Here is a 144,179-nt window from a genome sequence, read left to right on the forward strand (position 1 = left end):
CTCTTCCCTTCCATAACTTTTAATGGAGATCCTTTTAGGTCTCTCTGCTTTATATTACTCTCCCTCTCCATTATTCCATACTCGATCCCTTGTAAGTGTACATCTTTGTTCTCTCCTTTTGGCTCAATGTAACTTGCACCTCTCTCTCTTTCTAGATCGCGATTGTCCATATGCTCCTCTGACAACTTGGGTCGGAACCCATCCAGCTTCATTCTGTGCCGCATCTCCTTGCAAACGGACTGGTTGATTTTATTCCTCTGCCATCCTCGTTCTTTGGTTGTGGTATTTACACTCTCCCCCACCATTCCAAATTCTCCATCCGTCTTCACCTTTTGTTTCCTACAGTCCATTCTCTCTGGTTTCTTACGTATTTCTCTTTCCTCCACCTGACTTTGATAAGTGTTTTTCTTTTTGTTGTGTTCATCCCTAATAGCTTCTCTTCCCCACTCTTTTCCTTTTGCAGCTCTCTCAAATGCTGCATTACTCTTAGGTGGTTGCCAGAGAACATTAACAGTTTCACTTCTGGTTTCATGTTTGCTTTGATACCATGCCAGCTCATTTCTGTATCCTTTTGTTTTTTTCTCCCATGAAATCCTCAACTTCTGTTGATCTCTCCACCCTATCATGTTGAGAACACCTCTCGTTATGTATATCGTACTCCTCGTAATGTTTTCTTTATAAACCATGTCCATGACTTTATAACCAATAACCTGTATATCCTCCCCTGCACATGTTTTCAGGACGGTGTTGGCCTCTTTTAGTTCATTACCATATTTTATTGCAAATTTTCTGTCCCAATCTCTTTTGCTTACTATGCTATATCTCGAACCAGAGTCAGTAAACATTTCTATCTCAACTTCACCTATTATTACTGTGCATATCCGAGATATCTTGCTGGCTCTGACATCCTCTTTGCCTTCCATTCTCTCCTCGAAACTTTCATTCCTTTGAGCCTTTCCTCTTGTGGCTTGTTTATAATGTTCATCCCACACGTTCAGAATATTCTCATACATATTTCTGTCGGTACCTTTCATAAAAGCCTTCTCCATATTGTGATACATCTTCCTTCCACCCTTACCTAAGCCGTGGAGTAGAATTTCCGCTTTAGCCTCCGGTGACAGAGATGCTACCTCTTCCTCCAGGACGGACAAATAGTTTTCAAAGTACACTTTCCACTCCCTCCACTCAGCAATGTTTTTATTAACCTCCTCCATGAACGGTACAGGTGGAGGGAGATTGTACATTCGGCCCCACTCCATGTTTGGTGTACTGCAATACCTCTCAACTTCCCCAGAAGGTGCCACCACTTAACTAATGCAGCCCCACAGTACACACAATAACCGTTAACCAGTACTGCCCCAATTCTGAATCTTCCTCACTTTGCTTCACCACGCCGATGCGGTTTATGTAACTTCCCAGAACCCTAGAGGTTCGCCACTCTTCCTCTGTTCCCTTGGAATCTCTTCTCGCCACTTCCAAACACTCTACCTCAGTGCTGAGGTTTCCTCACTCTGATTCTGCACGCTGCTTAGGTTTATTTTACTTTCACAGAACCTTGGAGGTTCGCCACGCTCCCTCTGTTTCTTTGGATTCTCCTCACGCCACTTCCAAACACTCTACCTCAGTTCTGAGGTTTCCTCACGCTGCTTCAGCGCGCTACTTCGGTTTAATTTACTTCACAGAACCCTGATATTCTCTTTTGCCATCTCCACACGCAGATCATTGCACTGCCTCAGGTTTATTTCTCAATGTGTCTTCAAGGGTTCAACGCCTTCTATAATCCTCTAAGACGTCTCAAATCTCAACAGACGCTGCTTCCGTGGATATATATATATATTTTTTTTTTTTTTTCCGTAGGAATCCAGGTACGCTACACCCCTTGTTCCTCTGCTCATTCCTCACACGGCTTTTCCTTCGTGGGAATCCAGGTTCGCTACAACCCTTGTTCCTCTGCTCATTCCTCACGCAGCTTCACTTCACTGCCTCAGTTCTGTTCCTCACGTGGCATCAGGGGTTAAACTCCTTCCCTGCTCTTCTCCGACATTTCCCACAGCTCGAAGACGCTGCCTCAGTAATTTTCGATAAAAGGAGCCCAGGTTCGCTACCCCCTGTTCCTCAGCTCTTTTCTCACGCTGTTACAAATCACTGCCACCATTCAGTTACTACAGTTGACTGCTCACTATGTTCCGCTCACCGCTCCTGACCGTGTTTCACAGGCTCGCTGCAATTCTGGGTAATACACATTGGTTGATCTCCTTCACCATCATAAACACTAGCTCATAATTTTCACCAACTATTTTCTTTTCTCTCGACCCCGATTTTCCCTGGTTAAGTTGGTCCCGCTCCTATGCTGTCACTCACACTAGCTTCGATCGCCAAACCCTCTGCCCCGGGTCAGTTTCTCATGCAGTGACAGAATGCAGCTCTTTGCCCGCTCCCCGCTCTTCACTCTCACAGCTTCATAGGCTCACCTCATGGACTGGTGTGAATCCCACAGCATCCAATGCATCCCGCGGGAACACCAGAGTTCGCCTAAGTGCTTCTTTGCCTTTCTTCCTCTACTCCAGTATGCCTACGGGAAGTAACTTGGGCTGCGGAGTCCTGTTTCTTCTTTCACGATTTCCGAACCGGAACTTCCCGTCAACAACCCTGCGGCTCCTCGGAGCAAGACCAGGAGTCTACTCCCTCACGAGTGTGTTGTACTTCCTGTCGACTGCTTCTAACGGCCCGCACACTAGTCCTCACAAAACACGGAGGGGGCTCAGTAAGGTGCAGACGAGCGTTCAGTACCAGGAATGTGATCAATTCCCCCGTTGTTCTACCTTGCAGGCACCTCCACAGTTTCACTCTTGCCTCACGCTTCAATTCGGTAACTCTTTAGGCTGAAATTAGCTTGGATGCGAGCCCGCCGCGACTGGATGACTTGCCTTGGACCACACTGCTCCTGGCTAAGCTCCGATTTCTTCCTGTTGTCTCGTGTTCTTTTTTTTTACTTGTGGATCTACCCTTTCATTATCCACTGCCAGTCAGACCTCAGACGAGAAAGGAACGCTCCTCCTTTCTACACGGCACCAGCTCTCCTTCACCGAGGACTCACACCCACTTCTTTTTACGTTCCAGAATCGCGAATCTCACGTCCCCCCACGGGAACTCCTCGATGAATATAGCCCGGATTGCCGATATGTCTGCTGCCCAGTGATCTTCAAACATCAGTTGGTGAGTCTAATTCTGTCACTTCAAATCTCCGCACAAGCATCATACGTCCAGGGGGGAAAACACCTAACTGACCCTGGCTCAGCTCCACGTCCTCGTCGCCAGAAATGTAGTAATAAATCACTACTCAACGTGGATTCCAAATGTAAGCTTTATTGGTCATAGCTTAAACAAGTGCTCCCAGCTTGGCGGCTTAATCAAACCTCAACATTCTATCTCGCACTCCAGGATGGAGCGCGGGTCATACCAATGGGGCATTGGGGAGAGGGGGGAAAAGTGAAGTGGGAGATAAGGAAAGTTACAACACAAGGGTCCAGGACTGGTGGGATACCAGTTGGAGGTTTAGGACCCACTCAGAATGGGTCCAGGTGCAGGTTCAAGTTGCTGTGAGCCTTTTGTGTCGCTACGGTTCTGAACAGGACAACAGCAAACTAGCCCTTTTAGTCACACTGGGGTCCTGGGTTTAGGTAAAGATGCAGGGCTCAACAGCAGTACCTGGCCTCTGAGGGTTTAAGGCAGGCTCCAGGCAGCAAAGCAGTCCTTCCGGGTCCAGCAAAGCAGCCTCACAGATTACACAGCAGTTCAAAGCAGCAGGCAGTCCTCTGAGGGTCCTTCCACAGATCCAGAAATGAACAGAAGAGTTGGTGTCTGAGGTCCTATTTTTATACCCTAGTCGCTTCCTTCTGGAACATGGTTGAAACTTCTAGACAGTGTCTTTGAAGTGCATGGAATTTCTAGACTCCCCTGTAATTGCTCCACGCTGGCTGCAAAGACAATGTGGATGTGATAGGTCCTTTGTATGAAGGCAGAGTGCACCTGTTGGAAATGGCTCTTTTTGCAGGGTTATCCCCAAACTTTTTGCTTTCTTCCTCCTTTATTTTTCCTGACCTATGGTTGTTGGCTATATGACTCTGGGCACTTTACCACTGCTGATCAGTGCTAAAGTGCATATGCTCTCTGTATAAATTGCTATTATCTTTGGTTATCCATGATTGGCAGATTTGTTTCATCAGTAGGTCCCTAGTAAAGTGCACTGAGTGTGCCAGGGATGGTGATTCAAATGCTACTAGTGGGCCAGCAGCACTGATTAGGCCACCCACATGAATAGCGCTAAAATGGTGCAGTTGTTATTCTGCCAAGGAGAGGGGAAGGACTTTGCTGTTTCTGTGTCCCCTGCTTGAAGAGATCTCCAAGGGCCTGAGGAGAGCTGGCCCCCATTAAGAAGTCCCAGAACAAAAGGACTTCACCCCAGCTTCCCCCTGAACACTGCTGTGTGAGTTCTGACCTACCTGGAGTGCTTGATCCATTTGTGGTGCCTCTGGAGGTTGGTTTCTGTTGTTTGGGGAGCTGGAAAAACATAAGAGAAGATTTACAATTTTGCATGCATCGCTCACTTGCGGAGCGCATCGTCAATAGTGTGGGAAAATTCCCATCGCTGTAAAGATTGTCGCAGCGCCTCTTGCCGCTGCAAGACTCGACGCGTTGCTGACTTGCGGAGCGCATCGCCCCGGTGCGGGAAGATTTTTGTTGCTGTGAATATCGTCGCAGAGTCCTTCGCCGCTGTGAGACCCGTCGCACAGCTTGCCTGCGGGCCGCATCCCGTCTCTGCGAACATCGTCACAGAGTCCAGCACCAACACATCGAGAGGCCACGACAAAGAAGGATCAACGCTGTGCCGCGCATCGCCGCTGCCCCGAAGATTGTCGCCACCCTGAAGATCATTGCATTGTGCCTGTGCGAGACGCTTTCTACCGGAGAATCTGCAAACCGGAATCCATAGAAGGTATCGCATCGCTGTCCATACGGACCGAATTTGACGCAACCCGCCCGCTGCGTGCAGCGGGGTTGTCGCATCGCCTCCCCAGCGTTTCAGGAGTGACGCATCGCTTGTTTTCTGATGCTGCAGTTGCTGCTTGGAACTTTTGTCGCTTCTACAGGTACTTTGGGCTAAAAGTGACGCAACTGTAGATTATTTTGGTGCAAACCTTTGAACTCTTTTTAAAGACTTATTTTGGAACAGTGTATGTTGGATTTTTGTTGTTTTGGTCTTGTGTAGTTTAGATAAAGATACTTTATTTTTCTAAACTAGTGTGGAGTCCATTTGTAGTGTGTTTACTGTGTTACTGTGAGTGTTGGTACAAATACTTTACACATTGCCTTTGATAAGCCTGTCTGCTAGTGCCAAGCTACCAAGGGGGTGAGCAGGGGTAATCCAAAGAGTGTATCCCCTTTACCCGGACTAGAAGCAAGGGTCCCTATTTGAACATTGGTACCTACCTCTGCCAACTAAAGAGCCCCAGATCTAACAACACCCTATTCAGTTGCATGTGGGGCTGTGCTCAGCTCCACCCCCCCCCCCCCCCCAACCTGCCAGCGGATTACTCATTCAGGCAGACGTAATCCCGCTATTGTGTGACTGTCTGGGAGGAATCCACAAAGTCTAACTGTCAGTTACACCCAGTCATGTGACCCAAAAAAGTCTGCAGGCACAAAAATGCTAAGGGTAGGAAAACAGCAACTTTCTAAAAGTGGTATTTTCAAAATTATTAACAAATACCCGGCTTTACCATTAAATAGGGTTTTTCATTACAATTCCAAGGATGCCAAACATGAAATAGCAACCTCTTCCCAATTGGAAATGACGGTTTGTGAAATGTAATTAAAAATCTCCAAAGTTATTCTATGAGAGGGGCAGGCCTCAGAGCAGTGAAATAGAAATGTACAAGTTTTTCACTAACAGGAAATGTCAAACTAAAAAGTACATGTCCAACATTTCAATTACAAGTCACCCTTCCCTATGGGCTCCCTAAGGCTTACTTTAGGGGGGACTTATAGGTATTAAATGGGCAGTTTAGGATTTGGCAATGGGGTTTTACTTCTGAGTTGAAATGGCAGTTTAAAACTACATTCATGCTGCTGTGGCAGACCAGGGACAAGGTGTTACATATGTGGCTGGCACAATAAATGCTGATAGCCTACTGGTAGCATTTAATTTACAGGCACTGGATATATGGTATACCACTCTACAAGGGACTTTTCAGTAAATTAAACATGCCGATCAGGTTTAAGGCAATAAAGCCATATTTCGGGGAGTGAGCACAAGCACGTTAGTACTGATTAGTAGTGGTAAAGAGCACAGAGTCCTAAGGCCAACAAAAACGAATTTGCAAAAAGTGGAGGATAAAAGGCTAAAAGTTTGGAGGTCACCCTGCAGAGAGGACCAGATCCAACAATAACCTTCCTGAATCTGGATGGTTTGGGGTGTTTCTTATTTACCTGCCAGTAGAAAACTCCCAAGCTTTGCTGCTATTACAGGTTCCACTGATCCATTTCTCCTTATAAGGAGATATTGTCAGTTTGGGGCAGGCTTAGAAGGGAGGGGCATTTTCTCTAGATATCTTTTACTTCTATGAAACGTGTAGTAGGTTACTCTGTGAGTGATGCAGATTCTTGGAACCCGAGCATCTGGCAATGGAAGTCAGTCTTGATGGCCAGAGGGATGTGGTTGCGGTAGTGGTCATGTAGAAGTTGTATTTCTGAGGTGTTTGGAATTCATGGCAGTCTTCAGAGCAGAAAAAGCATGATACCTTTGTAGTAGCCATTTGCATATGTGCATTATTGCAATGTTTCAAAATGTGAATGATAGTTATCTAGGGCTTTTGCAGGAGGCCTAGATGTTGAAGAAATTGCTGTAAAGTACGCATTGGTGGTTTTGCTGTTTATTGCTAGGCAGTGTAGTATGACCTGAGGCCTGCTTTGCGCGCATGTTATGTTAGCATGGCTTATTAGAAGTTTAAATGCCATTTTACCTTTTGCTGCTTTTGCACACGACACTCCCTAGCTGTTTTTGTAAATTAGCCTTCACGAAGGTCTACAAATGAGAAAAGGTTTTGTTTTCGACATCTCTAGACTTACATTGTGCCCCTGGTCTGCACAGTGAGTGCTGAAGCTGTCAAGGTTATCAAAACATGTTAGCTGTTTTTCAACATGTTCATGTAACGCTTTCTAGACACAACAATTTGGCAGATGTGAGCCAATGAAGATTCCGGCGCCCTTATTATCACACACTTGCCATGATTTCACACACTTGGAAGATTTTCAGTTTCCAGGGATGCAGAGAGCTTTGGCTGATCCAAATGTGATTCACTCTTACTGAGCGGAAAGGTAATGGGGTCCCCCAAGCAAGCCTAAGAGACCTTCTTTAGTTTATAACTCATAGTTCCCATATAGGGAGCGTGTAAAACTAGGCGCTATAGGACCTGTTTTCACCATCATTGTAATATGATTTCTCCTTTTGTTTTTTTTATGGAATTGTAACCATGCTTACCATATTATTTTGAATCATATGTCTGCTTATGTTGGCTAAGATACGGCACATGAGAACACGTCGTTAAAATAAATATTTTAACCTTATTGTGTCTCTTCTTTACTCCTGTTGTGGACTGGTATGAGAGTATAACGAAAGAGTGTTCTTACTTCCCACCATTCCTGAGTTCGTACTAAGTTGCATGTTCTAGGCTGTCCAATCATTGGTTACTTTGCTATAGGACGAAGAGCTAATGTGACACTGATGCTAGCTGGTTGGGGTTTTTCTAGGTACTGAGGTGCATTTCTGGTACACCACAATTCAATGATGTCCTAGGTCTCTGTGCACAGTTCTGTGTGTGAGCAGGATCCTTGCAACATGGCGCCACCAATGATGTGGTCTTATTGTGAGACTCTTGAGTAGTGCTTGTATCAGTCCACGACCCCCTCACTATTGTTTCCGGTTGACAGTGGTGACGGATAAATCTACCTATAGTTACATAGGTCTTTTCTAGGCCTGGGCGGTAAATTCCGTTCTGCTCGCGGAATTCGAGGAATTTGGGGAATTTCGCATTCCGCAGAGAATGCGAAATTACCCAAAATTCTGTGTTCTTCGACTTCGTGAAATTTCTTGCTTGTTCGCGTTTTCAAAATGCGTGTTCGCAAGATATTTCCCCCCAAGCACACAAACAGCAATAGGAAAAAAGCATTGCAAACAAGCAATTCCACGTGTTCGCAGAATTTCCGCGTGTTCTCGGAGATTTTTTACCGTTTCGCAGAGATTTGTGTAATGCAATTCCGCAAATTCCGCCCACCCCTTGTCTTTTCATGCTTTATAATATAAAACGATTTTCTATTGAATTACTACCCAGTTGTGCTTTTTATATTGCACTGTACTAATCTTTCACTGTGTCGATATGGCTGCGGATGTACGGCATTACAACGCATGCTTTTACATCGCATGCTTTTCCAACGCGAGTTTTACAACGCATACCATTACAACGCATAGTGCTTTGGGGAGCTGGATAGTAAATTATTTAATTTACTATACCAACTCCAGTCCCCGTGGATAGTAGGGAAGGTGTTGGATAGTAAATTAAATATATTCCCTATCCTAGAGCGCCCCCCAGCGCAATGCGTTGTAATGGTTTGCGTTGTAAAAGCTGCGATGTAAAAGCACTGCGTGGTAAAAGTTGCGTTGTAAGTGATGTTCCCCTATGGCTGCGGTTGATATCCCAGCTCACAGTCGTTTGGCTTTGCAGAATCATTTGCAGGATTTCCTAGTCTCCTTGAAGGGACAGGCAGTGGTTTTTGTAGTATCTGCTGACGCAGCATACCCGTTTGAGTTATTTTATTCATGGGTTACGTTTCCTGCGGTTGATGCAGTTTCTGGTGTATTCCACTCGTACACTCCATCTGCCGTCCCTGCAGTGTACGGTCCATATAGGACACAGAAAGTTCCGATTTCTGTTTGGCAGCATGCCGTCTGGTTTAATGGTGCCCTCCCACACGTAATAAGGGCGGTCAGACTAGGGCAGTTGTCGATAGCAGGCGCTTCGTGGCCTGTTTTAGCTGCTTATACCCTGCATCCTAATGTGCCGCGACTGACAGCTTCCGGAGTAAGACCCCTTTACAACTCTGGTGTAACAATGATAAGGGGTCTGGTTCACTACATTTCCCGCAACCTCCGGGTGGAGCCCCGGGTGGTGCAGCGCATCCAGTTGGAGGGGGCAGGCTAAAACTTAGTCCCATTATGGTTAATGCAGTTATGGGCAAGCGTCCCTAGGATAAGGATGAAATGCTTTTTTGGCTTGCCGAGAAATTCGACCAACTGGAAGCAGTATTCCTGAATACTACTCCTGTGGAAAAACACAGGATTATTACAATCAGTTTGCAGAAAGACTTAGTACCGGACGTAAATGAGTGTAACACTTGGGTGTGATTTTTGCAGTAGTCTATAGTAGGTGCTTCGGCACCCTGTCAATGGCTGTCATTAAGCGTGTTCAGGATGAGCATGGGCCGGAGGTGGCTATGGAGTTGGTAATGCCACTCATGGGAGCGTCTGACATGGTTCCCAATCTCATCCTTACAAATGTTAAGGGAAATGCGGTAAGTTTCCAGGTGTCTAATGCTTTGCGCTATGTCCCCCAACGCCGACAAACCCTGTCAGTTACCGAGAATTATTACGGAGGCTTATAAGACAAACAAACTTGGAGTAAGAACAAAAAACAGGGGAAACAGCAACAGAAACAGGGGTCCCGTCCTGCTTCACCTACACCTGTCTCTACTGAGTGTACATATGAGATTGTAGAAATCAAAAATCCACTTCTCAGGGGTTCAACTGATACTTAGTCCTTTTAAACTCACAAAGAAGAACTTGACACAGAAGCTGGAATATAAAAGTACATTTTTATTAACCTCAAATGAGTGAGACTACGTCACACAGAAGCCTTAGCAACTGAATGAGGCAGTCTGCCAGAATGGTCTTACTTCACATATTATATACTCTTTATCCTGCCCCAGGCATGTAAGAGAGTTGTACCAATTACATTCCCAAACAAATGGAAAATCTGGAGAGTCAGCAGGTGAGTAGCCTTTGGGGTTTTAGCAGGATATGAGCAAAACATTATAATTACATAGTTCACAAAGGTTAATCTGATTTAGATGGCACTGCAGGGCATGGCATGATTACATGTACAGTATCCCACCCCAAAAGTTAATCATTAAGAATGTCCCAAATTCAACCTCCAAAAGCCGGACAAACCTATAATTGAAAGCATAACCCATGTAATGAAGAAACATGAAAAGAAACAGTAACAGATGATGAACAAGATAAGGCATGTGCAAGGAAACTAAAAGTTAACGATGTCCTGAACATTGATTGGCAATCTCAGACAAAGATCGATCAGGGAAATTGGCTTTGCGAGGTCAGTTTCTTACAGTTCATTTCAGAGTCATAAAGAAACCTTAGTTAATGTATACATGAACTATGAAGGCCAGGCCACTTTATTCGCCAGGCTACCTTCACAGGCCTACGTGAGGGCAACACAAAATGGTGGCACAGAACAAAATGGAGTCAGACTCGAGAATTACAGAACCTGCTCAGACCCTCCTTTTGCCATTACGTAGGCAATAACCTAAGACTCATGTTAATCTAAATCGAGGTCTATATTGATATTTATTAGGACGTCAAGGTGTTGCTGTAACATCATCTTATTATTCTCTACTTCTCTCGGGACAGGTCTCCGAACACACACAGTAGCACAAAGACTCACTTCTGGTGGACCATTTTTGGATGCTAGAGATAAGCCACTTCCTCTTCCATGGCAATTCAGTCAAATGAGAACTTAATTAACATTTACTTTATACAATTGCACTGGAATCGCTTCTGCAACTGTGCCCAAAGTCCGTTCAAAGCCTCTCTGGCAGGCTTCTATCGACCATCAAATCTGCTTCCATTGTCTTCTTCCACATTGGGCCTCTCGATTCAGGCCTCTTCATGAAAATAGTACTGTTTAGTTGGAGTGCCCTACTGGCAAACACTCAAAGCTCACTCGAAAGTCTCAATGTCTCAAGGCAGTGCACCAATATCTCTCCTCTGCGGCAGGCACTACAGATAGTGTGCTCTTCATTGATCATGGGCACAGATCATCTCATGCTGACCGAAGTACTATTAATTTGAAAAGAGCAACAGACTTTCACGCTCAGCAGCACTTTCAGGCTCCAACACTCATTATTCAGTGTCAGAGGACGCTCAAGCTGCTCTTTCATGGACACCATAATGTAGTGCCGTAGATCCTCTTGTGCACTGCCCTTCTGTTGGAGCAAAGAAAAAGAGGTGGTAGCCAAAAACTCAGGCCAAGGGACTCAAGGGACTGCACACTGTCAGAGGTTACCAGCACATGACAGGTAGAAGACTCAAGCCTCAATTCTTTCGCTCTTTTGCACTGAAACTCTGGTTCTGTGGCAAAACCAGCTCCTCCTTCTTTTCTGATGTTCAACGCCTTCTGATGAAGCAAGCATAATACTCTGAAGATACCACTGATGGCACGCTGGCGATCGCTGTCCAGCCTTGCTACTTTCTGGGTGCTGGGACTGTAGAGCCAAGACGTCTGCCATTCATCTGCAGCTGTCACTGATGGGAATTAGGCTGATCAGCGTTCTGCAGGTCATGACTCGATCCCGCAGAACCTAGTGATGTAGGAAATGTAACACTGTTGTTAGTTTCCTTCAATTCAGTACAAAAACAGTTCAGTGTTTTAAAAAGGGGACTGCAAGCAAGTGGCCTGCAATCTTCAAAGGAATGGCCATACGCCATGGGACTATTGTGATCTAAAATACACTGTCATTCTCATAGAATACAAAGACAAAGGCAGTAGGCAAAACAGTGCCTCTAGCCTCTTCAATTGGGTTTCCATGTGAGAGCATATCCTCTACCATCTAAGGGTAGATAGCTACATGGGAATTCTATCTGAATGGATGTACTCGCACATAGTGGCATCGTCTAATGGGGTAAACACATTTTATTTCTCTAAATGATTACATATAGGTGTTCCTAAATTCCTTATCTAGAACACCTCAAAAGAGAAATCACATAATACAGATTATCAGGGACATGTAGATACCTCCCTTTAATAATTGTGCATCAGGTGGACTATGCAATACAAAAGCTAATGATCAAAAATGTGGAAACAAAAGACAAGAACTAGAGAGTCCTAGTATTTCCATGATTAGAACACATCTGTTCCACCAAAAATTAAAGCAGCAGAAAAAAGAAACTAAAAACCAAATTAGAACAGGCATTGAATCTGTCATATTAAAAAAAAGAACGTAAGGTGTCTCCTATTGAGGTGGAAAACTTGTCTTACTATAGTATTGAGTCAGTTAACCAGTCTATCACTACCCTGACAGTCAGACTGGAAAACATCGAAGTAGGCCTAAATAAAATTCTTGAAAACCAGTCGGGTCATACAAAAGGGAATTATACATAATATGGGGGTCCCTCGTACATCACTGTAGTCTGGAAGTATGAACCTGAACAATACACCAATAATAATAATAAATGGGCTGATTAGTGAAAGGAATATGGAAAAAGGGAAATGGGACTAGGACACAGCTAAAATCCCCAATAACTAGACACAATGCGACATTGATCAAGGGGAGAAGCGGCAAAATAAAAATCTATAGGAAGAACAAGAAATTATTCGGGTGATAGTCAAGTTTGTGACATAATACCAGAAGTATGGGTGATGCACAAAAGTCAAAATAGTACACAAATTTTAACTCTACCGCTGGCTCCTACACCACATACGGTAATCTCAGCTAATGTTCCAGTTCCTTTTTCAGGGAAAAAATGAAGCTTGTTTCCCTTTGAGGAACAAAGCCATACACTATTTAGGAAGCAGAACATGATTAACTAATGCAATATAGAAATTAGGTCACCTTGTACAAGAGTCACAGATCTATAATTTCATCCTTAGGTCCAATCAAGGAAACATAAATCTAGGGCTGCCTGTTCCTTAAGGGAAGGGGGCAGTAACGTGACTAACTGCAGGTGACACACTTTGATCCTGTATATCTCTTTTATTTTACTTCAATACTATTATGGAAAAATTTGACATACACTGGTGAAGTGTTGTCTGTCTTGTTCACAGCATGAAAATATCATATCTGTGAAATATAGTGGCAGAGCAAATTCACCCAACTGTTGTGCAGCGATATACATCGTCATGTAGAACCCTTCACAACACAGGTGAACTTGTAATAGTATCAAAAGCAGCAACATAAAACAAAAACATGCATAAAATAAAAAACGCACATATGAAGCCATTAGATATACATGCTGTATACCAAGCACAAAAAGCATAGACAAATTACAATAGCACATGTAAATGAGCGGTGACGCACGCACTTCATGCACTCTGAACCTACAGCCCAAAACCCAATATTCGGGCCTGCTTAATTTGTCAGGCTTAAAATCAAAATTACACCAAAATTACACTTTCTTTTACTTTCCCTCCTTTTGACAGCTGGTCACCAGTTAGTGGTGATCGGTTGTCAAATACAACTTACTGTGTCGCTTCTGACACACAGGACCAGCAGGAACAACTCATAGAAGGACAAAATGCAAAAAACATGAAAAACACACAAACACATTTTTTTTTCCTCAAAGGAGTCATACAAAAACTCATCTTGTTTCACCATACTGCTGATACTTCACATAACACACAAAATATCAACTGTAACTAACCATCTTAAATTAAGGCAACTACATGGACACTATTTCTCAAAAGCAGAAAGATGAATGTATCACCCCCTTTGAGGCCCTGCTTTTCCAAGCAATTATTTCTCCATCTGTTTACACAAACTCCTAACTCCCACCTCACTGACCTCAAGGTCAAAATCTGCCTCGCGCTCTGCGCTCCTCAACCCTTTTTCCTCACCCTGAGGCTGTCAAAGACAAAAAGCCTTTCCAACTCTTTCTAACCTGCAATAACCAACCCTATCCAAAACCACATACCACATACCATATACATTACTCCCTTTAGGGGCCATAATCCACTCCTATTCCCAGACTCAAAAACATCTACTGTGAATAACGTGATAACGCGCTATATAAATATAAATTACAAATTACAAATAATTCGCAGAACTCAACAACACAACATACCAGCTTTAGGACAAATGCTTGTTACCACCCTATGCAATGGTACTCATTTCATGAACCTTAAATGGATGAACGTCTCAGTAGGTCCAGCTAGAGTTAGAACCTTCAACCCTGATATTAAACTCAAACCTCTGCACCGGGCACATTGGCTCACTGAGTCATTAAAAGCAACCCCAAATAAGTACAACCTGGAAACTTGTATTATACCTAAATGTATGCATTTACTGAAGCTTAAGGCACCTTAAAAGCTACTCTAAATGGCAAGAATACTGTTTAAATAGTCTATTTTACCCATTTTCGATTTTGGTATTTGGGGCATTTAAAAATTAATATCCTATGATTGTGTTACATATTAATCATCCTCAGAATGTTCTTTACACATTGCAGAGATTGGACATTGGACATCTCTCATGTAAATCCTTAGAAAAATGAGTTTTTTTACGCCTGCACCATGTGAAATTCCATGTGCAAATGTTCTCATTTTTTCTGTTCAACACAACTTAAATTAAATTTTAATGCTAGGAGGTCATAGTATGAGTAGTAAGCTTCATGAATAATAAAAAACGATTTTAGATGCACTTATTATTTTTTTAAAAAATATATTTTTTTCATAATTAATAATAATTCCTTCTTCTTCAATAAAACCAATCATTTTTGATAATTCCACATGAAAAGCAAGCTGCATCCCTTGCCTATCATTTTTAGACGCATTCATTCACAAGCCTAAGCACAGGAGCCTAACTTAAAACATGGCAAATGTTTGCACCACTTTTTTTTAAAAGGACAAATATTTTAACATTAAAACCGAGAATATGCTTAAAGAAAATGCTTAAAGAGAAGAAAACCGCACTTGAAATGTCTTCCTGTGATACAAAATAATGAACCTTATTTTTGTAACCTTTTTCAAAACAGCATTCTGAAATGCAAAGGTTCACCCATGTTTAACTGGGAAAGCCCTTACTGAATAAACATTCCTGTCTATTCGTAATTGCTTCATTTTGCTTACTTAGCGGCAGCAACAGCTGTTTCTTAGTGTTGAAAACGTGGGCACGGTGGTAGTCTTATTTAAAACAGCTACAAAAAACACAATTTCCCTTTTGAGGCCTTTCATTCCTAGTGAATGTTAATTCTAACTTTTTTTTTAAGCATTGAACAGTTTTGTACATGTGCGCAATTGCTACTCTATAAATGAAATAACAACATATAGCTATTGTAGCATATAATATGGTTAATTTCTGAATTTTATTTAATTTCTAATTAATATTAATTAACTAACATTTTGTATAACAGACTAAAGACAACAAGAAAGACCTCAAACACAAATTGAGCACATTATCAGACATATACAGAAAGGGGTGAAAACACTCAGGACGTACAATACAGCGCACTTAACAACAACATTTTATAAATAGCGCCATCGCTATTCATGTACAGAAGTTGCACTAATGGGAAAATCACATAAACATTTAAACACACATTTAACCCACAGATCAACACTCAGAACGGAAACAAAGGACAGCCCACAGACTGTACTTAAACCAAACCATTTGTAAATACTAGTTGTAAGTCATATTTACAAGAAACGCTTCTCAATAGTGTTCCGAAAGACTGCAAAAACAGTCCAACAGACTGCTGTATGTCCAAGAAGCCAAAATACACTCAATTCACTAGCTTTGGCTGGCAGAACACCAAAAATCACCCTGCATATCTCCATTCATAAAATTGCACAGAACAAAGGATCCTTGTTTGTATTATGTCCATATTTTAATTCCCTGGGGATACAAAATCACCAAGGAAGAAATATGTTTTTATACATAAACCTATTTAGGTATTTCCTCTAAGGGAGTCGGCTAATTTAATTCACATCTCACTATGGTACCTTCCAAAAAAGCAACACATTATTTGATGTGAGCTTGAAACAGGCATGCCAAAAATATTGCAGAATATACAATATTATACCCCAAGTAGTGCTTAAAGTACTCTTCGTACATGCACCGTTCAAATTTAATACAAAGTAGAGAAAAGTCTCCTCATTACCTGCCTACACAAATTGCAATTCGCTTATACAAACCTATACAAATCCAAAGTTGGCCAACACAAATTCCAAAATTCAAAGCTATACCAAACAAATGGTTGTCCAAATTCTAACTGCCAAGTTCTAAATGACCTAACAATCTTTTTTTAAAATACTCATGCCAAAAAGGTTCTCAGTCAGGAGTGACATCATGTGGAGGATCAAAATCATGAAGATCAGAAATATACTGGGCTGCAGAGACAAAGAATCCCAAGAACCTCCGTGTACCTCCTTAGTAAAGTCCTGTCCTGTCCTCCTCAGTAGATTTCTGTCTTCTGACAAGATCACTCCCTCAGATAGCCACTTCTCTGATGAGGCCCGCGTTGGCCGCGCCATTTGTAGAAATCAAAAATCCACTTCTCAGGGGTTCCACTAATACTTAGTCCTTTTAAACTCACAAAGAAGAACTTGACACAGAAGCTGGAATATAAAAGTACATTTTTATTAACCTCAAATGAGTGAGATTACGTCACACAGAAGCCTTAGCAACTGAATGAGGCAGTCTGCCAGAATGGTCTTACTTCACATCTTATATACTCTTTATCCTGCCCCAGGCATGTAAGGGAGTTGTACCAATTACATTCCTAAACAAATGGAAAATCTGGAGAGTCAGCAGGTGAGTAACCTTTGGGGTTTATAGCAGGATATGAGCAAAACATTATAATTACATAGTTCACAAAGGTTAATCTGATTTAGATGGCACTGCAGGGCATGGCATGATTACATGTACAGTATCCCAACCCAAAAGTTAATCATTAAGAATGTCCCAAATTCAACCTCCAAAAGCAGGACAAACCTATAATTGAAAGCATAACCCATGTAATGAAGAAACATAAAAAGAAACAGTAACAGATGATGAACAAGATAAGGCATGTGCAAGGAAACTAAAAGTTAACGATGTCCTGAACATTGATTGGCAATCTCAAAGATCGATCAGGGAAATTGGCTTTGCGAGGTCAGTTTCTTACAGTTCATTTCAGAGTCAAAAAGAAACCTTAGTTAATGTATACATGAACTAAGAAGGCCAGGCCACTTTATTCGCCAGGCTACCTTCACAGGCCTACGTGAGGGCAACACAAAATGGTGGCACAGAACAAAATGGAGTCAGACTCGAGAATTACAGAACCTCAAGATGCGTGACCGCACTACTATTAAGTCACCTGTTAAATTTCAGGTTCCTGAAAAATGTTCTCCTCGGTCTTTACAGGAAACATCGGTCTCATCCCACTGGTGGATGAGGTGGCGGCAGCGGTCGGGATGCCCAACATGGCCGTGAGCATCTACGTAAGCCTTACAGAAAAGGCAAGCAAGACGAGTCACTGTGACAAAGACTCCAGTTTCAAAAGAAGAAAGTTGCTGCAGTAACTGCGCGATATAGCTTTGGAATAAGACATGGGTGCTGACACTGCTGGACAGAGCGGCGGAGATGTGCCGAGAGGCCATGCATCCAATACTGAAGGTGACAGAGACTGACACCTTTGTTGTAGTTGAGACAGCTGACACTAGAGTGGCTCCCCCTGACAGACTTTATGAAATTGTCCTTGCAATTGAAGGTGACATAGAACGTACCATAAAAGGGTTTTTTGGGGAAAATCTTACTACTACCAATGATATATTGTTGGCAGAGGTCGACTGGCCCCCATCCTGTGTCTTAGCTGCTCCCCAGGGGGAGGAAGTAATCCTCCCTAGTTTTGCAAACACAGTGCCGAAAGAGCAGGCGCTGCATTTTGCAGAAGATTGGGCTAATGCGCTTGCGCCGGCTTTGTACCGTACTCACTGTGGATGGGACAAATGTTCCCCTCGGCATGAGATTCCTTTGCGGTCAATGCCACAGCCTCAACCCCAATACCCCATGCGGCGAGAAGCAAAAGCTTCTCTTGCGTAAATCCTTGAACAATTGGAATATCAAGGTGTAATTGAAACGTCTGTGTCTCCTATGAATAACCCTCTTTTTCTGTGACCAAGCCAGATGGTTCGTATCGTTTGATATTGGATTACCGCCACTTAAACTCACACTGTCGTACGTGCGCGGTGCAGAATACTCACAGTTCTGCTCTTGTAGATAGTCTCGTGCGTAAAAGGTTTAAAACCATACTTGACATATCCAATGTTTTTTTTGTCCACAATCTGTCCCCTCTTAATAGTCAATGGACTGCTTTTACCAGTGGTGGCAAACAGCGCCAATTTCGCCATTTGGCTATGGGCTATAGGAACAGTCATGGCGTCTTTGCCACCTGCATTGTCTCTCTCTTGGAGGGGATCGACACAGATGCATGTTCGTATGTGGATGACATTTATCTCACAGACGACGAATTATGGCCGCATCTGTGCCGAGTGGACCGCATAATTTGCAATTTTGCAGGTTTTGGCTACAAATTTAACTGTGCAAAATCTCATATTGCAGAGTACACAGTGTTGTTCCTGGGCTACGAGCTCAGCAATGAAGGCCGATGGTTGGCTCTTCATTTCCTGGGGGAATGCACACTTTTGCATGCTCCCACAACACTGAAGAAACTACAATCTTTACTGGGCTTTTTATATTTAGGGTGTACCTACGTTCCCGAATATGCCCCGTGTATCAAGCCTCTTTATGCTTTGATACAACCTTCTTTCTCCAAATCGTGCTGGCTGCCTGAACACTCAGCCATTTTGCAATCTTTCCAGGCTGATCTTCTAGAATCTAAATTCTTGTTGACCCATGATAACCACACCAACCTGGTGATAAGAATCGTACCAGGAGCGGTGAGTTTTACGTACCTCACTTTTAATGAGGGTGACACAGTCCCTATCGCTTACAAGTAACACTTGTACACTTCAGCTGAGTTGCGGTTTTCCACTGTGGAAAAAGTTTTGACAGTAGTGCAAATGGCGATTCTTAAGGAAAGTGCACTGTCGCAGGGAAAGTGCATTCTGGTTGTTACTCCGTATTCTGCCTTGGAGGCAGTGACGAAAGCCAGTGTACCAAATTCGAAAGCTTTGCACTTGTGTTGGATACAATGGGCCACGTCCTTGACATCTCCAGGTGTCACGTTCATTTTTGATTCCTCACTGCAGACGCAAGAGTTCTTGCAGTATGAATTTGTTCATACTGCTCCTCTGACTATGCGCCCTCTTGAGGATTTCCATTGTATCATTTACACTGACGGAAGCGCGCAAGCGGCTACGGATTCAAAGCACGCATATTCTTCGGCCTGGTTATGACTCTAATGTAACGATAATGTTACTGAAGGTTGCATCGGTCTTGTTCAGGTGTTTATATATGCTTACCAGAAGAACAATTTAATTACGTTTTGTTGCTCTTGTTAAAAAGTCTTTATCGTTCTATTTTGAATGAAACCTCAAAATGTTATAGGGTGAAATTAGCATGAATACAGCACATCCTAGTATGCTTTCTATGAATGTTTTATATAGATATATGATTCATGAGCCAAGGAATTGCTGATAAATGTATTTCCTTGATTAACGAAAGTAGAAATAAAATTGAACACAGCACAACTGAACACCAGATAATATGTATGCAGCCCATTGGTGACCCGAGCGCCCTGGGGATGGACATGTTTCCTGGTTTGGTGGGTAATGAGCCCCCGAACACGTCAGACGTTGCAATGGCAGCAGCCCACACTGGTCGGGTTGGTTATGATGTGGAGGCAACAGTTGAGATGTCTTTGCAGCCCTTCAACAAAACGGATTACTGTTCAGGGATGTTTATTGACGATATTATGAATAATTCATGTATGGAGGTGGCATTATCCGAAAGGCTGTCAAGGAAACTATACATTGTTTTCTGAATATATGTAATTCTCCCACACATGCAAGTGCTGCCTCATTAATAACTTGTGTTTACCTCTGTTAGCCTCGTAATGGTCATTTTTCAGGCACTGCGAATATATGTGAAATGCGTCCTATTTACTATGGAAAATAGCTTAGAAACAAAAAAAACTAAATCAGTGCGTAAGGAAATATATTGAACTGAATTAAACTATGCACAGCGGACTGCTTTGGCATTAGAGGTGTGGTTTGTAGTTATGGAGACTGGGCAATTAGCCAAGGGAGGCTACTTGGGCACTGGAGAGCAATGGTAGCATCAGCATCTTAAAAGATGATATTAATTGGCTAGGATAGGAGGAAGTAAAGATCAGTTATTGATGGCTATTCTCTTCCTGCCAATTATGATAGTCCTTTCACTTGACATTTTTCAGTGACTCGCTCTTTGCCACCTCGCACATAGTTTTAACTTAAGGCGCTGAGGATCACTGATAGACCAAAAAGTCTGGTCGGCAGCATGCCCCACTGTCACAAACATTTCGGCTCAGACTCTTACTGCCTCATAGGGATTCCAATCGAGTCTGGCCAAGTAACAGGGTGCAAGACTATACGGACATGGCGAAGATGCTTTTTACCAAATGTTTTTTCAAGAACAAAATGCATTTGTGCCAACTGAACAAATATATAGACAGCAAAGTCCATTTTCAACACAAGCAATTATCAGAAAGCCCTAACAAAATTCCTGTAATTGTAGGCAAAAACCGCACAGGAAAAACACCACAAACTCTCCCAGAAAATTATATTGCATGTGCACCTCTCAAAATAGATGATGGCACCTGCACAAACACCACACACACATCGGGAAATACATTAAAATGGAGAACTAGTTGGGAAAACTCAATGTGCGCATGTGCATCTAGTTTCACTTATTCAGCACCAAGCTGTTTACAAACATAAGTACACTCGCACATGTGGCATGTGCACATAGCCCCAAATACATGTATCGACCCAGCTGGAAAACTCAACCCACACAGGAAGGGGCATGTAAAGCTGTGATAAAAGGCAATTAATACTAATTATGATACTAAGAAAAAATGGAAACAAAAATACATGTAAGACGTCATATGAAGGCAGGCATCAGGCATCTGAAAAGTCACAAAAACAAACGAGGTACCAATCTCAACATACAGTGAACATATAAGCACATATCATGCACAGACACACTGATATACAGACATACATACACAGACACACACAGATCCAAAGAGAAAATAATCTGCCACAGCACAATGGAACCAGCACTATATCACCTACTGGACATACTATTGAAATCAGAAGAAATACCTATGAAGTCTACGAAGTGCAAAGCAGAAATGGGACGTAGTGGAATATTGCACCAAGTTTCATGCAACTTTATGTGACAATGCATTTACATACCCACCCCAATGAAGCCAGGGACATCAATCTTGATCAAAGCCGGAATGAAGCAGTCAATATGGTAGAAATTATATTGGAAACAAGTCCCCAATATGACTGTTGAAGTGGCCTCACACAATATAATGCCGGCACTTGACACACACACTTCAGTTTCAACTTTTATATTGGAAATCAAGACTGGCGTGGAAGACAGCTGTCGTATGCTAGTGACTTAGTCACCCCATGATGCAAAACGGTGTTTCCTGTGCTCCTAACAATCACATACAACAGATCTTCTGCCGAAATCCATCCACCTTAACTCAAATATGAGGATCCGAGCACGGTCACCCATAAAATCCCAGTCTTAATGCACAAACTTTCACCAATCATTCCAAATGCACAAATGATTTGGATCTCCGTGTGAGAAAAGAAAGAAAGTTATGCAACTCATGGAGCAATGAAGTCCCACCTGCGAGGGCAACTCCGATAACAGAAAGAAGCCAGAAACCTTAATTGAGCAGAAAATAAGAACAGCGACGAGCATCCCTAACAATGATAGCCAAATTCCTCTCACCACAGAGCAACAGGGATGCAACCAGATAACATTTCTATGACAGAAGACGACTGAATATCTGATACCACTGTGTCCATCTCCACTAGCAGGTGCAATTGAGTACTACACCGATAACGTACATTGGAAACAGAAAGGTGTGAGTTAGCAAGATGCCAAACTTCCCCAAAGACGAAAAAAGAAATGGTAATAATGGACTAGGAGATAGCCAGATTTAAAGCTACTCTGCCATGCTGGCAACCTAAAATGAATCCCAAAAAGAGAACATGGACATATGTCTTCAACAAATTCTCTGCTCAAGTGCAGTGCAGCTAAAGGTGACACAAGTGAAGATCAAGTACACCCGGATACAACAGCCAGTAGCGAAGCATCTCATTTAGAGAAATGCATTCAGGAATCCACTTGAACATCACCATTGGCTGCCAGTGGGAAGAAAAACAGAATGGGAAAACACTGCACCTACTGTATTCATCAAGAAACAGATCATAGGTTTCACAAGGGCATACAACCTTTGTATCAAGTGTCAGCTGTTTTACTTTGATCATGGTAAAGAAACATTTCCCTACATCAGCCAACCCCAAGATGGAGAACAGTTCCTAACTGCAATTCCACAACACATCCGATCCGCAGAAAGAATACCTTATCCGCCATGGATATACACTCCCTCCTCCTCTCCTACGATCCCGCCCCCAAACCAACTAGTCCACAGTTATCCCGAATCTGCCGAAACAACCTTCACTAATCGAAACTATACATCTCAGTACACATAGAACCCCTATTCACAACCCCAGAGGTATGATCCTGGAGAATCTTATGCAAGTCCCATTAACAATGGATCCTCCAACAACCTCCAAGCAGTGTCTTAATTGCATTCTACTTAACTGAAGATCAGCCTCAGCACAGGCAGCTGACATTGCTCACATTATACTCACTCACAAACCTGACCTCCTAATCCTTACCGAAACATGGCTAAACGAATCGTCCAACCCGATCCTTGACATACTGGTCCCCCCTAATTACGACATCACTAGACTTGACAGACCTGGTAGACCAGGAGGCGGTATTGCATGCATCTACCGGCACCATCTCGCAGTGAACCGTTCACCCTCACCGGATTTCCTCATGTGAATATCTCTGCTTAAACATCACTAGTAAGAACAAACTAATCTGCTTACTGCACTCCTTTTACCACCCACCAGGTGATAACCTCACCTTCATCAAGCAATTCATGGACACGCTTACGGGTCAACGAAATATCTAAATATTCCTCGGCGATTTCAATCTCCATTGGAACGGCCCTAAGGACCCAGCAGTTAATAGCCTCAAAACATTCCTGTCAGACCTTGACCGTACCCAAATCTGCAATAGCCCCACACATGTCAAAGGCTCAACCCTCGACTCTATGATTGCCAACCCAGAGGCCATTCAGCTTAACACAATCCTCCCCTGTGAATGGTCGGATCATCACACCAACACCTTCTCCGTCAACTTACCAGCTAAACTACGCTCAGCACAACCATCAAGGTCCAAAGTATGGAAGGGAAACCTTAAAAGCCCCCTCACAGATTTATCCTCATCCGCCAATGTCAGCCTCCTGCTTTCCCCGGAAGACCTAACTGAGGTTCAAGCTTTGACACAGCACTACTTTAACTCCATGACCACGATCTTAGATTCTACCGTGCCTCTACAACTGAAGAGGCTCTCTACAAAAGACTCTAAACCTTGGTATGACGGTAGTCTCAATGAGGAGAGACAAGCCTTAAGATTAGTTGAACAGAGATGGAGGTCATCCCTATCTATGGACCACCTTAAACTGCTCAGATCCTCTAGAAACTCGTACTATAGAAAGATCAGACACTCAAAAGCAAAATTTTTCAAAAATCACCTATATCAAGCCAAGAACTGACCCAAGAAGCTCTTTAAACTAATTAAATCTCAATCTGGTGGCGTAGCTCACCCTCCCGAAGATGGTCAATGTTCCCCACACAGCTGCGAAGAATTTTCTTCCTTCTTCACGAGTAAGACGGAACTATTGATAACAGAGCTACTTAAGGCCTCTTTAGCTCAGATCGACATGCAGATGATCACCCCATCTCACATGCTAGCAACCCCAAGTACCTGCACAACCAAGCTTGCCCTCAAAAACAACGTCTCCTGGGCCTCTTTTAAAACCTACTGCGGAGAACTATCCTAAAAGCGCTCACGTCCCTGAACCCCTCCAACCCCTTCTCTGACCCCCTCCCTGCTAACTACCTCAAAGATCTCATACCAATGCTTGTGCCACTTTGGACAAAGATTATTAATGCTTCCTTAGTCCAAGGTGTTATTCCAGATATTCTCAAATTGGGACAAGTTTCCCCATCCTGGAAAAAATGACGGCGGACCCCACGGACCTAAATAACTACAGACCAATTTCCAACATCCCAACTCTGGCGAAACTCTTTGAAAAATGTGTTCTCAGCCATCTAGACAACCACATCACCAACTTCCACCTGCTCAATACATTTCAATCTGGCTTCCGAGCAAGGCACAGTACCGAGTCGGCCATGACCCACATAGTAGATGACGCATTAAAAATACTAGATCAGAACGAAGCCTGTCTAATTATCCTACTTCACTTATCATCCACTTTCGACACCGTCAAACATGAAAATCTTCCAGAACTCCTTCAACACAGAATGGGCTTATCAGGGTCAGTTCTAAACTGGTTTACCTCTTTCCTCCATAATAGATCCCAAAGGTTCAAGGTCAACCAATCCCTGTCCAGGACCGTCACAGTCACATTAGGAGTCCCGCTGGGCTCCTCCCTTTCACCTACTCTGGAACCACTTACCGAAATCCTCAATTCATCTAATATCCACTTTTACATGTATGCTGACGACACACAACTTTATTTAAAGATAAACTCTCCGGGCGACATCAAAGCTCTCAATTCAACTTTACAAAAAACTCAGTCATGGTTGACTGATAACCACCTCAAACTAGATTCCCTCAAAACCGAATTCCTACTAACGGCCCCCCTAACCAAACAGACATCACTCAAGAATGCCTTAAACAACTTTCAGCGCTCAACTGCCAACCTCTTTTGATCGATTCAGCAAAATCACTGGGAGTAACTCTGGACAGTAACCTAAACATGAAAAACATATCAGCATTGCAGCAAAAGGAGCAAACTTTCAGATTTACAACCTGAGAAAATTAAAACCCTTCCTCTCAGCAAATGACTTCAAACTGGCAGTCCAAGCACTAGTACTTCCCATACTAGAATATGGAAGTACAACGCTTTGTGGACTCCCTAGATCGACAAGTGCCCCACTAAGAGCGTCACTTAACTTAGCAGCCAGGCTTATCACAGGTTCCAAAAGACATTGCCACATTTCCCCCAACCTCAAAACGCTCCACGAGCTACACTTCGAAGCAAGAATTCAACTAAAAATTGCTTGCATGACACACAAAACCCTACATCACAACACCCCGAGGTACCTGGCCCAGAAACAGGAGCTCTTGTGTGGAAACAGATCCACTAGGAGCACCAACAACCTTCTTTTGAAGGCCCAAAGATTTGCTAAGAAGAAAACATATAATCGTGCCTTCTCTGGAATGGCTCCAAGGATTTGGAATGCACTACCCCCAAAAACCAGACTCAACCCATCTTCTGCATCCTTCAAAAAAGAAGTTAAATCTCTTCGCATGACGAAATTCACTTGAACATTATTTCGGACTCCTGGATCAATCCAGCTGTAACATATGTCTTTATCTCGAAATACTATGATTCTTTTGTACAATTGTTTCTTTTGTTTAACTACCTCACTTGTGAAGCACTAAACAAAACCTTTAAAATAAAATAAAAAAATAAATAAATTGCAACCATCCATCAACAGATCAAGCAGAGCCTGGTGGAATTATCAGTAATACAGTGTGACCTATATTTATATCATGGCTTAGGAATTCATGTTCTTGTGAGATTAATACACACACATCTTTGTTTGAAGCACCATTGTTTAAGCCCTGCCTTAGTATAGACATGAACCTTTCAGCAAAAGCCCTTGCTAATGGTAGAGGGAGTTATTTGTAATTTATCAGATGCAGGATTGCTGCTAATATTGGCAGATGTCCACCACCCACACTAATTGGAGTGTATACAGACTTTCGGTTGATATCCCACATCCTCTAAACCAGAGTTCTTCAAACTGTGGGGCGCGCCCCCAAGGGGGGCGTGACACCATCCCAGGGGGGGTGCGTACTCGACCCTAACATCTTACTTTTGTTGTCCACCACTGTTCCCCGTGTTACAAGTCTCTACCCATTTCAAATGGGAATTTCTTTTCATTAGCGAACTCCAGTGACAGAGGGTTGGAGGGGGGAGGGAGGAGGGAGGGGAAATCATTGGGCACGCCGTGCCATGCTTTTGTCTGCTAAGTGCTAAGAGTTCACCGTCCCATGAGGGGGTTAATTGGTGGAGCGGAAATGCTTCAGCTGCAGTGGGAGGCAGTAAGTCTCCTTTGCTAAAAACAAAAGCAAATCGTGTTCGATTTCAAAGCAGAGGAGACTCCTTGCCTCCCACTGCAGCTGAAATGACTGTTCCATAGCTGCCACGGTTTCATATTGCTATGTGTTACACTTTTATAATTTCAGTGTAATTATGAGTGACATTTCAACCACTGAGTGACACTTTTCTCGCGAGCAAAATCAAGCAGTAATGACTAGGGAAATTTATATAAACATTAGAATTGACACACATATTGGAGCATTAATTCAATTATTTCACTTGTATAAATTCTAGACCGACTTGGCTTCAGAGTTTACGTGAGTTATCTATCAGATCTTTAAAAACTATTTCTGTAATATCAAAATTTGCATTGTGTTGCTTAGCTTTTGAATTCCATAGGATAACTCTGTTATTTAATGACAGAATCATACATTGACTTGAAATTCATAATTGGCTAAATATACTTACAAACAAGCTACCTGAGAGCTTCAGAATATTGATTGGCTTTTAAATGTGACATATTGCTTTCCGTTGTCATGCTGCCACTGGCATTCCTATTTGATTATATTTTCCGAAATTGAAATGCTTTTTATTATTGTGGCGGTATTTAATTCACAGTTCTTCTTACCCCCATGCACAGTCCTCCTTTCTGTCACCTCACTCAAGTAAACATGTGTGCCATTCTGCTCACTGCCATTTGGATCGCAGGTGGAAAAGGCCTAACGCCACTGTATGTCGATTGGATAGTAAAGACTGTGGGCCTTATAAAGTTATTTGCTGCCTCGTCGCCACTGTATCAGGTGCAGTGTCTCTACCATGCCGGCGGTGGCTGGGCCGCCAAATCTACAGTTGTCTGCTGTTAAACAGACCATACATACATGGGTAAAAGGTACATCATGGCTGCCGGTCAGCCATGCCAGCATGGTGTTCTTGTCATCACTTGTGGTTCCTGATTGTAGGCCTCCCAAAGCAGAAGGTGGTGAGCCCATCCTAAACTAAAATCCCCCATGCTGTGATAGTGTTCTTCAATGGCATGGTGCTTTTCTGTCCTACTACTAGTACTACACAAACCTAGTCACATAGCTCAAAAAAACTGTAACAGCAATCTATTCACGGCGGCAGCGGATAAGTGTTTAAAAAGATGTAATTGATAACTACAGTTTAGTTAATAGATTACCTGCTCTATCAGGATCTTAATAATTATTCATGATCGTCACTGGACAGCAGCTGAGCCCGGATGTGGCCCGGTAGGCTTGGTCCCTCCCAGTCACATCGTATATTACTGCCACCAATGTGCCATCTGTCATGCTGCAACCAATGAGCACAGCAGCTTGCTGCACCCACTCTCACTACGACAGCCCCCCCATTTCTCCCCGGCTCTGCACAGTGATCCTGACTCGTGAGCCAGACAGCCTCTCTAGCCCTGACTTTGGCTGACTGGTGCAGGTGGCATCCGATACCACATTGGAACCATCCATGAGCCATCTTTACCGCAGATGGTCGACGGTGCCCTGCATTGACAACGGTGAAAATCAGCTGCAGATGGCATTAGTTACTGTTGGAAATACCTCGGTCAGCTGCGGTCAGAGCGGCGAGTTCAGGAGGAGCAGGGGCTGTGCATTTTAAGTTAAAGAAACACAGCCGCAGCAGGAGGACCGTCGGAAGTGACGCACATAGCCTAGTATTGTGAGTCTACTTCATCATTGGGCACTAACTGCAGTGACATTAACACTTAAAGTTCGGCACCATGTGTGTCAGCCTGGCCTGGAAGTGTGTCTAACTTGAATACTACAATTACATTGTAGCAGAACTACCGTGCAAACCGCAGAGCTGCAAACAGATCTAGCAACAATATTTGTCGGATATGGCCCGTGATATGCATGTGGCGGTCGATTCCAGAAATTTCTGTCAGGTGGTGGGGGGGCCCAACATCTAAAAAAATTCAGATGGTGGAGCTCGTCCTACAAAAGTTTGAAGACCTCTGCTCTAAACTCTAAATATTCTCAAGGGTTCCATAAGGTTGTGGATTCCAGCCATGAGGAGCCACTGAAGAACAGGCATCTGCTTAACCCTAAAGAATCACAGAAGCAAGGGTGTCCCTGATCCACATAGCGCCATTAGCCCATTGCATCTACTTGAGGACTGAGAGTTAAGCCTTACCTTGATTGATTCACAGACTTTTGGCACAAGCGTCATTCTGGTAAATGCATGTAGATTCTGACCTTCAACCTATGTAATTAGTAAAGACAAGACAGGACAGAAAGCAAATTTCAAGGTGTTAAAGACTGTATCTCTCAATTAGTGAATTGTGTATTAGCGAATGGCAGAGTTCGATAATGGAATTTAATTAATTGTTGTATTCATTATGTTTTGAGGTTTAGTGTGATGTTGTAATCCTACATTAAAATCTGCTTATATTACAATTGTAATGTGGTGACATACCAGGGTGGAAAAGGTCTGTCTAACTGGTGGTGATAACTTCAAACCTGCCAATGCTGAAAAACTCCCAGAAACACTGTTCCAAAAAATGATTCCAGATTTAAGAGTAAATTTGCAGTGATAATTACTGGATGTGGTAACAAAATTACCAGAGTGTATGATTAAAGCAAATAAAATGTGATTCTCTGCATGACAGTCTTTGAGTCAGTTGGAATTCTTAGCAGGAAAACAATTGAAAAGAAAGCATAGTTCAGAGTGTGCAAAGACTACAGTCCCAATTTAGCTCTTAACATAAAGGTTGCCATGCCGTCAAAAAGGTGAGAAGAAATTCCAGTGGGTTAGTTCCTCTCAGGCGGCTGTCTCCAGAATAGAAAGGGCCACCTCAGAGCAAAGGTGTGAGGGGTAGTAGTGCCAAGATGCCTCAATGGAGTAGTAAAATTGCCATCCCTATTTGGAATGCAAGGAGTGTCTCCCAGACTTGTTAGGGACACTTTTCTGCAGTTCTGAGACATCCCACCATGGTTTACTTGGAGGTACGCCAGGGAAGAAGCACAGCAAAAATGGTGGCAAGCAGGCTACTATAAACTAGGGCGACAGTCAGCCTCTATGTTCTACAGTTCCTCTGCTGCAGACATGACATCATAATGTTGGAGCTGGTGGTATACCTTCAGTGCAACTTTACGTCTCCTGAGCTGGATGCCATGCATGTGGTAAGATACCGTGACTGTCTAATGGCCCATCTCATGCTGAAGAAACCACATAAAAAAGAAGATGCCTGTGGGAGGGGATAACAGAAAACATCAATGAACTATGAAGATATCCACATGATGCTAAGAACATTAAAATCAGGTTCCCCACTTTGAAATGCTTCATAATTAAACGATTTCCTAAGCACAAGCATTAAAGCATGTCAACTGGTGGTGGTTCTCCATTATGATCATCCTCAACATTTCTGCAATGGCTTACATGAAAGAATGTCTTGATGTCAGAGTAATCCAAGGCAAGAGACATGAGAGTTGTTCTGGAAGTGCATGTATTTGTTAAAACATTGACTTGGTTGAGAATCATCACATTCTGAAGAGTGATTGATGTAATTTGTTTCACATATTCACATTGATCCATGTGTGTACTGCCATTGAGACTAACAACTCTCTAATGGTACTGCTGATGTGTATTGAGACTATACTACAACAATCACAATGCCTTGCTATTTTAATGATGAAGGGTTGATTTGTCCGCTCATTATGTTCGGAAACAGATTCAAATTCTAAACAGCATTATCAGAGAAAGCACGCCTGCCACCTGTCTTGCACCAAAACTTAGAAACCATTAAATTACAATAAGAAGCTGACATCCAGGTGCAATTGGGAAGATACTGCCTGAAATGGGAACTAAGAAGAAAATGGTTCTGTGAACACATTGTCTTATGGACCTGCAATAAAGACTTGAACATAATTCTTACTTTCATCTGCAACAAGTGCAGTCAAGTCAAGACCAGAGAAATGTGAAAGGTGCGATGAGCACCACTAGTTCAAAGATACTTTATTTCGGTTTGATTCAACCATAAAAGTACACATATCATAAAATGCAATGATTAAAAAGACATAATCACATTGTTAAAGTGCAAGTGCAATGATATAGTAGCCTTTGTACATTAATTCATTAGTGGTCTCATGTATTAATACAGTAACATTCATTGATCCAGGCAATTGCGCAGTCTAAGAGACAATTTTAAAAATTCACTCACTTGGAGAATACTGTTGGCATACAATAATTGTAAGTATAACAAGGCTGGTCGGATCTGTTTAAAATTAAGTTTCTTTAAAAGCACAGTCAAGTAGCGTTTTCGCGGGTATTCATAAAAACCACATAAAAACATAAAATACAGCATATCCTGTGGAGACTTTCCGTCGCAGCCACAGGATGCTGGGGTTTTGCTAAAAGAGTCTTTCTTGGGTCTAATAAGCAGGTGATGTAACTGATTTAACCTGAACCTTGTTAGCAAAAACTTCTCGTGGGTGCTCAGTGTGCCAAGTAGGTAGGGTTCCATTGTTAAACAAGTTTTGACCATAACATATTTTCTTACACTTGTTTTCTGTAACTCTAACCCTTCCCTCTGGGTCTTCCTGTCCAGAAGAAAGGCTAGTTTAATTAGCTCAACATCACCCTTAACGATTCTGTTTGGGTGGTCAAATAGCTCTGGGCGTCCCAGCCCAGAAAAGCAAGATTTCAAATATTTCAGCCAGGGAGTGCCCATTGCATTGTCTTGAGACAGAAAATCATTTACAATCAAATGTGTCAACGGGATATCTTGATTCAGCCACAGTTTTAGCCAGCAGGTCAACGGGCGTAGGGAGAAGATATCGCTCAAATATTCCGCCCCCAACTCCTCGTGAACTGCAAAGCTGGATGAGCCGGCCGAGACACAAAGGAGACGCTTCATAAAAGCATTTTCGGCAGTCTGGAGTTGTTCGCCGGGCACCTACCCCCATAGTTCACTACCATAGACTGACGTTGCCACTGATTTTGCATCATAAATTTTCATCATGGCATGGGTCGGTTTTTTCCCCAATTTTGAAGCAAAGTTAAAAATAGAGGCATTAACCCTGGTCACATCACTTCTCTTTTTAGCAAGTTGGGGTCCCCAGGATAATTTAGAATCAAAAAGAACACCCAGATATAAAAATGTATTTGTCAGTGGAATCACTGCATTGTCTAGTTTGAATGTAAAGTTTTTTTTAGGGCGTTTACCCACTTGCATAATGAATGATTTAGTGTTATTGACCAATAAGTCTCTGTCTGTCATAAATAAGTTAAAAGGGTTAAGCAAGGCTTGGAGACCTAACTCGGTTCTGGAGTTTAAAACCGCATCGTCTGCGTATAAAAGTACAGGAATACTCCGCCTGCTGACTCTAGGACAGTCAGCCTTCACATCCTGCAAAACGCTGTCTAATTCATTTATATAAAAATTAAAAAGAAAGGGGGCCAGGATACAGCCTTGGGGTACTCCCTTATCTATAATAAAATTATCAGTTGTGCACAGATCTTGGGAATACCTTACATTGGCACTAGTACTACTATGTAGATCCACCAAAAAATTAACAATCCCACTGTCCACACCCTTCTCCCTCATGGACTGCCAGAGCTTCCCTCTGTTCACGCAGTCGAAAGCTGAGGATAAGTCCATGAAGGCGAGATGGACAGTACCTTTTTGGGCAATGGTGCATTTGTTAAGGATTAGGAAGAGATTAATGCACTGTGTTATAGTTGATCTACCACTACAGAAGCCGTATTGAGAGATGGACATGATGTTGTTGTCCAAAACCCAATCAGACAGTCTCTGTAGTATAATTCTCCCCACTATTTTGACCATGGAATTAATTAGAGAGATGGGTCTATAACAGCGTGGGCTATCCCTATCTCCCTTCTTAAACACCGGGACAATGGTGGAAACCCCCCAAGACGGTGGACAGCCAGTTATGGCAGCCGCATTAATAACCGCCTCAAGAATCGGTGCCCAGAAGTTCGGATCAGATTTATATAAGTCAGGGGAAATCCCGTCAGGTCCGGGAGCTTTCCCAGCTGTAAGCCCCTCTATCCCAACTAAAACCTCACCTCTGTCAAATCTTATGGATCCACCCTCATTATCGGAGAGGGGGATTCATTTTGTTGTTCAACGTGCAGCAATATAGTTGCTTAAAATAAACTTCCCACTCCTCCTTTGTTATGACACTCTCAAGCCCTTCACCTGGGTCCTGGGCCAAAAAAGGTTTCTTAATTACCTCCCAGTATCTGGAGCTGTTGCTTAACGTATGGGGGTCGAGTATCTCATTCCAGGCTTCATTTCTTAAGAAATCTTTGCGGGTGGCAGTGATTAGTTTCTACCCTTTGCGGCACCCTTGGACTGTTTTCATAATTCTGGGTCTAGCTGCCAAAGCAATTCTTAGATTGCGTGCGGCTTTTTAACAGTCCTGATTGAACCACCTAGTTCCCCCTCTCACGCTCTTCTTAGCTGGTGCCGTCAGCAGATTAGAGACTTTATCTGATAGACGAGAAAAAGCGGCTAAAACCTGAGTTGGATCAGAGCCCTCAGCAAGGCAGTTATTAATGTCATCGCTACAGGAGTCTTTGATGTTTTTGTATATGAGATCAGGGGTACACATGGACCATTTAAGACGGCTTCTCCCATCCGTTGCGCGTACCGTACCCATACTAGAATTGCTACATTCTTTATTCACCCAGGGTCCCCTAAGATGGACAGTGAGCGGATTGTGGTCACTAAATTCGCTATTTACAATATCAAAGGAATCCACAAAAGCCTGCATGGGCGGGGAGAGCAGAACATAATCAATAAACGTTCATTCCCATGGCCCTTGAAAGTTGGAATAACAAAATGCTTTGTTGGATCATACAGAGCCATTGTCAGGGTTAGAGCATGGTCATTCAACAAGTAATTGAAAAGTTCTCCCTCCACTGTGTGTTCCAAGTGCAGACCCTCATACCGATCACAATACAATTCCGACAAATTTTTCATCAAAGGGTCGCCACAGGGGTGAACATTAAAATCACCCATGATCATTAAATTATGTGAGCATTCCTTCATAGAAGTACTGATAAAGTCATTTAAAATTTTGAGTTGACTAGGAGCTGTGCATAAATTTACAAAGTTATAAAAATTAACCAGGCCAGCTTTACAATTTTCTCCAACTAAGACTAAGCCCAAAATGCCAGAATGACCTGTTACCACTCTACGTATAGTGCAAGACAAAGCTACAGAGATAAACATGACCATGCCCTCCTTTGGTCTACACCTACTGACTGCTGTTGCAGGTACATAGAAAGCCTTATACCCTTCAATAAAAAGATCGCACTCCACTAGCCAAGTTTCTTGTAGACAAATAATCTGGAATTGTTTGATGTACTCAATCCAGTTACTGTCTAACATCTTGGTGGACAGGCCCGCAATGTTCCAGCAGATGACATTGTTTTTATGTATTTTGGGTTGGGATACCTCTATATGACCCGCCACAGGTATGCATGCATTATTCTGGCCCCCGGACTCCTCGCGTCAATCACACGCCTCCAGGCCCGAGAACACTTCATATCTGTTCTGCATTGGAACATTGAACCCATTCATACCATTGCTCACCGCATAGCTGTTCAATGCGTCCGTAGGAGAACTTTTTGAACCGTGGGTAGCAGTATTATATATGTATGGGGCAGCTAAAACAGGTGCCTGGGTTTGAGATCCTAATCTGAATATTCTGGGGTTTTGAGGAGCTTTTAACACTGGTGCATAGAAATAACCTAGTGGACGCACACAGACACTGTTAGCATTGTATACTAGCGAGGATGCTCTTAGGAGGACTGTTGCCACGTGTTGGGGTGTTTGAGGTTAATAACAACAAGTCCCCACTCGTTGCTTTACGGGAAGGGCCAATCCAATCAACCCTTTCTGTCATAATAATCTGGTCGTGGTACTGAATAGGGAATCCACAGTTTTTATTTAGCCAGGCCACTGTTTTGTTTTTAAGTGATTCTTGTGTCTCCCCAAACGGTAGAGTTGGATGCTCTACAAGAGGTGGCACATTCGTCAGAACAGCCACATAAGGTACGCAGTCAGGAGGAAGTGTAATGTGCCTATTTTTCCTTGGTGGATTAGATGCAGGCCTGTAGCCAGGTGCTGCGGGGGGCTGTTTATTCTGTTGGATTGCTGGTACTACTGGGGGCTGTCTGTTATGTTGGATTGCTAGTACTGCTGGGGGCTGTTTATTATGTTGAGTTGCTGGTGGAGGTTTAGGAACAGTATTAACGACAGCAGAGCCTGGATGACAAGGCTGTTGCCCAGTTACTGCTCTGTCTCCCTTGCCCTTTCCAGTATTATTGGGGTTTATAGCCTGCGCATAGGCAGACGCCAGATGTGCCGACAACAGTCCACCCAACCGATCCACTTCATAGGCTACCGTGTCCAATCTGACTAGCAGAGGACTGACTAGTTCTATGATTTTCTCCTCCATCTTGCTCACCATGGTACTAATCAGTAGTTCAAAATCCTTGGTGGTTAAGACCGCACCTCCTTGATTAAAGCCCTCTAAATTGCCTGCACCTGTGGTCGGGTCATTAACAGTCGGCTTGGCAGTTTCAGCCCTTTTTTTACTACTAAATTTCCCCCCACCTTTAACCTGTGTCTTTCTGCACATTCTCACTGGTCTCAGTGTTGGTGTTGGTGAGACCTGGGTTGTTTCTTCGATGGAGGTGTTAATTAAGTCTACATGTGTCTCTGCATGGACCTGTGCCACAGCAACAAGCACGCCCTCATTACTTAAGTTCGGGTTACCTTCTATTGCTACCTCTGTCCCTAAAATAGGCAGGTTTTCTGGTAGAAGAGGAGGATTACTGAGGCCTAAAGAGGCCCTGCGTTCGTTATTAATTTGGTTCACCTTTTTGACCAGGAAGTTATCCATGGTGACCAGACCAGAGGTTGACCTATCTAATTTTGCTCCGGACATAACATCAGGGTCTAGAATCTGCACAGTTTAACAATGTTCTCAATATAATACAGATTACCAGTAGTTACAATGTATTATGCGGATAGTCACTGGAGAACTGGTACGGCTTATTAAAATACAAATACGAAGTCTCACGTGACTCTAATGAACTTGAGACAAAGCCAAGGTGTATAGCCCGGCCCGGCCTCTTCTGGCCACTGAGGGCCAAAGAGGGCCCGCCCTTTGCCCGGGCTTAGCCCGGCGCAGTCCCGCGCGCGTCCCGCGACGCGGGAAGTGCTGCTGGTGCTTAAGCGCATCCGGGCGGAAGCAGAAGGCGTGAGGAGGCGGCGTCCCGGTCAGGCAGGGGACGCTGCGTATTGTAGTCCCACAAGCTCGTCCCCACTCGGCGGCCGGAGTACTCTTCGGCGGCGGGGAAAACTGTTGGCAGGTTCGAGCCTCCCTGCGTCCCTGGGTCAGCGGTGAGTGAGTAAAGTGCCCCCAAAAACAAGCAGAGGCCCCCGCTCCCCCGGAGGTGCTGCTGGTGTTTAAGCGCCTCCGGGCGGAAGCAGCAGGCATGAGGAGGCGGCGTCCCGGTCAGGCAGGGGATGCTGGGTATTGTAGTCCCACAAGCTCGTCCCCACTCGGCGGCCGGAGTACTCTTCGGCGGCGGGGGAAACTATTGGCAGGTTCGAGCCTCCCTGCGTCCCTGGGTCAGCGGTGAGTGAGTAAAGTGCCCCCAAAAACAAGCAGAGGCCCCACTAGTTAGTCCAGCAGTAAAATGTTGAATCAATTGTAGTTTCTTTGTAAGAAATGTAGGAAGTCCCAAGTACATAGTTTTGCAGTAATCTAAATGTGTTGAAATATGAGTGTTCACATTTGTGATTTTCTGAGCATTAGTAAACAGGCAATGCAGCTAGAAAAAATAAGTGCTGTTCATTGTAGTTACTTATTCAGAATGAGTGAATCTGGCGTCAATCTTCATGCCAAGCTTTTTAACTACCAGAACGAGTGAGAGGGGTAAACCCATGCTAGGAGACCAAAAATTGGTTGGTAGGGCACTGCCTGTGCAGAAGGACCACAAACATCTGTTTTAGTACCATTAAGGTTAAGATGATTTGAGTTCATCCACAGTTAAATCAAATCAAATCAGGGACATTTGTACAGCGCACACATCACTCAGAAGTCTCATGGCGCTTGCAGAACAGCTCTGATGGAATTCTTGCTTAGTTGTCAAATAGCCATGACTTCAGGTTCTTGCGAAAGCAGTCCTGATCGTTGATGGTGCGTACATTTAAGGGAATTCTGTTCCAGGATGCCGGGGCAAGAAAGGAAAAGGATCTGCCTCCTTTTCTGGTGGTACGAATTCTGAGAGGAGTAAGCAGTGATTCATTGCTGGATCTTAACATCCTGCGAGGCTGGTACCAACATAGTTTTTGGGACCAGTATCCCGGGTCTTTGCCATACATATGTTTATGTGTTAGACAAAGGATCTTGAATCGCGTTTATTTTCTGATCGGGAGCCAATGTAAGGATTTTAGACAAGGGACAGAAGGAGATCTAGGTGGAAGATTTAGGACCAGCCTAGCCGCTGTGTTCTGCAAGATTTGAAGTCTGTTAAGATGACTTTCGTTAATTGAGAACAGGGCATTTCCATAGTCCATACGATTTATTATTAGTCCCTGAACTAATGGTTTCCTGGCCTCAACAGGGATCCATTTGAAGACCTTTCGTAAACTACGCATCACTCCAAAACATGTACCGATGATATGGTTGGTCTGATTTTTCTTGGACAATTGGTTGTCCATATAGAATCCCAAATTTTGTACAGTTGGTTTGGTAGTTGGACAAGGGCCAAGGCTGGTGGGCCACCAGTCGTGGGACCAGTGCTCCTGGGCCTTACCAAAAAGCATGATCTCTGACTTGCCTCCTTTCAATTGAAGATGGTTGGAACTCATCCATCTATTAATGTGGGACATTCATTCTTTAAAGCGCTGCTTTGTTTCTACGGGGTCTGGGCCAAGAGAGACCAAGATCTGCTTGTCATCCGCATAAGATATGACATCAAAACCGTAAGATCTGATCGCCTTGGCCAGCGGCGTCATATAAAGACCTAAGTCCTACGTCACATCTATAGGATATATTATTCCAATGCGCAGAGCCTATTGGGAATATAGGAACTACACTACACTATGTCCACATAAAGGAAACCTTAAAGACCAGGTATGGGTTGGCCCCAGAGCTGTATATACAAAGGTTTAGAAATTGTAAGAAAATGAAGTCAAGTACTTGGGTGGAATATGTGTTATAAGCAAGCGCCTTGATGCCTTCGGGTGATACGTGCGCTATATAAGTCGCAATACATACATTGGGGGGACAGGGTCCCCAGCAGAAGAGTGGGGGGGACAAGAGTAAATAGCGGGAGTTACAGAATGGGCACCAAAGTAATCCCCTAGGGAGCCAAGAGAAGGGTTCCCAGCCTCCTCCTGAGAAGAAGTCAGGGCCCGACAGATGAGCCTGTTCAGAGGGGTCCCAAGAGATTCTTTGGTTGTTGTCAAGTGGGCCACTTCTTCTGGGAGCCTCGGTGCCCCAACCAAGGTAAAACAGCACCCACTGGTGCACCACCCGGCAGATGGCTAGTTTAGCCCTGGGAGAGGAGATGGGTGGCCAAACTGGGTGTGGTCCAGCAGAGATGTCCATAGTCTCTTTAGGAGACAATGAGATGGTCCCCAGGACCCAGCTGCCTGATAAGACTAAGAAATACAGGCAGTGGGTGACCATCAATGGCCATGGCGTGGAGGCTCTAAGAGACATCGGAGCCAGTGTGACAGCTGTCAGTTGTTGGCTGGTGTCTGAGGAGCAGGTGATCCCCCATGAATTCTACCCTGTAGTTGCCGCTGACAACTCAGAAAACCACTGTAAGGGGGCCCAGGTTCCCTTTGAGTGGGGGGGGTCTCCGGTACCTTTCAAGTAACTGTGAGGCCAGCCATGCGTGTTGACTGTATGTTAGGCAATGATTTGGAAAGCTTCCCTTGGGCTAAGGTGGAGAAAAGAGCTCATTTGGAGATGTTGGGTCTGCCTAGGTGGGCATGTGTGACCACTCAGTGAATGGCAGCCAGTAAGGGTATTCAAGAGGACCTGGAGCCTGAAAGAGTGGCCCAGGTGCCTGCCTTAAAGAGGAAAGGCAGGGGGTGCAGGAAACTGGCCCCCGAATTTCCCACGGTCCAGGAGGAGGCAGACCTTGAGGGGGATGCCCTGGAACCTACAGGGGAACAAGTAGCTGAACTGGGGGACCTGCCTGAACTAATCCATTGGCAGCAGGAAGGATGGTCCTCCAGGGAAGAGTTCTGTGAGGAGCAGAAGAAGTGCCCTTCTCTTGTGGGTTTACGGGAACAGGCCACAAAGCAGGCAGCGGGTGATCAGTCTGGATCACATTTGTTCTACTGGGAGAATGGTCTCCTGTATAGTGAGCCTAAGGTTGCTGATCCTGGGTCAGCCCGTGTGCTGGTGGTATTCCAGCGCTTCAGGGCCTTCCTACTGGGGCTGGCTCATCATTTGCCTTTAGCAGGACATTTGGGGCAAGACAAGACCTTTGAAAGACTTGTCACCCACTTGTTTTGGTCCCAAATGCGCAAGAGTTTAGATACTCATTGCAGAACCTGTCAGACTTGCCATGGAAGTTGTAAGAGTGGGAGGAAGCAGAAGGCTCCTCTCCAGCCTTTCCCTGTTGTCGGCACCCCCTTTGAAAGGGTGGGCATTGACATTGTGGGGCCTCTGGATCCCAAGACGGCCATAGGCAACAGGTTCATCCTGGTCTTGGTGGACCATGTCACCTGGTACCCGGAACTGATCCCTCTCCGGACTGTGGCGGCCCCCGTGGTGGGTTGTGCGTCAATGGGGATTTTCTCCCATGTGGGGTGCCCCAGAGAGGTGGTGTCAGACCATGATATCAATTTCATATCTAAGTATATGAAGTCCCCATGGCAAAAGTGTGGTGCAAGCTACAGGTTCACCGCTCCTTACCACACCCAAGGTAATGAGCTGGTTGAAAGATTCAACCGGACCCTAAAAGGTATGATTATGGGTCTTGAGAAACCTATGAGGCATAAGTGGGACGTCCTCTTGCCATGCCTTCTGTTTGCTTACAGAGAGGTGCCACAGAAGTCCTTAGGGTTCAGCCCCTTTGAACTGCTGTATGGTCACCCTGTAAGAGGACCTCTGATTTTGGTAAAGGAAGGCTGGGAGAAAGCTCCAAGTAAACATCGCCAGGATGTATATAGCTACAAGCTGGCCTTCAGAAGCCAAACTAGGTGTTTCAGACAACTCGCTCAGGTGAATCTGGAAGCCAGCCAAGAAGAGATGAAACAGTGGCATGGTCAGAATGCCATTCTGATCGAGTTTCAACCTGGTTAGAAAGTATGGGTCATGGCCTGCGTGGAGCCTTGTGCTCTCCAGGATAAGTGGACCGGACCATTTGAGATGGTGGAGCGCAAGAGTGATGTCACCTACTTTGTGGACTTGCGGTCTCCTAGGAACCCTTTGCGGGTCATGCATGTAAAACGCTTGAAGCCCCACTTGGATAGTTCCGAAGTGGGCATGCTCCTAGCGACAGATGATGGAATGGAGGAGGACACTGATTCTCTTCCTGACCTCTTGTCTGCAAAAGAACAAGATGGGTCAGTGGATGGTGTAAACCTCTCTTCCGCCCTGACCCATGAGCAGCAAGATGACTGTCGCCAACTGTTAGGACAGTTTCCTGATCTGTTCTCCCTGACTCCCAATGTCACTGATTGGTGCCTCTCTGTTGTGGACACTGGGGACAGTTCTCCTGTAAAGCACAAAACTAACAGAATGACTGACAGGGTGGGAGCTTGCATCAAGGAGGAGGTCTCCTAGATGTTTGCATTAGGGGTGATTGAGTCCATTTGGGACAAGCCCAGTGGTCTTGGTCCCAAAAGCTGCCGAACTGGGTGCCACGTCAGAACTCCGGTTCTGTGTGGATAACTGAGGGCTCAATTCAGTCACCAGGACTGTTGCGCACCCCATCTCCAGAGCTGATGAGCTCATTGATCGGTTGAGGGCTGCATGGTACCTCAGTACGTTTGATTTAACGTATGGATACTGGCAGGTCGCCCTAACTAATGGGGCAAAGGAGAGGTCAGCATTCTGCACACCAGATGGGCACTACCAATTCTGGATTTTGCCCTTTGGGATGAAGAATGCCCCTGCCACCTTTCAGAGGTTGGTCTGCTAGGTGTTGCCTCAACTGGAAGATTTCAGGGCCACCTACCTGGATGAAATTGCAGTGTTCAGCGCCAGTTGGGAAGAACATCTGCATCACCTTTGGGAAGTGTTGATGGCGCTGCAGAGGGCAGGCCTCACGATCAAGGCCAGTAAGTGCCAGATCAGGCAGGGTTCCGTGGTATACTTGGGACACCAGGTTGGGAGTGGCCAGGTGGCGCCCCTCTAGCCCAAGATTGATACCATCCTGGCTTGGGAACCCCACAAGACCCAGACAGAGGTGAGAGACTTTTTAGGACTCACGGGGTACTACAGGAGGTTTGTCAAGGGGTATTGCAGCATTGTTGCACCCTTGACAGAGCTAACTTCCAGGAAACAGCCCAAGAAAGTGAACTGGAGGTGTCAAAAGGCTTTTGATGCCCTGAAGACTGCCATGTGCATGGCGCCCGTACTTCAGGTGCCCAACTTCTCTAAAGAATTCATTGTGCAGACAGACATTTCAGTGGATGGTGTAGGGTCTGTACTTTCACAGATGAATGAGGAGGGCCTAGACCAACCTGTAGCCTTCATTAATATGAGGTTACTCCCACGGGAACAGAGGTGGAGTGCAATTGAGCGTGGGGCATTTGTTGTGGTCTGGGCACTGAAGAAGTTAAGGTCATACTTGTTTGGGACACACTTCTGGGTTCGGACAGACCACAGGCCCCTGAGATGGTTGATGCAGATGAAGGATGAGAATCCAAAGCTGTTGAAGTGGTGCATTTCAATACAGGTGATGGACTTCATGGTGGAACAACTCCCTGGTACAGAACACACCAATGCTGATGGTCTGTCTAGATGTTTCCGCCTTAGTGAAGAGAACTCTCAAGAGGGTGGGTAGTTCTCCCTACATTTCAGCTGGAGTGGACAGGTGTTAGACCTGGCACCATTGGTGTGTGTCTCCCTTTCATTTTTGGCTGTTGCCTCTTGTGTTTTTGCTGGTCTAGATGCTTTGGACACGTTGCCACTGCTATTCAGTGCCAAAGTGCAACTGCTCCCTATTGTAAATTGTTGTAATGGATTAGTGACTCCATGATTGGCTATTTGATTTACTTGTTAGACCCTAGTACAGTGCACCATGTGTGACCAGGGCCTGTAAATCAAATGGTGCTGGTGGGCTTGAAGCACTGCTTGTGCCACCCACAGAAGCAGCTTGTATAATATGGCTCAAGCCTGCCATTGCAGAGCCTGTGTGCAGTCTGGGACTGCCACGTCGACTTGGCAAGTGCACCCCCTTGCCAGTCCCTACACCTACATGTTAGTCACCCCTATGGGCAGGGTGCATTGTAGGTGAAAGGTAGGACATGCCCTGATGTGTGTGGCATGTCCTGATATTGAATTACAGCCAATTTTGTATTTCACTATTGCAAGGCTACCTGGTCCCAAAGGGCAGAATGGGCAGTTTGATTAGAACATCTTATAATCCTAACTGACCCAGGTAACAAGGTAGAACATCGAGTTTAGTATGCCTGAACTCTGAATGTGAAAATACATATTTTAGTGTGGGTGTTTTTTACATTCTGCATTTGAAAATGCCACTTTTAGAAAGTAGGTATTTTGTTGCCTAACTATCGAGAATGCCTCTGCTAACTTTGTGTATTCCATGTCTGGTTTATGAGTGACAGAGGGCTGGGGAGGGCCTTGGCTCCATCAGTCTGATGGGTCAGGGTTGGGCTGAATAGGCATTGCATTGAATAGATTGTAGGGGGAGGAGATTTCCTTTCACTTGCCAGAGGCCTCAACGAATAGAGAGTAGGGGGGGGGGGTTCCTTTCAGCTACCTGGGCCAGGTCTACTTTCAACAATGTTGTCTCCACCTCCTTTCAGGAAGCTGCACAAGAGAGGACTGAATTGGTTTTGACTAGGCACAGACACTCTCTGCCTTCAGAGAACAAATGATTTGCAGTATAAATACTGGCCACCAGACCCCAGAACTTTAGATCACTTCTGGGAATAAAGACAAACCCTTTGCCAAGGAGAGAAACCAAGGAATCTGAAGGAGGAGACTGCCCCTGTGCTGTTTGGAGTTGGCCTGCAGTGGTTACTTATTGCCAAGGAAAGGAGAAAAGGAACTTTGTGTGTACTTTTTACTATCTTGAGGAAGATCTCCAAGGGCCTGAAGCTGAGCTTGCCTCCTGTTCTGAAGTCTCAGGGACGCAAACACTTCATCACCAGTTCCCCCTGAATTTCCTTGCTGGGAATTCTACCTGCAGTATGTGCCTGCTGTTGTTTTGCACCCTCTGGAGACTGCGTGTCACTGGGAGCTGGAAGCGCGATGCAATGAGGAAGAAGCGTGTCGCCACCGAAACTGTTGTTGTCGCATCACCGAAGAAGCGTCACCGACGCAGCTGTTTGCTGTCGCATCGCCAAGATGTGTCGCATCGCTGAAGAAGTGTGTCACATCACCAGAGAAGAGTGTCACCACCGTAGAGGTTGTTGTCGCATCACCGGAGAAGCGTGTTGCAGGGCCTGTCGCGGCTCAAACTTTTACCGAGTTCGCGGCACGGCCATCGGTTGTGTACGCATCACATCCAAGTTGTCACATTGCATCTAAGACGCCAAGTTGTCACATCGCATCTAAGATGCCATTTTGACGCACCGGATCCTCACTTCACATCGAGGCACCGCCTTGTCGCATCGTAACGGGAACGCAGTAAGAAACCGACGCATCACGTCCTCTCCGGTAAGAAACCGACGCATCACCTTCCATGCGCTGCAGTAAGGAATCAACGCATCACCTCCCCCTAAGCAAGGAACAGACTCATCACCTTCCCTGCGACCCTTTTTCTTTGTTTTGCGTGATGCATCCAAGGTAGTTTGAGAGTGAAGTGTTGCATTTACCATCTACATTGAACTAAGCTATTTCTACCATTTTAAAGTCATATTCTTGATAGTGTTCTGGGGAATTTTATTGTTTGGTCTTTTATTAGGTCCAGTAAAGATTACTTATTTTTCTAAACTGGTGTGGTGTTCATTTGTAGTGTTTTCACTGTATTACTGTATGTGTTCACAAATGCCTTACAGACTGTCTCAGAGATAAGCCTGTCTGCTCGTGCCAAGCTACCAAGGGGGGGTGAACAGGGGTTATTTTAGGAGTGTATCCTCCTTTCCTTGACTTGAAGCAAGGGTCCCTATTTGGACAAAGGTGCAAACCATTGCCAACTAGAGACCCTCATTTCTAACAGTCATCCATACAGAGAAAAATTAATTTTCCAGAAGTTTTCATCAGGTGGGCCAGAGAAATTTGTTACAAGTTAAAGAGTAATGGTTACAGAGTGGATCCCTGAATAACACCAGATGAGGAAGGCCTTGAAGAAGATTCAAATTGGGCTAAACTCACTTCAAAGGATCTGATTCTTTGAACATCCGTTAGCCAGTATATGTCAGAGCCATGAATACCATGTTCTGCAAGTTTAGTAAGGAGAATGGAGTGGTTAACAGTGTCAATGGTTTCTTAATCCAAATCCATGTTCCAGTACTAGCAAGGGTATGAGCGACCCCTTCCAGTTACAACAATACTGCTGACACTAGAAGAACGTCAGCCACCAAGTGCCCACAAGAATAAGAGAGGGAAAAAAACAGCTGGCAAAAAAAACCTCTCAGATGACAACGCAGGAAAAGCTTGTAGACTAATAGAGCTGAGAACCGGGACAGAAGACTCGAGAGGAATACTGCTCAGGACAACCAGAGCAGAGGACTGTCGCATAGGTTTGGAGAAAAAGACTGAAGAAAAGGACTGGAGCAATCGAGGGCAATACCTGGAGGCAAGGAGCAAAGCATACTGAAAGAACACCTGAAGCATTGCAGCACAAGCATGTGGTAGAAAACTCCTCCTTCAATAGGGGAGGAACAGAAAGTTATCCCAGCTTTCCCCTTTCCACCACCTTGGATTTGGAGTACAACCCCTCTCTCAATTCGCTTTCTTTATGTCTTGGGCCCTGGAGGAGACGCTGCCCCCGTTGCCTTCATGGCAAGGAGTGTTTGTAATGCAGCCCACACCAGTGAGCTGGTTGCTGACAGGTAAGTCTTTTGTTGCTGTAACAGCCAATGTGCCACTCACTCATTTCTCCCCTGCCTGAGCTGAAAAAGTTAATCTGTAATTTGCAAGGAGTTGGAGACAAGCAGCATTTCATATTGCCCTATTTGAAGTCATTGATTAGTGACCTGTTTTCCGTCCTCCCCTGCTTGTGTTTTTGTAGCGGAACATGGGAATAGCATGATACAATAGTCTGGCACTTCTGCATCCATGTGGAGTAATGCCGAAATGAAAGCATGAGCTGCTGCATTCAACTTATGAGTACCTCACCTGTTCATGGATGTTTATGTAGGTCTTGCCCTTTGTGCATGTGTGATTTTATATTTTTCAGCTCATGCAGTTCCTGTAGTGTGTGCTTTTTGCATTGTGTTGGTTTTAGTTTTTTGTATTGTTTTACAGCTTTTTATTCATGCTCTACACTTCCAGGATCTTTCACCACCTGCTTTTGACGGGAGGTATTTTGAGGTGGGATTTTCACCACCTGCTTTTGACGGGAGGTATTTTGAGATGGTATTTTAACACTGGTTTTTAATGCTCTTGCATACTTGTAATCGAGGTTTATTTCCCACTTGCATTATTTTTTGCATCTGTATACATCACATATGGTAAATAAAACGTGAGATAAGTACGACACTTGGACCACAACATGCAGTATTTATCACAAGTGATCGATATTGCTGGCTGTTCTTAGGTCATGCACCATTTACCCTAGAATACCAGTAGGCTTAACTCATGATAAAGGCATTAATTAATTCTGGATGAGACCATACGTTTAAGGAGTTCTCTTCTGATTCAAAGTCTATTTATCTATTTATGGTCCCGAGGCCATTATTTCTTGGTTTTTTTCAATATTGGCTTCAGGCTCTCAATAGTTTACTCTTCACCCGCTGCCACCAAAGCCTCCGCTTGCGTTAGAGTTCCCACCTACATTTCTAGGCTGAAACATATTGAAAGAAGACATGCTGGAAGAAAGATTGTAGACTTTGGTGAACAAGAAAGTGCCTCGTCTGTCTTTGCTTGTTTTCACTGAACAGTGAGAGCCATTCTCCAGGAACATAGGCAACTTCACTATTTTAACTACCTCGAAACAAATTTATGGGATAAATCTGGGATACTATTCCGGCCTCGCTTTCAGACAGATCTGCTCCTGCTGCTCACCAACACTGGAGTTAATGCCTTTTCTGAAGATGGCATGTTACGAGTGTGAAAAAACCTATAACTCACTTGCCTACTACTTCATCTCCAACCTTAGCTTCCAATACTGGGTCGAGCTGCAGTTTTGCTGGCTCCGACCTGCCAATTTAAGGGACCTCTCTGATGCACGTGCTGCCTTCTGCAAGCATTCCCAGTTACTTTCTTTGCCACAATTTGAATCCTCTTGCCTGGGGGCATGTTGCTGCTGCTGCAACTATCACTCTAACTACAGTTCAACACAGTGGTATTCTCAACGGTATTCTTTTTCAATTGGATCAACTGTTGATATGTCCTTTAAGAGCAATAGTGTTTGTTAGATGAGCTCTACATTCAACTAGCAGTGTCCTGTCAGCCTCTGCTTTAGGCTTTGCTTTGCTGCTTGCTGTAGACATGTTTCGAAGACAGGCTGTGGTCCTACGCAGCTGTATCTCGCTTTGCAGTTTCCTCTGCAGAGAAGCCTCTGTTGCATAATCAACACATAATGAAAGTAGTCTGTTTTTATGCATTTCTCCGGAAAGTAAATTTTGCTATGTTCTACAAAATAGATGAAATGATTGACGGTGGTGGTGGAGCATGCACCCACCTCTATTTATGGAGTGAGCCAATGTCTGCTCAGAAGTTAACCCTTCAATGTTAGTAACTTTGATTATTGAGGCCTAGGAACTTCTAAATTACATCTAGAAAAATCTGACAAAATCCCCAAAACGGATAATATTCCGAATTACTATACTTAGAAATTAAAATTAGCCCATATATTTATTGTCTAGATAGACAAAAAAGATAAATGGGGGAAAGCTTAACTAATTAGGGACAAAATAGTTGAAACCATGTCTGGGGGAGAAACATAAATAGGTCAGAAGTTTATTATAAAACTATGGAAACATTTGCTACTTTGTTCATATTAAATATGGGAAAATCATGCCGTTCCTAAGCGCTACTAAGGCAGCAGTATTTGAGTGGATCGATAAGTGGTGTAGATGGCTTAAGTGTCAAAAGATTAGCCACTTAGTCAATGCGATTAAATCAAATGTGGACAGACTAATATTTATCACCTTCTACATTTCTTTTATTATTTTCATTTCTTTTATTATAAGAAGCTTAATACAACTACTAGTGCTATTACGACACTATTGATATCTTCCAGTCATCTACAAAAAGACGCATACACCATACTCTCTCATTCATTCATTCACATTTTCATACTTCGTTGCACAATGTTTCTTTAAAATATCGTCTATAACTACAAATTAATCATAGCTCAATAGTTATAGACAATTCCCGGGTATCTTTCGATATAACATAATTGTTTTCTTTATTGAAATGATTAAATATCACTTTAACACCCTTGAGTGCCCGTCTTGTAGCTTTTTCCGTGAACAGTGCGATATAACATAATGTATACACATCTCCTTGTTGTTTGAAATGTCCCAAATCTATAAATTTGGTCGACGCGCATTGCGGTGCTGGGCCTCGATTTATTCAAACAAGGCCAAAAGACATCCTTCTGGGTGAAATATATCTTTCTCAGTGCGGTGCATGCAGCATTTTTTTCTGTTTCTGTGCCAAATAAACTCAACAGTATGTGATAAACTCTCTTTTCAGGAAAAGATAAAATTGTGCGTTTGAGAATCGAACATTGATACAGTGAATTCTGGATGTAGTTAATAGCCTTTAGTTGGGTTCCCCCAAAATCAATTAATGGCTTCAGGAATCCATTAGCAAAAGGATGGGCTGAATACAAATGACTATTTTGGTTTGCAATTTACAAGCCGGATGCTCGGACAAGCTCAGACTTAGCCAATTTGTTCAGGTCTCTGCCAGTGAGAGGAGATTATTTGTCAATCCGTTGCGGCTCCCGTTAAATCCCGCCAGCCATTTACTCGCCATTATATTTTAGTCATCTCTTGAATCAAGGGCACATTACCAGGAAGTAAACTGTGAATTACTGTCAAATAGGGAACACCATTCTCTGTTCAGACATTGCTAGTGGTTGTTTCTCTCATTGTTCTTCAAGATTGTGTACCCGTTGTTACTTTAGACTAGCAAAGGCGATTACAAATGTACTACACTATCACCCCGGTTTATTTCATAAAGGCAAGCTTTCCTAAATTGTGCCTTTTTATTTAAAGATGTATACTTTGGCCCCTGAAGCACCGCATCTCACAAACGTCACCGGAAATGAAGGAAAGGGAGGGCGGGTTCCCACCTTTCCTAAACTTGCATCTCAGCAAGGCATCATAGGGCTCGGGGGTGAAGTTTGCCTTTGATGGTGGCTGCTCCATTCCAAGTCGAGTCCTGCCTTAACAGTGGACGTTCTATGCCCAGAAGAATCCTTTGTTGGTTTTACATGGTTGAGGAGGGACCTTCCGTCGTTAGAGCAGGACAACACATGTGAATAAATACAGAGCTCAACTCAGTGAAAATTGAGTCATGACATTGCGAAGACAACTATGGAGCTATCTTCTAACAAAGAAGTTCTGAAAAAGTGGACAAGGGCCAAGTTTGGAAAGGCCGAGTACTCCCCACCAGCCATTGCTGTGGTAATATTATTTCTTGAGTATCCCACCACCAATACCACAGAACGCTTCTGGAAGAGGAGAAACGAACTGTCTGTCTCCCTTTTGGAGTGGACAGAAATCTGGCCTGCTTTCCCGTGGACACAAAAAACTGGAAGAACTCCTGAAGGGTCAGAGCAGCATGTTTCCTGTTTCTAGAGGCGAATGAAGGGCCAAAAAGGTGTCTTCAGAATATAATTGAAATACTGGACTGCCATTAAGACCAGAATTCTTCAACGATAAGGCAGAAGAGTCAAGCTAAAAGAACAGGAAAAAGAGTGGCTTTAATACCAAAAAAGCAAGCTATAAAAAGTTACAAACCACCATTTTTGAAACTGAGATATAATAAATTTTTATATTTTTTTTTAATTTCAGTTAGAAACCTGCCTTGATCCTAAGGAGACCTTTAACTGATGAGTTCGAAATGCGTCGATTTGTATACGCTTTAAGGAAGCTGAAGAAACATAGGGGCAGATTTCCAAGCCCCTTGCGCCACTTTTGCGTACCTTTTAACATGGGAAAAGTGATGCAAAAGTGGCACACGGGGCTTGTAAATATGCCCCATAATCCCCGCAATCTGAGGCAACTAAGAACTCTGGGGCCGATTACGATGGCAGGCAGACTTGAGTCCCCTCTGCCATCGTAGCAGGGACTGGGACCGCCGGCCTGTAAGGCGGTGGTCCCACACCCCATATTACGATGCTACCGCCACCATGGCAGGCACATCCAGCAGTTTAACATTGCAGCGGGTACTGTTTGCTGCAGTACCCGCCGCACTGCTAAATAGGCCGTGTTGTGCATTTCTGTGCACAACGTTGTAGGCACCACGTGGTGCATGCCACCTTGTGCATGGAAATATAGGGGGTACCCCAACACAAGTTGGGCCCGCAAGGGAGAGCAGGGGGAGCAGTCACAAGTTTTGAGGGGCGTTGGCTGGCAAACGAAGGAAACGCCAGCACCGCCCTGCTCTTACATTCGGCTGCCGTGGGCGGCAAGAGCAGGGGCCTCGACGGGTGGCACAAGGCCTAGCAACGCCACTGTTGTATACTTAGAATTGCCATTTGTTATTCAAAGGGAGAAATGTGGCATGTGGAGTAGGGTTGCAGGGCAGACTGAGAGCACATTTAGAACTGTTCTTCACTTGTTTGTTTCCCTCCCTCTTGCTCACTTCTTTGCATGTTCGAGTGCCAGCTCGCAGTCTGTAACAAAGATCTTCCTAGAGTCCAATGTCGAACTGGGCAGCATTGGTAAATATATGAAGGCCCAGTCCTGTAACTGAGGGAAGATCATACGGAGACCATTTACATATTTGAGCAGCACTGGATATGGGTGCTGCCCTGGACACGTTGCAGACCAGCTGTTTCGTCTTTGCAGGGAACTCTACAAAAATCACACATCAGAATCTTCCAGTGACAAATTATCTAAATCAACGAACAGTCCTGCTCATCCATGTCTAACCAAGTAGGAAACTGCTTCCCCAGAGGACCCCCACCAAGCCTCTACTGCAAGATCTAGGGTGCCACTCAATTAAAGATCTAGCAAGACTTCCCCTCTTCTTGCTGTGGGCCCGCTTATGGCGGACACCAGAACTGTACAAATATGCTGAGGGGTTAAGCGAAGTAATGAGCATGGATGGGTGGCATAAGATCAAATGGTTAAAGGACCTAAAAACACTCCTGTATGATCTTGATCTTTAAGAGGCATGGTCAGATAGAACCGTTCCACCAAAGGCAGAACTTAAGAGGGCGTACTGGTCTTGGGTCACCAATAAGGGTCTCCTTAATCCCAAAATGGGTAGGCAGACAGAGGAGTTTATGCACCACAAACATCTTACTCGCTATGAACCAAACTTAAATCTCATACAAAAGCCATATGACAGAGCCCTGTATTTTGAGTTCAGGGTAGGTTCACTCCTCACACGAGAGCTCACCGCGAAATGGAAGCCTCCTTATCCAACATCAGCCTCCTGTCCGAGCTGTGGGGCTACCCTTGAGTAAATATTGCATGTTATGTTCGCCTGCCCAGCCTATAAAGTGCCAAGAGAACGTTGTCTCAGACCGCTCTGTAGAGAGTTGGGCGCTCGTAGCCACTCTGATGCATTACGCATTTTAAGAACAGATGCACGGGATCTCTACGTTTGTGGTCTGGCCAAATTCTTGAGATGGGTATTGAGCATTAGATCAAGAACCCTGAATGCTAAGCCCTAAATATTTCTTCTGCTATGTTTCCCACCTTCCGTACCTTGTGCTTCTTTTAGGATGAAAATGCTGTTTTTAATATTTTAATATTTATTGATTACTTGGCTGTTGACGAACTTCGCTTTGGATACACTTTCTACTTATCGGAATGTATTTTGATTGTGATTTTAATTGTATAGCTTTTTTATTCTTGTCCAACAGCTTTTAAGATATGTTTTTATCGAAATAAAGCTATTATTGCTGACAAAAGTAGGAAACTGTGCTAAAGTGTTAAAGGGTGAAAGGTCAAGAACCAGAACTGCACTGCTGACTCATTCTAAGACAAAGCCACAGCCAATTATAATGATCCAAGGTATTGCTCGAGCAGGTCTGGATAATTCTATACAGAACATCTGTTTGCTGAGACTGAACAATGAAGGGAACACCTAGGGAAAGCTAAAACAGGTCTCTTGTTGATGTCGACTAAACATAGTGGTCTGCAGGCATTACTGCGCGGCATCCGCCATCAATTCCCCATCCTGATACCTGGGTTTTTCCCCTCATTTTCCCTAAATAAATAATTCAAAACACTTAAGCCTGTGGGTGAATAAAAAATGAAAATGTGTAAACCTCTACAGTGTGGAAAGTTTAAGACCTACCAGTTTGGAGAATTTCTTTCTGGCGCGTGGAGGGAGGAGTCAGTAGGCCAAATAAGGGAGCAGGCAGAAGTACTATTAAGGAGATCAAATAAAGAGCACTTATTTGACTGGGCGCGGTATATCTGTAGCAAGAGACTTTCTACTGGGCCAGTCTGGTCAAGGAAAAGCCCAAACTGAACATGGGATCAGCCACTCATTTACTGAAAGGCAAACAAATGTGCTGATCGTTTAACTGAGCCAAAAAGATCCCAGTCAGTTGCTTCTATTTTTACATTAATAGCAGACATATACATGTTACGCCTGCAGTTAATGCAGCCAGTGCAGCTAACTGGAGGTGGGAGGGATGCAGGTTAAAGGTCATTACAATATAAAATGATACGAGGTATTTACAGCACATGCTTATCACGCACTGAGAAATAATCATGGTCTCCAGTGATCAGACTGTGCACTCCATTGACAATTGTAAATGGCCGTGTTTATTCCTTAATTACAGTTTTATTGGGTAATTGGAATTGCATCAGTCAGTGCCCAATTAACTACAAGTGAAAACGAGTTAATGACTATATATCTGATAGACTCAGTATTTTTGTGGGCACTGAATCATCTAAAGGAGCATAGCATCACATACCACATTATATATTATTGTTCACCTAATGTAATGCGTTTCTGCTCAGTTGGTGTAATATTTCTACGTGAAGCGTGGGATTCTGTGTGGGTGATGACACAGAGAGCAATGAGTGATCATTGGGGACGGGTCCCTTATGTATTTAATTAAATACCAAAGGGACAAGCTGTCATATCCATTTTGAGTTCGAGAAGTGTGCAGCGTCAATCCCTGCTGAAGAAAATATTACCAAGTCTTCAGCATTTTCTTTTGTTTAGCAGGTACTAGTGTAGTACCTCCAACTGACCCGCAACTTATTTTCTTTCGAAAAATCCTACATCATCTAAGGAGCAAAATATAAATCATGACAAAAGAACAGACCATGCTTAAAATTCATTAGAAAATGTAGTATGCACGCTAGCTACAATCCTCCCACCTTTACCATCGCACACAATTGACACTGGTGATTAAGACATGTTGCAAGATGAAATGTATCACATAGAAACTGTCACACATTATCAACAGCCTAATCAGGCGGAAGAATGCAAACAGGAAAAGGTGATTCATTCAATGAAGATCTCTGTACAAATTCATTGACCAAGCTAGAATCCTGAGGGCGGAAATCATTTTTTGTGACGTTCCGTGGTGCAGGAGACTGCTCCATATTTATGAGGCAACACTAAGCCACTTTTTTGGGCGTAGTGCTGCCTTGTAAATATCGTTCCCTTTAACCCAGTTTTCTGCATTAAAGGGGCATGCAATGGGTGATGCTGGGGCGTTCCAGCAACATCCATGGCTTTTTGACACTGCCCCAGATTTACGAGAAATCGTAAATCTGAGGCAGCGCTAAAATCTTACACCTCCCCAGGGGAGGCATAAGGGAGGCACAGCGAGGAGAAAGATCTTTATTTCTCCTAGTTTTTTCCTTTTTCTATGTGTGCTGCATGTAGCACACTTAGAAAGAGGAAAACGCCTCTTGTGATTGTTTTTGTAAAGGAAAGTTTCCCATGGCGCCTCACAGATACGGTGCATTCCGGCCCTTTTCTTTTGCAGCGCAGCAGGAAAGCCGGCGGTGCTGCCCTACTGCAAAACCTCATAAATGAGGTCCTTCAAATATATGCCACTAAGAGGAGGGACAGAATTGGGAAAAACAGTGGTTAAAGGGACATATTAACAGGAATCATGGAAAGATATTCTACTAGTGAGTGTGAAACTACTGGGCCATTGCCCTATATAATGAGCCATACTGGACAGATATGGTGCAAGGTTTTGAGGGCATTTATCAAAAAGTATGTCTCCTTTATTATTTGAAATGGTGCAAGGAGCTTACCGTCCTTTAAAAGCACATATTAGACATGGCTATTAGCAGTTGAGTGGAGGTCTGTGAAGATGGGAAACATCCTTTACAACGGAACTGTTACAACGCGGTACCGTTACAACGCAGGATTTACAACGAAAGTCGTTACAACGACTTTCGCTGGAGGGTGCTCTAGGATAGGGGATAGTTTAATTTACTATCCAACACCTTCCCTACTATCCACGGGGACTGGAGTTGGGATAGTAAATTAAACTATTCACTATCCAGCGCCCCCCAACGCAAGTCGTTGTAACGACTTGCGTTGTTAAACCTGCGTTGTAAAGGTACGCATTGTAACAGTACGCTTTGTGCCGTCATACATCCGTGAAGATAGGTGAACTAAAAACTTGTTCTGTCTCTTGTCACCAATCCTCTAATTGGAGAGTGCATTACCTAGTCACGCAATTGGGCGTAACGAGGACACTCAGATTCGTCCAACCCAAACTCTATTTGACACTGCGCAAAATATTTTAATGTGTAGGTGTGTTTGGTGATGGGAGTGTGGAAAGTTGTTTCTTCTTTTCTATAACATTCCACATTGCTAAGGTAGCGTACAGATAGAAGTGCTGAGGTAGGTTTTTCCTCAACCATGCTACCAGATGATTGTCCCATTACTACCTTTACCATATGTGTCCAGAGCTCATCTGTGAGGTGCTGTTTGGTGTGAGGGGTTACTGAGCAGATGGGGGCTACTGAGCCCCAACAGAGGTGTCAGGGTAGTTTGCCACTAATTTCCTGGGGTCTGTCCTACTATGATGTTTGCCACCAGGGCCCTCGGGCCTGTCCTAATTTGACGGCAAACTGGGCCAAGTACAACCCGTTCAGCACTATGGCCTCAGGATAGCGAGGAAGAGCAGTTACTGGCTTCTCTGGAATGTAGTGTGGGGTGCTTGAGCTCAGCACTCAAAAATCAACCGACAGACAAAGGAACTCTAATTTACATCCCAATGCTCATATTTTCAAAGATAGAAAGTATGTTTAATCACACAGGTATACTAAATACTACACAATCCAATGTGTTATACATGTTAGTGTCCCTGGGTGGGATTTGCCTTTGTGGTACTACACTATGCCTGCTCCCTTTCTATTGATCATTTCCTGGTTGTACCTCTATCATTGGGTCCCGATCTCTAGGCAAAATACTATATAGCATCAATCAAGTGCAAGTACAGCCTTTCCTTGCTCACAGTCAATTATGCATTCAATGTGATCTATCTTACGCCTTTACGGTACTTGGATGGGATGTACATGTTCTAGACTGTCCTTTGCAAGCTTGGGTGACCCTCCGGACCATCTACTGTGGGGGCCACAATGAGCAGCAAGTTTGTTGGGGCCACCGAGGGGAGATTGGAGCATGCTTAATCCTTCTACATGGCTGCTATGCCTCTATCATTTGAGTTAATGCCGTCAGTGGAGCGGCAGCCCTTCAGTTTCCAATGGAGCATTGATGCTGTCTCACCTAGGCCTGAATCAGGCCAACAGTGGTCACAGAATGTGTCCTAATTGTTCAATTGGTCCAGCAGCAGATAAGGTGCTGACCAGGCCTACAATGCAAATTGCATGTGATTCCCGGGTCTACAACAATCACAGCAATTTCATCTCCAATCTGGGTATAAAGTGGCTCTGAGGAGCATTATCTTACATGGTCATAAAGGACATGAAACCAAGTGGGATAGTTCAGATCCCATTTCTATACACATCTAGGGGATATGGATACACTCTCTAACCCTAGAACCAGTTTGGGTATTTATTTTTTCATGTGTCTTCCTCATTCTGATCCCCAGACACAACCTTTGTGTAGAGCGATGCTTCCCAGAGCTGGCAATCACTCAACTGAAGTGTATGCTCTCTAAGACCCATTGGGCTTGATGCAAAAATAATATATCATGCAAACGAGGTGCCCTAAATCATGAATCAAACAACTCTTTGCACAGATTGATGTGCATCTCCTTTACACATCAGCCCTTATTTTTTTAACCCAACTTATGTATATTTTTCAATTGGTGATTCTGCTACTACATAAGGATAGCAAATTTAATAGCCTGAAAGCTTAGCATAAGTTAGGAAAAGAGAATAATTAAATGAGATTTGAATTGAATCGGGATACACATCAATCTGTACCAGGATATACGTCAATCGATACAAAGAATTTTTGGATTTATTTTCGATTGGTAAACCTTGCTTGAGTGATATATTTTTCTCACAGCAGGTAGCTCATTCTCAATCTGGTGCACCAACAACACCACAGTTTGGACCCAGTAGCCCCTGTCTGCCCTGTGGCTCCCTGAAAGGTTTCTGGCACATATGGAAAAGGTCATAATGAGACAGTCACCATGGGATGCAACATAGGTGCCAAATGGCAGTGCTCAGGATGACTAATCAGCAGCTCTTTGCTAACCAAAGGATTCACGTAATTTCTAAAGGTTGTCATGTCTGCATCTTCCTCACTTCAGTTTTTGCATCTCCCCCCTCCAAATTCAGGAATGTAGACAATACAGTTCAACTGTTCCCAACTAGCATCTTGTGCTAGGCTCGGCTAGAATGTATCGCACTGGCCTGTATTGCTCATGCTCACTCAAACACACAGTTCATGACCACACATGTTACAAAACCAAGCAAGCACTTGACTTACGCACAGGATGCCAGTGACATCCCAGTTTTTAGTTATTCCACTATAAACATTTGATGGGAATTCTCAGCCATGATTCAGAAAAGGGGGTGGTGATGAACAGAGTGCCTGAATTAAGCAGACAACTCTTACCCAGTCCAAAGATCAGGGCTTGATCCATCACCGTTTTTTAGATCACTGCACCATCCCAGCTCAGAACTTGGCTATATGCAAATTAGTCTGTTCCTGTCCCAGTGCATGATGGGAACAGGGCAAACCAAACTACCAAGCCAATTCTTGTACTGGGAAGGAAACAAGCTTCCGGGGACCGGTTTCTGCCATTTCAGGCGTCGTCGGCCCGGCTTGCTTGAATCCTGATGGTGCAATGAGCAAGGGACTCACATCTGAGTATACCCTTCCACGCTTATGGTGGACAAAATGATTCAGAAAAGGGGGTGGTGATGAACAGAGTGCCTGAATTAAGCAGACCACTCTTACCCAGTCCAAAGATCAGGGCTTGATCCATCACCGTTTTTTAGCTCACTGCACCATCCCAGCTCAGAACTTGGCTATATGCAAATTAGTCTGTTCCTGTCCCAGTGCATGATGGGAACAGGGCAAACCAAACTACCAAGCCAATTCTTGTACTGGGAAGGAAACAAGCTTCCGGGGACCAGTTTCTGCCATTTCAGGCGTCGTCGGCCCGGCTTGCTTGAATCCTGATGGTGCAATGAGCAAGGGACTCACATCTGAGTATACCCTTCCACGCTTATGGTGGACAAAATGATTCAGAAAAGGGGGTGGTGATGAACAGAGTGCCTGAATTAAGCAGACCACTCTTACCCAGTCCAAAGATCAGGGCTTGATCCATCACCGTTTTTTAGCTCACTGCACCATCCCAGCTCAGAACTTGGCTATATGCAAATTAGTCTGTTCCTGTCCCAGTGCATGATGGGAACAGGGCAAACCAAACTACCAAGCCAATTCTTGTACTGGGAAGGAAACAAGCTTCCGGGGACCGGTTTCTGCCATTTCAGGCATCGTCGGCCCGGCTTGCTTGAATCCTGATGGTGCAATGAGCAAAGGACTCACATCTGAGTATACCCTTCCACGCTTATGGTGGACAAAATGATTCAGAAAATGGGGTGGTGATGAACAGAGTGCCTGAATTAAGCAGACCACTCTTACCCAGTCCAAAGATCAGGGCTTGATCCATCACCGTTTTTTAGCTCACTGCACCATCCCAGCTCAGAACTTGGCTATATGCAAATTAGTCTGTTCCTGTCCCAGTGCATGATGGGAACAGGGCAAACCAAACTACCAAGCCAATTCTTGTACTGGGAAGGAAACAAGCTTCCGGGGACCGGTTTCTGCCATTTCAGGCATCGTCGGCCCCGCTTGCTTGAATCCTGATGGTGCAATGAGCAAGGGACTCACATCTGAGTATACCCTTCCACGCTTATGGTGGACAAAATGATTCAGAAAAGGGGGTGGTGATGAACAGAGTGCCTGAATTAAGCAGACCACTCTTACCCAGTCCAAAGATCAGGGCTTGATCCATCACCGTTTTTTAGCTCACTGCACCATGCCAGCTCAGAACTTGGCTATATGCAAATTAGTCTGTTCCTGTCCCACTGCATGATGGGAACAGAGCAAACCAAACTACCAAGCCAATTCTTGTACTGGGAAGGAAACAAGCTTCCGGGGACCGGTTTCTGCCATTTCAGGCGTCGTCGGCCCGGCTTGCTTGAATCCTGATGGTGCAATGAGCAAGGGACTCACATCTGAGTATACCCTTCCACGCTTATGGTGGACAAAATGATTCAGAAAAGGGGGTGGTGATGAACAGAGTGCCTGAATTAAGCAGACCACTCTTACCCAGTCCAAAGATCAGGGCTTGATCCATCACCGTTTTTTAGCTCACTGCACCATCCCAGCTCAGAACTTGGCTATATGCAAATTAGTCTGTTCCTGTCCCAGTGCATGATGGGAACAGGGCAAACCAAACTACCAAGCCAATTCTTGTACTGGGAAGGAAACAAGCTTCCGGGGACCGGTTTCTGCCATTTCAGGCGTCGTCGGCCCAGTTTGCTTGAATCCTGATGGTGCAATGAGCAAGGGACTCACATCTGAGTATACCCTTCCACGCTTATGGTGGACAAAATGATTCAGAAAAGGGGGTGGTGATGAACAGAGTGCCTGAATTAAGCAGACCACTCTTACCCAGTCCAAAGATCAGGGCTTGATCCATCACCGTGTTTTAGCTCACTGCACCATCCCAGCTCAGAACTTGGCTTGGTAGTTTGGTCTGCCCTGTTCCCATGATGCAGTGGGCCAGGGACAGACTAATTTGCATATAGCCAGGTTCTGAACTGGGATGGGGCAGTGAGCTAAATAACGGTGATGGATCATGCCCTGATCTTTGGACTGGGTAAGAGTGGTCTGCTTAATTAAGACACTCTGTTCATCACCACCCCCTTTTCTGAATCATTTTTGGCCACTATAGGTGTGGCAGGGTATACTCAGACATGAGTCCCTTGCTCACTGCTCCATCAGGATTCAAGCAAGCCGGGCCGACGAGGCTGAAATGCCAGAAACCGGTCCCCGGTAGCTTGTCTCCTTTCTGGTGAAGAATTGGCTTGGTAGTTTGGTCTGCCCTGTTCCCATGATGCACTGGGCCACGGACAGACTAATTTGCATATAGCCAGGTTCTGAGCTGGGATGGGGCAGTGAGCTAAATAACGGTGATGGATCAAGCCCTGATCTTTGGACTGGGTAAGAGTGGTCTGCTTAATTCAGACACTCTGTTCATCACCACCCCCTTTTCTGAATCGTTTTTGGCCACTATAGGTGTGGCAGGGTATACTCAGACATGAGTCCCTTGCTCACTGCTCCATCAGGATTCAAGCAAGCCGGGCCGACGAGGCTGAAATGCCAGAAACCGGTCCCCGGTAGCTTGTCTCCTTTCTGGTGAAGAATTGGCTTGGTAGTTTGGTCTGCCCTGTTCCCATGATGCACTGGGCCAGGGACAGACTAATTTGCATATAGCCAGGTTCTGAGCTGGGATGGGGCAGTGAGCTAAATAACGGTGATGGATCAAGCCCTGATCTTTGGACTGGGTAAGAGTGGTCTGCTTAATTCAGACACTCTGTTCATCACCACCCCCTTTTCTGAATCGTTTTTGGCCACTATAGGTGTGGCAGGGTATACTCAGACATGAGTCCCTTGCTCACTGCTCCATCAGGATTCAAGCAAGCCGGGCCGACGAGGCTGAAATGCCAGAAACCGGTCCCCGGTAGCTTGTCTCCTTTCTGGTGAAGAATTGGCTTGGTAGTTTGGTCTGCCCTGTTCCCATGATGCACTGGGCCAGGGACAGACTAATTTGCATATAGCCAGGTTCTGAGCTGGGATGGGGCAGTGAGCTAAATAACGGTGATGGATCAAGCCCTGATCTTTGGACTGGGTAAGAGTGGTCTGCTTAATTCAGACACTCTGTTCATCACCACCCCCTTTTCTGAATCGTTTTTGGCCACTATAGGTGTGGCAGGGTATACTCAGACATGAGTCCCTTGCTCACTGATCCATCAGGATTCAAGCAAGCCGGGCCGACGAGGCTGAAATGCCAGAAACCGGTCCCCGGTAGCTTGTCTCCTTTCTGGTGAAGAATTGGCTTGGTAGTTTGGTCTGCCCTGTTCCCATGATGCACTGGGCCAGGGACAGACTAATTTGCATATAGCCAGGTTCTGAGCTGGGAGGGGGCAGTGAGCTAAATAACGGTGATGGATCAAGCCCTGATCTTTGGACTGGGTAAGAGTGGTCTGCTTAATTCAGACACTCTGTTCATCACCACCCCCTTTTCTGAATCGTTTTTGGCCACTATAGGTGTGGCAGGTATACTCAGACATGAGTCCCTTGCTCACTGCTCCATCAGGATTCAAGCAAGCCGGGCCGACGAGGCTGAAATGCCAGAAACCGGTCCCCGGTAGCTTGTCTCCTTTCTGGTGAAGAATTGGCTTGGTAGTTTGGTCTGCCCTGTTCCCATGATGCACTGGGCCAGGGACAGACTAATTTGCATATAGCCAGGTTCTGAGCTGGGATGGGGCAGTGAGCTAAATAACGGTGATGGATCAAGCCCTGATCTTTGGACTGGGTAAGAGTGGTCTGCTTAATTCAGACACTCTGTTCATCACCACCCCCTTTTCTGAATCGTTTTTGGCCACTATAGGTGTGGCAGGGTATACTCAGACATGAGTCCCTTGCTCACTGCTCCATCAGGATTCAAGCAAGCCGGGCCGACGAGGCTGAAATGCCAGAAACCGGTCCCCGGTAGCTTGTCTCCTTTCTGGTGAAGAATTGGCTTGGTAGTTTGGTCTGCCCTGTTCGCATGATGCACTGGGCCAGGGACAGACTAATTTGCATATAGCCAGGTTCTGAGCTGGGATGGGGCAGTGAGCTAAATAACGGTGATGGATCAAGCCCTGATCTTTGGACTGGGTAAGAGTGGTCTGCTTAATTCAGACACTCTGTTCATCACCACCCCCTTTTCTGAATCGTTTTTGGCCACTATAGGTGTGGCAGGGTATACTCAGACATGAGTCCCTTGCTCACTGCTCCATCAGGATTCAAGCAAGCCGGGCCGACGAGGCTGAAATGCCAGAAACCGGTCCCCGGTAGCTTGTCTCCTTTCTGGTGAAGAATTGGCTTGGTAGTTTGGTCTGCCCTGTTCCCATGATGCACTGGGCCAGGGACAGACTAATTTGCATGTAGCCAGGTTCTGAGCTGGGATGGGGCAGTGAGCTAAATAACGGTGATGGATCAAGCCCTGATCTTTGGACTGGGTAAGAGTGGTCTGCTTAATTCAGACACTCTGTTCATCACCACCCCCTTTTCTGAATAGTTTTTGGCCACTATAGGTGTGGCAGGGTATACTCAGACATGAGTCCCTTGCTCACTGCTCCATCAGGATTCAAGCAAGCCGGGTCGACGAGGCTGAAATGCCAGAAACCGGTCCCCGGTAGCTTGTCTCCTTTCTGGTGAAGAATTGGCTTGGTAGTTTGGTCTGCCCTGTTCCCATGATGCACTGGGCCAGGGACAGACTAATTTGCATATAGCCAGGTTCTGAGCTGGGATGGGGCAGTGAGCTAAATAACGGTGATGGATCAAGCCCTGATCTTTGGACTGGGTAAGAGTGGTCTGCTTAATTCAGACACTCTGTTCATCACCACCCCCTTTTCTGAATCGTTTTTGGCCACTATAGGTGTGGCAGGGTATACTCAGACATGAGTCCCTTGCTCACTGCTCCATCAGGATTCAAGCAAGCCGGGCCGACGAGGCTGAAATGCCAGAAACCGGTCCCCGGTAGCTTGTCTCCTTTCTGGTGAAGAATTGGCTTGGTAGTTTGGTCTGCCCTGTTCCCATGATGCACTGGGCCAGGGACAGACTAATTTGCATATAGCCAGGTTCTGAGCTGGGATGGGGCAGTGGGCTAAATAACGGTGATGGATCAAGCCCTGATCTTTGGACTGGGTAAGAGTGGTCTGCTTAATTCAGACACTCTGTTCATCACCACCCCCTTTTCTGAATCGTTTTTGGCCACTATAGGTGTGGCAGGGTATACTCAGACATGAGTCCCTTGCTCACTGCTCCATCAGGATTCAAGCAAGCCGGGCCGACGAGGCTGAAATGCCAGAAACCGGTCCCCGGTAGCTTGTCTCCTTTCTGGTGAAGAATTGGCTTGGTAGTTTGGTCTGCCCTGTTCCCATGATGCACTGGGCCAGGGACAGACTAATTTGCATGTAGCCAGGTTCTGAGCTGGGATGGGGCAGTGAGCTAAATAACGGTGATGGATCAAGGCCTGATCTTTGGACTGGGTAAGAGTGGTCTGCTTAATTCAGACACTCTGTTCATCACCACCCCCTTTTCTGAATAGTTTTTGGCCACTATAGGTGTGGCAGGGTATACTCAGACATGAGTCCCTTGCTCACTGCTCCATCAGGATTCAAGCAAGCCGGGCCGACGAGGCTGAAATGCCAGAAACCGGTCCCCGGTAGCTTGTCTCCTTTCTGGTGAAGAATTGGCTTGGTAGTTTGGTCTGCCCTGTTCCCATGATGCACTGGGCCAGGGACAGACTAATTTGCATATAGCCAGGTTCTGAGCTGGGATGGGGCAGTGAGCTAAATAACGGTGATGGATCAAGCCCTGATCTTTGGACTGGGTAAGAGTGGTCTGCTTAATTCAGACACTCTGTTCATCACCACCCCCTTTTCTGAATCGTTTTTGGCCACTATAGGTGTGGCAGGGTATACTCAGACATGAGTCCCTTGCTCACTGCTCCATCAGGATTCAAGCAAGCCAGGCCGACGAGGCTGAAATGCCAGAAACCGGTCCCCGGTAGCTTGTCTCCTTTCTGGTGAAGAATTGGCTTGGTAGTTTGGTCTGCCCTGTTCCCATGATGCACTGGGCCAGGGACAGACTAATTTGCATATAGCCAGGTTCTGAGCTGGGATGGGGCAGTGAGCTAAATAACGGTGATGGATCAAGCCCTGATCTTTGGACTGGGTAAGAGTGGTCTGCTTAATTCAGACACTCTGTTCATCACCACCCCCTTTTCTGAATCGGGAATTCTCAGCCAAGCACCCTTCCGTATAACCCCTTTGCTGCAGGGGTTATTCCCCCGCTGTGCTGGGGGGGAGGGGGCGCGCACAGCGCCCGCATGCTCATGACGAGCTGAGGTCGTCATGAGGCACGGCGCTCCTGTGCTCATGATGAGCTCAGCTCGTCACAGGTGCAGTACCACCCGTGGAACGCTCAGCACAGGAGGGGAATTCTCCCCGCACCTGAGCGTTCCACGGCTCATGACGAGCTGAGCTTGTCATGAGCACCAGAGAGCCGTGGCTCATGATGAGTACAGCTCATCATGAGCCTCGAAGAGGTTAAACTAAGATATGGATTGTGGTAGACAGTCAAAACAGGAAGGGTCTGGTGGTCATGAGGCAGGGCTTGAAGGAAATATAGAACCCTGGGTAGAACGGCCATTTTCACCATGTAAATTCTGCCAGGACACGAAACAAATATTGAAGACCATCTCGTCGGATCCTTCTGCATTTCAGTGACAAGTGCAGTTTATTTAGTCTTATAAAGATCTGCAATTGAAGGTGTAATACTAACATCTAGATATTTAACATGTTCAGGCACCCTTAGTAGCTTAAATTCCTCATTCATGTCTCATCAGAAAGTGTAAGTATTCAAATTGCAGGTTTGGACATACCTATCTTATACCCTATGAGCAGCCACGTCCGGTAGTGGGAGTACCGGCCGGGCGGTGACGTGGGGAGGGGGAGGGGCAGGGTGGGAGGTAGTAATGTATGGATTACGGACTTTAAAAGGTAAGTAAACATAAAAATAAATAAAACGAATTTCGTTGCACACACTGCATCACATTTGGTGATGCAGTGTGTGCAACGAAATTCCCCCACCTTGCCCCTCCCCCTCACCACGTCACCGCCCAGCCAGTACTCCCACTACCGGCCACGGCTGCCTATGAGAACAGAGAAAGGAGGCACTCTGATAACGCCTGGTTGGGTCTCGGAGTCCACTTCTGTACCTGATTGATTGATTCTTCACAGACTTTCCCAACACAGGTAAGAGCGACCACTTCCAGTAGCTACAGTTCTGTTGACACAGGGTAGCACTTAGTAGTTAGTAGGTACCTTCAGGAAGGAGCCCCAAGGAATTAAAACCCAGTGAGGCAAAAAAACTCCTGAAGTCTGGTGAGCGGGCTCCTGAAGGGCTGGGACACTTGAAGAGAAGTGAAGAAGAGCTGGACTAGGAACAAACCCAGCATGGAGTCCAGACAGAGGCAGCAGTACACTGGAGAGAGAAGACGTTAAAAGAAACAGGGGGTTGTGAAGAAGCGAAGTTTGGAGAGCTGGCAATCACAGAAGGAATCACCAAGAAATGCAAGGAGCAAGGGAACACAGCAATAAACTACTCAAAACATTGTGACACAAAGAATAAGTGGATCCGCTTCCTTTATTTACCTCCATGATGAATTGGGAATGCCCCTACTAGAATCAGTTATGTGGTGGCTATCTTGGAACAGGAAAAATATGTATCCCAGTAGTCCTCACTCAAGGCCATCGGGAGAAACAAAGAACCAGGCTATGTTGGAGAAGAAACCGTCTCCTAACTAAAATCAACCCCCTAGAATGGAGTGAAGGCAGGGGAAGCTACACCGGCCAGCAGCCATTAGGTAAGTCTATTCATCAAATAGAGTAGCTCATACACACTTTCTGAGCTCAGCCAGCCCCAAAGAAGCAGTTTATGCGATCTGCCCAAGACGGACTGGAGGGGAGAAACCATGTGGGATGCTGACGGCACACCAGAAGGAATCCATTGCCAGGTATATTCTGTGATGATCATATGTGGCACACCACCATTCGAAAAAAGTGAACAAGACTGAGAATAAAGTGCTTCGTTGTCTATCTCCTCTTTTCAAATGTGTCATATTGGAAGTTAGGCCATTACATTTCTGACTAAGAGTTTGACAGATAGGTGACTCCATTGCAAATGTGACAGAGTACCCTGTCCACCAAACGATGGTAGAGATGGCTGGTCCTTCAGTTTTCCGTCAATGGAGCTGACATTGGCTCTGCTGATGGAAAGTTTCCTCCAAGAGTCTAATGAAGTAGGGGTCATTGGAGTGGACAATGTAATGTCTATTTTTCTGTCTATCACCACCTGGAAAGAGGGGCAGAAAAAAATAAGGACCCAGCACGCTCTGGGAAAATACTTCTGGAGTGTAGAGGGAATTATTATTTTCATTTGTTTTCAGTACCATACTCCTGTTTAAGTGATTTGTCTCTGGAAACCTAAACTCTTGTACATCAAACATTTTGAACCCTGAAAGGAAGCGCCATGACCACTGGGATGAGGGTGTCAAAGGTTACATCCTCTGCCACCCTGACGTATGGACTATTGTCCACCAAACCTTATATCACGCTCTAAGTTTTTTCCTGGCCCTGGGACAGCAGAAGTTAGCCATAGCTATTTTACAAAACTTGGGTCCCAGTTCAAACCCCATCAAAGTTATATCTAAGAAGGACCAGTCCCCCCTCCAAGAGGTTTTTATCTAATCTAATCTAATAATGAAATAATTGAAGTACTTTTTCCTTTGAAATCTTTTCAACCAAGTGGACTACCATTCCAACATTATCATGCATTTGCCTGTCTTTAATGAAGCCAGACTGATTTAAATAATTCAGACCGGGTGCTAAGAGTGTGAATCTCATGGCAGAATTTTCGAGCATATCTTCACAATAATGTTAATAAGTGGTAGTGGATAATAAGACAAGCATAATAATGGATTCTTCCCTGGTTTCAGCAGCACAGTTAGCTCAGTCCCTCTTACAGAGGCTAGATGTCGATGTATTTCTGCTATGTGACGAAATAGAGTGGTATTTGGGGATTATCTGCAGGGAAAATGTCTTAACATAATATTAATAATATTATTGCTATTATTCTTGTTATAAAAATGTGTATGCGTTGAGTATATTTTGACTTTAACTATATAATAAAAACACAATGTCAGTATTGCCATATGACATATACAGACATACAATTCTCAAGAGTCTGGAACGGATTTTGATATCAGTGATGCAAATATGTGATTGGTAGAGATGCGTTTAGATGTGGAGTCTGGATTTCACACTGCCACAGTTGAGACTATCCTTGCTCCAGCTGTTCCTTTTGTTTAAAAGAAAGATGGAATGCGGTTAGAATAATGTAGTAAATCTACATCATAAATGGGAGAGGTTAAAGCTGTGTGATTGACATGCGAGAGATGTGTATGTATGTTTAGGGAGGAGGAGAGTGTGATATGAATAGGGATTAGTTAATCAGTGGATGTTGCCGGGGCGGCTCCTCTGCAATGACAGCACAAAAACATAAAAATATATTTCAGTATTATTTTATTTTTAAGACACTGGCTCACCAAGCGTGTGCAGGGAAGGGCAGGGCTGAGGCATGGGAGGGTGGAGGAGGACTGCTAGGGTGTGCAACGGTAACCACGCATTTTTTTACAACGCGGTACCGTTACCACGCTACTTTTACCACGCAAGTCGTTACCACGACTTGCGCTGGGGGGCGCTCCAGGATAGTAAATAGTTTAATTTACTATCCAACTCCTTTCCCTAGAGTCCACGGGGACTGGAGTTGGAATAGTAAATTAAAAAATTTACTATCCAGCGCCCCTCCACGCAAGTCGTTGTAACGACTTGCGTGGTAAAAGTAGCGTTGTAACGGTACGCGTACGCTAGTGCACCACCTAAGTGCTCATGTGTGTTCGCCCGGCTGCCTTACGCTGACCAAACCTCAAATGCGCACTTAGGTTTCTCTAACTCGCCGTATTGAGCAGCCGAGTTAGCAAAACCGCACAGACTCCATGGTCTGAGCAGGACATCTTTCTAGCCGGCTCAGGAAGTCCCAGCACCAAGGCATGATGTGGGAGGCGGCTGGCAGCAGTTAAGTTTATCTTTTTAAAATGTTTTATTCATATTATGTTCCCCCCACCCTCGCGCTTCGTCCCCGCGCTATGTCCCTCACTCCTCCTTTTCCTCCTCCTCACAGCCCTCCACTTTGTGAATGTGGTGGCCGCCACTGGGATATTGAGAGGGTCTTCATGTCTTATCTACCCTGAAATTGGTATTCCCCAGAACAGGTATTCCCCTACAATGATCACCAACAAAGGTTACAACAAAGTCTGTCTTGTCTTGAGTGATGTTCCTCTTTCTCTTGAGTGGAGTTTGCTGCATCCTGGAGGTTGTAGCAGGTGTATGGATACCATTCACAAAGAGAAGTAGCACAGTCCGGAGAGAAGGGAGCAGAGCCTAGGGTGTGGGTGGTATTTATGTGGTTGTTGGATTAATGGGTATCAGATGTGTATGAGTTAGGCCAGGTGAATGCTGTTTCGCGATACTTGTCCATTCTGTGTTTCCAGACAGAGGTAGAAATCTCAACCCCCTCCACTACCTCATGCAGGGGATGGAGATTCATAAATCCTACTACCAGGTACATATTTCCACCTGGAATTAGTTAATACGATCCCAGCAGAAATCTCAGTCCAGACAGAGGCAGAAATCTACATGTGCAGAGATTGCTGTATACATAGATTTCTTGCTTCTTTGACTCAATGTGTCTGTTTTGGTCAGTGGCTATAATCTTGAACTTCTCCAGTAGATTGTTAAGGTGGAACGTGCATCAAAAATGTTGGCTCCTTGGTTTTGTCTTTGGCAGAATACATGCCCAGGGAGTACATGTCATAGTGATGCTGTGGGTTTCTCATTGTGGAAGTGTAGTAATTATACACGGCTCTTTAGCATACTTTACAGTGAGCTATATTGTGTTCATTGTATTTATTATTAATATGCAATTTTGTTCAACAATAAATGGTCATGATGGTCTGACAATCGTTAGATGTGGTTGCTAGTGAAGGATATTCTACAATTTCGATTTGTTTGTGAAGATGTCCTTGAGGTTGGGGGCGTGGCTAGGCACGCAATGGAGAAAGCAGCACCCGGGTAGAGCTCTGAGCTGAGCTCCCCCTTCCCCGGACCAATTCTCCGGAATTTCTCCTCGGAGCCGCCAGAAACTGCGGGCGGACCACCAGTCAATCGTTCTCGGCATTCTGGCAGACTTTCACTTTTAAGAACCGTCGCAGCAACACCGGCCTTTCTTAGGACCCCCTGGCGGTACTTGTCGTCACCTGGCCGGCGAGAAGGACTGCGAGAGGCCGTGGCTTGGGCCTTACATCTGGGCCCCACTGCGCGGCCTGCACCCAGGAATCAGCCGCTCCCGCACACATCAGGACAAGGACCTCGGGCCGCCTGGACAATCTGGCCCCTGTGCTCCCCCCCCCCATTGCTGGAGAACACTTGCGCACGCATACTTTTAGGGATACGGAGGCATCGCGGGTGAGCCGAGCGTGCTGTGCGGGCGGGGGCCCGGGCCGGGGACGTGGTTGCCGAGCTGTCTGCTCGCACGCTGGACGGCGGTGCGGCCCAGGAGGGGCCTGTGACCACTCGATCAGCGGGGGCGACTGCGGGAGTCCGAGGCTGGGGCCTACCGCCTGGGCCCTGTCGAGAGGCCCGCGATTTGACCGCCGTACACCGGGACCTGGTCCTGAGGGCCAACTGGACTTGCTGATTGCTGCCTCTCTCCCCCCGCAGCGGTGGGGTCGCGGGAGACCAGGGCCGACAGTACCCGGCATGACGCTGACATGTAACTGACGGCGCACGGACCTGGGTTGCAGACACCGGACCATCTGCTCGCGCGCCCGAGGAGGCACGGCCGGCGCCCACTGAGGAGACCGAAAGTAGAGGTGAGAGGGCCCCACCCGCCTGACATGGAGGGATAGCAGCGACCCCCCCCCGCCGGGACTCCCACTTCTGGTGACAACGGCGGAACTGCGGGGGGCGAACGTTCACGGAAGACTGCGTACGGCGCCTGGGCCCACGTGCAGGCAGTGCAGAGATCCCACTGGCCCCGGCGCCCATTGCATTGCGAAGTGAGCTGCGTGGGGGGGGGAGCTTCTGGATCCAGGCGCTGGGCCCTCACTTTCCCCCTGGGCCCCCTTGAAGCAGGCTGACCCGTGAGACATAGTGGCGGCTGGCAACCAGAGCACATAGCACGGCCCTAAACCTGAGGACACGGAGGACTGTGCGGTGCGGACGTTGTGGGCCCGGGGTGGTGGCGGAGCCGAATACTCCCTTGGAGATACTGCGACACAGCTGCACTACTCCGCTAAGTCACTTGGGAGTGAACAATGGCTGCAGACTGGTGACCCCGAGCTCTCCGACACGTGCGAGGTGACGACTGACCCCCCCCCACTAGCCCAGAGATGGACTGAGACCCTTGAACCTGTGAGATCAATCTCGGCTGGGGGCTCGGCTGGCTGCTGAGATCGCAGACCACCTGAGGTTGGGGTTAACGGCTTGCCACGGTGCGCCACTGCACAGACCCACCACAAACACGGAAGGCGAACAGGGGGCCAGCTGCTCTGTCCCGTGACAACAGACACAGGTGGCGGCTCCCTGAGAACTAAGACACTGCCGGACCTGAGGGGCATCGATCGCCTTGTCCCCTGGCCCCGCTGGATTGCACCGTTGGTTGAGTCATCTTGCACATGTCCGGAGGGGTGAGGACCAGCACTGGAACCGGAGGGGCCCCGCCGAAGGGAAAATCCACCAAGTCGCTGCACAAGATGGCAGCTGACCAAGTAACCTCGCGGTTGGATAATGTGCTCGCTGCCATGGAACGCTTGGAGCAGTCGCTCCAACAGACCAGAACATCTCTGGAATCCAAGATAGACAGTGTTGCCATAGACCTCACTCACCTAAGGGAAGACCACAAGAAGCTGGCCGATCGGACCAGAACGCTGGAGGGAACAGTGAACGACCTTGGCCCCGCAGTCTCACAAACTGACAAACAGGTACAAGATCTCCTGAACAGGGTGGAGTTCCTAGAGGACCGTGCTGAAGATGCGGAAGGGAGAACGAGACGCAACAACATCAGACTCGTCGGGGTCCCGGAGAAATGGGAAGGTAACCGACCGACTCAACGAGTAGAGGACTGGCTGCGAGACCTGTTGCCGGAGGACACACTCTCGCCACAGTTTGTGGTGGAGCGGGCACATCGTGTGCCCACGAGACCACATACCACTGGCTCCAACCCGAGGCCACTGCTCTTCAGGGTCCTGAACTACCGTGACAGAGACACTATCCTGAGGGAAACCAGACGACTCGGGGAAGTCCGCATTGACAATACCACGGTGATGTTCTTCCCAGACTACACCATTCAGGTACAACGCCAGCGCCACGATTTCCTGGAGGTGAAACGCCGACTACGTGAGGTAGGCCTCAAGTACTCCCTACTCTTCCCTGCAAAACTGAGGGTGGTGGCGCGGGACAAGACCTACTTCTTTAATACCCCTGTGGAGGTGAGCGACTGGCTAGATAGCGGAATGGACACAGCGCCCAGACACGCACAGAATCCTGAGACAAGACCCCGAAGCCGTGGGCCACGGCGTCGACGTAGAAACAGGGACCACAGGACCGGCCGCCCGGAAGACGCGGAACACCACTCCCCACCGCTGGACCAAGTGATCCAGGAGCAACGGGACGCACTCCGGGGGTCTCCTAACTCAGCGCTTCACCGACCTCAGACAATGTTCAAGTCACGAGCCCGCAGATGGTTCAAAGCGATGATGAGGCTATCTACGGGATACCAGACTCCCAACTGTCGGTGGAACTACCGGAAGTTACGCCACAAACAGCTGACATGCCCCATTGAAGTAAAGCACATGCAAATATCGGATATTACCAGGGCGGCGGGGATGGGACTAGAGGCCGGGCAATAACTGAGATGCCGCAGCCCGGGCCGTTGCCGACGATGTCCCTCGCCGCCTTGGGGGCAGACAGAGAGGCCCTTACGCAGTGAGTACTCACCCCGATGTATAGATGCTGTGGAGGTGACAAAGGGGTGGGATTGTCTACAGAGCTTCCCCCCCTTTTCCCTCGACTCATGTCATCCGCCCATATCGCCTGGAAGAATTTCTACTCCGTGAAATTGGGGAGTGGGGTTTGCCTCTCTCACTTGTATGTGCATAGTTAACCCTGCGGCCACGCTACTGGCGATGACACTACCTATTTGAGCGCCGCCTTTGACTACATGGTGGGAGTGGCTCATGGTCCGGGGAAGGGCCGCTGATCACCCTCACTTGGTTAGACATTAGAGAACTGCCTAATTGATACCTAGCTCAAGTTACCCCCTAGACTTGAATACTGTTATTTCGCCCTCTTGGCGCGTTTGGACGGCGACATGTTGCGTTGCCGACCTTTTGGTATTTACTGCTATTTAGCACTGTTAGCACACCCTGTTACATTTCCCACCCCCTACCTCAGAGAATTGCCTATGCCCTTGATAGGTAAGTCGAAGTCTGTGTCTGCGGTGGGTGGGGGAGGGGGACTGGAGGCCTTGTGGGGGCGATCGCCTGGGGGGTGGATGACGGGTGAGGTGGGTGTCTCCTACCAAGACAGTGGATATGGCTGGGATTAAGATTTGCACGTGGAATGTGAGGGGAATGCACACACCGTCAAGACGTTACCAAATATACTCATATCTGCGCCGCCATCAATTCCATGTAGTACTGTTACAGGAAACACATTTAAACAAGGCTGAGGTACACGCGCTGCGCAGACGGTGGCGCGGACAAATCTATGCCACGGAGTACTCCTCCTATGCTCGAGGGGCACTCATATGGATAAGGCCGGGCACTCCTTGGGCGGTCATGGATACACAGATTGACGCGGGGGGTCGGTATGTAATAGCGCGAGGCAGGCTTGATGGGCACCCTGTGGTACTTGCCTCCTTATACTCCCCTAACACTGACCAGGGCGGCTTCCTTGAGTGCCTCTCCACGGCACTGGCACCCTGGTATGGGCTCCCGTGGATCCTTGGAGGCGACTACAATTGTGTCCTAGACGTCCACTTAGACAGGTCTACTGCGCCCCCAGCTAATGCTCAGCCGCACGTCACCACGAAAGCTCTCCTCAACTGGGCCCAGCAGTGGCACCTGCACGACGCATGGAGGACACGTAACCCCGCGACGCGCACGTATTCCTACTGGTCAGGCGCGCATGCACTACATGTTCGCTTAGACAGATACATGGTCTCCCCCGATCTCCTCCCGTTGGTCCTAGACACACAATATATGGGCCACACCCACTCAGATCATAATCCTCACACACTGGTCATCGCCTGGGACGTCCCACATCCTCCCATTCCCACCTGGCGCCTCCAGCCAGACCTCTTACTTGACGCGACCTTTCGCGACTCCTTACTTACACAATCGGCCCAATATTTCGATCTCAATGCTGGCACAGCGTCCTCTCCCCAAACCGAATGTGATGCTTTCAAGGTAGTGACCCGGAGGCTCTGCCTGGGGACGCAGGGACACATGAGACGCCAAATTGAACAAGACCTGACGCGACTGGAATCAGAGCTACTGGACCTTGAGTGCAATGTGGGGGGGGACGCGACCGCCCGACTGACGGAAGCTAAGGCGAAACACGACCGCCTACTAGACCGTTTGCGAAGTGTCAACTTCGCGACACACTCCGCCTGGGTCCACAGACAAGGCGACAGACCAGGCAAACTGTTGACCTGGCTGATCGACCGGGAGGATCGATCTGCCCCAATATCGACCATACAGGCCGGAGACGGCGGATTACTATACTCCCAGCGCCAAATACACGAGGCGTTCACGAGTCATTGCACAGGCCTATATCACTCACGATTGCATGTCCCACTGACTGCCATCACAGAATATCTCTCTGACATACAGTTACCCACCCTAACGGCGACATAGCAGGATGACCTCGGAGCACCACTGGATCCCGAGGAACTCCGCGACACCATCTTTAACCTCTCGAATGGCAAGACTCCGGGACCGGATGGCTTGCCGGCCGAGTTCTATAAGGCCGCCTCGGACGTCCTGATCCCGCACCTGGTAAAGATGTACTCTGCGGCTGTAGATGACTTCGCCTTGCCCCCGACTCTTACTGAGGCGACCCTCGTCTCCTTACTCAAGCCTGGCAGGGATGGCACACAGATGGGTTCTTACCGCCCTCTCGCACTCCTGAATACGGACTACAAAATCCTTGCCTCCGCACTTGTTCGCAGGCTGGCCCCTATGGTTCCTGTGCTGGTGCATCAAGACCAAAATGGGTTCGTACCGACAAGACATACGTCTCACAACATCCGCCGCTTGTTCCGCTTACAGGAATACGCCACAAGACAGTGGCCACGAGCAGAGTGCCTAGTACTAGACCTGGAGAAGGCATTTGACTCGGTGGAGTGGCCCTACCTGCGAGCGGTCATGGATAAATTCGAACTGGGGGACGACTATCTGACTATGGTCGGCCTCTTATACCGCAGGCCCACGGTCCGAGTCCGTACTGGAGCGTTACTCTCTGACCCCATTTGTGTGCGGAGAGGCACCAGACAGGGTTGCCCGCTGTCACCCCTGCTGTTCTCCTTAGCAGCAGAGCCCCTAGCTGCGACACTCCGGTCACAGGGAACAGATTGGGGCATACCGTTGGCGGACGGACTGCATGTAGTGTCGTTGTATGCTGATGACCTTCTCTTGTACGTCAGGGACCTGAGCAACGTCCCGGAGTCCCTCACTGCCATTTTCGGCACCTTCGAGGAAAAGTCGGGATTGCGAGTAAACTGGGCCAAATCGGGGGCCTACTCCTTCAGCCCGGACGTTCCCGAGTGTGACATACACATCGGGGGTGAGAGGTTGCAGTGGTACCCCAACACGTTCAGATACCTTGGGATACACATCTATCGAGACCCCATGGATATCTTGGAAGGAAACCTGATGAGGGCGATCGCCTCTACCCGCGCACAAGTTGGGTTCTGGAAGACATTACCGCTGAATGTCCCAAGTCGCATAGCCTTAACAAAAATGATAGTCCTACCGAGGCTGTTGTACTACTTTGCAAATATACCGACTTATGTACCTACCCGGGTGTTCCGAGACCTGGAGGTCCTGTTGCGGGACCTGATTTGGAACAAGGGTCGTCCTCGGGTTGCATTGACAAAACTCTACATGCCCACTGAAGAGGGCGGACTAGCTGTTCCTAACATGGAGCTATACTATCTAGCAGCACAAATGCAGTGGGTGTCAGGCTGGCTAGGTGGTAAGAACCTGGGAGACACGGCCATGGATGCCACTGTCTGGTCCCTATTCCAGATCCACGTGTTGTTTCATCCGCTGACACGGACTCCTCGGCCGCCACAACTGCTACTCTCAGTGGCGCGCAGATGCTTCCTCCGCTGCTTGCGTCTGACCCGAGCGACGGTACCATATGCGCCGATATTGCCGCTACTAGGTACCCCGACAACGGCGGGGACCCTGACCACTGTAAGGCTGGATAGCTGGATTAATGCGGAGGTGGAAACATTGGGCGACCTCTACTCAGACGGCACCCTCCTGCCCTTCGCAGCCCTCGTGAGAGATACATCCCTCCCGGCTGGGCAGTTCCTAACACACGCATCCCTCGTTCACGCGTTGGTTACCGCTTGGGGAGACATGTCTGGTGAGCCACCGACACATCACTTCATACAATACCTTCATGTCATGAGCAACGGCACTCACATCATTCATTGGTTAACGCAAGCACTCCTCCTACACACGCACCCAACCACTGTGCACCTGAGGGAAAAATGGGCGACTGACAGGGGAAGGGACTGGACGGACAAAGAGTGGACTATGATCCTGGCTGGCCCAGTGAACATCCCCCGCAGCCCTCGCTTCAAAATCATACAGTTTTACATATTGCACCGTGCATACCTCACCCCGGACAAGATAAATAAGTATTTTTCAGTCACAGACACTGCCTGCGGCCGCTGCTCCCTCCTAGGTGCGGATCTCCTCCACATGCTCTGGCTCTGTCCTGCCCTCCAACAGTACTGGGAAGGGGTGACCATGATGCTCCGACATTGCACCAAGGAACAGGTGCCACACACGTGGGAAGCCTGTGTACTAGGCTTGTACAAGCGTACGCGACTAAATAAGGTCCAGACCAGATACTGGGATCTTGGACTTATCACAGCCCGAAGACTACTTACCAAACGGTGGAAAGCCGCCACACCCCCGCACCTCAGACACTGGTGTCTGTCACTGACGAACTGGGCACGGGCCGAGAGCTCTGTCCTGAAGCGGGAGGAGACAGCAGGGCTCAGAAAGTTCCCCATCGCACAACACTGGGAAGATATTCTACATTCTTTTCTGCAGAAATGTGTGGAACAGGGAATTACGTGAAGACCTGTGCACTGCCTCCCCCCTCCCCGATACTGGTTCCTGCGAACCACACACGGTACGGCATACGCCACCTATCTGACCACTGTGCTCTGCCCACCGTTTGACACGTGCTTAACTGCTACACACTGGCGAATGTCTGCCCCCCTCCCGGACGCACGCCACCACACGTGTCACCACAACGAGGGCCCGGGCACTGTAGGGCTACACCGGAATGCAACACCCAGCGAACACCTGGGGACCCCCCCCCAATAGCTCTGCCACGCGGACAGCCTGCACTTCCCCACCCCACCCCCCGGTCTCCCGCCTGCCTGCCCCATGAGACACGGCTGACACGCTGATTCCGCCCCCCCCTCTCGACGACATGGCAAACTCTACCCATATTTACCCCTACCTACCTCTTACATAGCTCATGTTATTGTTCTATAGTTCATTAATAATTTGGTTACATCGCCTTTTAGACCATGCCCATGCACATACACCTCTGCGTTTCATACCACATGGCGCCCTCGGGCGTGGCAGCTAGGGCCTAGGCGCATCACCTGAGTGCTGAGATAAAGAGCAGTCATTTTCGCCGGGGTGGGCGAATAAGGCGGTTATGCGCTCCAAACACGCTTAGATACTGAGCTCCCTCATCACTCGTTCGTATAACACCATATCCGTCTGGATGTTGACCCACACTGATGCCCTTCCCAACGACACACGAAAGATATGGTGGGCTCGACTGACGCTGATGCTGTTGATGAGGGTTGACCCGACGTAGCTACTCTAGCCCACTGACTCTATAAGGAAAATCCATAGACCACACACTTACGTAACACCGAATGATTGCACGATTGCAGAGTCATGTGACGTGTTGATATGCGCTGCCGAACCCCAGGGTTGTCGGCCTTGAAGCTGTGTTCACTTATCCCACCTAACACAATGTTCATTAATTGCAGCTGGCCCGGCTGGGTTGTAAGCTAAAATGCTGTGTATACTGCATGTTGGACAATAAAGGTCTTTTAAAAATAAAAAAAATAAAAAATAAAAAAAATAAAATAAAAAAAAAGATGTCCTTGAGGTTGCTTCTTTGTAACATAATCACTGGTAGTTTGCTGCACAAGTGCGAACTACTTTAATAGAGTGCATGACCTTTTTCCCACTTTATATAGGCGGATATTTTACTTGATCAGATTTTGACTGATGCATGTCTTTGATGTGTCAGTGCATGCAAACACATGCATGTACAAATGTGCATAGACTATTTGTACTGTGTACCTTTGCAACCTCTTTCACTATGTGCCTCAACCATCTGCGGGAAATCTCAGGAAAGTTTCTAAAGGGTCTTAAAGACCTAACACCCTGATTTACAGATTTAATTTCTTGGAAATACTGATAGCTCCCTCAAAGGTCAATGGACCATTGCCAGCACATCAGAATGGAACTGGAACAAGATTACAAGTCATGCATATATCATTAAGTGGCAGATTCTTAATGTTCAGTCAATGATGAGAGAATGGAATAGTTTTCAAATCCTTTAATAATCTTAAAAGATTAGTATGTTTGTATCACCTTTATTCAGATTAGTTCAGTTTACAGAAATATCACATAAAAAGATTGATTAGTGACAGGCATAAATCCATACAAAGTGTTCCATAAATAAGAATTGCAACAAAACTAGCTAAGAGCCTGATCTACCCTAGAATAGAACCCATAAAGAGTTCCTATTTGAAAAAAGCAAGTTGTTCTTCCCATAAAGAATTGTTCTGAAAACTCACCCAAGTTCCTACAGTCCCAGGAGCAACTGTCAAAATATCAGTAAAGGAAGAATGATTGTTGCAGTAGCTTTGGTCAGGAAAAGATTGAAGTAAGGTTGAGAATAGAGTCAACTTTAGTAATAGCTGTTGGTAACAAGAATGAAGTGTGCTCCAAGCGAGTCTCAGAGGAAAAATAGGTCAAGTCTCGAGTATCAAAATGATTCCCAAGTAAGGTTCAATAGTGAAAACGTCTCCCCTACCTAGCTAGGAACACATCAATATAACATCACACAATATTGTATCAAAGTTTAGAAATTTGTAATAGTCTTACTACATTGAAAAACGCTCATCAGAAGGTTTCATCAAATTCCGATGCTTCTCCACTCAATTCTCACGTTAAACATTCACGCAGGTGTATAATAAACCAATGTATCCTGCATTTGCAACATGGTGGAATGTTTTTATGAGCACCTTCTAAGCTAAAAGATGCGTTCTGTCCATTGAGACTACAAAAGCAAGTATGCTGGTACAAAACTAGCAATAATGTTCTGGTGAGTCATACACAAAATATCTATATCATCATTCTAACAATCACAGCATAGTCTACTGTTTATTTTACATCAGCTAATGTGGCATGATGGGGCTAATGAAACATAAGCTTAAAGTCAGCACATTCTTAAGCAAGATGCTGGTGATAGACAAAAGGCTCTAAGTAAACATTTATTAAGCTAAGAGCAATAGTTCAAAAAGAAATGCTTTGGGGCCTAATTAAAAGGGGAACATTTAAAAATGATAGCCTGGTACAAACATGTTTCTTAATATTATGTCATATCTATTCAAGTAATCCACATTTTCCCTACATGTGAATAATTTATGAATTATTTGCAACATTAATAATAAAGTAAAAAATGATCAGTTCACATTATAAAGCAAGCACATTTTTCCAACATATCATTTTCTATGTGAAAACATTTCTAAACAGTTTAAACACATTCTAAGGTGCAATTCTAACATGGTTTATAAGTAAAAGTTTGATTTTAAAAGTATTTCCCACACATCTGTACCTTGTTCTTCATTTTCCAAAGATGCAGTGCTACATGGTGCCATCACCACAATCTCAGGGAAATAAAAACAGGGCACAAATAGAATACACAAAAAGAAACAGGTTGAATATAGACTTGGATGATGGCAGAGATGGAATTAGCATAAGACAATTCTGATCCGCAGCTCAGGAGAGCAGCTTTGATGTGATTTGTAAGAGATGGTTACTTGGTTGAGGGGAAATGAGCCATATGAAATTACTTGGGCAGATCATGCTTACTTTGTATTCAGGATGTTTAGGCCTGGAGATGTGGTAATAGGGTTTTTGGTGGGATCAGTAATCACAGAGTATTCAGGTGTTTGGGATGTGTTAGAGATATGTCATGGCGTAATGGTCCAAAGCATTGGTGCTGTTGCCAATGTTGGACTCTTCAAGTGTAAGTGAAGCACAATGGGGAGTTTGGAGAACAGTTCTTAAGACGAGAGTGCTTGCGGGGCGGGAGAGAGAGAGAAAGAACGAAAAAGAGAGCGAGAGAGATTGAGAAAGAAAGAAAGTGGTGTGCAGGACTTTATATCATTTAATTCAGGTGGCAGGTTTAATTTGCTGTCAAGCCTTTCACTTTGGGGCTTTGATAAAGAAGAGTGCTCTGCTCAATAGTAAGTTCCTGAAATGAACTATGAGGTGAGTAATCACACCTCAAATTAATCATGCAAATTGGTGGCTGAGTCCTTTTGTGGAGAGTAAGTTTGAGTGCTATTGTTTCAGTGCAGCTAGAATAGACCGGGAGGTTGGCTGACAGAGTGAGGCTACATCATGAGAGGGCGTAAGTTAACAGGAGGACTGTGGGTTTCATCCCAGACAATATTTTGATCAGCGTAGGAGTACCTTTGTTCAAGAAATGGTCCTAAATACCTAGATTTATGCTGCTATTATACACCTTGGTTTCATTACCCCAAGAGGTGTTTGTCATAGAGAAATGGGAGCGAGCATGGAGCATGGTGAGTTACTGATGTCATTGTCGAGAGTGGATGGTATGTCATCAGTGTGAATTTCCCTTTCCATGATATAAACTCTTCAGCACAGTCAGTGTGGTGAGAATATGTAGGTTGCTAGCTGAGAATTGGATAATGACCTTTCCATTTTCATGTTGGGTGATGTGTAGCTCACATTTCTGGTTATGGTATTCTGAGATAATTCATCTTTTCCTGCAAAAAATGTTTCTCTACCGTGAGAAAAAAGTAGCATAGTAAATAAGTCCAGAAGGCTATATCCTTATTGAAAAGAGCAGGTCTGTTGTATTGAAGCTCAGTAGGAGAATATAGTATTTGTTACTGGTTATGGTTTCTAGGTTGGAATTTAATGCTTAACGTTTGTAACATTTGAGGGTAGCTTTGGATAGGCCAAGCTGGAAATAGGATCTCTGAGGTGTTGTATGCATACTGGTTTCTGATCTGATATGATGCTTTCCTTCTTATAAGGTTAACCCTTTTACCGCAGCGGAAATTCCTCCGTGGTGGGGCACCTTTGATGAGTGGGCGGGGTCACGTCGGCCAACGGACATGCACAGCACTACGGAGGTAGTGCGCGTGACGGCCGTTGGCCGACAGAAGCACACAAGGGGTTAATGACAATAATATGATCAGATGAATACCAGATAGGTTATTGATCTTGAAATTTAGTTTCAATATTGGACAGTCACAACACACATTCATGAGGAATCACCATTACAGAAAGAAATTCAGTAGCAGATGTTACATTAGATGTTAAAGGAATGCCTTAGTATTGTCTCACATTTGTTCAACAGCATATTGAAATAAACAAACCTCAAGCTTAGAAACTATTTAGGAGCACAATTCACAGTTAGAACAAATCAAATGTGGTGCAAAAAAACTTTTAGGTGAAACATTGCCATTGGTGCTTAGTAAGCCTGTATGGGATTGGAGTATTAATTGAGGGTGTGAGAACCTACCTCAAATAGTAATCACAATCCTGGTCAAGGTGAACCACAAAAGCCACCAGATAAACCTATGCTTAACCCTGTGGTAGCTTGGCAAACCGCAGTCAGGCTTATCCTAGAGGCAAAGTGTAAAGTATTCATGCAGTATTCAAACAGCAATAAAGTGAAAGCCCAACACAAGAAAAATCCCAAACCAATCTAGAAACAATATAGTAAATTCTAATTCTAATGACACCAAAATAACAAAAATACAATCAGTTAATTGGAGTAATGGGTTTGTAAAATGTAAGGTTCAAAATAGCTTTAAAAGTGTTAAACGTCATCTGTGGTCATTCTGCACGTCTGTTGCCTCTTTCTCCACCTCATTTGCTTCTTTTTTCACCTCTGTTGTCTCTTTCTGCACTTGTCTTCTCTCTTTCTGTACCTTTCCTGCCTGTTTTTGCATCTCACTTGCCTCTTTCTGCACTTTCTTGCTTCTTTCTACACCTCTGTTGCTTCTTTCAGCAATTCTCTTGCCTCTTTGTGCAATTCTCTTGCCTGTTTCTACACTTCTCTTGCCCCTTTCTGCACCCCTGTTGCTTCATTCTGCATTTTCTAAGCTTCTTTCTACACCTGTCTTGCTTCTTTCTGCACCCCTGTTGTCTCTTTATTTACCTCGTTTGCCTCTTTCTGCACATTTCTTGCTTTTTTCCGCATCTCTCTTCCCTCTTTCTGCACATCTCTTGCCTCTTTCTGCACCTCATTTGATCTTTTTACAAAACGATCATTCAAAAATGAATGATCGTATTGAAACGAACGCAAAAAATGTTGAGTGTCTGCTGAATGCCTTTCATTCTTAAGCATCACGTGGTAATGGCAGTCTAGCCCAAGTGGACGTCCCCCTCAATACCTTAAAGGATATACTCTTGGTTACCAGTTTAACTGTGCATGTGTCTCCTATTCATAAGAACAGTGTCAGTAAAGTTTTTCGAGCATCTGCAATAGAGGCAGAAAAACCCAAAACCATAAACAAAAAATACCAAGTCTGGCCGTGAGCATACGGGGCCATGTGCAAGTCCGCATTACGTGCCCCTAAAAAAAATTGAGCGCTCTCCAGAGAGTGCTCAGATAAATGTAACCGCTTCAACAAAGTTCAGCAACTTTCAGTCGCATGCACGCTATATGTGCAGTAGTGTTCGCCAGAAAAGCGAACACTACTGCACATATAGCATGCATGCGACTGAAAGTTGCTGAACTTTGCTGAAAGTTTTTGCGTTCGTTTCAATACGATCATTAATTTTTGAATATCATAATTTATTGGTATTATTTGCTGGGATGCTGCCTTCAAGTGTCTAATTTAATTTATTTTATTGACTTAACCCGCATTACGTGATCTATGAATGAACTTTATGTATTAATGACCCTTTTGCAATGTAGCTCGGCAATGCTTCAGACCTGTGAGTCTGTTTACTGTGTTTATGAACATGTGACAGTATTTAGTTCACTTTTACACAAACACTCACGCTCGTGAACAAGAGGGAGTATCCTCGAAACGCGTCAAGTGGAGCCTGAATAAAAGCTCGTATTTCTGCACAAGTTGGCCCGGACAATCTTTTCTTCAGATCTGATCTTGGGATAAGTTTGGTATATATATATATATATATATATATATATATATATATATATATATATATATGTATATATATATATATATTACCTACTGGCGGTCGCCAGTAGGTATATATAGTTAGGATTTTTTCCCTATGGGATTTTTGAAAATTCTATGTCTAATAACTTTGGCGTTTGTGGACGGAATTGGCTGAAATTTTCAGGAAAATGGAACATTTTGTTTCTGAGCAGCCCCTGAAAATTTGGGGGGGGGTTGTTAAGGGGGGGGCCGAGAAAAAAGGGGGGTCCCAAAACGTGTTTTTCCAATGTTAATTTCCATAGGGCGGTTGGCCTCACTTTTAGCCCGAACGGCTGAATGGATTTGCACGAAACTTGGCAAAATTGTAGGGACTGTTAGCCCGATGTGCCTTTGCTAGGTCTCAATATATGTGCTCCAGTGGATTTTGAGAAATTAACGTTCAAAAAAAGATATATATCTGTAAGCGCGCTCTGGGCAGCGCTCCGGTTCGCGTACTTTACGCGTAACGGAACTTCGCGAAGCGAAGCTGATTGGCTCTCCGGTGTCTGTCAACATTCTAAACAGTCCGGAGCGGCCGCCATCTTGTCTCTCGGTAGGATCGAGAGACAAGAGGAGGCCAAAACAAAGGGGGAAATGACCATAAGGGGGCATAGTAGATCCTCCCTGACCCCCTAGGTTTGATGTGGAGGCTTTAAAAGGGCCCCGCAGGGGTAAAAAAAACAACAATTTTTTTTTGTTTTTTTTGCGTGGGCAGCGCCCGGTCCGCGAACCGGGAAGCGTTCTGGGGAGCGTACTATAAGGAAAAAAGAATGATTAGACTTTTCAAACACTGTATGTTAATTGATTGTTGGTTTTGTTGATTATTTTTTAATTTCTTTATTTTTTAAGCAATTATTTATTATTGTGATTGTGTTTCAAAATTTAATAAACTTTCTAACATTTCACTGTCTGAAATGTCATTATTTTCATTGAACATAGTTTGTAATCTCTGAGGGTGTAAAATGTCCTCATTTTGAAGGAGGTCATCTACTGCTTGCACACATTGCAGTAGTTCTTGGTCCCAAGTTTCATCCATAAATTCTATATAATTTGGATCAATTATTTCTTGGCTGCTCTCTTGCAGGACAATTTGAAATGAAACTTTGTGTTCGCCTTCCATGTTGCCTGAAATTTGGAAAAAAAATATATATATTAGTAGAGATAGGGCAGTGTTGGGATTAATTTTAGATAGGCAGTTTTTATCAGTGAATTTATCTTTGGGCAGTGTATAGTATCAGAGTGGAAGTAGGAATATAAAAAAGTGTATGTGATTTAACGTAAGTAATTTCATAATTATACAAGAGAAACCTAACTGCATCCATAACTATAACAGAGAAGTCTATCTAAATCTATAACTACTACAGAGGGATAGTATATAACTATCAGAAAAAGTTTACCATATTAACTTTTGGTGCACAATATACTTCAGTTTTAAAAATAACAACTTACCTTTACAAAGAAGTTGAAGTGATTAGTGAAAATCCAATTGAAATGTACACCAGGAAGTAGTAGTCAAAATGGCTGTGTTTCCTTCTCTTCCTTTATATATATTCAGGTATATAACCAATCAAATGTCAGGTAATAAAAGTAGAAAATGAAAGTAACATTTTCATTGGTTGTCAATTCCAACACTTCAGATGTGTTTTGAGAAGTAATTTACCTCACGGTATTTAGAGAGGTCTACAGGCTAAATGGCTAAATGGAATTTCAATCAAATTTGTGAAAATGATAGGGATTGGTATGTAGTATGAGCTAATCTATATTTGGTGAGAGTGTCTCCAGTCGTTTTTCTGTAAATTACTTTCCCACCTTTTTTGATGGTGCGCTTCCCGGGGAGCGCCCCGGTACGCGAACTGGCGAGCGCCCCGGTACGCGAACCTGAAGCGTTACGGGAGTCCACCATTTTGTGTTTCAGTCGACTTAAGATACAAGATGGAGGGCAAATAATGATCAGAATGGGTAGAAGGGGGCACGGTAGACTTATCTTGACCCCCTAGGTTTTCTGAGGGTGGCTGAGGAGGCTTATATGTGCGAAAAAAACATTTTTTTTTAAAATTTCGCGAGGTTAGCTTCCGGTTCGCGTACCGGGTAGCGCCCCGGGGAGCGTACTTTGTTGAAAATTAGTGAAAAAAGTTAGAGAAAAATAATAATTGTGAGTGATCAGATGTAGGGTAGCTCTGAGAAGAGCTTTTGGGTTTATGGTACATTTAGGTACTTATAAGTAGGTACCAATGCACAGTCTTAAATTCAGAATGAAAACTCTGTTGCCCTCATCTGAGAAGTGAACTCCATCTCCTCTGTAGATATCTTGCATGTAGTAACGCAAGTTATTGTTGTACATGGAGCCCATTCCATGGTCTCTCATGTAAGCTGAAACAGATTTGTTTACATGCTTCCTCGACTTCTCAATTTGTGGACAAAATTGGTTTGACCACCTCCATTTCTGTCTTTGGCATATATTTGAATATACCAAGGCAGTTTGAGGAAAAAGTGCCATCAATTGCTCAAAGGTGTCCGTTAAAAGCATTTCCAGACCTACCCCAGTCAAAGTGCCCAAATCATTACCTCCACAGTGCACAATTAACAGGTCAGGTTTTGGCAAATGCATAAAGGTTTTCACCAATGGTATCAATTGGTGACATTTTAATCCTCTGTGGCCAAACCACTTAATTTCCACATCTTGTAAATTGAGGTTAGGTAAATTTCTGTTCTCAGCATACCTCTGAGCCCAATAGATGTAACTATGTCCAACAATCCAGACAGAAAACATGGTGAGAGGAGGTTCTGCTGCAGTCAGATGAAGTGTGGCAATGAAATGGCACTTGAAAAAATAAGAGTTTAAAATGAAAAAAACTGTGGAGTTTCTGTGTTAATGAAGCAGTAACAGTGATTGGTGGATTTTGATTGCTGAAAACAGAAAGTTAGGGTGCATGGATGAGTTCTTTGAAAGATGTATTTTGAGTGGTCAAGAAAAAATCATTAAATGAAAGAATGCACTGGATATGCAGGTGCACTGAGAGTTCAGAGTTCAATTGAAACATTGTTGTGTGAACTTGCAAACACCAGAGGTCTTCCAAGAGGTGGTTGCTATGCAAAAAAGGCAGAGAGGGCAGAGGGGGGAAGGGTTTTGATTTGAAAAAAGTGAGGGAAGAGTTTTGATTGGGTGACATGAGAGATATGTGTGAAGAATTACAGCATTTCTGTGCTTTTGATAGCTGCAGACTCTGGAGTGCATACCTTTTGCTCTGCTGAAGACAAATTGGTGTGTTTCTGAGACTGTTTTGAAACTCATAAAGTATTTGCTAAGGTGAGAAAAGATTTCTTTAATTTAGATAGAGAATAGTGTGCTTTAAGGAGAAAATTATGAAGAAAGTTGTGTTTTTCAAATGTTGCTTTGTCTCAAGTGTTTTACAAATAGATTTTGTTTCTTTGAGAAATTGTAATTGGAGAAAATGTGAAGTATTAGTACTGACAGGGTTTTTTTGTGCATAGGAGCTGTGGAGTGTTTTCAATTTATGACTTGAAAATCGTTTTTGAGGAAAAGGAATGGTTTTAAAATTTATGACAAGGACATAATGGTGTATGCTTCTTTATAAGGCAATTGAGTGTCTCTGATGTTATTTTTCCCATTTTAATGTAAGACCTTTCCCTGTGGAGCAAATTGCTTGTAAATATGCTCCCACCTGTGCATGGCAAATTTAGATTTTGAATGTTTGCGTTACATAGCCATGTTAAAAGTGACCCAAAAAAGTTGCAAAGGCTTTAAAAAAATGCTTTCATGTGTCTTAAGGACATTTTAAGTCATTTCCCCATGTGGAGTGTTTTCAAATTATGACTTGAAAATCGTTTTTGGGGAAAAGGAATGGTTTTAAAATTTATGACAAGGACATAATGGCGTATGCTTCTTTATAAGGCATTTCAGTGTCTCTGATGTTATTTTTCTCATATTAAATTAAAAGACCTTTCCCCGTGGAGCAAATTCCTTGTAAATATGCTCCCACCTGTGCATGGTAAATTTAGATTTTGACTGTTTGAGTTACATAGCCATGTTAAAAGTGACCCAAAAAAGTTGCAACGGCTTTAAAAAAACACTTTCATGTGTCTTAAGGACATTTTAAGTCATTTCCCCATGTGGAGTGTTTTCAAATTATGACTTGAAAATCGTTTTTGGGGAAAAGGAATGGTTTTAAAATTTATGACAAGGACATAATGGTGTATGCTTCTTTATAAGGCATTTCAGTGTCTCTGATGTTATTTTTCTCATATTAAATTAAAAGACCTTTCCCCGTGGAGCAAATTCCTTGTAAATATGCTCCCACCTGTGCATGGTAAATTTAGATTTTGACTGTTTGAGTTACATAGCCATGTTAAAAGTGACCCAAAAAAGTTGCAAAGGCTTTAAAAAAACACTTTCATGTGTCTTAAGGACATTTTAAGTCATTTCCCCGTGGGCAGTGTTTTCAAATTATGACTTGAAAATCGTTTTTGAGGTAAAGGAATGTTTTTAAAATTTATGTGCGCCATATGCCCCCAAATTTCTTTTTCAGGGGTGCAGCAGGGTGTTCTTGAGACACCCCTGCACCCTTGGAAAAATTCCTAATTTGCGATGAGCTAATTGCTAATCGCAAATTGCACCTTCATTCCTATGGGCCTCCTGGCCCATGGAAATGAATGGATAATTTGCAATTAGCAATTTGCTCATCGCAAATTAGGAATGGTAAAGAATCGCTTTTTATTCCTTAAAATTCGCTATTTAGGAAATGCAAAATAGTTTGATGATACATATGGCGGTTCATCTCTAACAAGATAAGAAGCTTAGGGATAGATTTATGATGACTGGCGCAATGAAGTGGACATCACTTACTTCATTGGTAGGCCTTTACATGTATTATCTCCTCTGTATTCTTCATCAAGCGTAACTTTGATCTGCAACCCTGAGTAGGCCTCACCTTAAACAAACCTCTGGATAGGCCACACCTTATCGTCATCCTGAATTAATCATTTAAAATGCTAGGGACAGATTTATGATAGGTGTATGCCTCTTTTGCGCCACTGTGCGTCACTTTTGTGATGCAGCGGCGGTGCAAAAGATTTGCTATGAGGCGACAAAATTACAAATTGATGCATTTAGGCAGATGTGTCATGCTGTAAAAAAAACGTGCCACATGAAACCGATGCAGCAGTGATGCAAAAGATGCACCATGTTGCAAGACAGGCCTCACTTGGGGCCATATGTATCAAGCTAATTAGCATTCGCAAAGGCCGAAATTCTGCGAATTTCGGCCTTTGCGAATGCTAATTAGACAAATGGTATGTATCAAACAAGTTTGATGCAAAATAAGGAATAGCAAAATTTGCTATTCCTTATTTTGCGATTGCACTTAAGGATTTGCAAATTTTGCGATTCCTTAAATGCAATGTATCAAACAAAAAATATGCAAAAAATGCCATTAAGGATTTGCAAATTACCACCAACTTCTAGTTGGTGGTAATTTGCGAATTCTTTTCAAAAAGCTTTTTTTCCAAAAAACAAAAGGTGCCATATGACGCCCATACATGCCCTTAGGGCATGTATGTGCGCCATATGCCCCCAAATTTCTTTTTCAGGGGTGCAGCAGGGTGTTCTTGAGACACCCCTGCACCCTTGGAAAAATTCCTAATTTGCGATGAGCTAATTGCTTATCGCAAATTGCACCTTCATTCCTATGGGCCTCCTGGCCCATGGAAATGAATGGGTAATTTGCAATTAGCAATTTGCTCATCGCAAATTAGGAATGGTAAAGAATCGCTATTTATTCCTTAAAATTCGCTATTTAGGAAATGCAAAATAGTTTGATGATACATATGGCGGTTCATCTCTAACAAGATAAGAAGCTTAGGGATAGATTTATGATGACTGGCGCATCACCAGGGATGTGCCAGTCATCCTGCGCCGCTGTTCCGCCACCCATGGTGTGCTGCATTTACAATGCGGTGCACCATGGGGCAAAAACGGCACAGATGCGTGACGCATCTGTGCCGTAAAGGTGGCGCATTGCTGGGGTTGTATCGCAAGTGCGATGCAGCTCCAGCAAGGCTCAGGGGTGCCCTATCTCCACAATGCTGCGTCAAGACCTATGCCTGCTTCAAGCAGGTGCAGGGTTTTGACGCAGCTTTGTCCTATCTGATTGTAAATGTGGCACACCATGAGTGGCAGAGCAGCGGTGCACGTTAACTGGTGCATCCCTGGGGATGTGCCAGTTAACATAAATCTGCCCCTTTATATTTAAGTATGTGCAGGGGACACAGAGTCGGTGAGGCTTATCCAAGGTTAAGAAGAGATGAGTCCTGTTCACTGATAAATTGGACATAGGCTTCACCTCCTCAGCATCGCTGGACATGGCTAAATAATAGCTGCAAAATGTTACTCTTGTTAAACAATTTTACTATTATAATCTCTGAGATTTGTCTCTTACTCTGCAACATCTCATCGTTGTTATCTTTCTTTAAAGATAAAGACAACATCAACATGAGTGACAATCAGCAATCAGTTGATTTCGACCTCATCATTGAACTCGTAATTGAAACATCAGTGGATGTTGATCCCTTGGATGATTTAAATCCTGAGGATGAAGAAGAACGTGATGAGGATGCAGATTTGTCAGACTTGTATGACATAGGATGGGAAGCTGACGTGCTTGAGCCTATGGAACTATAAACATTTATTTTAAAAATTTATAATAAATAAAAAGTAAAAATGTAAACCGTTTAATTTAAAAATAAAGACACCTTCAAAAACAGGTTATGTGTAGTGTCTTCAATAAAATATTAAAATATGCTCATAAAATTAGATCAGATTCACATATAAAACAGCACAGGTAAAATGAATATAAATTCCATTTCTTTTCTGCTATTCTGTATTCTAAATTTGCCAAGCACTAAAAAATCTTCTATGTAAAAATGTCAAGTAGTGTTTTAAGTTTTTGATTCCTGTTATTGATTTACTGTTGGGTAATAGTGGTTAATAACATTTTTTATTATATTTTACCACAGATTCAACTGCAGATCATTTCAAGATTTCAGCATGCCAACCAAAGAAAGACTGAGAAAGGCTGCAAAACGTCAAAGACAGCAGGTCAATGAAAAAAAGCAGCAGTCCTCTAACAAAAAGATTTGTCAAGTCACCAAGAAAGCACCGGGTAAGAGTACAAAAACATTCATACGAAATATCTGTAGTAAAAAAAATATTACTACAAAAAATGTTTCAGTCCAGAAAAAGAGAAGCAATTCAAACGGAAAGGAAAGGCCAATGAAAAATGTTACTGCTAGAGCAAGAGGTAACTCTGTGCATGATAGTAGAAGGAAACAACAGTTTAGGGACACAGGATAATTGGCAATTTGTTAAAAAATATTAAGAAAGGTCAACAGAAAGTGGTTTTTTAAAAGAGAAAAAAAATAGTTGAGAAAGTTATTGATCAGGCATTTGAAATTAAACGTAAGTTATTTAGTTTGATAATCAATAGAATTAGGAAGCTAAACAAGGCAATTTATGATTTCAAAAGAAATAGTAGATGGAAGAGAATAGTTAATCGTAGTAATTTTTGTGAAGTTTTTTCTGGAGAATGGATGCATAGTTCAAGCTGTGAGGCATTTTTTAATGAGGAGAGTTATTTCCAGGATAATGATTTGGTGCATGCAGTTGACACCAGTGGTCGAGCTTATGAAGTGAAAGATGGTTGTCCAGTTGAAAAAGAAAAACTTGTGACAACAGAGATAGAAGAGGTGTTAGGTAATGAGGTTTTAGGAAGACGTCCTAAGGGTCCTGTGTACACCTGGAAGTGTAGTAGTATTTGCAGTGTGCGACAGGATTCCATCAATTTGCTTTGTGATTTTGTACGGTCATTTAATAAGAAAAGTTTGAAGCAGAAAATGAAGTTGTTGCAAGAATTAGATCCTTGCAGAGTGAGAGAAGTGACAGGTTTGCATGGTCATTCACTGGCTTGTCTTTCCAGGAGAGTATGCCAGAGTGTTTTTCATCATTTCAGGATGCTAGCAGTGCATCATAATAAAGTGAGGAAATTAGTTAGAATGTTGTATTATGCTAAGAGTCCAGCAGTTATGCTTAAACAATTATGCGCTGCTCTTTTGCATGGTTCTGAAATAGATGTGAAGAATATGTGTGAAGAAATTGAGTTTTGTTACTTTGGAAGTAAAGAGGAGAATGTTGAAATTGACCAAGAAGAAGCGGGTAATGTGGAAGATAGTGTACAGGTTTCCAGTACAGATAATTTCCAGAGGGAAATTGCGACGTTTGAGGTGAAATCAAGTGAGAGGCCAAATTTCACTTGTGTGTGTTGTCGACGCACTTATTATAAGAATCAGACTAAGTTAGTGGATTTATATGCAAAAAGTGAAAGGGAAAATAATAGTGAATGGAAGGATTTCACAACATACTTGATGGTAGAAAATTGTTTTGATTTGGGATTGGATCAACGTGTGTGTACTTATTGTTGTAACAAATTAAATCAAAACCAGATGCCTGCTAGAGCAGTTCATAATAATCTGGAATTGGTTGAGATTCCTTCTGAATTGAAGAATTTAAATACTTATGAATCTATTTTGATTCAAAGTATCCATCCCTTTCAGGCTATTGTAAGAATGGAGCCAAAGACAGGGAAATTGCCTCCATCAGATTTACAGAGAGGATTAAAGGGAAGAGTTGTTTATTTGCCTCTAGATTTGAAGAAAAACATTAACACAATTGGAGTAGAAAAAGTGGAAGAGGAACCTCTGGTTATCTTAGTTAATGGGGTTCCGACAAAGAATAAGAAAATATGGCAAGATTTAGTGGATGTTAGGAAAGTTAAAAAGGCAACATTGTATTTGAAAAAAAATAATAAATACTATAAGAATGTATATGTTGCAGAAGAGGAAGTAAGTGAGGAAGAGGATAGCGATTTGTGTGCTGGTCAAATTGAGAAAGTAGAACCCTGTACTAGTGAAGAAATATATGAACATTATAGTGTTCATCCTTTGCATTCCAAGGAAGTCATGGGGAATGCTATTGAGTTGTTTCAAATGAAACAAGCCAAAGGGAGTCCCATTAGTGTTTGGGAGGAAAGTTTGGAAGCTCGGTGTTTCCCACAGCTTTTTCCAACAGGTCAGGGAGGATGATATGATGAGCGACCTCATCAAATTCCTGCTTCTGAATACCGGACTTTGCGATTGTATGCAGGAGATGCTAGGTTTCGACAATGCATTCCCTATTTGTTTCATCTCCTGTTTGAAAGCGATCTGTCTGGACTGTCATATGCAGTGAACCACATCTTGAAAAGTGGTATACACATGCAAAACATCTCGGCAAGTGACTTTATGGATAAAGTCAATGTCCAAGACAGTATTTTGGATTCTCACCTGATTAATCTCATGGCGTGTCAGCGTGGTACTAATGAGTACTGGTACCGTCGTCATGGTGATTTAAAATGTATGCTGAGGAACTTAGGAACTCCCACATGGTTCCTCACTCTGAGCTGTGCCGAGTATGGCTGGGAAGACTTACTTGAATTTCTACGAGAGGCAAATGGAAACATCGAAAACATCGAATTCAAGACACCCGGAGAACTGTGCTCTTTGGATCCAGTCAATGTATGCAGGTACTTCAATCATAGATTTGAAGCTATGATGTCTTTCATCATGAATAAGAAGAATCCACCTCTTGGAGAGGTGTTGGATTTCTTCTGGAGAAAGGAGTACCAAGCAAGAGGTGCTCCTCATATACATATGTTGCTGTGGATCAAGGATGCACCTAAATTTGGAACGGATCCAGAAGACTCAGTGATGAGTTTCATACAACAGTATTCTACGTGTGCTGTTCCAAACGCAAAGGAGAAGAAAAGCCTAAGAGAAAAAGTTCTACGTTTCCAAAGCCATCGATGTGGAAAGTACTGTCGTCGTAAATTCCGAAACAAGGACAAGTTCTACACCAAATGTTGTTTCGGCTTTCCACGACCGGTGATTTCTAAAGGAAGAGTAAACAGTTTGATGTCTTCGCTGCGACATAATGTGATGAAGAAATCACCTAAAAACACATACAATTTGAAGAGGAACGAAGAGTCTAAGTACATCAACGACTACAACCCGGTGATTTTGTCCATGTGGAATGCTAACATGGATATACAGTTTGTGGCTGATAACTGTATGGCTGTGGCTCGGTATGTGACATCTTACATCACCAAAAAAGAGAAGACAGAATTGAAGGATATGTGGGAGGACATTTCCCATGAAAAGAGCCTCAGCAAGAAGTTGTACAGTTTCAGTCTGAAGATGTTGTCGCATCGAGAAATCGGAGCTTATGAATGTTCTGACCGGTTGTCTTCAGCAAGTCTCTATGCCAAGTCCAGGAGTATCGTTTGGGCGAGTCTTGGTCTTGCTGCAACGCGTAATCGAGTTCTGAAACCTGTGCGGGAAATTGAGTATTTGGCGGAAAAGGAGCCAAACAGTACCGACATTTTGAAGACCAACATGTTGGATACATATTATCCAAATCGAAGCAGTCACCTCGAGAATGTTTGTCTGTATGAGGTTCTTCAAAATTACATATTCAAGAGGAACATCAAATAAGATACTGAGAAAGGAGTGTATGCTGTAATAGGAAGTGAGGGATGTCTGGTCAAGCAAAGAAAATGCCACTTGGTAAACCATCGAAAATTGAGTGGCGAATCTCCTGAAAAAAAGGAGTTTTTCTATTTAGCACTTTTGCAACTTTTCAAGCCTTGGCGTGCAGAAGAGGAACTGCTTGGAGATTTCCTCTGTTACGAAGACTCTTTCAATGCTGCCAAGGAGACCATAGAATGTCCTGCTTTTCCCAAATATGTAGAAATGTTGAATGCGGAAATTGAGCAGGAAGCAACGATTGCAGCCGAGATTGCCAGAGACAGTTCTCAGGACAGTCAGAGTTCTGCTTCATTGAGTCAGGATCCACTAGGAGGACCTGTTATCGAAAATGAAGCTGCCACTGCTATGAATGAAGTGGAAAGAGCAATGGCACATGCTCAGGAGGATGCGGTTAACTTAGAAGAGTTGGAAAGACAACTCAACGTTGAGCAGAGGAAAATATATGACGAAGTTACCATGCAAATTGATCATGGATTAAGTCATGAGAAGAAAGAGTGCTCATGTACGTCGTTGAAGCCTGTCCGACTGTACGTGAGTGGAGAAGCGGGAACTGGAAAAAGTTTCCTTATTAAAGCAATTTCATGTTATTTGCAGGAAAGGACAGAGTCATCGCTGTCTTGTGTTGTCACCGCTCCAACTGGACTGGCAGCACATAACATTAAAGGGATTACTTTACATCATTTACTGATGCTGCCAGTGGAGCATGACAACAAATTACAATATCACAAGCTATCTGGAGATGCTGGTTGTGAAGTTTCAAGAATCTTGAGGAAAATGAAACTTCTTATCATTGACGAAGTAAGCATGGTTTCCAATGTCATGCTTGCCTTTGTGCATTTGAGAATGCAAGAAGTTCTCAAAACAGAGTATGATGTGTTATTTGGTGGCAAACACATCATTGTTTTCGGAGATCTTCTGCAGCTGACACCAGTGAAAGGGCAACCTGTGTTCAAAATGCTCACGCATGAAGATACCAGGAAGTGCCTAGGGAGCATTGGCAACGTCAATATATGGTTAAACTTCAATTATGCTGAACTGCATGAAAATATGCGTCAGGCGAAGGATGAAGTTTACAAGACTATTCTACAAGATGTTAGAATTGGAAAAGTGACCGAGCATGGGAAAGAAGCTTTACATGCACGATTACTGTCAAATTTATATCCAGAACAAGATGTTGTGCCTGAGAATATTTTTCAGAAAATTACTGAGAAGAAATCTGGAATATGTTTGATGCCAACTCTTGCAGAATGTGCCAAATTTAACAACAAAATGTTGCATTTAGAAAAGCAAGAGATTGTGAAACTGGAAGCTATTGACAGAGTAGAGCATATGGGATCAACAATTATTTTGTCTGAGAATTTGAAAACAAAATTGGATTCATTAGAGAAGACAATATCTAAAACTGCAGGTTTTGAAAAGACTCTGAATGTGTGCTTGAACTGCCGTATAATTTTAAGAAGGAATTTACATGTTGAAAGAGGTCTGGTAAATGGATCAATGGGTAATGTTGTTGATTTTGTAAAATACAGAAATAGAGATGGAATTGAATTTTTAAAAATTAAATTTGATGGCATTGAGGAAGTACAGCTAATTGGTCGTTGTTCTGCTAGATTTTTGCTTGTAAAAGACTTATATGTTCGCCGTAAGCAGTTTCCTGTTTGCTTGGCATATGCGGTGACAATCCATAAATCGCAAGGTTTAAGTGTAGACAGTGCATTGGTGAATATTGGCAGTTCTGTGTTCAAGGAGGGTATGGCATATGTGGCATTGTCACGAGTTAGAACTTTATCGGGATTGTACTTGATTGAGTGTGATGTCACAAACATTTGTGCGGATCTAGATTGTGTTAAGGAATACAATAGGTTAAGAAGAGAGTATGCGCCACATTTGCCTCAATATCCTTTGTTTCAGAAACGTGTGGTAGGCCGGAAACGAAGAAATGTGACCAATACTGGGGAGGTTGTAGCAAAAAGACGAAAAGTCGATGAACCTGAAATTATAAGCAGAAACAAAAAGGATTCTGTTGAAGATGTTGTTGGTTTTCAATTTGAAAACAGTTCTGGTGTCAACTGCTATGCTAATGTAGTGGTTAATGTTTTGTTTTCTCTAGAAAATGTAAAAGAAGAGATTGTGGTCAATTCTGATCAAAGATTTTGCAGTTTGTTAAATTCTGTGTTAGAGAAATGTAGCACTGATAGAACAAAAATAGAAAGTGTGTCTGAAATTCGAAATCTGTTAGACAGATGTTCAGGCCAAACACAATTCTCTCAAAATATTCAGCAAGATTGTCAGGAGTTTTTAATGTATATGCTTGATGTATTGCATGCTGAAGGTGTAGATGTAGATCACCTGTTTGGGCTTTCTTATCAATGGCAGCATGACTGCGAGAACTGTAGGGTATCAAGTACTACTAGTGTAGACTCAGAAAGATTTATATATTTAACTTTGCCAGACAGTAAATCAGTCTCTTTTAATAAACTAGTAAAAGCAGCTGATCACAACATGGAGTGTAGCCAATGTAAATCTGAAATGATGTCCACATTATTTATACGAACATATGGCCAGTATGTTATTTTAATGTTCCAACGATGTAGGCCTGATGGAACAAAATTGACAACTTTAATTAAAAATTTTGTGGCTTCACAGTTGTCAATATCAGGAAGGACTTTTGTAACTGCAGCAATTATATATCATGACGGTCCTTCAATAACATCAGGACATTACACAGCTTATTTAAAGTCTAGAAATGGCTGGTCATTCTGCAATAATTCTGTTTTAATTTTTTAAAAAAAATTGCCGTATGACCTTAAAAACTCTTACCTGGTGTTTTTAAAACCAAAATTTTAGGGAAAGAATCTCGGGATGTGCTCTGAGGAATTTCAAGAAGTTCTAATGGCTCCTACACGATTTGGCCTTGAGGATAAGTGTAGTACAGAGACATAACTTCTTACCATAACACTGGACGTCATGGAGAAATAACTGCACTTTGAATGAATTCAGAAAAACAGTTTCTTTTTATAAGCAAATTAAAGCAGCCAATCAAAACATGGAGTAGAGGGAATGTAAGTCTGCAATGCTGTCTACTGTTTTACATTGCTTTGTGATTAAAAGTGATGTAGAGAATTAAATAATTGTAGTAGTCATAGAGATAGTGTAAGTCTGCTTCATAGTAAGCAGTATCAGTGTCATAGGAAATGTAGAACATGACTGAGCAAGAAGGGGAAGATATTAGTAATCCAGGATTGTGAAAATGATCTTCAACATTTTAATTCTGAAAGTTGCGGAAATACAACATGACGGGATTGGCTTACAAGAATTCCAAGAGTTATAAATGGCTCTGACACGATTTGGCCTTGTGGAAACGTGTGGTAGAGAGCGAGAAGTCATTTATTGTATGTAACATATTTTTCAAAACGATGGAGGTTTTCTTTCAGAAAGTGGCGGGCTGAAAGTAATAACAGCACAACAGAGTGTAAGCTGTTCATAGGACATCCTTCGACGTCATGGAAAGTAAGTTAACTTTAAGGAGTTCTGAATTCTGATTTGTTATGTTGTATGGGTTTTTTAAACACAATCATTTTGATTGTGTTTTTTTCCCCGCTGTTATATGATGAATACCTTCAAGTCACTGATTTTAGTGAAATTTGATACATTCTGAGAACAGCAAAAATAAACCATTTAACATGTATAATTAATTCTGTACTGTTTGCATTTATGATGTACATGTAGAACTGTGTAGGAGGCATGGAGAAGGTGAGGCTTCTGTAAGTGTCAAAGTTGTTGCCTACAGTGCTCATATTCTACGTAGTCTTTCATATGATAGACTGCATTTCCACAATGAGATACCTAAGCAAAGGAAACACAGGTGATATGATTGTGGAATGAGCAAAAGAAATTGCACATTTTTCAATTATATTACCTGTGTTTCCTAACATTACACATCACATTGTGTAGATGAGGTTTAGGCCTGTTCCTGGAGACAGAGGAGGTCTGACATTTGTTCAAGAGTGCAGTGGACATGACACACTTGGTTGGTAGGCCTGCACATGTATTTTCTCCTCTGTATTCTTCAACAAACCAAAATTTCATCTGCAACTCTGAGTAGGACTTACCTGAAACAAATCTGTGAATAGGTTACAGCTTATCGGCATCTTGAAACAATGATTTAAAATGTTAGGGTCAGATTTATGATGGCTGTGCGCCTGTTTTGCTCCGCTGTGGGTCACTTTTGTGTAAAAGATGCACCATGTTGCAAGATAGGTTTCAGTTCATCTCCAGCAAGATACCATCAGTTTAAAATTTATATAATTAGCACTGTGCAGGGGGCATGCAGAAGCTGAAGCTTTTCTAAGTGTCAAAATTGTTGTATACACTGCTCAACTTCTGTGTACTGTTTGATATGCTAGACTCCATCTGCACTATGAGATACCTAAGCAAAGGCAACACAGGTGATGTGATTGTGAAATGAGGAAAATAAACTCCACATTTTTCAATTACATCACCTGTGTTTCCTAAGTTTACGAATGACATTGTGCAGATGAAGTTTAGGTCTGTCCACGGACACAGAAGAGGTCTGGCCTTTGTTCAAGAGTGAAGTGGACATGACTTACTTCATTAGTAGGCCTTCACATGTATTATCTCCTCTGTATTCTTCAACAAGTGTAAATTTGATCTGCAACCCTGAGTAGGCCTCACCTTAAACAAACCTCTGGATAGGCCACACCTTATTGTCATCCTGAATCAATCATTTAACATGTTAGGGACAGATTTATGATAGGTGTATGCCTCTTTTGCGCCACTGTGCGTCACTTTTGTGACGCAGGGGTGGTTGAAAAGATTTGCTATGAGGCGACAAAATTATAAAATGATGCATCTAGGCAGATGTGTCATGCTGTAAAAAAACAATGCCACATGAAACCGATGCAGCAGTCATGCAACAGATGCACCATGTTGCAAGATAGGACTCACTTCATCTGCATCAAGATACTGTTAGTTTAAAATGTATATTTTTAGGACTGTGTAGAGGCATGGAGAAGCAGAGGCTTCTGTAAGTGTCAAAGTTGTTGAAAAACTGTTTGTCCTTCTATCTTTTCCCTTGTCTTTTCTAATTTATTAAAAACATGTTTTAATATTTTTCAAATGTTTGTTCTCTCTTTCACAGATTGAAAGTATAAAAATAACAAATGACTAACTTAACGACAATTATAAGGTAAATGTTTTGTACTCTTTTCGTTATATTTCTATCACATTTAACTTCTATTAGTTCAATTGCTTCATTTCTTTAAGCATCACTTTCCTGCCTTTGCTACTTCCCTCATTCCTTTCTCTATTACTTAATTACTCTACTCCTTCCATTATTTTTCTTAGTCCCTCTCTTCTCATACTTCTTCCCTCTTGGTCACTCACTCTGTCTCTATTACTGTCACTGTTTCTGACTGATCAAAATTTTTTTTTAAAAAAAGAACAGTAAGTATAAGGGAAGGAAACAGACAGTTATGTTAAAAGAAAGACAGCTATAGGGAGTAAACTAGGGATACTGTTACCCGCAACCCTCTGCTGATGATGTCACTGACCATGTCATGAATGATGTAATATGTGACATCATCAGCAGTGGATTGCGGGTAACAGTATCTCTAGTTTACTCCCCTATAGCTGTCTTTCTTTTAACATAACTGTCTGTTTCCTTCCCTTATACTTACTGTTCTTTTTAAAAAAAAAAAAAATTTGGTTCGCTCCCGGTTCGCGTACCGGCGAGCGAACCGGGAAACGAACCAAGAGAAATAGAGGTTGGCAGAGTTCCAAATATTCTACCAATTTTTTTATAACGGGGAGGTAGTTCTGAAAATAACTTTTTTTTATTGTTTTTGTTGTTTTATATTTTTTTTATTATTTTTCTGAACATTTTTTTACTTTTTTTGAATTTTTCTGAACGGTTTTATATTTTTTTGGGGGTTTTTTGGGGGGGGAAACGAAAACGATTCATTGTAAAGGGCTCAACAGGAGCAACAAAAAAAAAGAATTTATTGTCTGGGGCGTTTCGGACAAACATGATTCTCGATAGCTCTGTTGATCAGAGTGATGCTACTTTCTCTGTAGCAAATGAACCCATTGCAAAGTACGCAGACTTGCTTTACTTCCCCGAATCTCATTTGTATATTTGGCACCATCTCCCTCCCCTCTGGTCCCGTCACTTCCGGTACAACAGATCTTCTGGCCATAATAGGGGGATTATCTTGTTCGTTACGTAACTGTGCAGCACTGTAGTTGTTAGGATGCCACCTACTCATATGGCGATGCATTGTGTAGTTTCCGTAACTGTATTTCTTCTCGGTCCCTCTGGACAGTCTATCTTGACATATAAGGCAAGTTACGTACCTTGCATTTACTTTTTTCTGGCCTTTGGGAAATGTAAAAAATTGCCAAATAAAATTTTCTTTCAGGTGAGACCTCCTGGGCTCCTCAGGCAAAAAATGCCTCTCTTCCTGCTCTTCCTCTTCTTCCTCTTCTTCCTCTTCTTGCTGAATTATAACTTCAGCAGGTGGTCCTCTCTTCCTTGGATGTGGTGGAGGTGGTGGGGAAGCACCAGCTGAAGCTACTAAAGAAGCCCTTGCTCACTGGTAACAAAGGGTCTTTCTCTCACAAAGATGAAAGTCAGAGTGAGGAAAGAAGGAGGGGTTTTCATCATTTGGGAAAAACAATAGTTCTAAACCAATGAAAAGTGTTAATTTTAGATCACATTACCTAGTCTTACATCATTAGGAAACCAAAAGTGAAATGAACCAATGAAAAGTGTTATTACCAAGTCACATGACCTGCTATGTTTACGTTACGCGCTTTGCGCCGCGTCCCGGTTCGCTTCCGGGAAGCTGCGCTTCGCGCCTCGCTTCGCGTACCGGTTCGCTTCCGGGTACGCTAACGTAGCACGTCATATGACGTATCACGCGACAACGCGAAACGTCATGTGGACGCGACGCGTCACGATGTTGTTTTCTAACGCGGCAGTTGCGCTAACGGAATGTTTACCGGTTCGCGGACTGGGTCGCGGCATCAAGGTGAGCTAACGGGAAGCTTCCCAGTTCGCGAACCGGGAGCGAACAAAAAAAAAGTATTAAAAAAAATTATTAATAAACATATAAAATATATTTTTGGATTTAAAGAAGAATACATTTTACAGCTACAGATATTAGCTTTTAAAAAACCAATGAAATTCACTGAAAAAACCATAGGTTATAGACCATATATAGTTAGGAATTAGCATTTACAAAACCTTGAAAATTCACTGAAAAAACCATAGGTTATAGACCATATATAGTTAGGAATTAGCATTTAAAAAACCTTATTTTACTCACACAAAACCATTGAAATTCCATATATAGTTAGTTGTACTAACTATATATCGCGCACCCGCAATCCACTGCTGATCATGTCACATATTACATCATTCATGACATGGTCAGTGACATCACTGATGACATCACTGATGACATCTCAAATGACATCACTGATGACATCACTGATGACATCTCAAATGACATCACTGATGACATCATTCAGGAAAATGGAACATTTTGTTTCTGAGCAGCCCCAGAAAATTTGGGGGGGGTTCGTCAAGGGGGGGCCGAGAAAAAAGGGGGGTCCCAAAACGTGTTTTTCCAATGTTAATTTCTATAGGGCGGTTGGCCTCACTTTTAGCCCAAACGGCTGAATGGATTTGCACGAAACTTGGCAAAATTGTAGGGACTGTTAGCCCGATGTGCCTTTGCTAGGTCTCAATATATGTGCTCCAGTGTATTTTGAGAAATTAACGTTCAAAAAAAGATATATATCTGTAAGCGCGCTCTGGGCAGCGCTCCGGTTCGCGTACTTTACGCGTAACGGAACTTCGCGAAGCGAAGCTGATTGGCTCTTTGGTGTCTGTCAACATTCTAAACAGTCCGGAGCGGCCGCCCTCTTGTCTCTCGGTAGGATCGAGAGACAAGAGGAGGCCAAAACAAAGGGGGAAATGACCATAAGGGGGCATAGTAGATCCTCCCTGACCCCCTAGGTTTGATGTGGAGGCTTTAAAAGGGCCCCGCAGGGGTAAAAAAAAATAAAAATGTTTTTGTTTTTTTTGCGTGGGCAGCGCCCGGTCCGCGAACCGGGAAGCGTTCTGGGGAGCGTACTATAAGGAAAAAAGAATGATAGACTTTTCAAATACTGTATGTTAATTGATTGTTGGTTTTGTTGATTATTTTTTAATTTCTTTATTTTTTAAGCAATTATTTATTATTGTGATTGTGTTTCAAAATTTAATAAACTTTCTAACATTTCACTGTCTGAAATGTCATTATTTTCATTGAACATAGTTTGTAATCTCTGAGGGTGTAAAATGTCCTCATTTTGAAGGAGGTCATCTACTGCTTGCACACATTGCAGTAGTTCTTGGTCCCAAGTTTAATCCATAAATTCTATATAATTTGGATCAATTATTTCTTGGCTGCTCTCTTGCAGGACAATTTGAAATGAAACTTTGTGTTCGCCTTCCATGTTGCCTGAAATTTGGGGAAAAAAAATATATATTAGTAGAGATAGGGCAGTGTTGGGATTAATTTTAGATAGGCAGTTTTTATCAGTGAATTTATCTTTGGGCAGTGTATAGTATCAGAGTGGAAGTAGGAATATAAAAAAGTGTATGTGATTTAACATAAGTAATTTCATAATTATACAAGCGAAACCTAACTCCATCCATAACTATAACAGAGAAGTCTATCTAAATCTATAACTACTACAGAGGGATAGTATATAACTATCAGGAAAAGTTTACCATATTAACTTTTGGTGCACAATATACTTCAGTTTTAAAAATAACAACTTACCTTTACAAAGAAGTTGAAGTGATTAGTGAAAATCCAATTGAAATGTACACCAGGAAGTAGTAGTCAAAATGGCTGTGTTTCCTTCTCTTCCTTTATATATATTCAGGTATATAACCAATCAAATGTCAGGTAATAAAAGTAGAAAATGAAAGTAACATTTTCATTGGTTGTCAATTCCAACACTTCAGATGTGTTTTGAGAAGTAATTTACCTCACGGTATTTAGAGAGGTCTACAGGCTAAATGGCTAAATGGAATTTCAAAGATACAAGATGGAGGGCAAATAATGTTCAGAATGGGTAGAAGGGGGCACGGTAGACTTATCTTGACCCCCTAGGTTTTCTGAGGGTGGCTGAGGAGGCTTATATGTGCGAAAAAAAACATTTTTTTTAAAAAAATTGCGAGGTTAGCTTCCGGTTCGCGTACCGGGTAGCGCCCCGGGGAGCGTACTTTGTTGAAAATTAGTGAAAAAAGTTAGAGAAAAATAATAATTGTGAGTGATCAGATGTAGGGTAGCTCTGAGAAGAGCTTTTGGGTTTATGGTACATTTAGGTACTTATAAGTAGGTACCAATGCACAGTCTTAAATTCAGAATGAAAACTCTGTTGCCCTCATCTGAGAAGTGAACTCCATCTCCTCTGTAGATATCTTGCATGTAGTAACGCAAGTTATTGTTGTACATGGAGCTCATTCCATGGTCTCTCATGTAAGCTGAAACAGATTTGTTTACATGCTTCCTCGACTTCTCAATTTGTGGACAAAATTGGTTTGACCACCTCCATTTCTGTCTTTGGCATATATTTGAATATACCAAGGCAGTTTGAGGAAAAAGTGCCATCAATTGCTCAAAGGTGTCCTTTAAAAGCATTTCCAGACCTACCCCTGTCAAAGTGCCCAAATCATTACCTCCACAGTGCACAATTAACAGGTCAGGTTTTGGCAAATGCATAAAGGTTTTCACCAATGGTATCAATTGGTGACATTTTAATCCTCTGTGGCCAAACCACTTAATTTCCACATCTTGTAAATTGAGGTTAGGTAAATTTCTGTTCTCAGCATACCTCTGAGCCCAATAGATGTAACTATGTCCAACAATCCAGACAGAAAACATGGTGAGAGGAGGTTCTGCTGCAGTCAGATGAAGTGTGGCAATGAAATGGCACTTGAAAAAATAAGAGTTTAAAATGAAAAAAACTGTGGAGTTTCTGTGTTAATGAAGCAGTAACAGTGATTGGTGGATTTTGATTGCTGAAAACAGAAAGTTAGGGTGCATGGATGAGTTCTTTGAAAGATGTATTTTGAGTGGTCAAGAAAAAATCATTAAATGAAAGAATGCACTGGATATGCAGGTGCACTGAGAGTTCAGAGTTCAATTGAAACATTGTTGTGTGAACTTGCAAACACCAGAGGTCTTCCAAGAGGTGGTTGCTATGCAAAAAAGGCAGAGAGGGCAGAGGGGGGAAGGGTTTTGATTTGAAAAAAGTGAGGGAAGAGTTTTGATTGGGTGACATGAGAGATATGTGTGAAGAATTACAGCATTTCTGTGCTTTTGATAGCTGCAGACTCTGGAGTGCATACCTTTTGCTCTGCTGAAGACAAATTGGTGTGTTTCTGAGACTGTTTTGAAACTCATAAAGTATTTGCTAAGGTGAGAAAAGATTTCTTTAATTTAGATAGAGAATAGTGTGCTTTAAGGAGAAAATTATGAAGAAAGTTGTGTTTTTCAAATGTTGCTTTGTCTCAAGTGTTTTACAAATAGATTTTGTTTCTTTGAGAAATTGTAATTGGAGAAAATGTGAAGTATTAGTACTGACAGGGTTTTTTTGTGCATAGGAGCTGTGGAGTGTTTTCAATTTATGACTTGAAAATTGTTTTTGAGGAAAAGGAATGGTTTTAAAATTTATGACAAGGACATAATGGTGTATGCTTCTTTATAAGGCAATTGAGTGTCTCTGATGTTATTTTTCCTATTTTAATGTAAGACCTTTCCCTGTGGAGCAAATTGCTTGTAAATATGCTCCCACCTGTGCATGGCAAATTTAGATTTTGAATGTTTGCGTTACATAGCCATGTTAAAAGTGACCCAAAAAAGTTGCAAAGGCTTTAAAAAAACGCTTTCATGTGTCTTAAGGACATTTTAAGTCATTTCCCCATGTGGAGTGTTTTCAAATTATGACTTGAAAATCGTTTTTGGGGAAAAGGAATGGTTTTAAAATTTATGACAAGGACATAATGGTGTATGCTTCTTTATAAGGCATTTCAGTGTCTCTGATGTCATTTTTCTCATATTAAATTAAAAGACCTTTCCCCGTGGAGCAAATTCCTTGCAAATATGCTCCCACCTGTGCATGGTAAATTTAGATTTTGACTGTTTGAGTTACATAGCCATGTTAAAAGTGACCCAAAAAAGTTGCAAAGGCTTTAAAAAAACACTTTCATGTGTCTTAAGGACATTTTAAGTCGTTTCCCCATGTGGAGTGTTTTCAAATTATGACTTGAAAATCGTTTTTGGGGAAAAGGAATGGTTTTAAAAATTATGACAAGGACATAATGGTGTATGCTTCTTTATAAGGCATTTCAGTGTCTCTGATGTTATTTTTCTCATATTAAATTAAAATATCTTTCCCCGTGGAGCAAATTCCTTGTAAATATGCTCCCACCTGTGCATGGTAAATTTAGATTTTGACTGTTTGAGTTACATAGCCATGTTAAAAGTGACCCAAAAAGTTGCAAAGGCTTTAAAAAAACACTTTCATGTGTCTTAAGGACATTTTAAGTCATTTCCCCGTGGGCAGTGTTTTCAAATTATGACTTGAAAATCGTTTTTGAGGTAAAGGAATGTTTTTAAAATTTATGTGCGCCATATGCCCCCAAATTTCTTTTTCAGGGGTGCAGCAGGGTGTTCTTGAGACACCCCTGCACCCTTGGAAAAATTCCTAATTTGCGATGAGCTAATTGCTAATCGCAAATTGCACCTTCATTCCTATGGGCCTCCTGGCCCATGGAAATGAATGGGTAATTTGCAATTAGCAATTTGCTCATCGCAAATTAGGAATGGTAAAGAATCGCTATTTATTCCTTAAAATTCGCTATTTAGGAAATGCAAAATAGTTTGATGATACATATGGCGGTTCATCTCTAACAAGATAAGAAGCTTAGGGATAGATGTATGATGACTGGCGCAATGAAGTGGACATCACTTACTTCATTGGTAGGCCTTTACATGTATTATCTCCTCTGTATTCTTCATCAAGCGTAACTTTGATCTGCAACCCTGAGTAGGCCTCACCTTAAACAAACCTCTGGATAGGCCACACCTTATCGTCATCCTGAATTAATCATTTAAAATGCTAGAGACAGATTTATGATAGGTGTATGCCTCTTTTGCGCCACTGTGCGTCACTTTTGTGATGCAGCGGCGGTGCAAAAGATTTGCTATGAGGCGACAAAATTACAAATTGATGCATTTAGGCAGATGTGTCATGCTGTAAAAAAACCGTGCCACATGAAACCGATGCAGCAGTGATGCAAAAGATGCACCATGTTGCAAGACAGGCCTCACTTGGGGCCATATGTATCAAGCTAATTAGCATTCGCAAAGGCCGAAATTCTGCGAATTTCGGCCTTTGCGAATGCTAATTAGACAAATGGTATGTATCAAACAAGTTTGATGCAAAATAAGGAATAGCAAAATTTGCTATTCCTTATTTTGCGATTGCACTTAAGGATTTGCAAATTTTGCGATTCCTTAAATGCAATGTATCAAACAAAAAATATGCAAAAAATGCCATTAAGGATTTGCAAATTACCACCAACTTCTAGTTGGTGGTAATTTGCGAATTCTTTTCAAAAAGCTTTTTTTCCAAAAAACAAAAGGTGCCATATGACGCCCATACATGCCCTTAGGGCATGTATGTGCGCCATATGCCCCCAAATTTCTTTTTCAGGGGTGCAGCAGGATGTTCTTGAGACACCCCTGCACCCTTGGAAAAATTCCTAATTTGCGATGAGCTAATTGCTTATCGCAAATTGCACCTTCATTCCTATGGACCTCCTGGCCCATGGAAATGAATGGGTAATTTGCAATTAGCAATTTGCTCATCGCAAATTAGGAATGGTAAAGAATCGCTATTTATTCCTTAAAATTCGCTATTTAGGAAATGCAAAATAGATTGATGATACATATGGCGGTTCATCTCTAACAAGATAAGAAGCTTAGGGATAGATTTATGATGACTGGCGCATCACCAGGGATGGGCCAGTCATCCTGCGCCGCTGTTCCGCCACCCATGGTGTGCTGCATTTACAATGCGGCGCACCATGGGGCAAAAACGGCACAGATGCGTGACGCATCTGTGCCGTAAAGGTGGCGCATTGCTGGGGTTGTATCGCAAGTGCGATGCAGCTCCAGCAAGGCTCAGGGGTGCCCTATCTCCACAATGCTGCGTCAAGACCTATGCCTGCTTCAAGCAGGTGCAGGGTTTTGACGCAGCTTTGTCCTATCTGATTGTAAATGTGGCACACCATGGGTGGCAGAGCAGCGGTGCACGTTAACTGGTGCATCCCTGGGGATGTGCCAGTTAACATAAATCTGCCCCTTTATATTTAAGTATGTGCAGGGGACACAGAGTCGGTGAGGCTTATCCAAGGTTAAGAAGAGATGAGTCCTGTTCACTGATAAATTGGACATAGGCTTCACCTCCTCAGCATCGCTGGACATGGCTAAATAATAGCTGCAAAATGTTACTCTTGTTAAACAATTTTACTATTATAATCTCTGAGATTTGTCTCTTACTCTGCAACATCTCATTGTTGTTATCTTTCTTAAAAGATAAAGACAACATCAACATGAGCGACAATCAGCAATCAGTTGATTTCGACCTCATCATTGAACTCGTAATTGAAACATCAGTGGATGTTGATCCCTTGGATGATTTAAATCCTGAGGATGAAGAAGAACGTGATGAGGATGCAGATTTGTCAGAATTGTATGACATAGGATGGGAAGCTGACGTGCTTGAGCCTATGGAACTATAAACATTTATTTTAAAAATTTATAATAAATAAAAAGTAAAAATGTAAACCGTTTAATTTAAAAATAAAGACACCTTCAAAAACAGGTTATGTGTAGTGTCTTCAATAAAATATTAAAATATGCTCATAAAATTAGATCAGATTCACATATAAAACAGCACAGGTAAAATGAATATAAATTCCATTTCTTTTCTGCTATTTCTGTATTCTAAATTTGCCAAGCACTAAAAAATCTTCTATGTAAAAATGTCAAGTAGTGTTTTAAGTTTTTGATTACTGTTATTGATTTACTGTTGGGTAGTAGTGGTTAATAACATTTTTTATTATATTTTACCACAGATTCAACTGCAGATCATTTCAAGATTTCAGCATGCCAACCAAAGAAAGACAGAGAAAGGCTGCAAAATGTCAAAGACAGCAGGTCAATGAAAAAAAGCAGCAGTCCTCTAACAAAAAGATTTGTCAAGTCACCAAGAAAGCACCGGGTAAGAGTACAAAAACATTCATACGAAATATCTGTAGTAAAAAAAATATTACTACAAAAAATGTTTCAGTCCAGAAAAAGAGAAGCAATTCAAACGGAAAGGAAAGGCCAATGAAAAATGTTACTGCTAGAGCAAGAGATAACTCTGTGCATGATAGTAGAAGGAAACAACAGTTTAGGGACTTCGTAAACGAATGTTCCGCAACAGGATAATTGGCAATTTGTTAAAAAATATTAAGAAAGGTCAACAGAAAGTGTTTTTTTATAAGAGAAAAAAAATAGTTGAGAAAGTTATTGATCAGGCATTTGAAATTAAACGTAAGTTATTTATTTTGATAATCAATAGAATTAGGAAGCTAAACAAGGCAATTTATGATTTCAAAAGAAATAGTAGATGGAAGAGAATAGTTAATCGTAGTAATTTTTGTGAAGTTTTTTCTGGAGAATGGATGCATAGTTCAAGCTGTGAGGCATTTTTTAATGAGGAGAGTTATTTCCAGGATAATGATTTGGTGCATGCAGTTGACACCAGTGGTCGAGCTTATGAAGTGAAAGATGGTTGTCCAGTTGAAAAAGAAAAACTTGTGACAACAGAGATAGAAGAGGTGTTAGGTAATGAGGTTTTAGGAAGACGTCCTAAGGGTCCTGTGTACACCTGGAAGTGTAGTAGTATTTGCAGTGTGCGACAGGATTCCATCAATTTGCTTTGTGATTTTGTACGGTCATTTAATAAGAAAAGTTTGAAGCAGAAAATGAAGTTGTTGCAAGAATTAGATCCTTGCAGAGTGAGAAAAGTGACAGGTTTGCATGGTCATTCACTGGCTTGTCTTTCCAGGAGAGTATGCCAGAGTGTTTTTCATCATTTCAGGATGCTAGCAGTGCATCATAATAAAGTGAGGAAATTAGTTAGAATGTTGTATTATGCTAAGAGTCCAGCAGTTATGCTTAAACAATTATGCGCTGCTCTTTTGCATGGTTCTGAAATAGATGTGAAGAATATGTGTGAAGAAATTGAGTTTTGTTACTTTGGAAGTAAAGAGGAGAATGTTGAAATTGACCAAGAAGAAGCGGGTAATGTGGAAGATAGTGTACAGGTTTCCAGTACAGATAATTTCCAGAGGGAAATTGCGACGTTTGAGGTGAAATCAAGTGAGAGGCCAAATTTCACTTGTGTGTGTTGTCGACGCACTTATTATAAGAATCAGACTAAGTTAGTGGATTTATATGCAAAAAGTAAAAGGGAAAATAATAGTGAATGGAAGGATTTCACAACATACTTGATGGTAGAAAATTGTTTTGATTTGGGATTGGATCAACGTGTGTGTACTAATTGTTGTAACAAATTAAATCAAAACCAGATGCCTGCTAGAGCAGTTCATAATAATCTGGAATTGGTTGAGATTCCTTCTGAATTGAAGGATTTAAATACTTATGAATCTATTTTGATTCAAAGTATCCATCCCTTTCAGGCTATTGTAAGAATGGAGCCAAAGACAGGGAAATTGCCTCCATCAGATTTACAGAGAGGATTAAAGGGAAGAGTTGTTTATTTGCCTCTAGATTTGAAGAAAAACATTAACACAATTGGAGTAGAAAAAGTGGAAGAGGAACCTCTGGTTATCTTAGTTAATGGGGTTCCGACAAAGAATAAGAAAATATGGCAAGATTTAGTGGATGTTAGGAAAGTTAAAAAGGCAACATTGTATTTGAAAAAAAATAATAAATACTATAAGAATGTATATGTTGCAGAAGAGGAAGCAAGTGAGGAAGAGGATAGCGATTTGTGTGCTGGTCAAATTGAGAAAGTAGAACCCTGTACTAGTGAAGAAATATATGAACATTATAGTGTTCATCCTTTGCATTCCAAGGAAGTCATGGGGAATGCTATTGAGTTGTTTCAAATAAAACAAGCCAAAGGGAGTCCCATTAGTGTTTGGGAGGAAAGTTTGGAAGCTCGGTGTTTCCCACAGCTTTTTCCAACAGGTCAGGGAGGAAGATATGATGAGCGACCTCATCAAATTCCTGCTTCTGAATACCGGACTTTGCGTTTGTATGCAGGAGATGCTAGGTTTCGACAATGCATTCCCTATTTGTTTCATCTCCTGTTTGAAAGCGATCTGTCTGGACTGTCATATGCAGTGAACCACATCTTGAAAAGTGGTATACACATGCAAAACATCTCGGCAAGTGACTTTATGGATAAAGTCAATGTCCAAGACAGTATTTTGGATTCTCACCTGATTAATCTCATGGCGTGTCAGCGTGGTACTAATGAGTACTGGTACCGTCGTCATGGTGATTTAAAATGTATGCTGAGGAACTTAGGAACTCCCACATGGTTCCTCAATCTGAGCTGTGCCGAGTATGGCTGGGAAGACTTACTTGAATTTCTACGAGAGGCAAATGGAAACATCGAAAACATCGAATTCAAGACACCCGGAGAACTGTGCTCTTTGGATCCAGTCAATGTATGCAGGTACTTCAATCATAGATTTGAAGCTATGATGTCTTTCATCATGAATAAGAAGAATCCACCTCTTGGAGAGGTGTTGGATTTCTTCTGGAGAAAGGAGTACCAAGCAAGAGGTGCTCCTCATATACATATGTTGCTGTGGATCAAGGATGCACCTAAATTTGGAACGGATCCAGAAGACTCAGTGATGAGTTTCTTACAACAGTATTCTACGTGTGCTGTTCCAAACGCAAAGGAGAAGAAAAGCCTAAGAGAAAAAGTTCTACGTTTCCAAAGCCATCGATGTGGAAAGTACTGTCGTCGTAAATTCCGAAACAAGGACAAGTTCTACACCAAATGTCGTTTCGGCTTTCCACGACCGGTGATTTCTAAAGGAAGAGTAAACAGTTTGATGTCTTCGCTGCGACATAATGTGATGAAGAAATCACCTAAAAACACATACAATTTGAAGAGGAACGAAGAGTCTAAGTACATCAACGACTACAACCCGGTGATTTTGTCCATGTGGAATGCTAACATGGATATACAGTTTGTGGCTGATAACTGTATGGCTGTGGCTCGGTATGTGACATCTTACATCACCAAAAAAGAGAAGACAGAATTGAAGGATATGTGGGAGGACATTTCCCATGAAAAGAGCCTCAGCAAGATGTTGTACAGTTTCAGTCTGAAGATGTTGTCGCATCGAGAAATCGGAGCTTATGAATGTTCTGACCGGTTGTCTTCAGCAAGTCTCTATGCCAAGTCCAGGAGTATCGTTTGGGCGAGTCTTGGTCTTGCTGCAACGCGTAATCGAGTTCTGAAACCTGTGCGGGAAATTGAGTATTTGGCAGAAAAGGAGCCAAACAGTACCGACATTTTGAAGACCAACATGTTGGATACATATTATCCAAATCGAAGCAGTCACCTCGAGAATGTTTGTCTGTATGAGGTTCTTCAAAATTACATATTCAAGAGGAACATCAAAGAAGATACTGAGAAAGGAGTGTATGCTGTAATAGGAAGTGAGGGATGTCTGGTCAAGCAAAGAAAATGCCACTTGGTAAACCATCAAAAATTGAGTGGCGAATCTCCTGAAAAAAAGGAGTTTTTCTATTTAGCACTTTTGCAACTTTTCAAGCCTTGGCGTGCAGAAGAGGAACTGCTTGGAGATTTCCTCTGTTACGAAGACTCTTTCAATGCTGCCAAGGAGACCATAGAATGTCCTGCTTTTCCCAAATATGTAGAAATGTTGAATGCGGAAATTGAGCAGGAAGCAACGATTGCAGCCGAGATTGCCAGAGACAGTTCTCAGGACAGTCAGAGTTCTGCTTCATTGAGTCAGGATCCACTAGGAGGACCTGTTATCGAAAATGAAGCTGCCACTGCTATGAATGAAGTGGAAAGAGCCATGGCACATGCTCAGGAGGATGCGGTTAACTTAGAAGAGTTGGAAAGACAACTCAACGTTGAGCAGAGGAAAATATATGACGAAGTTACCATGCAAATTGATCATGGATTAAGTCATGAGAAGAAAGAGTGCTCATGTACATCGTTGAAGCCTGTCCGACTGTACGTGAGTGGAGAAGCGGGAACTGGAAAAAGTTTCCTTATTAAAGCAATTTCATGTTATTTGCAGGAAAGGACAGAGTCATCGCTGTCTTGTGTTGTCACCGCTCCAACTGGACTGGCAGCACATAACATTAAAGGGATTACTTTACATCGTTTACTGATGCTGCCAGTGGAGCATGACAACAAATTACAATATCACAAGCTATCTGGAGATGCTTGTTGTGAAGTTTCAAGAATCTTGAGGAAAATGAAACTTCTTATCATTGACGAAGTAAGCATGGTTTCCAATGTCATGCTTGCCTTTGTGCATTTGAGAATGCAAGAAGTTCTCAAAACAGAGTATGATGTGTTATTTGGTGGCAAACACATCATTGTTTTCGGAGATCTTCTGCAGCTGACACCAGTGAAAGGGCAACCTGTGTTCAAAATGCTCACGCATGAAGATACCAGGAAGTGCCTAGGGAGCATTGGCAACGTCAATATATGGTTAAACTTCAATTATGCTGAACTGCATGAAAATATGCGTCAGGCGAAGGATGAAGTTTACAAGACTATTCTACAAGATGTTAGAATTGGAAAAGTGACCGAGCATGGGAAAGAAGCTTTACATGCACGATTACTGTCAAATTTATATCCAGAACAAGATGTTGTGCCTGAGAATATTTTTCAGAAAATTACTGAGAAGAAATCTGGAATATGTTTGATGCCAACTCTTGCAGAATGTGCCAAATTTAACAACAAAATGTTGCATTTAGAAAAGCAAGAGATTGTGAAACTGGAAGCTATTGACAGAGTAGAGCATATGGGATCAACAATTATTTTGTCTGAGAATTTGAAAACAAAATTGGATTCATTAGAGAAGACTATATCTAAAACTGCAGGTTTTGAAAAGACTCTGAATGTGTGCTTGAACTGCCGTATAATTTTAAGAAGGAATTTACATGTTGAAAGAGGTCTGGTAAATGGATCAATGGGTAATGTTGTTGATTTTGTAAAATACAGAAATAGAGATGGAATTGAATTTTTAAAAATTAAATTTGATGGCATTGAGGAAGTACAGCTAATTGGTCGTTGTTCTGCTAGATTTTTGCTTGTAAAAGACTTATATGTTCGCCGTAAGCAGTTTCCTGTTTGCTTGGCATATGCGGTGACAATCCATAAATCGCAAGGTTTAAGTGTAGACAGTGCATTGGTGAATATTGGCAGTTCTGTGTTCAAGGAGGGTATGGCATATGTGGCATTGTCACGAGTTAGAACTTTATCGGGATTGTACTTGATTGAGTGTGATGTCACAAACATTTGTGCGGATCTAGATTGTGTTAAGGAATACAATAGGTTAAGAAGAGAGTATGCGCCACATTTGCCTCAATATCCTTTGTTTGAGAAACGTGTGGTAGGCCGGAAACGAAGAAATGTGACCAATACTGGGGAGGTTGTAGCAAAAAGACGAAAAGTCGATGAACCTGAAATTATAAGCAGAAACAAAAAGGATTCTGTTGAAGATGTTGTTGGTTTTCAATTTGAAAACAGTTCTGGTGTCAACTGCTATGCTAATGTAGTGGTTAATGTTTTGTTTTCTCTAGAAAATGTAAAAGAAGAGATTGTGGTCAATTCTGATCAAAGATTTTGCAGTTTGTTAAATTCTGTGTTAGAGAAATGTAGCACTGATAGAACAAAAATAGAAAGTGTGTCTGAAATTCGAAATCTGTTAGACAGATGTTCAGGCCAAACACAATTCTCTCAAAATATTCAGCAAGATTGTCAGGAGTTTTTAATGTATATGCTTGATGTATTGCATGCTGAAGGTGTAGATGTAGATCACCTGTTTGGGCTTTCTTATCAATGGCAGCATGACTGCGAGAACTGTAGGGTATCAAGTACTACTAGTGTAGACTCAGAAAGATTTATATATTTAACTTTGCCAGACAGTAAATCAGTCTCTTTTAATAAACTAGTAAAAGCAGCTGATCACAACATGGAGTGTAGCCAATGTAAATCTGAAATGATGTCCACATTATTTATACGAACATATGGCCAGTATGTTATTTTAATGTTCCAACGATGTAGGCCTGATGGAACAAAATTGACAACTTTAATTAAAAATTTTGTGGCTTCACAGTTGTCAATATCAGGAAGGACTTTTGTAACTGCAGCAATTATATATCATGACGGTCCTTCAATAACATCAGGACATTACACAGCTTATTTAAAGTCTAGAAATGGCTGATCATTCTGCAATGATTCTGTTTTAATTTTCAAAAAAAAATTGCCGTATGACCTTAAAAACTTTTACCTGGTGTTTTTAAAACCAAAATTTTAGGGAAAGAATCTCGGGATGTGCTCTGAGGAATTTCAAGAAGTTCTAATGGCTCCTACACGATTTGGCCTTGAGGATAAGTGTAGTACAGAGACATAACTTCTTACCATAACACTGGACGTCATGGAGAAATAACTGCACTTTGAATGAATTCAGAAAAACTGTTTCTTTTTATAAGCAAATTGAAGCAGCCAATCAAAACATGGAGTAGAGGGAATGTAAGTCTGCAATGCTGTCTACTGTTTTACATTGCTTTGTGATTAAAAGTGATGTAGAGAATTAAATAATTGTAGTAGTCATAGAGATAGTGTAAGTCTGCTTCATAGTAAGCAGTATCAGTGTCATAGGAAATGTAGAACATGACTGAGCAAGAAGGGGAAGATATTAGTAATCCAGGATTGTGAAAATGATCTTCAACATTTTAATTCTGAAAGTTGCGGAAATACAACATGACGGGATTGGCTTACAAGAATTCCAAGAGTTATAAATGGCTCTGACACGATTTGGCCTTGTGGAAACGTGTGGTAGAGAGTGAGAAGTCATTTATTGTATGTAACATATTTTTCAAAACGATGGAGGTTTTCTTTCAGAAAGTGGCGGGCTGAAAGTAATAACAGCACAACAGAGTGTAAGCTGTACATAGGACATCCTTCGACGTCATGGAAAGTAAGTTAACTTTAAGGAGTTCTGAATTCTGATTTGTTATGTTGTATGGGTTTTTTAAACACAATCATTTTGATTGTGTTTTTTTTTCCCCGCTGTTATATGATGAATACCTTCAAGTCACTGATTTTAGTGAAATTTGATACATTCTGAGAACAGCAAAAATAAACCATTTAACATGTATATTTAATTCTGTACTGTTTGCATTTATGATGTACATGTAGAACTGTGTAGGAGGCATGGAGAAGGTGAGGCTTCTGTAAGTGTCAAAGTTGTTGCATACAGTGCTCATATTCTACGTAGTCTTTCATATGATAGACTACATTTCCACAATGAGATACCTAAGCAAAGGAAACACAGGTGATATGATTGTGGAATGAGCAAAACAAATTGCACGTTTTTCAATTATATTACCTGTGTTTCCTAACATTACACATCACATTGTGTAGATGAGGTTTAGGCCTGTTCCTGGAGACAGAGGAGGTCTGACATTTGTTCAAGAGTGCAGTGGACATGACACACTTGGTTGGTAGGCCTGCACATGTATTTTCTCCTCTGTATTCTTCAACAAACCAAAATTTCATCTGCAACTCTGAGTAGGACTTACCTGAAACAAATCTGTGAATAGGTTACAGCTTATCGGCATCTTGAAACAATGATTTAAAATGTTAGGGTCAGATTTATGATGGCTGTGCGCCTCTTTTGCTCCGCTGTGGGTCACTTTTGTGTAAAAGATGCACCATGTTGCAAGATAGGTTTCAGTTCATCTCCAGCAAGATACCATCAGTTTAAAATGTATATAATTAGCACTGTGCAGGGGGCATGCAGAAGCTGAAGCTTTTCTAAGTGTCAAAATTGTTGTATACACTGCTCAACTTCTGTGTACTGTTTGATATGCTAGACTCCATCTGCACTATGAGATACCTAAGCAAAGGCAACACAGGTGATGTGATTGTGAAATGAGGAAAATAAACTCCACATTTTTCAATTACATCACCTGTGTTTCCTAAGTTTACGAATGACATTGTGCAGATGAAGTTTAGGTCTGTCCACGGACACAGAAGAGGTCTGGCCTTTGTTCAAGAGTGAAGTGGACATGACTTACTTCATTAGTAGGCCTTCACATGTATTATCTCCTCTGTATTCTTCAACAAGAGTAAATTTGATCTGCAACCCTGAGTAGGCCTCACCTTAAACAAACCTCTGGATAGGCCACACCTTATTGTCATCCTGAATCAATCATTTAACATGTTAGGGACAGATTTATGATAGGTGTATGCCTCTTTTGCGCCACTGTGCGTCACTTTTGTGACGCAGTGGCGGTTGAAAAGATTTGCTATGAGGCGACAAAATTATAAAATGATGCATCTAGGCAGATGTGTCATGCTGTAAAAAAACAATGCCACATGAAACCGATGCAGCAGTCATGCAAAAGATGCACCATGTTGCAAGATAGGACTCACTTCATCTGCATCAAGATACTGTTAGTTTAAAATGTATATTTTTAGGACTGTGTAGAGGCATGGAGAAGCAGAGGCTTCTGTAAGTGTCAAAGTTGTTGAAAAACTGTTTGTCCTTCTATCTTTTCCCTTGTCTTTTCTAATTTATTAAAAACATGTTTTAATATTTTTCAAATGTTTGTTCTCTCTTTCACAGATTGAAAGTATAAAAATAACAAATGAGTAACTTAACGACAATTATAAGGTAAATGTTTTGTACTCTTTTCGTTATATTTCTATCACATTTAACTTCTATTAGTTCCATTGCTTCATTTCTTTAAGCATCACTTTCCTGCCTTTGCTACTTCCCTCATTCCTTTCTCTATTACTTAATTACTCTACTCCTTCCATTATTTTTCTTAGTCCCTCTCTTCTCATACTTCTTCACTCTTGGTCACTCACTCTGTCTCTATTACTGTCACTGTTTCTGACTGATCAAATTTTTTTTTTTTTTAAGGAACAGTAAGTATAAGGGAAGGAAACAGACAGTTATGTTAAAAGAAAGACAGCTATAGGGAGTAAACTAGGGATACTGTTACCTGCAATCCTCTGCTGATGATGTCACTGACCATGTCATGAATGATGTAATATGTGACATCATCAGCAGTGGATTGCGGGTAACAGTATCTCTAGTTTACTCCCCTATAGCTGTCTTTCTTTTAACATAACTGTCTGTTTCCTTCCCTTATACTTACTGTTCTTTTTTTAAAAAAAAATGTTTTGGTTCGCTCCCGGTTCGCGTACCGGCGAGCGAACCGGGAAGCGAACCAAGAGAAATAGAGGTTGGCAGAGTTCCAAATATTCTACCAATTTTTTTATAACGGGGAGGTAGTTCTGAAAAGAACTTTTTTTTATTGTTTTTGTTGTTTTATATTTTTTTTATTATTTTTCTGAACATTTTTTTACTTTTTTTGAATTCTTCTGAACGGTTTTATATTTTTGGGGGTTTTTTTTGGGGGGGGAAACGAAAACGATTCATTGTAAAGGGCTCAACAGGAGCAACAAAAAAAAAAGAATTTATTGTCTGGGGCGTTTCGGACAAACATGATTCTCGATAGCTCTGTTGATCAGAGTGATGCTACTTTCTCTGTAGCAAATGAACCCATTGCAAAGTACGCAGACTTGCTTTACTTCCCCGAATCTCATTTGTATATTTGGCACCATCTCCCTCCCCTCTGGTCCCGTCACTTCCGGTACAACAGATCTTCTGGCCATAATAGGGGGATTATCTTGTTCGTTACGTAACTGTGCAGCACTGTAGTTGTTAGGATGCCACCTACTCATATGGCGATGCATTGTGTAGTTTCCGTAACTGTATTTCTTCTCGGTCCCTCTGGACAGTCTATCTTGACATATAAGGCAAGTTACGTACCTTGCATTTACTTTTTTCTGGCCTTTGGGAAATTTAAAAAATTGCCAAATAAAATTTTCTTTCAGGTGAGACCTCCTGGGCTCCTCAGGCAAAAAATGCCTCTCTTCCTGCTCTTCCTCCTCTTCCTCTTCTTGCTGAATTATAACTTCAGCAGGTGGTCCTCTCTTCCTTGGATGTGGTGGAGGTGGTGGGGAAGCACCAGCTGAAGCTACTAAAGAAGCCATTGCTCACTGGTAACAAAGGGTCTTTCTCTCACAAAGATGAAAGTCAGAGTGAGGAAAGAAGGAGGGGTTTTCATCATTTGGGAAAAACAATAGTTCTAAACCAATGAAAAGTGTTAATTTTAGATCACATGACCTAGTCTTACATCATTAGGAAACCAAAAGTGAAATGAACCAATGAAAAGTGTTATTACCAAGTCACATGACCTGCTATGTTTACGTTACGCGCTTTGCGCCGCGTCCCGGTTTGCTTCCGGGAAGCTGCGCTTCGCGCCTCGCTTCGCGTACCGGTTCGCTTCCGGGTACGCTAACGTAGCACGTCATATGACGTATCACGCGACAACGCGAAACGTCATGCGGACGCGACGCGTCACGATGTTGTTTTCTAACGCGGCAGTTGCGCTAACGGAACGTTTACCGGTTTGCGGACTGGGTCGCGGCATCAAGGTGAGCTAACGGGAAGCTTCCCGGTTCGCGAACCGGGAGCGAACAAAAAAAAAGTATTAAAAAAAATTTATTAATAAACATATAAAATATATTTTTGGATTTAAAGAAGAATACATTTTACAGCTACAGATATTAGCTTTTAAAAAACCAATGAAATTCACTGAAAAAACCATAGGTTATAGACCATATATAGTTAGGAATTAGCATTTACAAAACCTTGAAAATTCACTGAAAAAACCATAGGTTATAGACCATATATAGTTAGGAATTAGCATTTAAAAAACCTTATTTTACTCACACAAAACCATTGAAATTCCATATATAGTTAGTTGTACTAACTATATATCGCGCACCCGCAATCCACTGCTGATCATGTCACATATTACATCATTCATGACATGGTCAGTGACATCACTGATGACATCACTGATGACATCTCAAATGACATCACTGATGACATCACTGATGACATCTCAAATGACATCACTGATGACATCACTGATGACATCTCAAATGACATCAATGATGACATCACTGATGACTACATCCAGTGACTGTATAATTCTGTAAAGTTAAAATATGTCTTACATATTGAAGAATGAGTGGATGTATAAGTGTCTTGATGAAGGATTTAGTAGGGGCATGACTGACTGTATGAGTGACTGATTAAATGTGTCTCACTGAGTGCATGGGTTAGTGACTAAACTGTCTTAATTTGTGCATCATTATGTCTGTTGTTCTGTAAACTGCTGCATGTGTTGATCAGTAGCTATATGATTAACTATATGGGTTATTGATTGGTTGCCCAAGCATTTGTATGGGAGACTGAGTGTGTGTGTGGGTGGCTGGGAGGTGTATGACTCTCTGCATAGATGTGTGAGCAGTTGATTGACTAGATGTATGGGTTCAAAAGTGCATGTGGAAACAGCTGTATGGGCAGTTGACTGTGTGCATGAGTGTATTGGTGAGTGAATGGATATCTCAGTGCTACATGTCAAAGTAAGTACATATGTAAAATACAGTACATGTGAGAGTTGACATATATAAATAACTGTGCATAAGAGCCAGTGAATGTGTGAGTGGCTGTATAGATCATTGTGAACTTGTATCCAGGATTGTATAAGTGAGTAAATATGTTTTAGTATATGTTTGAATAAGTAAGGTGTGTATAACTGTATAGTTGAGGAAATGGAGGTGTGATTGATTCTTTGCATGACTGACTAATTGTCTGAGTAAATCCATGGATGAGTGACAGTCTATGAGTGTCTGTTTATACTGAGTGTATCTAAGGTTATATTAGAGTCTGAAGAGGTTCATCGTATTATCACATGAATGATGTCATCAGTGATGTGATCAGTAATGTCAAATGAGATGTCATCAGTGATGTCATCAGTGATGTCATCAGTGATGTCATCAGTGATGTCATTTGAGATGTCATCAGTGATGTCATTTGAGATGTCATCAGTGATGTCATCAGTGATGTCATTTGAGATGTCATCAGTGATGTCATCAGTGATGTCACTGACCATGTCATGAATGATGTAATATGTGACATGATCAGCAGTGGATTGCGGGTGCGCGATATATAGTTAGTACAACTAACTATATATGGAATTTCAATGGTTTTGTGTGAGTAAAATAAGGTTTTTTAAATGCTAATTCCTAACTATATATGGTCTATAACCTATGGTTTTTTCAGTGAATATATATATATATATATATATATATATATATATATATATATATATATATATATATATATATACATATATATATATATATATATATATATATATATATATATATATATATATATATATATATATATATATATATATATATATATTACCTACTGGCAATAGCCAGTAGGTATATATAGTTAGGATTGTTTTCCATAGGGAAATCGCAACATTCTATTGGGAATAACTTTGGCGCCGGTTGAGGAATCTTCCTGAAATTTTCCTAACTTTGCCTCGCGGCGCTCCGCTCCTTCCCTGAAAGTTTGGGGGGGATTCGTCAAGCGGGGGCCGAGATAAAAGGGGGGTCCCAAAACGTGTTTTCCCCATGTTAATTTCCATAGGGCGGTTGGACTCACTTTTAGCCCGAACGGCTGAATGGTTTTCCACCAAAATTGGCAAAATTGTAGGGACTGGTAGCCCGATGTGCCTTTGCTATGTCTCAAGATATGTGCTCCAGTGGTTTTTACGAAAATTAACTTTGAAAAATATATATTGGGCTACATTGGGCTATATATATGTTAGAGTCCAAATGTAGCCCAATGTAGCCCAATGTAGCCCAAAGATGGCCACCAGAGACAAAAAAAAACAAATGTAGCCCAAATATTAGCCAGATGTAGCCCAACTATAGCCCAATGACAGAATGTCCCAGAGTGTTTTAAAGAACAACTAGAGCGCTAACAGTCTTACTTCTGACAAAAGTATGGCACACCTGAAGTCATCTTGATTGGAATAAAGTGGTAACACTTAAAACATTTAATTTGCAAAGGAACAAAATGAGGGGGTTCATTTTGCCATAGAAATTATGATTAGTGCTGAAGAAAGAAAAATTAGGGCACATTTTGAGTGACTCCTCAAATCCTCTTATATTTCATTAAAAAAATTCTGATATGCAGTCTCCCAAGATGGCCACCAGAGACAAAAGAGCCCAAATGTAGCCTAAATATCAGCCAGATGTAGCCCAACTATAGCCCAATGACAGAATGTCCCAGAGTGTTCTAAAGAACAACTAGAACGCTAACAGTCTTACTTATGACAACAGTATGGCACACCTGAAGTCATCTTGATTGGAATAAAGTGGTAACACTTAATACATTTAATTTGAAAAGGAACAAAATGAGGGGTTTCATTTTGCCATAGAATTTTTATATATATATATATTCACTGAAAAAACCATAGGTTACACACCAGTTATAGTTAGGAATTAGCATTTAAAAACCTTTGAAATTCACTGAAAAAACCATAGGTTTCACACCAGTTATAGTTAGCTGGAAATTTTACTTGCATAAAACCATTGAAATTCCCACGTTATAGTTAGTTGGACTCACTATAACTTGCACGTCTGCAATGCACTGCTGATGACCTCACATATTACTTCACTCATGCATATATTTAAATATTTAAACATTACTCGCTAATATATGTATTCACTAAGATACACTTAATAAGCCAGTTAACCAATCATTTTTTTTTTTAAAACACTGAAAAAACCAGAGGTTTCAGGCCTTATATAGTTAGGAATTAGCATTTAAAAAACCTTTGAAATTCACTGAAAAAACCATAGGTTTCAGGCCTTATATAGTTAGGAATTCGCATTTAAAAAACCTTTGAAATTCACTGAAAAAACCATAGGTTTCAAACCTTATATAGTTAGGAATCAGCATTTAAAAAACCTTTGAAATTCACTGAAAAAACCATAGGTTTCAGGCCTTATATAGTTAGGAATTAGCATTTAAAAAAAACTTTGAAATTCACTGAAAAAACCATAGGTTTCAGGAGTTATATAGTTAGAAATTCGTTTTGAAAAAACCTTTGAAATTCACTCAAAAAACTATCAATTTTAGTGGTGTTATAGTTAGCTGGACATTTTACTCATACAAAACCAATGAAATTGCTCCTATATAGTTAGTTGTACTAACTATATTTCGCGCACCCGCAACCCACTACTGATGATGTCACATATTAGATCATTCATGACATGGTCAGTGACATCACTGATGACATCACTGATGACATCATCCACGTGACAATCACATACACCTTTTCATACACTATTACAATTTTTCATCACTGTTTGTAAAATACAGAGTATCATATTTAAATCCATTGTCACAGCAATACAAGTATCTAAAAATCCACTCAGTGATTCATAGATGTATACACACATTTAATCACTTACCTATGGATTCACTCATAAATGCTGTCAATGAACAATAGAACACTATCAAAAATACTTATACATCTATATCGACATTAAACAACAGCACACATCCTATTCACATATGAAGTCATCCTACTCACTTATGCAAACAATGGATCATACCTACATATTTACTTAGCAAAACACTTATACAAACACCACTTCTTCTATTCATTTAGATAGTAAGTCATACTGAGTGAATTATAAAAATCATTATTACAAGTATACAGTTATCCATACAGTCACTCACACAATCATTGTGTCTTATGTATACTTATTTATATACAACAACTGACACATACACTGCCTTTTATTTTTCTAGTTTGTTGGACTTGTACCTTTGAGAAATATATTTTCTCATCACCACACCCATAAAGAGATTCCCTCACCCAAACTGTTAGAACATGTAGTTTTAACTTCATATATCTACTGAATCAACTATACACACATCTTTGGACAGTCACACACCCCCCACCGAACCACACACACTTTCACACTCCCATACAAATACTCAGTTAACTAATCAATAACTAATATAGACTTTCACATAGCTAGTAACCAACTGTAGAATCAGTTTACACAACAACTGACAAAGTGATACAGATATTCACACAGTTTAGTCACTATCCACTATATTTAGTGAGACATTATAAATTGGTCAAGTAAACAGTCAATTACACTGCTATTAAATCCTTCATCCAAATATTTATTTATATATATCCACTCATTCTTCAATGTAAATTGCTATGTATATAATGCATATTTAAATAACGAAGCAAACCACATTCACTGGATGATGTCATCAGTGATGTCATCAGTGATGTCATTTGAGATGTCATCAGTGATGTCACTGCCCATGTCATGAATGATCTAATATGTGACATCATCAGCACTGGGTTGCGGGTGCGCGAAATATAGTTAGTACAACTAACTATATAGGAGCAATTTCATTGGTTTTGTATGAGTAAAATGTCCAGCTAACTATAACACCACTATAACTTATAGTTTTTTGAGTGAATATATATATATGCACTTTATTCACGGTGTTTATTTTTGAATGCAGAAAAGCGTATTTGAGACAAACTAGTATCAGTATCAACTTGTGGTCATGCAGAGGTCTAATGTTTCATCATAGATTTATACAAGCGACTGTTGATCTGATTACATCTATTCATACTTGAAATAAATTTGAAGTTGGGGAGAATGATGATTTATATTAATAATGATACAGCATTATGTGATAGGGCCCTATATTTGAAAGGGCTACCGATCAATGGATTACGTTTATATTATATGTACTATTATATAGCATTTTGCATTTGGCAGATCTTTGCACATTCGCTTTGCGTTATTTTGCACATTGAAAACTGCACTATTGCGATTTTTGCACATAGTTGATCATTATGCATTTGCACTTTATTTTAAAAATATGTAATCTATGCAGTATCAATTTGAATCTATAATTGGGTATTCTACCATGATTTGATATCTTCAGTCCAATTAGCTCTATTACAAACTCTTTGATGAATACTATGTACTTATTATTTGACATCAACCTTTGATTATACCTTAGTAGAAATATTATATTCATTCATTTCTTATCTGGTATTTTACCACTACTATGTTGAAACTGTTTCTTTGTGTGTTTTTTCCATGTATTATAACATTGGGAAAACCTAGCAAGTATCTCTTCTATGTTTATTGCAACACACTGCCCTCCCATGTGACGACTGTTATCCAATTACTGGCATTATAAAATGGTATTTCATGTAAATGAACATTGTCATGTGAACAAGGCTCTTGCGAGCCGAAACGTCATGAGGCTTTTTTCTGCACCTTAATTAAAAAATTTGGAGCACTACAGATGGTCCGTGTCCGTTAACTTTTTTCCTGGCTGGAGGAGGTCCAGAGCGCGAGGAAGGTGACGGTGTGTTTGATATATATATATATATATATATATATATATATAAAAATAGTTCCCAACCTTATCTGATTGAAGAGCCAGCACACGCCATTGTGGGGGGTTCTCTCGTTTATTGCGCAGGCTTCAATAGACCCATGGAAAAAAAGGAACGCGTTTCAGCAGTCAAGCTGCCTTTCTCAGGGCACTTTGGATTACAAATTAAGGCACGGCAGCCTGGCCGTGGGGAGGTGCTCCATCACCAGCTGGCAGTGAAATTCCAAACCAGCTGGAAGAGGCTGCTGCTTTGCACTGTCAGAGCGGATCGGCACAGCGTTCAATATGCTTAATTAGCCTACCTAAATGATCCACGTCCTACTATAGGAATTAATGGAATTTTTAAAAAGCAAACAAACAACTGAATTTACTAAAATGGAACACTGACTCTCGCATTAGAGGACTCCATGTCCCATCAAGCATCAACAAAGTGTGCAATTTGCACACGCCCACTGGGGTCTGAACTCACCTTAAATAAACCGGAAATGAGTGAAAGTAATGCGAGCCTGAGTTGTGAAGTTTGTGGCCCTTGATGAAGAGGTTTGTCCTTGAAACGTGTCGGCCGAATGAAAGTAAGGTGGAGAAGGAAGAAAGGCTGCATCTGATATCCTGCTGCCAGAGTGCTGTTGTGAGCACTTCCAATGCTTCAGGGCACTTTGGATTACAAATGAAGGCACGGCAGCCTGGCCGTGGGGATGTGCTCCATCAACAGCTGGCAGTGAAATTCCAAACCAGCTGGAGGAGGCTGTTGCTTTGCACTGTCAGAGCGGATCGGCACAGTGTTCAATATGCTTAATTAGCCTGCCTAACTGATCCACGTCCTACTATAGGAATTAATGGAATTTTTAAAAATAAAACAACTGAATTTACTAAAATGGAACACTGACTATCGCAATAGAGGACTCCATGTCCTATCAAGCATCAACAAAGTGTGCACTTTGCACATGCCCACTGGGTGCTGAACTTACCTTAAATAAACCGGAAATGAGTGAAAGTAATGCGAGCCTGAGTTGTGAAGTTTGTGGCCCTTGATGAAGAGGTTTGTCCTTCAAACGTGTCGGCCGAATGAAAGTAAGGTGGAGAAGGAAGAAAGGCTGCATCTGATAGCCTGCTGACAGAGTGCTGTTGTGATCCCTTCCAATGCTTCAGGGCACTTTGGATTACAAATTAAGGCACGGCAGCCTAGCCGTGGGGAAGTGCTCCATCACCAGCTGGCAGTGAAATTCCAAACTAGCTGGAAGAGGCTGCTGCTTTGCACTGTCAGAGCGGATCGTCACAGTGTTCCATATGCTTAATTAGCCTGCCCAAATGATCCACGTCCTACTATAGGAATTAATAGAATTTTTAAAAAGCAAACAAACAACTGAATTTACTAAAATGGAACGCTGACTCTCGCATTAGAGGACTCCATGTCCCATCAAGCATCAACAAAGTGTGCACTTTGCACACGCCCACTGGGGGCTGAACTCACCTTAAATAAACCGGAATTGAGTGAAAGTAATGCGAGTCTGAGTTGTGAAGTTTGTGGCCCTTGATGAATAGGTTTGTCCTTTAAACGTGTCGGCCGAATGAAAGTATGGTGGAGTAGGAAGAAAGGCTGCATCTGATAGCCTGCTGGCAGAGTGCTGTTGTGAGCCCTTCCAATGCTTCAGGGCACTTTGGATTACAAATTAAGGCACGGCAGCCTGGCCGAGGGGAAGTGCTCCATCACCAGCTGGCAGTGAAATTCCAAACCAGCTGGAAGAGGCTGCTGCTTTGCACTGTCCTACCGGATCGGCACAGTGTTCAATATGCTTAATTAGCCTGCCTAACTGGTCCACGTCCTACTATAGGAATTAATTACATTTCTAAAAATCAAACAACTGAATTTACTAAAATGGAACACTGACTCTCGCATTAGAGGACTCCATGTCCTATCAAGCATCAACAAAGTGTGCACTTTGCACACGCCCACTGGGGGCTGAACTCACCTTAAATAAACCGGAATTGAGTGAAAGTAATGCGAGTCTGAGTTGTGAAGTTTGTGGCCCTTGATGAATAGGTTTGTCCTTTAAACGTGTCGGCCGAATGAAAGTATAGTGGAGAAGGAAGAAAGGCTGCATCTGATAGCCTGCTGGCAGAGTGCTGTTGTGAGCCCTTCCAATGCTTCAGGGCACTTTGGATTACAAATTAAGGCATGATAGCCTGGCCGTGGGGTGGAGCTCCATCACCAGCTGGCAGTGAAATTCCAAACCAGCTGGCAGAGGCTGCTGCTTTCCACTGTCAGAGCGGATCGGCACAGAGTTCAATATGCTTAATTAGCCTGCCTAACTGATCCACGTTCTACTATAGGAATTAATGGGATTTTTAAAAAGCAAACAAACAACTGAATTTACTAAAATGGAACACTGACTCTAGCATTAGAGGGCTCTATGTCCCATCAAGCATCAACAAAGTGTGCACTTTGCACACGCCCACTGGGGGCTGAACTCACCTTAAATAAACCGGAAATGAATTAAAGTAATGCAAGCCTGAGTTGTGAAGTTTGTGGCCCTTGAAGAGATTTGTCCTTGAAACGTGTCGGCCGAATGAAAGTAAGGTGGAGAAGGAAGAAAGGCTGCATCTGATAACCTGCTGGCAGAGCGCGGTCGTGAGCCCTTCCAATGCTTCAGGGCACTTTGGATTACAAATTAAGGCACAGCAGCCTGGCCGTGGGGAGGTGCTCCATCACCATCTGGAGTGAAATTCAAAACCAGCTGGAAGAGGCTGCTGCTTTGCACTATCAGAGCGGATCGGCACAGCGTTCAATATGCTTAATTAGCCTGCCTACCTGATCCACGTCCTACTATAGGAATTAACTGAATTTTTAAAAAGCAAACAAACAACTGAATTTACTAAAATGGAACACTGATTCTCGCATTAGAGGACTCCTTGTCCCATCAAGCATCAACCAAGGTTGCACTTTGCACACGCCCACTGGGGGCGGAACTCACCTTAAATAAACCGGAAATGAATGAAAGTAATGCGAGCCTGAGTGGTGAAGTTTGTGGCCCTTGATGAAGAGGTTTGTCATTGAAACGCGTTGACCGAATGAAAGTAAGGTGGAGAAGGAACAAAGGCTGCATCTGATATCTGATAGCCTGCTGGCAGAGCACTGTCGTGAGCCCTTCCAATGCTTCAGGGCACTTTGGATTACAAATTAAGGCACGGCAGCCTGGCCGAGGGGAAGTGCTCCATCACCAGCTGGCAGTGAAATTCCAAACCAGCTGGAAGAGGCTGCTGCTTTGCACTGTCAGAGCGGATCGGCACAGTGTTCAATATGCTTAATTAGCCTGCCTAACTGGTCCACGTCCTACTATAGGAATTAATTAAATTTCTAAAAATCAAACAACTGAATTTACTAAAATGGAACACTGACTCTCGCATTAGAGGACTCCATGTCCTATCAAGCATCAACAAAGTGTGCACTTTGCACACGCCCACTGGGGGCTGAACTCACCTTAAATAAACCGGAATTGAGTGAAAGTAATGCGAGTCTGAGTTGTGAAGTTTGTGGCCCTTGATGAATAGGTTTGTCCTTTAAACGTGTCGACCGAATGAAAGTATAGTGGAGAAGGAAGAAAGGCTGCATCTGATAGCCTGCTGGCAGAGTGCTGTTGTGAGCCCTTCCAATGCTTCAGGGCACTTTGGATTACAAATTAAGGCACGATAGCCTGGCCGTGGGGTGGAGCTCCATCACCAGCTGGCAGTGAAATTCCAAACCAGCTGGCAGAGGCTGCTGCTTTCCACTGTCAGAGCGGATCGGCACAGAGTTCAATATGCTTAATTAGCCTGCCTAACTGATCCACGTTCTACTATAGGAATTAATGGGATTTTTAAAAAGCAAACAAACAACTGAATTTACTAAAATGGAACACTGACTCTAGCATTAGAGGACTCTATGTCCCATCAAGCATCAACAAAGTGTGCACTTTGCACACGCCCACTGGGGGCTGAACTCACCTTAAATAAACCGGAAATGAATGAAAGTAATGCAAGCCTGAGTTGTGAAGTTTGTGGCCCTTGAAGAGATTTGTCCTTGAAACATGTCGGCCGAATGAAAGTAAGGTGGAGAAGGAAGAAAGGCTGCATCTGATAACCTGCTGGCAGAGCGCGGTCGTGAGCCCTTCCAATGCTTCAGGGCACTTTGGATTACAAATTAAGGCACAGCAGCCTGGCCGTGGGGAGGTGCTCCATCACCAGCTGGAGTGAAATTCAAAACCAGCTGGAAGAGGCTGCTGCTTTGCACTATCAGAGCGGATCGGCACAGCGTTCAATATGCTTAATTAGCTTGCCTACCTGATTCACGTCCTACTATAGGAATTAACTGAATTTTTAAAAAGCAAACAAACAACTGAATTTACTAAAATGGAACACTGATTCTCGCATTAGAGGACTCCTTGTCCCATCAAGCATCAACCAAGGTTGCACTTTGCACACGCCCACTGGGGGCTGAACTCACCTTAAATAAACCGGAAATGAATGAAAGTAATGCGAGCCTGAGTTGTGAAGTTTGTGGCCCTTGATGAAGAGGTTTGTCCTTGAAACGCGTTGACCGAATGAAAGTAAGGTGGAGAAGGAACAAAGGCTGCATCTGATATCTGATAGCCTGCTGGCAGAGCACTGTCGTGAGCCCTTCCAATGCTTCAGGGCACTTTGGCGCGCATATATATCGACGAGCTGAATTTTGTCAGCGAGGACCGGCGCTATTCCCTGCGCTCCCGGCAACCTCAAACAAAACCAGGCAATCAATCAGCCAGCGCAGGCGCACAAGGAGAGGCATCTTCAAACGCAAGTACCTTTCGCGGAAGAACAAAAAGGAATTGGAGAAGATAACCAGCATGTTGGAAAACACTGTCATCAATCTCACTGATTTTCCTCTGACTCAAGCTGAACAACAACTACTCTCTCTTGGACTTTCATATTGTCCTCCTAACAGGTTCTCGTATAATCAAACACGTATTGACATCTATAAATTCATTCGTAAGATCAAACTTATTAAATACTTCAAACTCGACTCTAAAAGGAATCAAGTAGCGACTATGTCAGATGTTGATACTACGATACCCACTCTACAAGTTCAGGATGCTACAGGGTTACAGAACTTGTTAGATTTAGCTTTTGACAATGACTCACAATTGACCCCTACAGTGAGTCAAAGCATTGATGTGAGACGTTCAGCTGTCACCCCTTTTTGCCCCAAATCTACTTTCCTACCGATCATGCCCCGTGATGCGGTAGATGTGTTCAGCGATAGGGTGATTATAGAATTAAAAGCACTGAATAGAGAAGTTCTGAATCAGAGGAAACAGACTAACTACAATGACAACCAGTACCATCAACTTGTGAGTAAACTCCAAAAAAACAAGGATGTCATAATTAAAAATGCGGACAAAGGCGGAAACACTGTGCTTTGGTTGACCAAGGACTATATCGTTGAAGCAGAAAGACATCTTAGTGACACTTCATGTTATCTCCTGTCCACTCAATTTTCTATGAACAAAAGCCATGAAACCACACGTAAGCTAATTCATTCATGGAAGCGAACTGGTTTGCTCACTAAAGATGAATGTAACTTTTTGATCAACGATCATCCTATCACACCTGTTCTGTACTTTCTACCGAAAGTTCACAAACAGGTGATGCCAACTCCAGGTCGACCCATCATAGCTGCAATTGGCAGTATGAACGAGAACCTTTCAAAATATGTGGACTACTTTTTGCAGCCCCACATGCACAGTCTCCCATCCTTTTTGAAGGACACCACTGATTTCTTGAACAAAATCATGGAAGTGGAATGGAGTGACAATCTACTATTCTTGGTTATGGACATAGAGTCACTCTACACGTCAATACATCATCAGCACGGCATGCAGGCGTGCAAGTACTATTTGAACAAAAGAGACATTGGTTTCCGGGATCATAATGCCATGTTGATGGAAATGTTAAAAATCTGTCTTAACACCAATTTTTTCAGATTTCAGGGCCAGATATATCAACAGCTACATGGAGTGGCGATGGGCTCGTGTTTCTCCCCCAGTTACTCATGTTTACATGTGGGCTGGTGGGAGGAACACGAGCTCAGGACCACACACCGTCGCTGGCTACCCTATATTGCGCATTATTGGTGCTTTATAGATGATGTCTGCATAATCTGGAAGGGATCATCAGTGGAGGCGGAAGCATTTGTTACTGAACTCAATGCTAATGTTTTCAATCTCAAGTTCACCTCCACTGTCACCACTGATGCAGCAGAATTCTTAGATGTTAACATTTTCATCAAGGATAATAAAATTGAAACCCGACTGCACAGAAAGGCCACCGCGGGCAATTCAATTTTACACGCCCGTAGTTTCCATCCGGCCCACACAATCCGCAGTATCCCCTATGGGGAGTTCATACGTATTTGCAGAATATGTAGTGACAAGGACTCTCTCGACAAGTGTCTAAATGAATCTAAACAGCGATTCATAAATAGAGGCTATTCTGAATCTATTCTGGAGAAAGCCCTTCATGAAGCATGCACATTTGAGCGTAAAACACTGCTTACACCCAAGGCTCAAAACATTTCTACCGCAGAGTGCAATGTACGTCTGATTACCAACTACAGCACTCAAGAGCGCAAAATCAGGCGCATTATTGCTTCCGAATGGCCTATCATCCTAACTGATGTTATTCTCGGGCCACTACTTCCCAGCATCCCTAACATCACATTCAGAAGGGCTCCTACTATGCGTGATGCCCTTGACAGGCCCATGCCTGAAGGTCCGCCCAAAAAAAGCCTGACAACTAAAACTGGCTTTTTTAGATGTACATCTTGTCGAGCCTGTACTTTTGCCAAGAATAGCACACATTATGTCACTGCATTCAGTTCCACACCCATTCCTATTCGAGAACACCTTACATGTAGATCTGAATATGTTGTGTACAAACTTAAATGTACGTGTAATCTGGAGTACATCGGAAGTACTAAACTTCCGGTACAGCAATGAATTTTGCAGCACATTCGTGCCATTGTCAACAGCGATAACAGTTATCCTGTTGCTAGACATTTTCGTGCAATACACGACAAAAAACTCAAGGATCTAGAATACACGGTTCTGTGCTCGGTACCCCAACCCGGCCGGGGGGGTGACCGAATGAAGCTTCTTCGACAAAGGGAATCACATTTGATTCTAGCCTTAGATACTAAGGCTCCCAATGGATTGAATCTCACTGAAGACTTGAGCAATTTCTTATGAACTGTTGATATCTTACTATGATTTTGTTTTCCATGAATTTCTGTCATGTGATGTAGATTTTCACTCCGTGGTAGGCCGCCTGATGGCTCTCATGTGTATATATATTTATATACTTTTGCCTGGTGCATACTTTACTGAATTCCAAATTATTTCTTGGCTTATTAACTATGTTACACCAGCTCAATGGCATACTAGATTTGAATGATTTCTTTTGCTGTCATCTCTATTTTTGTCGGCTGTGACTCTCTTACATTTTCTTTTTGTTTATTTTTTCCTATAATATTTTGCTATTCTTTTTGCTTTCTCTCATTATTATTTTTTATTATTGGTTTTACCAGTTATTACTTGTTCTTTTTTTCATCTTTTTGGACAGGTTGTATATAGTGTAATTAGGAATGCTCTAGATGACAATTTCCTATGATCATTTTCATCATCTTGGGCACTTCACTTCCATTTATTAAGGTTCAGGATAGTTTGTGCGTGTTGTAAATAGTCTTAATCTTCTGCGATGTTCTCTGACACTTTGTCTTTACACATTCATACGATCTGCAGTTATCCACTCTACAGTATGGCTGTCTGCGTTCATTTATGGCACTATGTCATTATTTGTTTTTGAATGGTTTGCAGACTAACATTTTTTATTCCATCTGGGGGTGGTGCATACCATACATACACTGCACTTCTGTTATGTGTTATCATTTTTCCCATTTACTTATTTCCAAGAAATGATTCTTTGATGTGTGATCCTGGAGCATCTTTACACGGAACATCGGTTCATTTGTTATCATTTATATTGCTTTCAACACTGGTACCTATATTAGTCCTTTCACTATGTTTATCATTCAGAGAAGGCGTGCACTATTGGTTACTTTTGATTGTCCTTTGTTTATTACTACTATTTATATGCTTTGTTTGTTCCTGACGTGTTGTGTGAACAAGCTCTCGTGTAGAGCGAAACGCGTCACCTTTATTTAATAAATCGTCTTCCCTGTCATCCATTCCTGGATTGCTGATTATTGTGAGGCTATTGCTGTTTGCTGGGCGTGAGGCTTCTGAGGTCTCGACCTTTCGGTTCCGCTACTATTGAACGGGACCAGGACTGCTTTGTTATATATATCTATATATAGATATATATAGATATATATAGATATATATATAGATATATATATAGATATATATATATGTATATATATGCAAAAAAGAAGGAGAGAACTCTGGGTAGTTCTCCAGTTTAGGTGGAATGCACCTCCTGTTAGAGCACTCTCAACACCAGCGACACTCTAGATCTGCTCACCTCAAATGTCTTCTTTCCTATCAAAGTCTTTAAGCATAGGATTAGCACAGTGATATCCACGCCGAGATAGAAATGGACAAAGGGCAATATTATCAAGAAAGGGCGATACATTATCGCCGCTTTTATTGTCAGGAAACTGCCTCTAAAACGGCGATAATGGGCTTGATAATATGCCCTTGTGAATTCCCATAGAAGCCCAGGTTAACACCAGAACCTGGGCTTCTATGGGAATTCACAAGGGCATATTATCAAGCCCATTATCGCCACTTTAGCGGCAGCTTCCTGCAGATATAAGTGGCGATAATGTATTGCCCTTTCTTGATAATATGGCCCAAAGTCTTTTGCCGTTTCTACAGCAAAGTTTTTAAGCATAGAACTAGCACAGAGCTGTCAAATGACAAAAGCCATTTATCACTCCAGGCACAATATTACAGCTTTGAATTGGTAAAATACCAACCAAGCCAAACTGAAATGAATAAAAGCAACCCCTGACACAGTGTTTCGCTCTAATTAGAGCTCTTCAGAGAGGTATAGCTTTGTCCAGACACAAGAGAACACCCAGTATAAGTCAAAATCAAACCCTTTCAGGCATAGAGTGACGCATACATAAAAAGAAGGAGAGAACTCTGGGTAGTTCTCCAGTTTAGGTGGAAAGCAGCTCCTGTTAGAGCACTCTCAACACTAGCGACACTCTAGATCTGCTCACCTCAAATGTCTGCTTTTCTATCAAAGTCTTTAGGCATAGGATTAGCACAGTTCTATCCACGCCGAGCTAGAAATGGACAAAGTCTTTTGCCATTTCTACAGCAAAGTTTTTAAGCATAGGACTAGCACAGTGCTGTCCTTGCCGAGCTGTAAAATGACATAATTGCAATTGGATTTGATGATTTTTGAATTGGTTATTTCACAAGTAAGTGGTTGTTGCTTGTTGTTGTGTGTGTTTGGGGGCATTTCAGTTGTTGCAACTACAATTTAATTTTGGTAAATATCAATCCTTTTTTACAAAATGTGTGGGTAGTAGTCAGTAGTAGGCCTGAGCTAGTCATGGCCTCATGGGTGTGTGCATGATAATCAACTGTTCCTTTGGTGATTTTTTATGAATTTCATTTTCAAGCATCATTTAGGGCCTGAATGGCATTGGATTGAATTGGGAAATGTGTTTTTTTGGGGTAGGCTTTCTGTTGTTGGGCCTGGCCTTTTGGCTGGTGGCCATTTAGAAGCCTAGGCCTGCAAGCTTGTCTGGCCTTGTCTGCCAACAGGGCTGCTTTCATCCAGTAGGCGCTCAGAGCAGGTAGCCACAGCTGTATTAATTAAGTGTTTCTGTGTGGTCTGTTGAATTTTTAGACATCATTTAGGGCATGGATGGCATTGGATTGAGTTGGGAAATGTGTTTTTTTGGGATGGGGTTTCTGTTGCTGGGCCTGGCCATGTGGCTGGTGGCCATTTTGAAGCCTAGGCCTGCAAGCTTGTCTGGCCTTGTCTGCCAACAGGCCTGCTTTCATCCAGTAGGCACAGAGCAGGTTACCACAGCTGCATTAAACAAATGTTTCTGTGTGGTCTGTTGAATTTTTAGACATCATTTAGGGCATAGATGGCATTGGATTGAGTTGGGAAGTGTGTTTTTTGGGGTGGGCTTTCTGATGTTGGGCCTGGCCATGTGGCTGGTGGCCATTTTGAAGCCTAGGCCTGCAAACTTGTCTGGCCTCGTCTGCCAACAACAATGATTCACACAAGATTCTGTATGGTGTGAATCGTTTTTAATTTGGAGAACTCACAGCCCAGAATAAATCAAGAGTGGCCAGTGAGCTCTTTAATTTTAATTGTGTGAGATTCACAGTTTCTTCTCTCACTAGGGGTGCCGGTGTATGTGTACACTAAAATAGCAAGTGCTTATATTGACTTGTTATTGTATGAACAATCAGTATACTGCCTGGCTGATGTTATGAAAAAGCACTGTTATATGTTGTTGGTCTTTTTCTTGTGTTTGTTTTTCCTTTCCACTACTACAAGAGTGAGTCACCGATGATGATAAATGGGTACACTGGCAATTGCTAGCCAGAAAACCCCTTTGGCGATGCTACCGTGAGGGGCTCACTCTTTTCTCCACATTTTTTTCCACAAAATTTGTGGTTGGTGATGGTATTGTGACAATTTTAACGTTATCTTTTGTGTACCTTGACAGCCTTTGACACTTGCACGGTTATGAATAGCCTAAAAACATTGGGCATGTGGTAGAAAAAGTTTTTTACACCACTGCATTTCTTGTGTGTGAAATAAAAAGAGTAAGAGTGTCTGGAGGGACAGGCCATATTTTGTTCATTACAGATTGAGTGGGGGGGCGGCCTGAACCCTCTGTTCCCCCTGAGGCTCCAGTTAAGTGGACTTGTCTGCAAACAGGCCTGCTTTTATCCAGTAGGCTCAGAGCAGGTAGCCACAGCTTTATTAATCAAGTGTTCCTTGTTGTCTTTTGAATTTAGACATCATTTAGGGCATGGATGGCATTGGATTGAGTTGGAAAATGTGTTTTTGTGGAGTGGGCTTTCTGATGTTGGGTGTCTTAATGACATGCCTTTGTTGTGTGTATCTGGTGTGTGTTGGTGTGCAATTCATGCACCCTGCAGACCTTTTTGGGGCCTGTGAATTTCGTATTTGCATTTTGCTGCATTAAAAAGGCAGAGCATTGTGCTTTTGCATGCATCCTTTGCCTGACTTTTATAGGCCCTTTGTCAGCTCCTGGTGTTTCCCAGGCCCCCTGCTTGTTGCTTGTGATTTGTGAGTGTCCATGTGGCTGGTGGCCTTTTTTGTGGTGGGAGTTATTAGTGTCCTGCTTTTGCCATATAGGCCTGCATGGTTTTCCTATTGGCTTACTGCTTCCATCCATCCACCCCCTTTTCCAGCAGCAGCTCCATGAATGATGTGATGCTCGAATAATTTAATGGCAAATAGGGTCCACCCCACTTCCATTACATTTTTATTGTGATGGTTCTTATTCTCTTTCCTATCCTTCCTTAGAGTGTAGTGTGTGAACACAGTAGTGTAACATAGCCCTTGTTGACAAAGTCTCAGAAATGGCTAGATTATATCTTTTGTTTGCACTAGTACAGAAGTAACTGTACCACAACAACAAATGCAACATTTCACTGATGTTCTTCTCCTGGCATATTTGCTTTTAGGTGCACAAAAAGTCAGAGGAGGAGATGTCATCATCATCACCCGTTGTACTGCCAGCCAGACAAAAGTCCTGCTGCACATCACGTCCACGTGTGACCACAACTTGTTGTGCATCTGCGTCCTGCCTGACATCTAAAGAAGATGGCCCCAAATAAAGGTACCAGGTCCAGTACCAAGAAAGTTGCCGGGGAGAAGAAGGAACAGAAAAAGTGCCAGCATTAACCACAACTAGTGTGCCAGACAATGTTTTTTTGGTACTAAAAAAGATACGCCTGCAGCAGCGTTGTCCGGGAACCAAGCTGGGAGCAGCACCTCCGCACCAGCGGTCCAACCCCACCAACATAGGCCCTTGTCGCAGAGGTAGCCAGTCTACTAACGAGCAGCGACGTTGAAATGTCATTATTACAAAGTAGTACACAATCAACGCAGGTGGAAACTCAGCAGATAAGTGTGCAGCCGCAACAGCAGCAGCCGCGACAACAACAGCAGCAGCAGCCGTAACAAGAACAGCTGCAGCCGCAACAAGAACAGCAGCAGCCACAACAAGAACAGCAGCAGCCGCAAGAACAGCCCACATTATTGGTTTTTGCTCTTGAAATAGGGGCATTTCAGGAAATTGAGCTTCCTGCAGACAAAGTGGAGCAAACCACAGTTTCGGAAGATCGATTGTCTTCCAGACCACCAGCAAGGAAAAGGAGGTTTAGTCCATCATCATCTTCTTCAAGCCCCGCGTCTGATGATCGTGATGCCACTTGGCAGCAATCAGCTCAGTCTGAGAGTGATGCACGCCACAAGACAATGCTTCTGAAAAGGAAGGTTCCAGAAAAACTTACAGTTATGGAGGTAGATGTACAAGAGGGGGATTATGTTGATGAAGAGTCAAACAAGCCAGTCATCACGCACATTACTCCCGCCCCAAAGGGGATGGAAATCAACCTTCTCACCCTATCCAGAAAGTCTGCTACTGAGCGGGATGTAGCAGGTATACCACCAACACAGGTTACACCACCACGACCTCCAGATGCCATATTTTCAAGGGCCCGGCAGGGACCTACTACATCCAGTTCAACCCTCTCAGTAGGTAGTGGTGGTAGTAAAAGTCACAGTGTAGCTGCACACAGTCACATTCCAAGCACACCCTCCAGTTCATCTGGTATTGAAAGTGAGACATCCAGCAGTGTCAGAAAGTTCTCCTCCCCAGTTTGGGACTTCTTACAACATTGCTATATGCTCAATTTGTCGCACAGGTGTTCAGCGTGGTAAGCATGGTACAAACTATGGTACCAGAGGCCAAGCAAGTCATCTCAGAATACACCCCACTATTGTGTGGGAGAATCACCTACTTCAGTTAAAACAAAGTAAAAAAATTCAACCCATTGAAGTTGGGCATGAAGAATCAGGGGACGATATTATTGCGGTGGAAGGTGAAGAAGAGGAAGGCATTTCTAGCCCTGCCCCAGGGGTACCGCCCACATCCTCCTCGGTAACATCTGAGTGGCACCGCAGTAAGAGCCATACTCAGAGTCAGCCTGAGACACAAAGGTGACAGAGTACTGAAATGAGACAAACAGCGTCATTCAGCCTAAGTGGGTTAATGAAAACAACAGCAGCACCACAAAGGAAAGTAATCCAGCCTACCATTGAGAGCATGCTTAGGTTGGAGGGGCAGTTCCAATGCAACCACCCAACTGCACGGTTGTACAATGCGAAGCTGGCTAAAATGTGTCGCATCTATCTGTTTGTGTCTTACACAGTCAGCCAATTATTTAAATCAAACACTGGCTATGGGTGGACCTGCACCAGCAAGGAAACAGTGTGATGTAAAACAGTAACTCCACCTACAAAACATTAACAACATTGTATGTAAAGTAGAAATATATAGATTTATTATAACCCTAGCAAAAATAAACTATGTATAAAACACCTTAAAAGCTGAGCCACCCCCCTCCCTAACCCCAACCAATGTCCGTAACCGTAATGAGAGTCCAAAATGCCCAACCCCAACGCCCAATTCCCACCCACCAAAACAATTAAAAAAGGGGCAATAGACAGGGTCTATGTGTGGCGGGATTGTCTCTGGAGGACACGTCACATTTGCTCTTCTAGTATGGCGACACGGCACTTCAAGCCGCGGCAGTTGCAGCCACAGGGGGGGCACCAGAGATGCTAAGGCGGCAGCGGGTGGCCGCCAGATGGTGGCGCTGTACCACTGGAGGGCAGTGACTGGGGCCCGGGGCACTGGAGGAGGCTTCAAGGGCTCCTCCTCTTCCAAGACCACCAGCCGCCGATATTCACGCTGGATTGCCTTCAACTTGCGGCGCCATGCCTTGGCGGCCAACTCCTTCTGATCAGGTTTGGAACTGGAAGGAGTAGCTATATATCAAAAAGAAAAAACAAGACAATTGTAAAATATACTCTTAGAAAAACAGTAAGACAAGTTAATTGTACTCATAGTGTGGCATGGTAGCACTATAAAGCACAGTACATAACATTTGTGGTATGTATCTATCCTCCCACTTGCTTGGGCTTTAACATTTGCAGGATTTTTTTCAGGCATTCAACCAACCATGCATCAGATTCTTTACTATCAGCCACCTTTGCAATTTGCATGCTTGCATTACACGTATCCTTCTCTCTTCCAGTCATAAATATTAAATCTCGCCCGTCCTTCTTCCTTCCACCCGTCTTTCACTTTTTTTAGTTCAACACCAGGTGATCTGATCTGACTTTTAGTCTTCTCCATAAAACTTTCTAAGCGGAGTTGAAATCACAGATAGATGAGGACATTGGTTACTCAATACTCCCGTCCCTAATGCCTTTACTAATGCCAATTAAAAGGTGTCTTCACTCTTCAAATGTCACAACTCTTACTTATTTGGGGCATCATTTAAATGGCGGGCGGACTGTGTCCGCCTGCTATCCTCACGCTAAAAGTAACCGCCCACCATAAGGGCGGGGGTCCCGTGGGGGCAATTAGGATGCGCCCGCCACAGTGGCAGGTGCATCCAGTATTTTTAACATTGTGGCGGGCGGTGCTGAAAGCAACGCCCGCCGCAATGCTAAAATCACAAGTTCATAGCTTTGTTTATGTAGCCCCATCACCACCCATGTTTATTTGGTCCTGAATTAAGCCACAATAGTGACAGGAAGGCTGAAACATGTCAACCAGCATTCAAGAAATATAGAAGTTCGATTTTATCTTCACAATATCTCACCTTGTTTTTAACGTGTCCTAGGTCCCTATGAATAAATCATTACCCGGCTGGGCATCCAAGAGACATTTTTAAACTGCACCACTTTTTGATCACATTTCTCACTGACAACCCCCAAAAAATGCTCCGCTGTAATTCAGGCGTCGAAGCACAGCTGGGTTGCACTCAACAGCCCAGCTGGGAACTCAATGATGAAGCATGTCACTAACTAGGTTGGTGGGTGAGGGTTCTTCTTACAAATCCATTGGATTCTTGTGCTCTAGTGCATTACACTGAGTCAGAAAAAAAATCTAAGGATATACCTACTGGTCCGTCCATGTTGTTGTACTATTACCAATTAGGGGAAGAGGACGCACCCCCTTTTTTTCTTCCTCGCTCTCTTTTTGTTCCTTGCAAAAACATTATATATATCCATGATGAAAAATTAACTGCATCATTTTATGTAAATTCTGCAGAATGCAATAAGGCCTTCTAATTATTTTATTTAAAAAAACATCTTATATACTGTTCCAGAATGTGGTCACTCACTTGAAGGGTGAAAGCGCGACTATAGTGCCTTTTCAAGTCAGAGAGAGCTCCAAAACCTAGAGACATGCTGACTACCACGGTGCAAAAATGATGTTGGAAACAAGACCATGCGTGCAAAAAATATCTAAATATCTTGTCAAGGGACATCCACCATTTCAGGTTCTGTTCGCAAACTAGATAATGGGCTAAAATGTCAACAGGGACAATAATTAATGAACAGACTTTCAATTGAGGTAAATTGATGACAAAGTCAGTAAAGATAATTTACCACTGATAAGCAGTTTTTTCTATGGAACATGCTGTCTTCTAGGAGCCTACATTTGAGTGCATACTTCACAGGAAGGTACATAACTAGTACAACTTTGTATAGATGGCGACCAAAAATAATGGGTAACCCCCTTCAAGGAGGTGGCAATAATCCTGTGCCAAGCACTGGCAGGTCATTATAGGGCTTGAGAATCTCTAATTGCAAAGAGGTTAGTGGTAACCACAGGCAGCTCTTTACAAAAGATAATCCATGCTTCACTTTCAACAAAGACACATTCCTCATAAGCTATATAAGAAGAGATGCTGAGACTTTTTGAAAGGCTTATCTGAAAGATCAAAAAATATGCAAAATAGCAATACATTTTGGAGGCTCTACAAGACTAATAGTTGATTTGAGGTTAATGCCTTGAGAGTGCACCTGCAAGGTCATTGTGTGAACCTTGAATATAAATGATAATCCCATAAGCCCATCTATTACGACAAGGAATTATTTAAAAAAAACCTCAATCTTCAGTGGTCTATACATATCTCTACTTGATAGTAAGTGTGCGATAGCAGAAGCCTCTATTCAATACATGCTTCCTTCATCGCAAGCAATTACTTTTGGACGACTGAGTAGTTTCTTTTGCAATCAGTGCAAGAATGGGTGAGTAAAATATTGGATATACCAACTGGTCGCCTTCATGTGTCTTTAAAAGTACTGACCCTTTAGCCCTTTGGGAGCATGCATTTCCAATACAAATGGCAAAAATTATTTGGGCTGTCTAAGAACTGGGGCGGCAGCAGAACGTCTTTCATTTGTTAAGGGCCTTATCGGCAACAGCATCCCATACAAAAGGTTTCTCTTTCTTCAAAACATGTTGATGGAAACAGAGTAGGAGGAATTGTTCTTAATAAGCTTCCTAAAAAACTTAGCAGTCTTACAAACACTGCCTTTCTTAAATAGACTTTGGAGCTGACTGTCAAAACCTTACAAGGATTGTAAAACAACCCAAATTTAGAAATCATATAACCAATGTATTCAATTCTGTTCAGGTTTACAAGCCAAATTGTGTTTATGAAGATGAGATAACACCTCCTTGACAAGGATTTTGTTCAGATCAGCATTATCTAGCAAACATGGAATGTTGTCTAAATAAAGGATCAACTGCTGGTTCAGTATACCCGAAAAGATTATGTTTATGAAGCGTTGGAATACCCTTAGGGGACTACAAAGATCAAATTGCATAACACAGTACTCATAATGCCCAGATGGTGCTTTAAAAGCCATCTTCGAATTGTACCTAGGTCTAATTCTTACCAAGTGGAACCCCTAATATCCAGTTTCATAAAAATTGTTACATGCTTAAGATACTCTAGAATATCTCCTATTAATGGTAAGGGTATCTGTCCTTAATAGGGAACGACGAATAAAGAAGCCTACACAGGGGATCAGGGCTCTGTAATATTCACATTCTTAAGATTTTCACTTTAATGGGCTCATAAGGTTTCCTTTTCTGGCCCAGATATGGAATAGGTTCTTTTGCATCTGGTACCAAGTCAATCTGACGATTGTACTTCCTAGAAGAAGGTTCATTATATATCTCAGGATTATGAAATATATATGATTATGCTAAATGTACCCCTTGCCTTCCCTACTAAATTCAATACCGATGGTCTTTTATTTGCCTGCTAAAAGTGGTAGAGGGGAGGAAAACAATTAAATGATTATACTTACAAATTAGTCATGCTTTAAAGGACCACAAAATCTGGACTTCGTTTTGATGGATTTATTATAAGGCCAAAAATAATTGAATATAAACACACCTTAGGGACATAAAATCAATACGGAGCCGAGTCTACGAATATGATTCATTAGGCACAAAAGGCATAATGTGATGAACTCCAAAATCAAAATGCAACACAGAATAGAAGCTGAGTCCAATTCTGTTTTCATTGAGAAGAAAAACGAAAGGTAGTTTTCCCTACACTGCTCTAAATGAGGGTCCTACCTATCTCCCCTATATCATACCCCAAAGGTGTCAGCACGTGTTGACTTCCTAAAAAGTACTCACATCAAAATGGGACTGATAGCTTAAGGCTATGGAGCTCGTTCTAAGATGCTCCTTCTTCTCCGAAAAAGCAGAAGTCTCTCGAATCTGTCCCTGCGCATCATACAAAAAGACAATGTTCAACCCACAATACGTCACAAAATTAACTTTTTCATAGCAACATTTTCAGTAAGTTTCCACAGGAGCCTTAATTTGTTCAGCTCCTCTCCAGTGGCCATGGTTCCCCCAGACATGAAAGGCGTCCTCCCTTTTCGCCTTCCAGTCTTCTTCAAAGACATTCCGGGTATCTCCTCAATCTTAGAATAACGATGTCGAGTTCCTGCACCTGCAGTTGGATAGGAACATACAGTCTTCGAATACAAAAAGGATTCATTTAATTACTTCCTGAGCAACCAAGGAGAAACCAAACTCAAATCAACCTGCAGATTGGGCCTACAATGCAGGCAACTTTAAACTACTCACAGTTAAATTGTACGAGTATAATTTCACCCTGCGCATTATACATATCGGAATAATAAACTTTTCTAATACATACAAAGTTCTACTTAAATGTGCATACTACATTATAAATGCTCATGTGACTTGAATAAATGTATTTTGATAATCATTTAACACTGCAAACGACAAAAATATATGTAAGTGCGTTTGAACCATGAGTATAATGCATCCATACAATTTAGAGTGCTGTAAGCGCTCTATCAGTTCCCCCTCTTATGACTACTGTCATAACACCAAGATTTACCCTCTCATGGTTTTCTCCTTGTAGAGAAGACTGGCCTAATCAGAAGTTGTAGCTTGCCGTCCCTGTCTAAATCTTTCTAACCCTTTAAAGTGTAGGAAATGACTGTCCTGCAGTCGTTCTAACTGCTGCTCTCATTTCTTCAAAGAGTTTTCATTATGATGTGCTTTTTGCCATTTGTAAGCCTTGATGGTTTCCAATAGTACAATTATACAAATGACAGCTATTATTATAGGTTTCAAGATGTATCCCATTATTCCTTGTCCAAGACTTCCAAACCAGCTCCCAATTTTTCCAAATCCCTTGCCAATTTGTTCCCAAAGTCCTCTGCAGCCAGATCACGCAAATCTTGATGTATCTCCGAGATGTTACTAATATATTTTCGTATATCCTGACTATTGTCAGGAATATATGTACAGCACTGTTGAACTTTCAATAATTTACAGACTCCTCTGACATTTGCTAATAACACATCTAGAGCAAGACGATTTTGAAGAACCATAGCCCTTATCGAAACCATATCCCCATCAACAAGTAATAAGATTTGGGCTGTATTCACAGAGAGCTTATCCACTATTGTTGCCAACTTTCAAATTTTCACATCATTCGAAATCACACCCACACTAGGTATTATGGCTCCAAATACATCTCATATATAAAAAATTATATATCCCTGATAAAAAATAAACTGCATTATTGTATGCAAATTCCGCAGAATGCAATAAGGCCTTCTAATTATTTTATTTAACAAAACATCTTATATACTGTTCCAGAATGTGGTCACTCTCTTGAAGGGTAAAAGCAGTGCCTTTTCAAGTCTTAGGCTTTTACAAAGCGAGCTCGAAAATCTAGAGACATGCTGACTACCATGGTGCAAAATAATCTGGGAAACAAGACCATGCATGCAAAAAATATCCAACAATTTCTCCAGCACTTGCACCACGTTTTACTCTGTGAGATCCATTCCCTTTCAATGGCCATAAATCATCTACATGAAAGATTTTGGGAAATAGTACAGCTAAATAACAGGTACCATACCAATTCCTAGGCAATTTCACATAAGCACTTTTTCTACACACAAAAGACACATTTGGAAATATGGTTAATTTATCCAATAGCGACTTTCTTATTGACTCTTCAATTAAGAAAATATGTTCACAATCACTCTCACCCACAAATATTTGGTCATAATATGTTGATGGGTGTCTAATGCACAATTTCCCTTTTTGCTGAAAGTCCAAACCTATTGGACCAGAACCTCCCTTTGCCTTATGATCTAATTCTTCCTGTGTCCATGGAATAACCTCATGCTTTGGATCTGGCCTAAATAAAGTCTGCCTGTGCCGATCTTCTATCTGATCAACAAACTTCTTTTTGATGTCAGACAACATGCAAGTCAGATTGTGTCTATGGGCATACGATGTATCTAAAGTAATAGTATGCACAAAATACATAAACATCCTCTCTACCTCATTATAGTAATCATATTTATTCATGTACTTAAGGACTGAAACTTCTGAGAGTACCACATCATAATTTGAGAAGTAGTACTCAAAATGTGCCTTACTATAAAACATGCTCAACAACACACTACTTGTGATGCCATGCGTCAAGAGTAAGTGATGATATTGAATGCCCTCTTTACGGATGCTGGCAGTTGCATCGACACATAGCAGACTTTCGCTTCCATTGTATCAACATACTCATACAACAAACGTGCATATGCATTCAGCGTGAAATCACCTTTTGACAAATCAACATGTAACATCCGACTAGTTTCCCTGATCATATCTCTAACTTTTACAGATGCACCCTCTTCTACATCTGAGGCAGGTGGGTAAGTGTCACCTGTTCACCATTCTTTTCAGCATCGTGATACCCAACCAAAGATGTAACAATCACCACAGTTATGACGATAAGCACCACAACAATACGGGTGCCAATGATGCACTTCTGCCTGCGTCCTTAGTTTCCAGACTCCATGTTGAACCACTGTTAAATTTCTTGAAGCGCAAACGAAATAAACAAAGACTCTTTTCTTCTTTTCTTTGCCTTATCCGGTTATTTACAATGTCTTTTTATGTTCTGTTTTCCATTTAATAATTGCAATTTTCAGTCCAATAATACTAAACCTATTGTAGAGATGAAGTCAGCCCTAGTCCTCAGTTCTTCTTCTATTGAAAGTCCCAACTTTAAATCTTCTTTCACTTGGGCCTAGGTTATCTTCTTTCTAAGGCTAATAAGTTCTTCTTTCACAGTTCAAGCTTCATCGTTTATGATATTAGATCTAAGTATGACAACAACAAGCTGTAGAATCTCTGCACAATTGTTCCACCCCAGGGTGCCAGGGAACGTTTGATACACCTTGCTCACGAGGGTCATTTGAGCATCAGTAAGACAAAAGAGAGACTCACATGCATGTATTGGTGGCCTGGAATGGACATTGTGGTTGAGAGAATTGTGAGAGACTGAAGCGAGTACAGGATGAGTGACAAAAACATGAAGGGAAGGAAATCTCCCATGGTTTGTAGGGACATTCCGACTGAAGCTTGGGAGGAGATTAGGTTGGACATTGTTAGGCTCATCAATGTGGGCTGGAGTGTTCCCATAAGGCACAAGGTCAAAACTGATTTGCATATAGCTGTGTCTGAACTGGGGTGACGAAGTGAGCTAAAGAATAATGATGGATTCAACTCATATCTGTGACTGGGAATGTGTGTCTGAAAGGTTTCAGGACTCAGTCCATCATCTCCTTGTGTTTGCTTTGTTCACCTTAATTTGGCAGGGTATGCCCAGACATGGGTCCCTTTCTCACTTTGCCACTGGATTCAAGGTAGCTTGGCTGATGAGGGCTGTTAGCCCGAAACCGGTCCCAGGATGCTTGTTTGTGGTCCAGGGAAGACATGGCTTGGCAGTTCGGACTGGACTGTTCCCATGAGGCACAGGGTCAAGACTGATTACATATAGCTGTATCTGAACTGGGGTGGTGGTGAAGTGAGCTAAAGAACAATGATGGA

Source organism: Lissotriton helveticus, chromosome 2_2 (assembly GCF_964261635.1).
Source record: "Lissotriton helveticus chromosome 2_2, aLisHel1.1, whole genome shotgun sequence".
NCBI classification, from domain to species: Eukaryota; Metazoa; Chordata; class Amphibia; order Caudata; family Salamandridae; genus Lissotriton; species Lissotriton helveticus.